This window comes from Furipterus horrens, unplaced genomic scaffold (genome assembly GCF_987537825.1).
Source record: "Furipterus horrens unplaced genomic scaffold, mFurHor1.1.pri manual_scaffold_6, whole genome shotgun sequence".
In the NCBI taxonomy this organism is placed as follows: Eukaryota; Metazoa; Chordata; class Mammalia; order Chiroptera; family Furipteridae; genus Furipterus; species Furipterus horrens.
In genome coordinates this window covers 30998364-31142542 of record NW_028327176.1, presented here as the reverse complement: position 1 = coordinate 31142542, position 144179 = coordinate 30998364, and the positions used below count along the sequence as shown (strand labels likewise).

At 37.2% G+C, this 144179-nt stretch overlaps 2 protein-coding genes, 2 non-coding genes and 1 pseudogene across 5 annotated transcripts; 3 read left to right on the top strand and 2 right to left on the bottom strand.

The window, feature by feature from the left end:
- Positions 1–1356: 1356 nt before the first annotated feature.
- On the top strand, positions 1357–1463 carry LOC150005934 (U6 spliceosomal RNA). The gene has a single exon (XR_016512230.1). It is a non-coding gene; the product is annotated as a U6 spliceosomal RNA (small nuclear RNA).
- A 34458-nt stretch (positions 1464–35921) lies between these two features.
- FBXO11 (F-box protein 11) lies at positions 35922–117878 on the top strand. 2 transcript variants are annotated; one of them, XM_090281264.1, is made up of 23 exons: positions 35922–36897; positions 97310–97437; positions 97582–97663; positions 98082–98223; positions 99061–99190; positions 100112–100195; positions 100274–100406; positions 101310–101416; positions 101499–101610; positions 101697–101803; positions 101891–102028; positions 107056–107273; positions 108986–109071; positions 110126–110220; positions 111223–111345; positions 111435–111520; positions 112189–112265; positions 112356–112499; positions 114679–114789; positions 115473–115580; positions 115891–115999; positions 116337–116435; positions 116553–117878. In XM_090281264.1, the coding sequence occupies exons 1-23, from the start codon at positions 36681–36683 to the stop codon at positions 116680–116682; spliced, it is 2766 nt and encodes a 921-aa protein (XP_090137390.1). In that variant the 5' UTR covers positions 35922–36680; the 3' UTR covers positions 116683–117878. The 2 variants fall into 2 exon arrangements, with proteins under 2 accessions (XP_090137390.1, XP_090137388.1); XM_090281262.1 differs by having other exon boundaries at positions 35923–36897; positions 98079–98223.
- On the bottom strand, positions 92244–92606 carry LOC150005933 (transcription factor BTF3 pseudogene; annotated as a pseudogene).
- Positions 117851–136413, bottom strand: MSH6 (mutS homolog 6). The gene is made up of 10 exons (XM_090281261.1): positions 136089–136413; positions 128596–128795; positions 125920–126086; positions 122422–124966; positions 120782–121047; positions 119502–119619; positions 119191–119280; positions 118443–118597; positions 118140–118339; positions 117851–118023 (listed from the first exon to the last, which is right to left on the bottom strand). Exons 1-10 carry the CDS (start codon positions 136337–136339, stop codon positions 117942–117944), a joined length of 4074 nt encoding a protein of 1357 aa, XP_090137387.1. The 5' UTR covers positions 136340–136413; the 3' UTR covers positions 117851–117941.
- LOC150005931 (U6 spliceosomal RNA) lies at positions 120037–120141 on the top strand. Its single transcript, XR_016512081.1, has one exon. It is a non-coding gene; the product is annotated as a U6 spliceosomal RNA (small nuclear RNA).
- Positions 136414–144179: the final 7766 nt, after the last annotated feature.

Sequence of the window (144179 nt, the reverse complement as noted above, 5' to 3'; positions counted from 1 at the left end):
AATGATCCATAAATTTTACAAAACATATGGAAACAAACTGTGGTTGTAGACATGATTTATTTGCTGTCCATGAATTAATATTTTAAATCATTAATGCAAAAGTTGCTTCAGAGCCAGCCCAAGTGTCCATCAATAGTTGAGTGGATAAAACAACTATGGGACATTTACACAATGGAATACAACTCAGTCATAAAAAAGAAGTATAGATGGACTTGGAGAACATTATGCTAAGTGAAATAAGACAGTCAGAGAAAGACAAATACCATATGACTTCATCCATATGTGGAATCTAATGAACACACTGAACTAACAAGGAAATTGGGGACAGACTCATAAATGGAGAGCAGAATGACAGCTATTTGCGAGGAGAGGTTAGGGAATGGAGGGATTGAGCAAAAAGGAAAGAGGTCTCGTGGACATGGACAACAGTGTGGTGATTACTGGGGTAAGACAGTATAAGAGGACTAAAAGATAATGTAAAAAATACAATAAAAAATAAATAAAATACAAAAAAATTTGCTTCAGAGCAAGTAAATTGTATTTCTCTTATATAGGAGCTTCTTTAATTATATGCAAGATTATCGAACAAGAGATAAACCAATGTCTGAGTTTAAAGTGCTTCCATCCCACTCAGAATCACCAGGTAGAATATAAGATGTGGAGTAAAGTGAACTACAAACCCCACCACCACCACCACCAAACTACCTCTCTACTAGCAAGGCAGAAGGTTGGGTTTACTTGTCTCCTGCTGCTTACTAGTTGGGTGAACTAAGCCAAATCCCTTAACTCTATTGGACCTCACTCTTCCATAAAATGGAATAAATAATATATTTACCCATTTGAAAGCTGGCAACTAAACTGTTTATCTTTTGGTTCCTTTCAAGTAATTTTAACAAAAAAGACAACTGCTCAGTGACCTGGCCTGCAAAAATCTCTAATTACCATTATTTTAAAATAAATTTTATTTCCCTGACCAGTGTGGCTCAGTTGGTTGGACATCATCCCACAAAGCAAAAGTTCACTGGTTCAATTCTCAGTTAGAGCTTTACATGGGTTGTTGGTTCAGTCCTCAGTTGGGGCATGTACAAGAGGAAACTGACCGATGTTGCTCTCTCACATCAATGTTTCTGTCTCTCTCTTTCTCCCTCCCTTCCCCTATAAATAAATAAATAAATAAGCAAATGAATAAATAAACAAATAAATAAAATCTTTTTTAAAATAAATAAATTTTATTTTATTGCACTGTAGATGTAAGATATATTCACTGCAGAAAATATGGAAAACACTTAAAAGAAGAAAAGTAGTCATATGGGGTTGACAAACCCCAAGAATATAACTATTAAAATGTTGGGGGCGGTGCTCGCTTTGGCAGCACATATACTAAAATTGGAACGATACAGAGAAGATTAGCATGGCCCCTGCGCAAGGATGACATGCAAATTCGTGAAGCGTTCCATATTTAAAAAAAAATAAAATAAAATGTTGGGGGGGTATATGGGGGTTAAGTGGTAAAGTGAAAAGCACAATAAAAATGTTTTAAAAAATAAAGAAATTTTAAATCAAAAAAATTTTTGAAGTGACATCAAAAATACAACTAAACTACAGAACAACCATCATTCAGAACTGCCTGAAATCTAGCTGAGCAAACATTCTACAACCAAAGATATAAAAAAGAAGCCATATCGAGAGAGAGCTGGCAGGCAGGAGCCATATCTAAATCTTCATCAACCTGGCTATCACTGTTTGCTCTGTCCTGGTGACTCCCTGAGCCCCCACCCCACCAAATTACTGGCCCACCCAAGATGTCTCCAGTGGCTTTTCTATATGAATGGCCTATTTCGGCTCTTGCTTCAGACTTTCCTAAAATCTCTCAAACAAACAGCATCTGGCCTCAGGATGCCCCATACCTCTCACTAAGTGATCCCATGCCCATCACTAGTGGCAGCTGGCCTTGTTTCAAAGCTTGGCCTCTCCTGGGCACCTCCAAACCCAGCACAAGTAGCAGCCAGCTGCAGATCACTCTGTAGCACATGCTGGGTGGCCCTGAGCAGAACACAGGCAGCAGCTGACTGACCTTGATCTGCATCTCCTGGGAGACCCCAGAGCCAGTGCACCCAGGGGATGGCTTCAGACCATATCCAAGTACCACCCAACCACCTCCACAAGTAGCATACTGAAGGGGCAGACTCAATGGGCACCAGAGCCCCACTGAAGTAAGTCCTGCTCTGTGGGGTGGGCCCCTGTACAGCTGATCCTCCACAGTGGTCACAGTCAATTCTTGTAGCTGAACAGCTTGGGGATAAATTCCTACCATTCATGTGCCAACAACACCAAGGCTCAACAGGAAGATGCACCCAGCCCACATGGGGAGTACCCCTGGGGTACCCAGCTCGAGTGAATGGGAAGGCTGTGTCACTGGAAACTACAGGACACTTACTACATTAGGCCACTCTCCCATGCCTGGGAGATGTAGCAGCTCTACATAGAAACAAAAACATGGAGGCTGCCAAAACAAGGAGACAAAGAAACATGTTCCAAATGAAAGTACAAAACAAAACTAAAAAAAAAAAAAAAAAAAAAAGAACAAAATGGAGACAAGCAATCTACTAGATGCAGAGTTCAAAACACTGGTTATAAGGATGCTCAATGAACTTAATAAAAGTGTTTATAAACTTAGAGAGAACTTCAACCGCATAAAAAAGGACATGGAAATCATTCTTAAAAGTCAGAAATGAGCCCTGGCTGCTGTGGCTCAGTGGATTGAGCGCCGGCCTGTGAACCAAGTGTCGCTGGTTCTATTCCCAGTCAGGGCACATGACTAGGTTGCATGCCAGGTCCCCAGTTGGGGGTGCATGAGAGGCAACCACAAATGATGTTTCTCTCCCTCTCTTTCTCCTTTCCCCTCTCTCTAAAAACAGATAAATAAAATAAGAAGAAAATAAAAAATAGAGGAAAATAGTTTAAAAATAAATAGCAATAAATATGTATCTATGAATAATCACCTAAAATGTAAAGGGCTTAAATGGTGCAATAAATAAATAAATAAATAAACAAATGAATTTTTTAAAAAAGTCAGAAATGAAGGATACAATACATAAAATAAAGAATAATTTACAGGTAATCAACAATAAAGTAGATGAGGAAGCAAAATATACCCAATCAGAACAGCAAAAAGAAAATAGAATCCCAAAAGTGCAAGGAGCCTCTGGGACAAGTTCAATAGTACCAACATTCACATAATGGGGGTGCCAAACAGAGAAGAGTGAGAACAAGAAATTGAAAATCTATTTGAAAAAAAGTGACAAAAACATCTCTATTTTTGTGAAGGAAACAGACATACAAATCTGGGAAGTGCAGAGAGTCCCAAACAAGATAAACCCAGAGACCCATACCAAAACACATCACAATTAAAATGCAAAAGTTTAAAGACAAAGAGAAAATCTTAAAAGCAGCAAGAAAAAACAAAGTTAGTTACCTAAAAGGGAGCACCCATAGATTGTCAGCTGATTTCTAAAAAAAAAAAAAACTTTACAGGCCAGAAGGGATTGGCAAGAAATATTCAAAGTGATGAAAAGCAGACTTACATCCAATATTACTCTACCCAGCAAAGCTATCACTTAGAATCGAAGACAGTTAAAGAGCTTCCCAGACAGGAAAAAGCTAAAGGAGTTTATCACCACCAAACCAGTATTATATGAAATGTTAAAGGGTCTTCTAGAAGGAGAAGAAAGAGGAGGCAGAGAAGGAGGGGAAGAGGAAGGAGAAGGAGAAGGAGAAGAAGAGAAAAGAAAAAAGAGATAAAAATATGAACAATAAAATGGCAATAAATACATATCTATCAACAGCTGAATCTTAAAAAAATTAATGAACAAGTAGAACAGAAACAGACTCATAGATACAGAGGACATTTTGGTGGTTTCCAGATAGAAGAGGGATTGGGGACTTGGGTGAAAAGGTGAAGGGATTAAGAAGTACCAATTGGTAGTAACAGAATAGTCATGGGGATGTAAAATACAGCATAGGAAATACAGTCAATAATATTCTAATAACTATGTAAGGTGTCAGATGGGTATGAGATTTATCAGGATGATCACTTAGTAAGTTATATAAATGTCTAATCACTGGGGTATACACCTAAAACTAATACAATATTTCATGTCAACTATAATTGAAAAATTAAAAATTATTAAAATAAATGAATAGTCCTGGCTGGTGTTCAGTGAGTTGAGCACCAGCCTGTGAACCAAAGGGTTGCTGGTTCAATTCCTGGTCTGGCACATGCCTGGGTTGCAGGCCATATCCCTAGTTAGGGAAATGTGAGAGGCAACCAATCGATATTTCTCTTACACATTGATGTTTATCTCTCTCTCTCTCCTTCCCTTCCCCTCTCTCTAAAAATAAATAAATAAAATATTTTGAAAAGTTTTTAAAATAAAATCAATAAATAAATAAAAATTTGAAGTATTTTTGTCTCTGTATAATTAATATCATATTTTAAATTTCCAAACTTTTTATCACCACAAAATTTTAAGTCTCAGCCTGCCATAAATATAACCTGAAAACGATAGAATACATTAATATTATCTAAAAAATTCTTCTTCCGAGACTTCCGGCCAAGATGGAGGCTTAGACGGACATGCTAGGTCTCCCTCTACAACTAGAGAGGAATACAACTACTTCAAAACAAAGGATAACTAGAAATTCCAGAAAATAAAACTACACGGAAGTCCAACATATGAAGTTATAAACCAGCGGTGCCATTTGGGCAGGTAAGAGTTAAAGAGGGCAGTGCTGTTTGCGGTCGCATCTGGACAGCAGCGGGGCGGCGAGGAATCCCGGCTGCGGTCAAGCCCCTGGCGGTGCGCGACTCCGGCGCTGGGGAGAGCGGCCGCCGCATCGCCTTGAACAGTGAGGCCCAGGGGGACGGGAGGACAGATCCCGGTCTCCTAGCTGAATAACTGTGTGAATCCATCTTGGACCCCCGCCCCCACAGAAAGCACCACAGGGCTGCGAAATAGGTCCCGGACAGGCAGGCGCCGGTCGCTGATTTGTGACGCGTACACAGGCACTGCCCCGGACAGCCGGCCCAAGAAAACAAAACGCATCTGTCAAAATGAGGCAGACAACTATAGAAATCCCGGTGACACAACTCACCAGGCAGCAGATAGAGAACCTGACAGATGAACAGATAAGAAACCTGCCAGAGGCTCAGTTCTGGGCCATTGTTATCAGGTGGCTTACAGAATTCACAAAAGAGCAGGAAAAAGATAAGAAAGAAGCGAAAAACTTTCATAACGAAAGGAACAAAACCGCATACGAGATAGATGGTGAGAAAAAGAAATCCAGAGTTCATTTCAACAAACTGGAATATGGAGAGGGAACAAGCAGTCAACCAATGCAGCGAGAGGAAATGGGAAGCAACAATGAGAGGATCAGAAACCTCTGGGACAGCTATAAAAGGCCCAACATAAGAATCATTGGTTTGCCAGAGAATGAGGAAGATGAACTAGAACTTGAAAAATTGAGTGAAAATATAATAAAGGAGAACTTCCCAGACTTGGGGAAGGGAATAGACTTGCAGGTCCAGGAAGCAAGGAGAGTTCCCAAGAGACTGGACCCAGGGAGAACCACTCCAAGACACATTATAATCAAAATGTCAAAAATTAAAGATAAAGAGAGAATCTTAAAAGCAGCAAGAGAGAAGAAAAGAATTATGTACAAAGGGGTCCCAATTAGACTATCAGCTGACTTCTCAAGGGAAACCCTACAGGCAAGAAGAGACTGGCAAGAAATATTCAAAGTAATGAAAATCCAAAACCTACAACCACGAATACTCTATCCAGCGAAATTGTCATTCAGAATAGAAGGACAGAGAAAGTGTTTCCAGGACAAAATAAAACTGAAAGAGTTCATTAGATCCAAACCACTGTTATATGAGATGTTAAAGGGACTGGTTTAAAAAAACAGAAGCTAGGGAGATGAAACAAAGGCAAACTAAATAGGCAACGAGAGTGGAAAAGGAACTGTGGGTACGGGAAGCATATTGGGGGGAGGTCAACAGGGAGGGGGAATGGGGAAAGGGAGGGAGATGATATAGGAATTGGGGATCAAGGTAGGAGGGAATGGAATAGACGGAGAGAGGTTGGGAGGAACTGTAGGCACAACTAATGGACATAATCTAAAAGGGGGGGACAACTGGAGGGAGGGGGGCCACTGGGTGGAGGGGAGCAGAGGGAAGGGAAATTGGCACAAATGTAATATTTTAATCAATAAAACACATTAAATCTGAAAAAAAACAAATTCTTCTTCCTCAGTACACAGAATAAAACTTCATAGTCCACAAACAATATATTATTAAGATTCTTTGACATGTGCTTCAGAACTGTTTGTTGAATACTTAAAAGTAAAAATCAGCATTCCATTTTTAAAGGACAGCTGGCTGTGACTCCTCTGCAGTTTTGGATTTATGGTCTCTTCTGATTTTTAGCTGTAATTGATTTATTGGAAAGATTTTATGAGACTGAATTAACAATGCAAACACACAGTTGTATGATAAAAGTCTATTTTGTTATTCTCCATGTCTCTATATTTTTAAAAATCATAACTGTTTTTCAAAGAGGCTATTAGATACAGATCAAATTATATTACACTGCGACTATAAAGCTCCTTTTAAGCCATAATAAAAACATTCTCATCTTACAGCCTACAAATGAACTTTAAGGAATATTTGACAAGATAAAAATTCCAGTCTAACAAGAAATTGTCCTTTAAAATTTGTTTAGGAAGGAACTAGAGCTATGATAATAAATTAACACATGGCTATTGAGCATTTCCTGGACATTGCTTCAGTTCTCATTGTTCTGCCTTGCCCTTTACAATATTATTGTTGTGATGGGGGGAAGGTACACATTTTTAATGTCCTGTGCCTGTTATTTTACCCACATTCTCCAGAAAGCACTTTCAAGACTGTTCTTTAGAATCAGGCTTTACATGTGCATTTTCCAGTGAATTAAACATCACTGTTAATTGTCAGGGTCCAGTGACCATTCTGTGAAAGGCAATTTGGTACAGAAGAAAGAGCACTGTACTAAGTAAGGTTCTCAGTCCTAAATCTGACCCTACCACTAATTAGTTTTGTGTGCCTTGGCTATTTACTTAAACCATATGAGCTTTCATTTCCTTATCTGTAAAATGAGTGTAATAACTGCCCTACATATCTCTCAGGGTTGTTGTAAAGAACAAATAAAATACTGCAAGTACAAGTGCTTTTTAAAAAGTGCTAAGTAAATGTTGATTTTTTTAAATTATGGTAAAATATACACATAAAATCTACCATTTTAACGATTTTAGTTGTACAGTTGAGTGGCATTAGGTACATGCACAGTGTTGTACAATCATCACCACTATCCATCTCCAGATCTTTTTCATCTTACCAAACTCTAATTATTAAACCATAACTCCCCATTCCTCCCTCTTCCCAACCTCTGGCAACAACCATTCTAGTTCCTGTCTTTATGAATTTGACTACTCTAAGTACCTCACATAAGTGAATCATTCAATATCTGTCTGGTTTATATCACTTGCATAATATTTTCAAGGTTCATCCATGTTGTAGCATGTATCAGAAGTTCCTTTCTTATTAAGACTGAATAATGTTACATTGTATATACAAACCATATTTTGTTTATTCATCTGTTAGAGGACATTTGGTTTGTTTCCCCCTTTCAGTTATTGTGAATTATGCTACTATGAACATGGGTACAAATATCTTTCTGAGTTCCTGCTTTCAAATCTTTTGGGTAGACAATGAGTAGTGGAATTCCTGGATCATATGATAATCTTATGTTTAATTATTTTAGGAACTTACAAACTGTTTTCCAGTAAGACTGTATCATTTACATTCCTATCAACAGAATACTAGGGTTCTAATTTCTCCCACAGCCTCATCAATATTTGTTATTTTATATATATATGTATATATATAGATATATTTCCATACATATATATGTGCTATCCTAATGATTGTGAAGTGTTATCTCACTGTGGTTTTGATTTGCATTTTTCTAACACTTAGTAATGCTGAACATCTTTCGTGTGCCTATTGGCTTTCTACTTTCTTCTTTGGAGAAATGTCTATTCAATTAGTTTACCCATTTTTTAATTGGGTTCTTGGCTTTTTTTGTTGTTGTTGGGTTGTACATGTTCTTTATATATTCAGGATATTAATCCCTTGTAAGATACGCAAATATTTTCTCCCATTCCACGAGTTACCAAATATTTTTATTTTTATTCATATACCAGATCCTTTTAAAAATATGCTTAAGAATTCTGGCCAAGAGATGGAGGCCTAGAGAGACATGCTGCATAACCCTCCACTACTAAGAAGGAATACAACTACCTCAAAACTAGAGACAACAAGTTCCAGAAAATTGAGCTGCATGGAAGTCCAACAAACAAAAATATAAAGAAGAAATACTTATACAGACAGGTAGGAGGCGGAGCCAGGGCAGAGAGGATGTGGTGTGGTGGCAGGGGAGCAATGGCAGGCCGACAGGAAGTGTCATCACACATTTTAAAAAGTAGGGAGGGACCCCTGGGGAAGCACTTCCAGCAACAGACCAGACCACACAGCTCATGGTTTCAGCACCAGGGACAATAAAGCCTCATTGCTTCTGACTGTGGAAACCAGTGGGAGTCGGGATGGAGACAGAAACTGCCACTCTCTCAGCAGAGTCTGCTTTTTTAAAGGGCCCCCATGATCCTAGAACATCCGCAGACCCACCCACTCTGGGAACAACAGCCAGGGCAACAGCTAGAGAGGCACCAGTCCCATGCGAAAGTGGGAGAAGTGCCTGGAAAAGGTGCGAGTGCTGAGCAAGCAGCATTGTTCCCTCTCAGACCCCTCCCCCCCACACAAAGTGTCACAGCATGGTGAAACAGGTCACCCTGTACTGACGAATACCTAAGGCTCCACCCCTTAAATGTAACAGGTATGACAGCTCTACCTCAGACACAGAGGCAAACAAACACAGGAGCCTGTCAAGATGAGGAGACAGAGAAGTATGGCCCAAAAGAGGGAACAGATCAAGGTTCCAGTGGGAGAACTAAGTGACGAGGAGATAGCCAACATAACAGATGACGAGATAGCCAATTTAACAGATTAAGAGTTCAAAACATTGGTGATAGAGATGCTCACAGGCTTGACAAATATGCTTAAGTATGGCAAATGCATAAGGGAAGAAGTGAAGGCTATGCTAAATGAAATTAAGGAAAATCCATAAGAAAGAAAAAAGCAGTCAACCAGTACAGAATGAGGAAACAGGAATTGAAAAAGTGAGGAGAGGCTTAGGAACCTCTGGGACAACTTTAAACATGTCAATATCTGAATCATATGGGTGCCAGAAGTAGAAGAGGAAGAGCAAGAAATGGAAAGCTTATGTGAAAAAATAATGAAGGAAAACTTCCCAAATTTGGTAAAGGAAATAGACATACAAGTCCAGAAACCACAGGGAGTCCCAAAGAAGCTAGACCCAAAGAGGACCACACCAAGACACATCATAATCAAAATGCCAAAGGTGAAAGATAAAGAGAGAATCTTAAAAGCAGCAACAGAAAAGCAGAGAGTTACCTACAAAGGAGTGCCTATAAGAACATCAGCTGATTTCTCCAAAGAACCTTTGAAGGCAAGAAGAGATTGGCAAGGAGTATCAATGTGATGAATTGCAAGGACCTACAACCAAAACTACTCTATCCAGAAAAGCTATCATTTAGAATGGAAGGGCAGATAAAGTGCTTCCCAGATGAGGCAAAGCTAAAGGAGTTTATCAACACGAAGCCCTTATTGTATGAAATGTCAAAGGGACTTACTTAAGAAAAAGAAGATCAAAATTATGAATATTAAAATGACAACAAACTCACAACTATCAACAACTGAATCTAAAAAATAAAAACAAAATCCAACTAAGTAAACAAGAATAGGAACAGAATCATAGGTGTGGGGATCATTTGGAGGGTTATCAGCTGGGAGCAGGAAGGAGGAGAAATGTGGAAATGGTGCAGGGATTAAGAAGCATAATTGTTTGGTACAAAATAGGGGCAAGTTAAGAATAATATAGGAAAGGGTGAAACCAAAGAATGTATATGCACGACCCATGGACATGAACTAAGGAGGGTGGGATTGCTGGAAGGAAGGGCGATACTTGGCAGAGGGGAGCAGAGGGAAAAAAATTGAGACTACTGCAACAACATAATCAATAAAATATACTTAAAAAATAAATTAAAATAAGGTAAAATGTCAGAAGTTGAAGACGAAGAGAGATTCTTAAAAGCAGCAAGAGAAAAGCAATTAGTTAGCTAAAAAGTTGCCCTCATAAGGCTGTCAGCTGATTTCTCAAAAAAAGCTTTGCAGATCAGAAGGGACTGGTAAGAAATATTAAAAGTGACTTAAAGCAAGGACTGACAACCAAGATTACTTTATCCACCAAAGCTATCATTTAGAATCAAAGGACAGATAAAGAGCTTCCTGGGCAAGAAAAAAGTAAAGGAGTTGATTACCACCACACCAGAGTTATATTAAATATTAAAAAGTCTTCTTTAAGAAGGACTAGAAGATCAAAAATATGAACAATAAAATGGCAATAAATATATATCTATCAACAATAGAATCTAAAAAATAAAATAAACAAGCAGAACAGACTCAAAGGTAGAGAGAACGTTTTGATGGTTTCCAGATGGGAGGGGAATTGGGGGCATTGGTGAAAAACATGAAGGGATTAAGAAGCACAAATCAGTAATTACAGAATAGTCATGGGGATGTAAAGTACAGCGTAGAAAATAGAGTAGCCAAAGAACATATATGCATGACTCGTGGACATGGATAATGGCTTGCCTGAGGGAATAAAGAGGGAAAAATTGGAACTGTAATAGCATAATCAATAAAATACAATTTTATAAATAAGTAAATAAATAAAGTTAGAACAGTTAGATTTAATTTAGACGTGAAAATGAGATGCACTGGAATATTTAAGAGAAACAATGGAAGATCCTCAAATAAGGAATTGTGGTCTATGGTAGAAAATAATTTTTAATTTTTTAAATTTACACAAACATTATAGAAAAATATTGTATAATTTTGCTGGACATCACAAATGGAGTTCAGATATCTCTGAAAATTCTACCCAAGGCAGGAACCACATGTGTTCATTGGGTCTGTTGACTTTCTGCCACTCTCCACAAATGAGTGACCAAAAAAGCCATCATCTCTTTAGCAAAAACAGATAAGATCAAGTTACAATCTTTTTTTAAAATTTTTAAATTGTTTTTCTATTACAGTTTTCCCACTTTTTTTCTCATTGCTTTCCCCCACCCCGTGCCCCCTTCTCCCACCGTCAATCCCCACCCCGATGTTCATTTCCATGGGTCATTTATACATGTTCCTTGATTAGACCTTTCCCCTTCTTACCCGACTTCTCTTCCTTTCCTCTCCACCTTGTCACTGTTAGTCTACTACTTGTTTACATGTCCCTGATTCAATTTTGCTCATTTGTTTGTGTTGTTCATTAGTTTTCTGTATTAGGTAATATCATATGGTATTTGTCTTTCATTGCCTGGCTTATTTCACTAAGCATAATTCTCTCTAGTTCCACCCATGTTATCATAAATGGTTGGAGTTCCTTCTTTTTTTTCTGCTGCATAGTACTCCATTGTGTAAATGTGCCACCATTTTTTGATCCACTCATCTACTAATGGGCACTTAGGTTGTTTCCAGCACTTGGCTATTATAAATAGCACTGCTATGAACACAGGGGTGCATATGTTCTTTTGAATTGGTGTTTCAGGATTCTTCAGGTATTAAACCTAGCAATGGAATTGCTGGATCAAAATGCAGTTCCATTTTTAGTTTTTTGAAGAAATTCCAATACTATTTTCCATAGTTGCTGCACCAGTCTGCATTCCCACCAACAGTGCACTAGGGTTCCCATTTCTCCACATCCTCACCAACACTTCTTTATTGATTTGTTGATGATGGCCATTCTGATCAGTGTGAAGTGGCTTTAATTTGCATCCCTCTGATGGCTAGTGATGTTGAGCATTTTTTCATGTGTCTATGGACCTTCTGTATGTCTTCTTTGGAGAGTGTTTGTTCAGGTCCTTTGCCCATTTTTTGATTGGGTTGTCTGTTTTCTTGATGTTGAGTCATATAAGTTCTTTATACATTTTGGAGATCAGTCCCTTGTCTGAGGTATCATTGTCAAATATGTTTTCCCATATGGTTGGTTTCCTTTTCATCCTGCTGATGTTTTCTTTTGCTGAACAGAAACTCTAGTTTGATGTAGTCCCATTTGTTTATTCTTTCCTTTATTTCCCTTGCCTTAAGAGATATATCTGTGAAAATATTGCTGCGTGGGATATCTGAAATTTTCCTGCCTATGTTTTCGTCTAGGACTTTCATAATGTCACAGTTTACATCTAAGTCTTTTATCCATTTTGAGTTTATTCTGGTTTATGGTTTAAGTTGGTGGTTTAGTTTCATTTTTTTGCACGTCTTGTCCATTCTCCCAGCACCATTTGTTGAAGAGGCTCTTTTCACTCCATTTTATGTTCCTTCCCCCTTTGTCAAATACTAGCTGACCATAGAGACCTGGATTTATTTCTGGACTCTCTATTCTGTTCCATTGATTTATATGTCTGTTCTTATGCCAATACCAGACTGTTTTGAGTACAGTGGCCTTGTAGTATAGTTTGATATCAGGTTTTGTGATTCCTCCTATTGCGTTCTTCTTTCTCAAGATTGCTGTGGCTATTCAGGGTCTTTTTTGGTTCCATATGAATTTTTGAAGTATTTGTTCTAAGTCTGTGAAATATGTCACTGGTATTTTAATAGAGATTGCATTGAATCTATAAATTGCTTTGGGTAGTATGGACATTTTAATGATGTTGATTCTTCCTATCCATGAACATGGTATTTGTTTCCATTTATTTGTATCTTCCTTAATTTCTTTCTTCAGTGTTATGTAGTTTTCCAAGACCAGGTTTATTATCTCTTTGGTTAAGTTTATTCCTAGGTACTTAATTTTTCTTGTTGCTATAGTAAATGGGATTTTTTTCCTAGTTTCTATCTCTGATATTTTATTGTTAGTGTACAGAAATGCCTTCAATTTCTGAATATTGGCTTTGTACCCTGCTATTTTGCCAAATTCACTTCTTATTATGTAGTTTTTGAGTGGAGTCTGTAGGGTTTTCTATGTACACTATCATGTCATCTGCAAATAATGACAGTTTTACTACCACTTTTCCAATTTGGATGCCTTTTATTTCTTTTTATTGTCTGATTGCTGTGGCTAAGACTTCCAACACTATTTGAATAGGAGTGGAAAGAGTGGACATCTTTGTCTTGTTCCTGATCTTAGGGGGAATGCTTTCAGTTTTTGTCCATTGAGTATGATGTTGGGTTCAGGTTCACTTATATGGGCTTTATTATGTTGAGGTATGCTCCCTCTATTCCCATTTGCTGAGTGTTTTCATCATAAATGGGTGTTGTACTTTATCAAATGTTTTCTCAGCATCTATTGATATGATCATGTAATTTTTGTCTTTCACTTTGTTTATGTGGTGTATTATGTTATTGATTTGCAAATATTAAACCATCCTTGCATCCCTGGGATGAATCCCACTTTATCATGGTATATGATCTTTTTTTTTTAATCTATGTAGAATTTTTATTTTGTTTTTCAATTACAGTTGTCCCATTTTTCCCCAATTGCTCTCCTCCACCCAGCCCACTCCTTCTCCCACAATCATATCCCCCCCCATTGTCCATGTCCATGAGTCATTTATACATGTTCTTTGACTAAATCCTTCCCTTACCTATCCCCCTTCTCTCCCTCCCCACCATCCCCCTAATAACTGTTATTCTGTTCCTTGTTCTATTTAGTTCATTTGTTTGTGTTGTTCCTTAGTTTCCTGTATTAGGCGGTATCATATGGTATTTTTCTTTCTTTGCCTGGCTTATTTCACTAAGCATAATTCTCTCTAGATCCATCCATGTTGTCACAAATGGCAGAAGTTCCTTCTTTCTTTCTTTCCGCTGCATAGTATTCCACTGTGTAAATGTACCACAGTTTTTCAATCCATTCCTCTACAGATGGGCACTTAAGCTGTTTCCAGCATTTAGCTATTGTAAACAGTGCTGCTATGAACATAGGGGTGCATAAGTTCTTTTGAATTAGGGTTTTAGGAGTTTTTGGGTATAATCCTAACAGTGGTATCGCTGGTTCAAAAGACAGTTCTATTTTTAGTTTTTTGAGGAAATTCCATACTGTTTTCCTTAGTGGATGCACCAGTCTGCATTCCCACCAACAGTGCACTAGGGTTCCCATTTCTCCACATCCTCACCAGCACTTGTTGTTTGTTGATTTCTTGATGATGAGCATTCTGACAGGTGTAAAGTGGTATCTCATTGTGGTTTTTATTTGCATCTCTCTGATGACTAGTGATGTTGAGCATTTTTTCATGTGTCTATGGACCTTCTGTATGTCTTCTTTGGAGAGTGTTTGTTCAGGTCCTTTGCCCATTTTTTAATTGGGTTGTCTGTTTTCTTGCTGTTGAGTCATATAAGTTCTTTATATATTTTGGAGATCAGTCCCTTGTCTAAGGTATCATTGACAATTATGTTTTCCCATATGGTTGGTTTCCTTTTCATCCTGCTGATGTTTTCTTTTGCTGAACAGAAACTCTTTAGTTTGATGTAGTCCCATTTGTTTATTTTTTCCTTTGTTTCTCTTGCCTTTGGAGATGTATCCGTGAAAATATTGTTACGTGGGACATCTGAAATTTTCCTGCCTATGTTTTCCTCTAGGACTTTTATGGTGTCACAGCTTACATTTAAGTCTTTGATCCATCTTGAGTTTATTCTCGTGTGTGGTTTAAGTTGGTGGTCTAGTTTCATTTTTTTGCACATCCCTGTCCATTTCTCTCAGCACCGTTTGTTGAAGAGGCTCTTCTCACTCCATTTTATGTTCCTTCCCCCTTTATCAAATATTAGTTGACCCTATAGTCCTGGATTTATTTCTGGACTCTATTCTGTTCCATTGATCTATAAGTCTGTTGTTATGCCAGTACCAGACTGTTTTGATCACGGTAGCTTATAGTATAGTTTGATGTCTGGTATTGTGATTCCTCCTGCTGTGCTCTTCGGTCTCAAGATTGCTTTGGCTATTTGGGGTCTTTTTTGGTTCCATATAAATTTTTGAAGTATTTGTTCTAGGTCTGTAAAATATGTCATTGGTATTTTAAAAGGGATTGCATTGAATCTGTAAATTGCTTTGGGTAGTATGGCCATTTAATGATATTGATTCTTCCCATCCAAGAACATGGTATTTGCTTCCATTTATTTGTATCTTTCTTAATTTCTTTCTTCAGTGTTACATAATTTTCAGAGTACAGGTCTTTTATCTCTTTTGGTTAAGTTTATTCCTAGGTACTTTATTTTTCTTGTTGCTATAGTAAATGGTATTTTCTTTTTTGTTTCTGTTTCTGATATTTTATTGTTAGTGTACAGAAATGCCTTAGATTTCTGTATATTTATTTTTTACCCTGCTATTTTGCCAAATTCGCTTATTATATCGAGTAGTTTTTTAGTGGAGTCTATAGGGTTTTCTATGTATACTATCATGTCATCTGCATATAATGATAGTTTTACTTCCTCTTTCCCAATTCGGATGCCTTTTATTTCTTTTTTATGTCTGATTGCTGTGGCTAAGACTTCCAACACTATGTTGAATAGGACAAGACATCCTTGTCTTGTTCCTGATCTCAGGGGGAATGTTTTTGTCCATTGAGTATGATGTTGGCTTCAGGTTTCTTGTATATAGCCTTAGTTATGTCAAGGTATGCTCTCTCTATTCCCATTTTGCTGAGTGTTTTCATCATAAATGGGTGTTGTACTTTATCAAATATTTTTCCAGCATTTATTGATATGATCATGTGATTTTTGTCTTTCATTTTGTTTAGATGATGTATTATATTTATTGATTTGCGAATATTAAACCATCCTTGCATCCCTGGGATGAATCCCACTTGATCATGGTGTATGATCTTTTTAATGTGTTGCTGGATCCTGTTTGCCAATATTTGGTTGAGGATTTTAGCATCTATGTTCATCAGTGATATTGGCCTGTGGTTTTCTTTCTTTGTTTTGTCTTGACCTGGTTTTGGAATTAGGGCAATACTGGCTTCATAGAAAGAGTTTAGGAGTCTTCCCTGTCTTGGATTTTTTGGAATAGGCGTTAGTTCTTTCCTAAATGTTTCATATAATTCATCTGTGAAACGATCCAATCCAGGGCTTTTGTGTGCCAGGAGTTTTTTTTATTACTGCTTCAATTTCTCTAGTTGAAAGTCTAGTCAGGCTTTCTGCTTCTTCTTGATTCAGTGTTGGAAGATTATATGTTTCTACAAATTTGTCCATTTCATCTAGATCGTCAAATTTTTTGTGATACAGCTGTTCGTAGTAATTTCTTACAATCCTTTGTATATCTGTTGTATCGGTCTTGGTTTCTCCTCTTTCACTTCTGATTTTGTTTTATTGGGTCCTCTCTCTTTTTTTCTTGATGAGCTTGGTTAAAGGCTTGTCGAGTTTGTATATATTTTCAAATAACCAGCTCCTGGTTTTATTGATCTTTTGAATTGTTTGTTTAGTCTCTATGTCATTTAATTCTATTCTGATCTTGATGAGTGCCTTCCTTCTACTTGCTATGGGCTTTGTTTGTCGTTGTTCTTTTAGTTCTTATAGCTATAGGGTTTGATTTTTTATTTGAGATTCTTTTATCCTTTTTAGGCGGGCCTGTATTGCTATGAACTTTCCTTTCAGGACTACTTTTGCTGTGTCCCATAGGTTTTGGGTTGTTGTGTGTTCATTATCATTTGTTTCCAGAAACTTTTTGATTTCTTTCTTGATGCCATTGTTAACCCATTCATTATTTAATAGCATGTTATTCATTCTCCATGAGTTTGAATGTTTTTGAGGTTTTTCCTTGAGGTTGATTTCCTGTTCCAAGCCATTGTGATCTGAGAAGATGCTTGATATAATTTCAATTTTCTTGAATTTGTTGAGGCTTGTTTTGTGTCCTACCATGTGGTCTATCTTTGAAAATGTTCCATGTACACTTGAAAAGAATGTATATTTTGCTTCTTTGGGGTGAAAAGTTCTATATATATCAATTAAGTCCATTGATCTAGAGTGTTGTTCAATACCTCAATATCTTTGGTGTTTCTTTGCTTTGCCGATCTGTCCATTGTTGACAATGGGGTATTAAAGTCCCCTACTATGAGTGTGTTGCTGTCAATATATTCTTGAAGTCCTTCAAGATTTTCCTTATATATTTGGGTGCTCCTTTGTTGGGTGAATATATGTTTACAAGGGCTATATCATCTTGATGTTTTTTTCCCTTAAGTATTATGATATGTCCTTCTTTGTCTCTTTCTATGGCCTTTGCTGTGAAATCTGTTTGTCTGATATAAGTATTAGTACCCCAGCTTTTTTTTTCATGTCCATTTGCTTGAAATATTTTTTTTCCATTCCTATACTTTTAGTCTATGTAGATCTTTTGTTCTGAGGTGGGTCTCTTTTAGATAGCATATATGTGGGTCGTGCTTTCTAATCCATTCAGCTACCCTAGGTCTTTTGATTAGTGCATTTAATCCATTTACATTTAAGGTTATTGTTAATAGGTACTTATTCATTGTCATTTTTCCCCTTTGTACCTGTGTTCCTCTCTGTTTCTCTGTTTCTTCATCTTCTTAAAGCAGACCCTTTAGCATCTCTTGCAATGCTGTTTTGGTGGAGGTGTATCCTTTTAGCCTTCTTTTGTCTTTTAAACTCCTTATTTCACCTTCCATTTTGAATAAGAGCCTTGATGGGTAGAGTAGTCTTGGTTGCAGGCCTTTGTTTTTCATTTCTTGGAATACTTTTTGCCATTTCCTTCTGGCTTGTAATGTTTCTGTTGAGAAATCTGATGATAGCCTTATCAGAGCTCTCTTGTATGTTATTAGCTGATTTTCTCTTGCTGCTTTTAGGATTCTCTTTTTGTCTTTGAGTTTTGCCATTTTAATTATGATATGTCTTTTAGAGTAGGCCTGTTTGAGTTCATCTTCATTGGGACCCTATGTGCTTCCTGGACTTGCATGACTTTTTCTCTCAAATAGTTAACGAATATTATTATGTTTCATGTTGTCCTGCAACTCTCTTAAAACCTCCTCATTCTTTTCCAGTCTTTTTTTGTTTTGTTGCACTGTCTGGGAATTTTTTTCTACATTGCCCTCCAGCTCACTGATCCCATCTTCTGCTTCCTCTATCCTGCTTTTAATTCCTTCTGCTGTGTTCTTCAATTCAGAAATTATATTCTTCATTTCCTCCTGGCTCTTATTGACAGCGTCTATGCCCTTTTTCATGTTGGTGTAGTTCTCAGTAAGTTCCTTGTAGTTTCCCGGGAGTTCTTTAGGCTCACTGAGCTCATTGAACTATGCTATAATTCATATTTTGAATTCCATATCTGATAGTTTTCTTTCCTCTATTTCATCTAGCACTGTTTCTGGGGATTCCTCCTTTCCTTTCAATGCAGTGTTGTTTCTCTGTCTCCCCATTTTTTTGTGACTCTTCTTGTTTGTTTCTGCTTCCTAGATTAATCTGCACTTTCTGGATCTGCCCCGGTTGGCGTCAGATCATGTACCAGTCTGGACCTAGGCAGCCTCTTCAAGACTACCAGAAATACGCTGCCTTTATCTGTCTCCTTCAGCGGTTAATCTCAAGTTACAGTCTTTACAGGGAAGACCTTAGGTTGGTTTGAGATATCTGGTCTGCCATATCAAGGATTTTCTGTAGGGAATTCTGTCTGTAACCCCAACTTCTTATTCAATACAAATATTAGGCTTTAAGACAATTTAAGAAAAAGTTTAAGATCTCCTATCTTCTATATGATGGGGGATTAAGATAATTATCTAGACAACGATTAATCCAGATAACCAACTAACAATTATTTTGTTTTGTATAAACTATTTATATATGAGGGGGACTCCAAAAATGAAATTTATTTATTAAAAGATGTGTATTTATTCTTACATGTTTAAACTTGTAAGTCACCTTCAAAGTACTCACCATTTGATGCAACACACCTATCAAGACATTTTTTCCCACTGCTCAAAACAGTTTTTGAACTCTCAATTTTGATGCCTTTTAGTGCTTCTGCTGTTTTTTGTTTCACCTCTTCCACATGGGGAAAATGGTTTCCCTTTGAGGATTTTTTCACCTGGGGAAACCAAAAAATGTCACTCAGAGCAAGATCAGAAGAATAAGGAGGATGAGGCATGAGGGTCATGCTGTTTTGGGTCAAAAACTGGTGAACACTTAGTGCAGTGTGGGCGGATGCACTCGTAAATCATCCATCATAAAATTAGCAAATGTGGGCATTGCAAGAGTCTTCAAAAAAATTCACTGAAGCCAAAGACAGCTTCTCACAACAACACCAGCTGGTACACTGATACAGATGGGTTCCTAGAACACTCACCTAGGAGGAGCAGCCTGTACTACAAGGGACTGCCCTCTAGAAGATAATTCCAGGGGGTTTTGATTCCCCTCGTATTCCTTCCCAAAAGTCCTTTGGCTGTTTGAAGTAACAGTGTGATAGGTCAAATCTCAAGATGTAACATTTTCTAACTCTTAAAAAAACTTATCTTCAGTAAAGTATGTTTATACCACATTCTTCAATTCTAAGATGCTTTTGAGTGTAGACTTGACTAAAAATGTAGTAACCACTTTTCTAGAAGAAAAAAGTAAAGGCTCTAAAATTAATTTCAATTTCAGAAACACTGAAGGGAGAGATTATCCCTTAAAACTGAGAAAACACTAAAATAGCATTTTATTTTTTAAAGTATATTTTATTGATTATGTTGTTACAGTAGTCCCAATGTTTTTTCCCTTTGCTCCCCTCTGTCCAGTACCTCCCTTCCCTCCAGCAATCCCACCTCCCTTAGTTTACGTCCATGGGACATGCATATAAGTTCTTTGGCTTTACCCTTTCCTATATTATTCTTAACTTTCCCCTGTCTATTTTGTACCAACCAATTAAGCTTCTTAATCCCTGCACCATTCTCCCATTTTTCCCCCTTCCCCCTCCCAGCTGATAACCCTCCAAAAGATCCCCATACCTATGATTCTGTTCCTATTCTGGTTTGCTTAGTTTGATTTTGTTTTTCTTTTTTAGATTTCAGTTGTTGATCATTGTGAGTTTGTTGTCATTTTAAAATATCATTTTAAAGGTGTACTTCATCCCTGACTGGTGTGACTCAGTTGGTTTAGCGTCATCCCGCAAAGCAAAGGTCTCCAGTCTGATTCCCAGTCAGGGCACATGCCTGAGATGTAGGCTGGTCCCGTGGTTGGGGTGCATGTGAGAGACAACCAATCGATGTTTTTCTCTCACACATTGATGTTTTTCTTTCTCTCTTTCTTGCTCCTATCCCCGCTCTAAAAATAAATAAATAAATATTTTAAAAAATAAAAGTGGATTTCAGAATTAATAAAGTTATTATAATTCTGAGAGAAAGTCAGAAAAAGTTGTACATGTGGTTAATTATATAGAAATAGCATGGTGGCCCTCAGTTTTGGTCATAAAGACATAGCATGAGAGATGAGGACCTAGCAGGGAGGACACCAAGAGTGGAGATAAGGAAGCTTTAATGCAGTCACAGGTCATGCTGGAGTGGGTCATGAAGACACATTTCATCAGGAAACTTGCCTATAGCTGGCTCTGCCTCTGAATAACCAGAAACCTATAAGAAGTTATTAAGGCGAGCCCTCACTTCTTTTACCTCTTCCTGTAGTTTATTGTCAAAGCACAAGACTTTTCAGTTAGCCTTTTGAGAAACAGGGCTCAGTGTTATACCTCCTGGAACGTTTAAAATTGTATTAATCTCATTTTAGTGTAATGTCAAAATATTTTTTAATTTAATTGTGAAGAAATGCAAAATGTTTTGAAACTAAATACCAGAGGGGAGAGTCATTAGGTGTTACTGTGTTTATCCAATAATTGTCTCCTTTCCTATAATGGATGAATGTCTGTTTCAGAATGGAAAATAAATTAAACAGAAAACAAATTCCCTACATAAAGGTCATATGAGTTCTTTGTAACTAGGAATGAGATATTACAGTAACTTTACTGAGCACCTGGTAATTAGTTCAGGTGATTTGCTTCACTCTGTAAATGCCAGTAACTAGCATTTGTAAGTCTGAACTATTATAATGGTCACTTTCAAGTAATAATCACATCCTGATTTTCTGACTGGAAAAACAAAATAAAAGCTGTGAAAACTATGTGACTCAATAAAGAAAATAAATATAACTATCCTTTAACAGTTTGGGAATAGGAACAATGTTTGAAGACAGAGGAAAGAAAAGAAAAAGAGGCAGTCAGGGCCTTGTAGTCAGTTTTGATTCTGCCCTCCACATTTCTAAAGCCTCACATGTGTACAAACTGCTACAAAACATTTTTAACGTGTCTCTATTTCTCATTCCCAACCTCTTCTTTCTAGGTAAGGAGAACACTTGGGTTTTTACCTGTTGTTTTATTCCTTAAGCTGGGTAAGAAGGTATCATATGATAACCAAAGGAAATGCCTCCTTCATTCATTGACCTCCTATTAAGTGCCAGACACTGCATTGGGTGTCATGGAACCAGAAATGACTAAGGTAAAATCCCTGCTCTTCAAAAGCTTTAATGTGATGGTTGTAGGGGTGGGGGGTCCTAAGGGATTGGGAGCAGACAAAGTAAACAAATTATTAGGCTACTGGTTTTTTGTTTTCTTAAAAATTGATTTGAGAGAGAGAGAAGTGAGGGGAAAAGAGAAACAAACATCAATATTTTTCCACTTATTTATGCATTCATTGGTTGATTCTTGTATGTGTCCTGACTAGGGATCAAACCAGCAATCTTGGTATATTGGGATGATGTTTTAAGCAACTGAGCTGCACGGCCAGAGCTAGGCTACTACTGGGTATTGATTACAGGTAGAGAGTACCAAACAGAATCTTTTAAATCAGGCTGTGGTGTGTCTTGGGGTGGGAGGTGGTACAGCAGTGATGTACTGGAAGGTCTTTCTGGAAAGTAAATACATAATTTAAAGTGTTTTTTGGTTTTTTTAAAAGATTTTATCTATTTTTAGAGAGCAGAGAAGGGAGGGAGAACATGCCCCCAACTGGGGAACTGGTCCACAACCCAGGCATGTGTCTTGACAGGGAATCAAACAGGCAATTTCAGTTTCCAGGCCAGTGCTCAAACCACTGAGCCACACCAGCCAGAATTTAAAGTCTTAACCAATAAGTAGGAATTAGCCAATTGAAATGCAGCAAAGGAATGCGGAAGAGCCTTTTTGGCAGAAGGGACAGAAATAAAATTGGCAGAAATTGGTGAGTCATTAGATAGGCACTGGGTCAAAAAGAGAAAGAGAAATATCATAGATGAGCGGAAGAAGGCAGAGCAGTCAAGATCAGGTTTCAATCAGATTTTTCTTCTGTCAACTCTGTTTTGGGGAATGCCCCCTCCCCTTGTTAATTGGTCCCTTTGTCCTGGCTTCTAATTTGGCTCCAGTGAAGGACAGGCCAGTAACTAACCTCACCCTTCTGGCTTTGGCACTTTAGTAAGTCACCATCTTTCTAAGCTTCTTCCCTGCTCTCCATCCCTGATATTTATTCCTGTGAAACCCCTTTATTCAGTGCATTTGGCTGCTTGTTTGGCTGTTGTTCCAGATGCCTAACAGGCAGTTAAATTAAACTTGGCTTTATACTTATTGATCTTTCTTTGCTAGAAAGAATATACTTATTCAAATAAGAGCTTAGTTGCCCCCGCCCCCTCCTCAATGATTCCCAAAGAAATATCTAAGAGCCAAGGGCTAAGGGCCAAGAAAGCCAATAATAATGATAATAGCTATGAAAATAGACTTGTTGGTTGCCTCCTCATTGTCTTAGCCCTGCCTTCTCTCCTCTATAATACCTTCATTTTCCACCCCACCCCATGTAGCCCATGTGCTTCCAGAGAAGCTGATCCCTGCCTGGTTAATTTAAGCCAAGCATCACATTCTATCTTCCCATGTTCAGCTTTTGGTTCCAGGGCAGATATGTGATTTAAGCAAATAAATATAAGGATATCTGCTGGACTGCTGGAACTAAGTCATTCTCTCTAGGTATTGATGAGGGAACATGTACTTTTTGGAGCTGTTGGCAGTCACCTCTGATCAAGACAGTTGACAGCTTTAGGATAAATTTGGCATTACAAAAAAGCAGAGTGGAAAAATGGAAGGAAACTAAACCTTTGTGACTGAAGATTTAGAGAAATAATCCTTAGTGACATAAACTAACCCAAAAGCCTGCCCTACCTCAAGCTTGAAATTTAAAAACAATTTTAAGTTACTGATTTGAGAGAGAGAGAGAATCGATTTGTTGTTCCACTTACTTATGCATTCATTACTTTCTTCTTGCATGTTCCCTGACTGGGGATTGAACCCACAACCTTGGTATATTGGGATGATGCTCCAACCAAGTACCCATTTGGGCTCAGGCTTGGACTTTTAAATGTCATGAACCAGTACATTCTCTTAGTGTTAAAACCAGTTTAAGTTGTGCTTTTTTGTTATTTGCAACATAAAATATTTTATGCTATATAGCTATTTATTGAGAGCCCACTATGTGCCAGGTATTATAATGGGTGTTGTACAAAGACTACTTCTCACAATCATATCTTTTTCTGTTTTAATTGTGGTATAATATACATAATATATAATTTCCCATTTTAACATTTTAAGGGTACAGTTCAGTGACAAAATGTTGTGCAAACATTACCATTATCTTTCGAGGTGGGTATTAATATCTTCATTTTACCAAAAAAGAACCTGATCCTCAGAGGGGTATATTACTTAAATCAGACCACTGATTGATGGGACAGTCAGGATTTAAACTCAAGTCTACCTGACTGCAAATCTCATGTTTTTTCAACTTTATTACAGTGTCAAATTAAATTATCAAGCAAGAAAACGGGAAATATTGGTCCAATTACCAGTCCAGTGTCCACAATGTAGAGATTATGATCTTGGAAGGTGCAGATCTCAAAGACAGGAAACCAGGCAAGAAACAAAAAGTGATCAGAATCCAAGCCATCAAAGGTAGGACACTAGAGGTTGGAGTTGAGAGGGATGGGAGAAACCATTTAGGATCAAGAAGTAGGGTTTGAAAAAGGCTCATCAGTGGAGATTGCAAGAATATCTGGCTGTATCTGTGCACCCTACCCTGGATTGTAGGCAAACAGTCCTTGCCCTGCCCACTTACTTTCCCAAAGGATTTTGACCTGAATGCTAATAACAAACTACAAGAAAACTTCCTAAGTTGGTGAAGAAAATGGATATACCAGTCCAGAAAGCACAGAGTCCCAAACAAGTTGGACACAAAGAGGACCACACCAAGATTCATCACAATCAAAATGCCAAAGGTTAAAGATAAAGAGAGAATCTTAAAAGCAGCAAGAGAAAAGCAGAGAGTTACCTAAAAAGGAGTTCCCATAAGACTATCAGCTGATAGTCTTTGCAGGCAAGAAGTGACTGACAAGAGGTATTCAAAGTGATGAAAAGCAAGGACCTACAACCAAGATTACTCTATCTAGCAAAGCTATCATTTAGAATGGAAGGGCAGATAAAGTGCTTCCCAGACAAGGTAAAGTTGAAGGAGTTCATCATCACCAAGCCTTCATTACATGAAATGTTAAAGGGACTTATGCAGGAAAAAGATCGAAACTATGAACATTAAAATGACAAACTCACAACTATCAACAACTGAATCTAAAAAAACAAAATAAGCAAACAGCCAGAACAGGAACAGAATCATAGATATGAAGATCATTTGGAGGGTTATTAGCTGGGAGGGGGAAGGGGAAGAATGAGGGGAAAAGGTGCAGGGATTAAGAAGCATAATTGGTAGGTACAAAATATGGGGATGTTAAGAACAGTATAGGAAATGGAGAAGCCAAAGAATTTACATGCACAACCCATGGATATGAACTAAGGGGGCCAATTGCTAGATGGGAGGGGCATACCAGGTGGAGGCGGGCAAAGGTGGAAGAATTGGGACAACTGTAATAGCATAATCAATAAAATATTTTTTCAAAAATAAAATATAACAAAAATATCCTCAATTTTATGTTAAGCATTCATTAAAGTAAGTCACATAATAAAGCTAATCTTTACCAAGAGGGAGACACATTCTGTGATGGGGCCTGGTCCTTTAAATGAGGCCTTTAATGACTAGAAATCTCTATTACTTTCTTGTTAGGACAAGATGGATTCCAAGTAGTGTTCCCTAAAAAAAAATTACAAGCTTCTATGCTAAAAGCTATCCACCTTTGATGAGAATCTCTTTAATTGTTTACTTTTTAACTAAGGGTTTTTAACTAGGGCTATTAGAACTCTAGAGGGTGTTTAATCTGTTGATCTGTTTGTTTTAAAAAGTCTGACTCCTTTCATTTGTGATCCTAAGTAAGTAGTAGCTTGGAGGGTTGTAGTTATACAAAAGGATCAGTTCCCTCATTTTCAATTTCTGTGACTTTTTAGTGTCAGAGGCTGTCTTGAAGTGGAGGAGGGGAAGTTATGAGAATGGATTAAGACTCCCCAGTGTTTTCACACCCCAAAATCTGGATGTCCACACCAAAGCCCCTACTCCAGCTGTGTAGAGAACAAAAATACTAACATTTTCTCAACATTTATTTTATTTACTGTTTTTCTATTACAGTTGTCCCATTTTCCCCCCATTGCTCCCCCCTACCCTGCCCACCCCTTCTCCCACATTCAATCCCCACCGTGTTATCCATGACCATGGGTCATTCATACTAGTTCCTTGACTAGACCCTTCTTTCCTCCCTTTTCCCCCTCCCTCTCCCCCCTGGTCACTGTCGGTCTGTTCTTGTTTACATGCCTCTGGTTCTATTTTGCTCTTTTGTTTGTGTAGTTCATTAGTTTCCTGTATTAGGTAATATCAAATGATATTTGTCTTCCACTGCCTGACTTATTTTACTTAGCATTAATACTCTCCAGTTCCATCCATGTTGTTGCAAATGATAGGAGTTCCTTCTTTCTGCGGCATAGTATTCCATTGTGTAAATGTACTACTTTTTTGATCCACTCATCTACTGATGGGCACTTAGGTTGTTTCTAGCACTTGGCTATTGTAAACAGTGCTGCTATGAACATAGGGGTGCACAGGTTCTTTTGAGCTGGTGTTTCAGGATTCTTTGGGTATACTCCTAGCAGTGGAATCACTGGGTGATAAGGCAGTTCTGTTTTTAGTTTTTTGAGGAAATTCCATACTGTTTTCCATAGTGGCCGCACCAGTCTGCATTTCCACCAACAGTGCGCTAGGGTCCCCTTTTCTCCGCATCCTTGTCAGCACTTGTTGTTTGTTGATTCGTTGATGATGGCCATTCTGACCATTATGAGGTGGTATCTCATTGTGGTTTTAATTTGCATCTCTCTGATGGATAGTGATGTTGAACATTCTTTCATATGCCTATGGGCTCTCTGTATGTTGTCCTTGGAGAGGTGTCTGTTCAGGTCCTTTGCCCATTTTTTAATAGGATTGTCTGCCTTCTTGGTGTTGAGTTTTATAAACAATCTTTTTATGCATAAATTAAGTGCTGACCTTAATGACTCTTTACAAGGTGAATAGAATTATGAGAGAGGCAGGAGCTCCATAGAGCCAGTCATTTGACATGGTTGACACATGTATGAGGCTTATCACCCTTCTTACTCTAGAGCAGCATTTGGGGAGTGAATGTCCATCACATGTGTGGACAGTCTATTTTGCAATAGTTTTTTGGAAAATAAAATACAAAAAACTGAAATACTTCTTTCTTTAAAAAATATTTGCTTTGTGTGTATTTTAATAACTATTTCTTTAGAGCAGTTTTAGGTTCATGGAAAAATTGAGCACAAAATACAGATATTTGCCATATACTCCTTGCCTCCACATACTTAGCCTCCCCCGTTATAAACATCCCCCACTGAAATGGTACATTTGTTACAATTGATGAACCTACACAGACACATCATTATCACCCAAAGTCCACAGTTTACGTTAGAGTTCACTTTTAGTGTTGTACATTCTATGGGTTTGGACAATGTATAGTGACATGGATCCACTATTATGGTATCCTACAGAGTAGTTTCACTCCCCTAAAAATCTTTAGTGCTCTACCTATTCATCCCTCCTTCCTCCCTAACACCTGGCAACCACTGATCTTTTTACTGTTGTCACAGTTTTGCTTTTTCCAGAATGTCATATAGTTGGACCCATACAGTACTACAGCCTTTTCAGATTGGCTTTCACTTAATAATATGCATTTAAGGTTCCTGTATGTCTTTTCACGGCTTGCTAGCTCAATAATATTCCATTATTATTTATTAATATTCCACGAATAATGTTATTATTATTTATCATATCACACTTTATTCACTCACCTACTGAAGGACATCTTGGTTGTTTCCAGACTTTGGCAAATATGTATAAAGCTGCTGTAAACTTCCATGTGCAGGTGTTTGTACGGACATAAATTTTCAACTCCTTTGGGTAAAAACCAAGGAGTGTGATTGCTGAATTATATGGTAAGAGTATGTTTAGTTTTGTAAGAAATCTCCAAACTGTCTTCCATAATGGCTGTACCATTTTGCATGTCCACAGCAATGAATGAGAGTTCTTGTTGCTACACATCCTCACCAGTATCCAGTGTTGTCAGTGTTCTGGATTTTGAACATTCCAATAGATGTGTTAGTGGGTCTCCTTATCTTTTCAGATTTTACCCTTTTCCTCCTCTCTATCCCCACCACTCCTTGCAGTAGTCTATCTTTTCAGAAGGAGCCATGGAATTGAGGGCTGGGCAGTGGATGGCTCAAATTAAGGAACATTAGGTAAATAATAGAGTGAAAAATGAGAAAGGATTGGCTGAAATCATGTGGGAGCCCTGGGAAAAGCAGTAATCTGGCACCCTTTCAAACCAATATTCTTTAAAAAGCTGAGGGCAGAGAGAAATTCATTTTCTATTAATATAAAATGTATAGCTTTTCATGGTTAAAATAAAGAATTTATTGCATGCATTGAATATAACAATATTTCCACTTATTTGGAACTGTCTTTCATTTCACATTTTTCACATCACTTATAATTTGAATAGCAATCATTAGTCACCAAGCATAGAGGTAAATTATAGCTACAAAATCTTACTCAAAATATATTTACAAGTTTTTTTCTAGTTTATATGTCACAAAAAGTTCTAATTTTTTTCTTAAGTTATTGTTCTTTCATCGTTTTTCTTTTGGGAATATCTGAGCTAGACAACCTCTTTTAAGATACATTCATGGCTTTAAAATGTAGAAAATGAGCATATGTCTCTAAACAATGGTGTTACAAATTTGGAGAAGAATTCTAAACTCAAATCCTACCCCATCTCTTCTCCTGACCAGCTTACCTGGGGAAACCTGTATATATGCCCCAAAGAGAATGCCCATACCATTTTATTAGTGAGCAAGCAAATGTCCAAACTTAAAATGAAGCTTGGGTCAAAACTGGGTGGAGGCCAGGAGGTCTAAGTGAGGCTTCTTGCTTTCCAACCCCAAATTTAGATCTTGTGACCCCCTCAAGTGTGCCAGAAGAGAGTAGTATAACAGTGAAGGTAAGAATATGGAGATGTATTAATAGCTGAGCTTAAATCCATGTACCTGACCAAGTGCTTGTATGAGGTTGGCCTGCCAGACCCACAGAATTGGGAACAGAGAGAGGAAAGGGGGGTAAGCCTTCTTACCAGAGGAAGTCTACCCCCACCCCACCTCTGCATTTGCTTACAACATGGAGAGAATATGTACAAAATAGCCTGCTGCTCCTAAGGGTAGGAAATGAAAAAGCAGGCATTAGAGCCTGTAAGAAATGAAGAATTAAGTGTCTTTCAATGTCATAATCTCTCTCTAGTGAAGTGTCCCCAGAGCCTCTGACCAGACTAGTCACTTATTCTATGAGGAGAATCTAAAAGAATAAATATAGGCAGAAGCTTGGGTGGATGTTTCCTCTTTCATGAACTCTGGTAGAAATGCAGAGAGAGATGATCAACCTGCCATACACACATGTCCCATTATTTATTTTCTCTTTAACAGCCAAGGTTGTCCAACTAGGAGAGATTAGCAGCTCCCTTAGTTATTATCCCTGCTCCTCACTAACTTCCTGGGACCACTGAGATGCACAGTTAAGCTGGTCCTCTAAGGCTTTCTGTAATAGGTCATACCAGGTCATTAATCAATTTAACTTCAAGGCCATACTGCAACCTAGGCCAAATAGTCACTCCCCAGTTTATTTTCCCATCTGAAATCATGCCTAGTAGTATTGTCCAAAATTGGTCAACAGAGGATTACTTCTTAAAAAGTCCAAATAAGACAACAAAGAATGGCTGAAAATGGAACAATGTAAAGCCCTTCCCCAAGTCCAAGATGAATTTCTCTTCCTACTATAAATTGAACTCCCAAGACATTAAAGTCCAATTATTATTCCCCCTAATTTGCTGATTTTTGCAATTCCTGTCAGAAAATCCTCCCTCAAATGCCCTGAGGTTTGGGTTCCTTCAGTAGTCACTGTTCCTCGAGCCTTCTCCCATTACAATGGGTGCAGCACTTCAGTACCTTCAAAATTGAAGCAATCCACCCAAATCTCTAGTATACCATAAATGTTGAAGCAAAAGTGACTCCTGCAGTAACTGCATTTTGCAAACAAAATGATGTTCCTAGAACCCAGTAAACAGAACTTTGCTGCTGTTGCCTAACAGAGACTGCTACGGACCTGTAGTTATCTAGAGGAAGGGGAATAATGCACAGGGGGAAAAAGATGAATAGAGAACATCCTTTTTTGTTTCAGCCTTGCCAGGATGCCTATTATAACATGTTTTCCAACTATGTGAATTTAAGTTCAGTTGGAATAAATTTCCCATCAAGAGGTTAACTATGGTATAGGACATAATTGCTTTTAATAAGGAGATAGTTGACTTCCTACAAAACATATTTCTCTTTGTCCCCCCCAAAAACTAATTTTTTTCTAGAAACTCACATTTCCTCCATCCAGCTGACCACATCTGAAACTACAGAGGCAAGTACGATTGGCGTACGAGGAATCTCCTCACTTTTGCCAGAGATTAATTCAAGAATAGGCATAGTGCCCAATTGGTACAAAGAGACATGAGAAGGTTTTCAGTGGTAGTATCTCCAACATCTAGATTACACCCAAATCTTCCCTCTTTCTTTTGGTATCTTTCCCATGTTTTGAACACATCTATTTCCATTTCCCTTTTGTGTCTGGTGTTTTGGGCCTGGAAGCCAGCCCAGTATTAAACTGAGCCTGGTCTCTGTCAAGTCATATAGCTTCCTTTTTCATGTGTGAACACAGCACTCCATGGCACAGCAGTCTATACCTATGGCCTTGCAACTGACCTTCTCTGGACATTTGTCCATTTCCAGCAGGATCCCCAAACTTTTTAAACTTTATGACACAGCTGCTGTCACTCTTTCCTCCTCTAAAATTCCTTAGGTCTACTAACCTTGCTTCCAAGATCCTCTTTCCTGAAATGTATCTTAGCTGGATTATCACTCTCAACAAATTTAAGAATCTGAAACTTTACTGATGCTTCCAAAGGCCATAATCTCAGGATCATAGAGGGGTCTACTACATCCTCTGACATGTGCTCCTCCCCTAAAACTCCACTTCCTTTAGCTTTCAGATTCGTCAGTCCTTGAGTAACTTGTGCTACTTTGTGTATGTATTACTTTCTGTCTTTCCCCGCTCCTGTACTATATCTTTCTGTCATTCCTATTCCTTTCAAGGAGGCCCAAGTGAGTTTTTAACCTGCTATTTTTCCGCTTTCATTCTTTCCTTCTCTCTCTTTTTTCTTGGCCTACATATTTGTTTCTTGACCTACTCCTTAGACTCTCCCTTGAGAGCTCCCATAGTGAAAAAATATCAGTGTATTTTGCATCTGCCACAAGCTCCTCAGTTCAAATACAGGGGTGGGCAAAAGTAGGTTTTGTTTAAGTACCCACTTTCATTGGCCATTGGTTAAATTACCAGACATCATTACCTAAAAGACAAATCATAAGTAAGGATATGAAGTAATAACAATAATAATGCAAATAAGTAATACAATTGTTAATAAATAAAAATACTAGAATAAACTGTGTTTCACATACTTACATCTACTTTTACCCACCCCTCTATTGCTTGAGTGGAGAAATCCCACACCAGAGGCCTTCTCCCATCAGTTTCAGCCCATGCTTGATCTCCACCTGTTGTTCTGTCTGAACCTTTCCTTTGGCATTTTCTTCCCTGTACCTTTTAAATCTTTTTCTAATATCATTCATTTTCTAGGCATATTTCCTTATAACAAAAGCCGTACCTGCTTCCTTACATAAAATGTCTGTGTAATTTTGATAATCAAGTAAGGCCTGAAATAACACCAACGACAATAACAGTAATGGGTAACAGTTTACTGAGTGTCTACTATGCACCAAGCACTATTCTAAGCATTTTATAGATATTAGTTTACTTAAATATCACAAAGTCCCATTAAACTAGAACTATTATCACCCCCATTTTATAGATGCAGAAACTAAAGCACAAAGACATTAAGTAATTTGCCCAAAGTCAGACAGCCAGTAAGTGGCAGAACTCCCTCTTGGTCTTCTACTGTGATGTCTGCCCATTCTTCTGTTCACCTACCAGTTTTCACACAATATAACACACTTTTGTTTATTTGTCTGGCCCAATCTCCTCAAAATGCTTAGAAATTTGGTTCTGCTTTTAAAAAGCAAAAGTAAAGATTCGCAGCCACCTATCATAGCCCATTCTGTATCTTAAACATAATTTATTTTAATAGGGCTATATGTCTATTATTCCACAGGGAAGGGTATTAAAGTTCGATTCTATACTTCTTTAAAGATAACCTCTATTATGATTTTCGTTGGACTGTATGCTTACCAGGTTTTCCCACATATACATTAAGTTTAAATCCTTAGTTCCAAGTTAATTTTCACTGCCTACCTGATAAAATATGATCTGCGTATGTACTAAAAAATGAATTCTTGCAGCTTAGTGAGATAAGCCATTCATACTCTAACAAAGATATTTTGAACAGAGCTGGTTATTATTCCTTCAGGAAAACCATAGTCAGATCAAACTAACTTCCTAAATGACATAAAAGGAGTGAGCAGCTTTGAGGTGTCTTATATAACTGATGAAGTGATGATGGCTTGGGACTAGATGATGGAATGACAGAGGAAAGGGAAGCTGAATCTTTGAAATAGTAAAAATTATCATTTAAAAATCACAGTAAATATCACCTGCCAGGTATTAAAATGATTAAAGGGCTTATTTTTTCCACACTCCTATTGTGATAGGTTTTATAAACAAATAATTTTAAGTACACTAACCTGTTAAGCACCAGTAATTAGTTGAGAAAAACAAACACAAATGTTCTTGAAGAGAGAGCAAACCCTAAGGGAATTTAGTCCTCTGAAATTATGCAAAGTATATACTGAAATCATTCTGGGAGACGCCTACCCCAAATAAAAATCCCCTTTAAGGTTTTCTCCTGTTTTCTCTCACACATAAATTCTATGACAGCTAATTTACAGAATTATTTGCTAACACAAGTGGTCCTGGCAATGGATAAAAACCATCTGGAATATTTTGAGTTTTCACTAGAAGAATTAAGAGTCTATAATACTTGGTGAATAGAAAGGGCACTGGATTGGCAGGCAGTAACTTTGCTACTACGTAGTTAGGGGATTTGGTTTTGTTACCTCAGCTCTTTGAACTTTAGTTTCCCAGTCTGTCAAATACAGAAATGAGTATTGAATGATCTCCAAGGCCTGTTTGAACAACTCTTACGTTCCACAATTCTAAGATGGCTTTGAACACTTTTGCACAAAGAAGACTCCGACACTTAATCTCATAAAATAAAAATATGTAGAAACCAGTTATATAGAGAGAGAATAGTATTTTTAAATATCTTCCAACAGATGTTCCATCATTGTTAAACTAATCTCTTGAGCACTCCATCAAGCCATCATAGCTCCAAGAAAGAGGGCAGAGAGCAGATGCCATCACAAGAATGGAGAGGATATGGTACATAAGGAATGCTCTTCATATAGTACAAGAATGAGAAAAACCCATCTCTTGTAGTCCTGAGAGGTGATGTAAAGAAGAAAAGGGGATATGTAAAGGGTATCAGACTCAGTCTACTTTCCATCTTTCTCAGGGTAAAAAGTACAATCGGAGGTATATAGTTGAAGTATTCACCTAGATATGGGGAATTCCAAGGAGACTGGGGATAGTGGTTTGCTTCCCTGGGTATGCCTGTGAGAGGTTGAGTTCATTCCGCTTTCAGCTTGACAGCATGCTCAATAGGATGTGGGGAGAATAATGCAACATTAATGGAAGAAGGTGGCTCAATAGAAGAGTCCAAAGCAAGGCTCCAGTCTTATCAAGGCTTGCATGTGGTGTTCAGAGAATTCAGAAGTTCCCATATGTCTCATTGGAAGAGAGAGTGGCACAGTGAGAATCAACAGACCTCAGTATAGAGATTGCAGTACATAGGGCAAATGGCTCAGGTATGGACTTCAGCAAAAGAACTAGTGTGATATCTGTAAAGGACAGAAATAACTAGTTTTACCTCTGGGGCTAGTAGTCCTGTTTTCAAACCATACCAGCCACTCCATGCCATTGGACAATACAGGGACTGGCACACACGACTCAGGCCTTCCCTCATGCCACACAAGCTTTCCCATCCCTCTGGGCTCCTACCAACCCACTAATCACTGTGTGAATTAGAAAAAAGCACTCCCTTCCTCAAGACACTTTACTTCCACCTATCAGAAAATTGCCTTAGTATACTGGTTTTGTTGAAACAAGGCACCTTACTGCCTCATGCCAAAGAACTGTCATAATGACTTAGAAATCTAAGGTGCCAAAGATGTCAAAGACACTCCATCTATACCTTATACAGCAACCCTTGACCCCCACACATATCTTGGAATGAGAGGGAGGTGGGAAAATAAAATCTAAAAGACTCGGCATTTATGTTTCTTTAAAAACTAGATAATGTAGGGACTAGAGAAGGTTAAAAATTACAGAAAATAGGATGTGTTTTCTTTGTACATATGAATTAATAAATTAAATCTGTCATACCAAAATACAAAGTCTTTATGATGGAGATTTTGCCTTTTATTTTTTGTTATTTCCCATAGCACCTTACATAGTAATACATAGAAGGAATCAATAGGTGCTTGTTGAATAAAAAAATTTTATAAATCCACTTATATGTATACTTTTCCTTTTCTCCCCTACATTTGGACCAAATCTAAAATTGTACCCATCTGCACCTAGCTAACAACTGTAAAAATACAAAATTCTTCAGTTGTTTTCTAATAGCTCTCCTCCTCAAATTTTTTTTTAATAAGTTAACAGATCTAAGTGATCTCCATCTTCAGGCCAAAGAGAGATTATCCGAAAATTGCAGAATTTTTAAAAATTGAAAACAGGGTTATATAGTCCAAAGTGATGTCCTTATTAAAAGGCGCCCCCCACCCACCCCAATATCCATAAAGGTAACTTGCCTAGAGTCACATATCAAATCAGGGACTTGAACATCCTACACAATACGGGCTCACATCTCCTCTCCTTCCTCCCAAAATACACCTTTCTCTCTCTCAGCCTTACTTTATCATACTTTGTAAACAAATTATCTCAAACCTACACAGCAATTGATCAAATTCAAATGAGAAATCACCAAGAGATGTGAAAACCAGAGTCAGATAAACTGCCAGTTTTACCACGTCCATAAAATGATAAACAAAGAGAGAGGAGAGAAAATTGAGAAAGGATATTTTTTTCAGCCATCACAACAGCTAGGGAATAAAAACGCGTTTTCCTTCAGGAGATATTATGATGAGCGGACCAGATACAAAGGATAATTCCTCTTGGATTTTTTTTTTTCTTTTCCTTTGAGTTTGTGGGCTCTAAAAAAAGATTTTTTATCACATAAACACATTTACTTCTCACCTTTCCTCACATATTTCCCAATATTACATAGACATGTCTCCAAAAAGTAAACTGACCAAAGGTCTACTACCTAGTAATCAAAACCTGTTCAAGACACAGATTACTCCTTTTAAGACTACGATTAGAAATTGTCTCCAAACTTCGGTTACCATGCTCAAACTGTATCGCCAAGGTTTGCAAATAACTCCGCTCGGCTAAAGGGCACAGAATCTCTAGCGCTCCCTACAGTTCGGACTTTGAACCTACCTACAACTAAAAACCCAAGTTAACCAAAAATCGGCTCCTTCACTCCACTTTTTTTTCCACTTAAAAAATCGGGTGCAGGTAGGGGGTTGAGGGAAAGCTGAAACGGCGAACCATAGGATTAATCACTTCTCCCCATTACATCAGCAGCCCCCGCCCTTTCCTCCGAGCACCTCCTCTCTTAGAATCGTCCTTACGCACAAGCGCTCCCTTCGCCCACCCCCTGCTCTATTATATGCCCTGATACCTCCCCATTATCACCCGCCCCACCACACTCCCCTTTTCCTCCCTCCCCCTCTACGGAGGGAGGAAACCCGAGAGAGGAAGCAGGGCGCTGAAGGAAGGGACTTCGCGATAAGAGCGGAGGCCCTATTGGCCCGAAGCTTGTATGGGCGCCTCCCATTGGCTTCTTGGCAGGAATCCCCTCCCCTCTCTTCCCCGCCCATTCACCCCTCCCCCCCACCGCCCCGTGGCCCTCCCCCGCGGCCCAGGCCAGCCCCCGACGGGGAGGGACCGACTGGGTGAGTGGAGGCTCCGGTGGTGTCAATGGCTCCTCCTGCCACGGAGCAGCAGCAGAAGCCGCGGCGACGGGGCTGAGGAGGAGGAGGAAAGGTTCCTTTAAGGAGGAGGAACGACGACGCCTCTTTTTCCCCCATCTCCTCCTTTCACACTCATTTCCCCTTCGCCGAGGAGAGAAGGGGGGGAGGAGAGAGAAGAGGCCGAAGAAAGAGAGAAAATTCCTCTCAGAAATCTCTTTCAGGGGGTGTGGGGGGGAGGAAGAGGAAAAAAAAAAGAAGCCGGGCGCCCCCTGCTCCCTCCCTCCCTTCTCTCCCTCTCTTCTCCTTCTCCCTTTCTCACCCGCCCGCCCACTACCCCTGCCGCCGGAGACGCCGCTCGGGAGTCGGCGGGACCGGGGTCTGTCTCCTCAGCCGCCGACGCCGCGCTTCGCCTCGGGATCTCCAGGCGAGCGGACGCCCTTTCTTTCTTTCTCTCGCTCTGCCCGTCTCTCTGTCTCCGTCCCTCGCGGCCGCCCCGCCCGGCGGCCTCGGCCTTCCCCGTGCGTCAGGCCCGCCCGTCCGGCCTCGCTCGGTCTCTGTCTCCGCGGGCCTTTCTCTGGACTCGGGGGCTCCCTCGCCCCCTCCACCTTTACCGTCTCCCCTGCCCCTCGCTCCCTTTCCTTCCTCCCCCTTCCCCCCACCCCCTTCTTCTGCTTCGGGGCTCGCTGTGCGTGTGTGTGTCCCTCCGCCAACGCCGCCACCTCATCCCGGCAAATGAACTCCGTCCGAGCCGCCAACCGGAGACCCAGGCGAGTGTCGCGGCCGCGCCCGGTGCAGCAGCAGCAGCAGCCCCCGCCGCAGCCGCCCCAGCAGCCGCTCCAGCAGCAGCAGCCGCAGCAGCAGCCTCCGCCGCCGCCGCAGCAGCAGCCTCCGCCGCCACCACCGCCGCCTCCGCCGCTGCCCCAGGAGCGGAACAACGCCGGCGAGCGGGGTAAGGCCGCGCTCCCTCCCCACCGCCCGCCGGCTCGGACTCCCGGCCGTTGGGGACCCACGGGGAGGGAGGCCGGGGCGAGTGGGGGGCGGCCGGAACGCCCCGAGGGTGGGAGATGGAGGCTGAGCGGAGACGGGTCCCCCGGTGCCGCAGCGTCAGCCCGACTCGGGCCCCGGCCGGCAGGAAAAGCCGCGGCTTCCCTCCTCGCCCGGGCTCTCACTCAGGCCGCGCTTTGTTTGGTTTCGGGGCTCGGCACCCTCTACCCCCACCCATCCCTTTGGGTTCCCGGCTTGCCCACGGACCCCGCAGGAGTCTGTTGGTGGCCGGAGGTTGGGGGGGCGAAGGGTGGGATGTCCCCCTATTCTACTCCCTTCCCGGGTTTATAGTCTCCCCCTTTCTGAGGGGAGGTGGGGGAAACAACTGGGAGTGATCGGGCGGTAGGGCTGGCTGGGGAACTTGTTTTCCCCCTTTTCTCTGTTAGCCTCCCCCTTCCTGTGGAGGAGGGGAGAGGGGGAATCAGAGTGGTCCGTGGTGTTGGCCGGGGAACTTGTTTCCCCCGCCCCCCTCCCTAGTCACGGGGTAGGGGGAGCAGCGACTCCTCTCCCAACCCCACAATGTTTGCTGCGCAGTTTGGCTTTACTTACAAAACCCCTGGAAGGACCCGTTAAATGAAGACCTTTAAATAAATAAATATAGAATCCATCGGCCATTTCCAGCCCCCTCCCGCGCGTGCAGTGCAGTTACCCTTAACGTTCTATCAGCACCCCTCTCGCCTGCCCTCCCCTAGCGAACCCCCCACGCCGCCGTGCTATACCCTCCATCTCCTAGCGGGGTTTGAAACGCCCCTTCCTTACAACTGGCGTGTTGTGTGCGTGTGTGTGTGTGTTGTGTCGTGTCCAAGGCCTAGTGAAATGTGTCATTTGGACCCAACTGTGCAGATCTGTCTGGTAACCACCATTGTCTAAAGGCTGAGGCTCCCGGGGGTTGGATTCTTGCTTTAACAAAAATAATGTTCAGTTCTACTTGGACGATGTGGTTATTTTGGGAGGTTTATGAGGTGGGGTGTTGCACCTTGGTCACCAAACGTAACTACTCTCTTTATTAATAAGCTACTCTCAGTGGGGTGGAGGTCAGTACCATATTTATGTGTACGGTGGTTGTTTTTAGGAGGAGGGGAATTGTTAGGAGACATTTTGCGTGTTTTCGTTGGCAGATTAAGGTTAATTTTACATGCGTTCGTTGTCACACCTCCTTTGACTAAGGGAATGGGGATTAAATGCCTTTTTTAAGTCATATATTCTTGCCTTAAAAATTGTTTTATTGTTGTGCTTCATCAAAATACTTAAATGAAAGAAGGAGATGGTGATCTGAAAAATACTTTAAAGGGTTTTCACTAGTCACTGTTACAGATAGTCCTTGAGAAGACAGTTTGCTCTACATTGCTTCAAAGAATGTGATGTTTCAAGCCAGGTAGAGGTTTTGTACAACATTCTTGGTAAATGTGTTTTAGTAATTCTTTGATACATTTACCTTTTTTTAAAATTAAAAATGTTTGTAGTTTCATCATTTCCTTTTACGTTTGCATATCAAGGCTCTCCTGTTTCATTCAAGTAATATTCAAGTCTCCTTTCAGAATTGGCACTATATATAATAGAATTGACAATTTTTTTTTTTTTTTAGGAAACAGTGACACTGGATTGAAATCCTAGCATGATATTCTATTGCTGGATCTAAAGCTTTTTTAAGATGTACTGATTTGTTCACAACGTTAGCACTGAATCACATTCTTTCAGCCAACATAGTCCCATTGTGTTTCTAAGTGTTTATTCTGAATCTTTTTCACAATTTGTGTGTAATTTCAGACTTCATTGAGATGCTTTTATCTTGGACGCTTTTCTTCATTTGTTTGAAACTATTAGCTACTAAGGTCAGTTTCCTTTTGAAGTAAGTCAGCTTGGTTGTTGGTAGTCACGTGCCAGTGTCATTTTCTTTTCATTGATGTCCATAAACTAAGATGTTCATGAATCAAAATTTCAGTATGTACCTAACCAAATGGTAAATCACATTCACTGTAGAATTGTTGCTTTGCTGCTGCTAGCAGAAATTGTTCTGGAGATTCTGTGTTGGCACAGAGGGGAAAAGAACTTGCTGATTAGTCTTCAGGGAAAATGCTATGGATCTTTTAGAGAGCAAATAAATGGCCTCAGAATGAAGAAAACAAAGATGACTTGAAAGACTTAAAATAATTTTTGCTGTATGTAAAAATGTCATTCTTTGAAAATTGGTGTTGTGATTATACTTTTAACTGTACAGTTCACATAATGATCAGGAATTAGCCAAGAAGAATACTTCTTATTTTAAAAGTTTTATGGAGAATGCAAAGTGTCTACTATTTCTGGTTTAGATAGGAGGTTTGTTGTTGTTTAAGAATTTGCTGGATTTCATAATTTTGACAAGGTAATTAGGGAACTACAGCTAGCATGTGTGTGTGTGTGTGTGTGTGTGTGTGTGTGGTTTTACTAACTCTTAATGGGTATGTAACTCTTGCATTAGAGTCTGGGATAGAGTTACATAATAGTGTATCAGTCAACTTTCCAGGTAGGGAATTGAAGAAGTCAGACTCACTGTTTTAAGACAAGTTAATTCAATCTCTGTATAAAATCACATATTTATTTTACATAAAGGATGGGCTTTTGGCTCTTAGTGGTAATAAAATAGTTACAAGATAGTATATTTTTCAAGCAAAATTTCTGTCAGAACTGGTTTTTAGTTGCTTTTTTTGCTCACAGGTTAATTGGTCTGAAAACTTCCTTGACCTGTCCTAAAACAACACACACACTTATATGTGATGGCCAATGTTCAAAGAAGAAAGAAACAACGATCTTATAGAGTGTAATCTTATGAGAACTTTTCAAAGACTTCCATGGGGAAGACTTTCTGTATCTGAGTCCACTAATTCATTTTTTTTAAGTCATTTAATTTAAATTCCTTAGTTTAGGATTTCACATACCACTTAAGCTAATGGAAAATAACGTGCACTGCATAGGGACATTTTGATAATGTGTTTCAGAGTTAATGAAACTGAAAGTAGTGTGGGGTTGAATATTTTATATTTTTCTTTTAAAATACTAAAAGAATTTTAACTTCTGCAGCTTATGCTGTTTAATTTATCTTGATACCTAGTTGGTTGCTAGTCTTTTTCTAGAAGTATGAGGAAACAAGTCTGCAAAAGTGCCTTCTATTCTGAGCACTTTTAGTTTTTAGTTGTTAAAATTGATTACTTTGAATAAGTAATAAATGCATATAAGTACCCACTCTCAGCTACCAGATTCTCCTACCTGGAATCAATCACTATTAGTTTCTCATTTACTATGTTTTAATAAAAGATGAAATCTGATGTCTGGTGATAATCTTGATATGGACGTTTTGAAAATAGGTGTAATTTTTGTTCTAATTATTGGAAAATTCATAAGATTGTTTTGAAGTGCTGAGATTTTTAACTGCTCATTTATAGTTCAAGAGACTTAATAAATACATTATATTACTGGATTTTGCTGTTAATTCTAGTCTAAAATAATTGTAGAGAGTAAGAACTTAATCATTCTCTAATCCCATACGTATTTGTGGGATAAAAATATCACCTGTGACTCTGAAATTAAAGATTATTTTTAACTGAATTTTTGGAAATAATTTAGTAGTATTGTATGACATAAAATATTCCTAATGGAGCTACATATTTATAATATGCAGCAGCCAGGAAACTCCTTAGTGTTCTAATCATGCATGCTAATTATACTTTCTGTGGGATTGCTCTGGCTCATGATATTTTACCTTCAGATTTTCCTGCTACTTACATAATAAGGAACTTCTGCAACCTTTCTAGAGAGAAGAGTTCTGGATAAGGGACGTGATTTTTCCTATTTAGGAATTAAGTACTGTGAGTTACTGTTCTCCAATCTGCTGGCTAAATCTCCAAAATACGTCCCATAAAAAGAAAGATGCTACTGCGCACATGCGTGCGTGGGGCGGGGAAAGCGAACGCGTGCCTCTCTTCTCAAAATCTAGAAATTATTTAAGGAATGGAAATGGGATAATGACAATGTTGATGTTAAAGTTCTGCTTATTAGGCGTAAGGGAGTCCCTGTACTACTTTTCTCTTTCTTTGCTGGAAATTCTGACAAACCCAAGGAAAGGTCAGCAAGCTTGGAAACCAGGTAAGGCGAGAATCACCAGTAGATCTTGACTTGTTAGTGAGATCCCCTGAACTTAGATTTGGCATAATTCAAGGCTAGTGAGTATTTTCTTAGTTTTTTTTCTGTTTGTTTTAACTTTGAAATTAAACCATCTATAATAATGAGTTATTTCAACTTGATTTCTCGTATTGTTCCCTGTTTATTACTAAGAAGTTACTCTTGTGTCTATCTTGTACCATCGGTCTCTGAAGGGTTATTCTGTTTTAGACTCTCATTTCACTAATTTATCAGCCCTTTCATTGCATTCTTGTCTTCCAGAGGACTGAGATTTCTAGCAAGATACCCCCAAATTGCAGTTGTTAACTTCTGAAAATAAAATTATAAAAAAGTAAAATATAAGGGATGAGATATTTCTGTGGTATGATGGAAAAAGCTCGAGTTAGACCTATGTAGACTTGGGTTCTAATTATGGCTACACCATCGAAAAGCTGTTTGTCATGGATCAAGTAATAACCTCTTGGAGCCTTACTTAATTATCCTTTAAATGAGGATAACACTTGCCTTATGGAAAAATTGTGAGAATAAGATAGAGTAAAATACCCAGCACATGGTACTCAATTAAATGGCCATTCTCTTAAATGTTAATAGTAAGGAATGGAGTCAGGTGTATCTAAAATTAAATCCGAGAGATAAAACGTACATTAACCTTTCAAGAGTTTCTGGTATCCCCCCAAATGCAATCTAGATGACTTGTAGATCACTAATCTTAAATCTGATGAATTGAAATATTCTTCAGAGAAATAATAAGGAAACAGAGAAATAGAATAATGATAAACATTGACTGTTTTTGCTTATATATACTGGAGTTTGTGCCAGACACTTTCTTGTGTACTGTCTCATTCAGCCCTTAACAGTTCCATAAGGTGGACATAATACAGAGTGAATATGCATAGTTAGTAACAGAAGAATTTAAAAACTGATTATGTCACTTGGTTTTTCTATAAACAAGGGGAGATAACGAAATACATTTGGCATAATGTCTCCATCACTTTCAGGGGAGGAAAGAATCCTTGCAACTCATCTGTCTCCTATCCTATTCCATCTGTCCTATCGGAGACTGATACTGTAGTCTGATGCCCCTTATCATTAAATCATCTAGTTTCACTTTTTCTGAGTTAACCTTCTGATCATAATTTTACCTCTTGTGTAGATTTGTCTCCAGAAGAGATTGCACTGATTGGCCAGCATGTTTTTCCAGCTTGCTGATGAGATCACTAATCACTCATTGTACAAAGAAGGGTAGATTTCCCTTGAATTACTCATAAGTCATGAATAAAGGGTGTTAGGTCATTTTAACTCATGCTTATAGACTGGATGGTTTCAAAAAGGGGGAAAAGATGAGTTAAATTAGATCTCAGCAGTAATTTTGACAGATTTGTAGACTAATTTGTTTCTCATCATAACTGAGTATCTACATACATAGGTTGGAGTTTTTGTATATATTTGGTTAATACAAGATACATGCTTAAACTTAATACTTAGAAAATAGGGAAATGAAACCAACTAACTTCTTTACATAATTTATTTTAGTTGAAGGCAAATATTGAAAATATTTACTTTACTTTGAAAATGAATGGTAATTTTTATTTTAAAACACCCAAAATAAGATAGCGTCTTAAAGCAAATACAAGTTCTATATGTTAGTTGCTTACTCTCCCAATTTCTAAAAGATACAGTTGTCAAATGTTCTGCCCTTCTAACAAGTGGAAAATTGTGTGACTGTGTTTAAAAACAGAGAAAAAATATACTAGTCTCTCAATAGGTGGCTGAGCCTTAAAAACACTAAGGAATACTCCCACTTCTCATGAGAGAAGAGGTGTCATCTATTTTTTTGAAGAGAGCCTATTTTTCCAGTTTCTCAAAGCTCAAATTATTTAGTGATAGAAATGGAGTACAAATCTATATTTTTAAATTATTTTTTGATAACAGTGATTATCTTAATTTTACTATTTTCCTCTAATGTACCACAGTTCTCATTTTCCAGATGGTTGATTTGGGTTGTGTCAAAATATTTGTTGAAACTTTCTTTAGTATGAAATGAACTGGCTGCTAAATAGGTTCAACCTGTGGCATTGGTTTCTTTAGTATGGTGTATTGATAACTGACTTCAATTAGTTTAGCCTTTGCTGGGTTGCCAACTCTGCTTGGGTTTAGATCTGAGAATTTTTTTTTTTACATTCAAGTATGATTTTGCACCCATGATCTATAACATAGTGTATAACATAATATGAGGCATGGCTTTATGAGACTCTAACACTTCAGAGGGAAAGGAGTGGGGAAGAGGAAGAGCATAGAACTATTTTTTACTCACCTGTTATATTTTGAGATGGACAGTGTTGGTATACAGTATATAATGTCACTAGTAATTGTTTCGTCACACGTAATTGACCATATTTTTTTGAAAAAAGAAAAACAGGCTTTAAGGAAAACTAGAAGTTAGTAAAATTTAACAAGTAAAAAGTAGGAGTCATTCCAGATTTGTATTACAACAAGATGAAAGAAGACTTGTTTGAAAGAAATGAGAATGGGTGAAGACAGTATATTTTGAAATTAATATTTTTGGCAAAGTGATCGTATGGTAAAAGAAATTGTGGAATCATTCATAATTCGTCATGTAGAAGGTTATCTATATGTTAAAATTAGTCACAGATCTAATTCACAGTTGTGTATAAATGTCTGGTATCTTCATAATCCTTTGAGATGCATTTGAATTTATAAGAAACTGATTACTTATTCAAGTTTTGGTATTTTAGGCCCAATAAAAGATAAGAGAAAATCAGTGATTTGGAAAAGACTTTTTGGGAGGAGTACTTCCTCAGAGGCAAAATAAGCATGTCAGGAGGGGGAAAGTAGGAGATCTTGCAAAAATCACTAACCTCACGCATTTATTGTTTTTCCTAATCTACTTCTGAACCTGAAATTTGTCTTCAAGTTTCACTTTTGTTTTTTTCAAAAGAGTAATTTTGGGTAAGGGTTGGAATAGAAAGAAGAGAAAGAATTCGAGCAGATAGGAGTGCCAGTATTATGGGTCATTTAAATTAGTAGTGGTCATTTGAATTAATATCTATGTGTGTATGTACTACATATAAATATATAGTTATAAATTTTGTCTTTTAACTCAGGTGGTAATGAAAATATACAAGTGTACTAATCATTGGTGTACACAGCTTTATAATTTTTTCACAAAGTGAACACATCTGTGTAACCAGTAATACCTAGATCAAGAAACAAAACACTACCAGCATATTCTACCCTTTGCAGTCAGTACCCACAACCCTGTCTTTCTAACAGCTTGTATTAGTTTTACCTGTTTTTGAACTTTATGTAAATGTAATCACCCACTATGTATTCCTTTGTGAGTTCCATCCATGTTGTTGCTTGTATAATACTACAATTTATCCATTCTACAATTGACCGACATAGAGATGTTTTTGTATTTCACTGTCAGGAATAGTATTGCTATGAGCATTTTCTATATATCTTTTGGTGAATAGAATACATGCACATATTCCCTACCATTGCTCATCTTTACCCAAAGGCAAATTTTCATTTACTTTACAAGACATGGAAGCTGAAACAGCTCTAAGACAAATATGAACATGGCTTCTCATGCTTATGTTGCTAAGATAATTGATTTTATTTCAAATATTAGTGTTTTCTTAAGTCTTTTGATATGTACACTCTTGCATCCTTTAACAGTCCAGTGTTAGGAAGTTTACCCATTAGTTTCATATACTATAATTTTCCCCAAAGGTCATAGGTTGGGTTATTTTGAGGAGAGGGGGGTAGGGTAATCCCTTTTATATTTAGGAATTTTTAAAAATGCCCTGGGCTTTGATTTTGAGCCATCATTCCCCAAAAAATCCTTTTCTTTTTTTCCTTTTTTCTACTGCCATAAATATTCTTGTTCCTTCATTTCAGTTTGAAGCCTTGTTTCTTATTACTTTTAAGCTTATCCTTTTAACTCCTATGAAAAATATTTTGCTGTGTGTGGTTGGTTCTATATTTTATTTCTCTTTTTTTGCATATCTTGATTATTTTTATTACATTCAATTTATTTTAAAATTATAAAAGTTTCACAGAAAAATTGGGGTACATTTTGCCTTCAAAGTTGTTTTTCTAGTCCTTGACCAGATCTGTCAGTTACCGATGTATATGAAGAAGATGTAAAAGTGCCTCTGGCAGCATCTTAAGTTCTTTCTCAAGTGAAAGCTTGTGTTAAAGTGCTAGGCTTATATAAGCTTATATCCCCTCTGATACAAGTATGCCCTGAGAATGACAGATGAAACTCTGTTCTTAAGGAACTACTTGCTTGAAACTGATGATGTAGGAGCCTTAGATATCAAAAGAGTAAGATTTCATTATTTCATGTGTGCTTTCAGTACTTAGGAATCCAATACAAGTGCTAAAAATTGTTCTTTCTTGTCCAGAACAAGCAGTGTGGAAGAGACTACCACCTTCTTTTCCCTCTTCTTTTTCTTTTCCCTTCTTCTTTTTAAACACACAATCGCATTCAGTAAATGTTGCTGTAAAGTTTGAGCATAAGGAGCCAAAGCTTTTTCAGTGACATTTTTTCTCTTTTCTAGAGTGGTGTCTTAATCTCATTTCTAAAGTAGGGGATTTTGAATAAGGTGACACTGAGATGCTCTAAAACTTTATATCCATTTGAGTTATCAGTATAATTCAGTGAGATATGAATTTGTTAGGTATTACTTTATAGACATAGTTTTTACCTTTTGAAACTTACAGTTCAGATAGAGGCTGAATTTTAAATAACTTTTAAGATCAAGGTGAATTGCAAATAATGGGTTGTTATTACTTTCATTGTCTCCTGATAAGACAGACAAAGATTGGTTATTTTATAACCTTATCCTTAGACTGTTTGCAAGAGTTTTCTGTGAAACGCTGTTAAGATGGTTTGTTAAAACCCCTTGCTGTCTGGTATATGTTCTACCCTTTAATCATTCATTGTATTACCTTTGTGCCATGCTTAGAAACTTGTTGCAGCCCAAAGGTTAAGCTAAATTATAGCATGTTTATATAAGTGATTAAAAAAGAAACATGTGCCTAGTGAAGGAAATTACCTGCAGAGTTGGGGGTCATTCATCTTGTTGTCATAGTATTATCCTTCTTTATTATAGTCACTGTTTTGCCCTTATTTCCAGAAACGAAGTAGGATCAGATTTAAGTTAGATTATATGTTGCTAGAATCTAAACTCCTCAATTGCAGGGATAAAACAAAACTTTAAAGGCTCTTCATAGCATCTGTAATCTCACCTACCAAGTTACTCAGGTTTCTTTTGTGAATTTTTCTGATTCTGTCTTAGTATTCTTACTGCAATATTTCACAGGGAACCTGTACTCTTTGAGTCATTTGATTTGAGAACCTCCTTGCTGAGATTTTTTTTTTTTAAGATATTATTTATTTATTTTTAAAGAGAGTAGAAGAGAGGGGGAAAAGAGGAGAAACATCAATGTGTGAGAGATACATCTACTGGTTTGCCTCTCTCATGCCTCCCGACAGGGCACCTGACCCACAACCCAGGCATGTGTCCTAACCTGAAATCAAACTAGCAACCTTTCGGTTCTCAAGCCTGCGCTCAGTCCACTGAGCCACACCAGCCAGAGCTCTTAGCTGAAATTTTGAACACTGATAAACTGAGCTGGGAGATCTGGATATAGTGAGATTATACAGGGTCTGTGATTTTAGAGGGCTAGAAAATGTCACATACTGATCATAGACATGCATTGCTAACACACGCAGTGAAACTGAATATGCATTCTTGATTTTGTGAAATGTCTAAAAATTTTTGGTGAAATGTTAGCAGTAGTATCTTGGGGATGGTGAAGGAGAGGTTTTTTTTTTTGTTTGTTATTGTACATTTCTTTGTTTTTCAAATACTATATGAAATACGGAAGGAGGGAGGTTTGTATTTTTGTAAATAATTTTATAGGTTTGATTATTATGTGAACTCGTGATTGCTTGGTTTGATGATAAAGTCCCCACATGGATCATTCTAAATTTGAATGAAAAGTTTCCATTTTTCAATGTTACTGTGTTTTAAGTGCTTATTTATGGAAATTTTTAGTTTGTATTCAGAGTAACTTCAGAGTAATAAATGACACTATAATTACAAGTAATAAGAATAATTGATCAAAAAGTCAGAATTCAGAATTAAAAACAAAATTTGATATTTGAACTTTGAGCCAATGATTCTATCTTTCTAGAATAAGTTTGTGACTATAGATATGGTAGTAAATACAAATAGTATTTTAATTACATGCCTGGCTGAATGATGAAAGATGGAAATTTAGTGTGCAAACAACTGGATAATTAGAAAAGAGAAATTTATTTGGTCACAACAGGTGGCTCTTTCCTCTGTACCTTGGTATGGTATGGACTCAGGTCTATTTGATAATATTATAAGGGGATATTTTCCTTTTCATAAAACTGAAATTAGTTCTAAAGAAATTAATGACTTATCAATTTATTAGGTTGAAACAGATTGCTAAGGAAAATTGTTTCATCATTATCAATAAAGAAAACATACACCTCCCTTTCTAATATACTATATTCTAAGCTATTTTGGTTTGTGGGACCTATCGTGCTTGGGAATAATTAGAACTGAGCAATCATTTTCAAATAATTGGGACTTTTGAAACTTAAATTTTAGTGATTAGATTTGGAATTAATTCATCTCACACTCAACTGGTCTTCTGATCATCTTACAGAATCTTTATAAACCTAAACCAAGTGAAAACGAGCGTTTTTCTATTAGAAAGTATATTAAAAACCTTTATTGAAAGAGGTAAACTGTTTGGTTTTTCATTTTGTTTTTAAAATAGGGACTACTAATATGGTTTAGGGCAAATCAGTCATTAAGTGTAGAATCTGGATAGTAGCCCTTGATAGTTTTATGAAGAGCTGATTGCAAATGTATTTAAATATTTTTCTGAAACAGTGATTTTTGGTAGCTGAGTAGGGAATAAGAGCAGCATAGCCAGATGTAAATAAAGCTTTAATATTCTTTTTTGAAGTAGTCATATCTGTGTTGTAACAGTTGATGGAAGTAAGTTGTGTTCTGTGGAAGCTACAACTTATAAAAATAGTGCTAAGCATTTGTTTCTGTTTCCCTTCAGCTACTCTGGACCCAGTTTTGTTCATATAATTACTAATTTAACTGACTAAGCATATTAACTGCATAGATTTTTTAAAATGGTATGAGATTAATTACTTGAAAAACTAAGATCATAGATAATAATTTTTAAAAATGGTATGAGCCTAAGTACCAGCAAAACCAAGAATGAAAGTCAAATTACTTTGAATAATCTGTTTTTTTTTAAAAAGCAAATGTGTTTTGATCTGTGTAGAAATAACAAAAAAAAAAGAAAGAAAGAAAGAGTAATCACTTAGAAATGTTTGACCAGAGCTAAGTATAGCAGCAAGCAATATGGACTATAGTTAAATGAATTATCCTAAAGTGTGTATACCCATATAAACACATGATACTGTATTGTAGCAATAAGACTTGTGAAATGTTAAAACAGTTGGGCAAATGTACCTATTAGAAAAATGTAAGTGTTATTTCTAAAGAGGGACAGGTAAAGGGTGAACAAACCTTTCACATGGCTGAAAGTAATTCTTAAAAGAAAAATGTTGCTCAGTTATTTTTCATTATGCTCAGAAGATAGCTAGAGAAAATGAGTTTAAATTATTAGCTTGGTGATTTAGACTGTATAAGGAATATCTGGTTAATTCTAAAACAGATTTCTAAGGAAGACTATATCCTTTCCCTTTTTTTTGGTGGTAGCTATTAGTATTAGATATTTTAATTATCTTAGAGGTGATAATTAGAAATTATAGAAAGTTGGGAGCAGAACCATAGTCTTGAGGTTTATTCACTTATTCAAGGTAGACGGCTGGAATTAGAACCCAGGTCTCTCTTGACTCCCAGTCAGTTATCTAGTCTTGTTACAGGATTTTATTATCATTCTGTTTATTTTTTAGTTTAGTGATTGGTTGAACCTATTTATCCGGTAAAGGTTTTTGTAACCTTAGTTGAACTAAACAAAAATTAATTTTTTTAGAATACTTGTCTTATTCAGTAACTTCAAAAAAAAATATGCCAGTAAAATTATATTTGTTTCTTTTTGATTGACTTGATATTTTTCATTTTGTTTTAGCTGTGACTAGTTGAAAATAAGGCATTTATATACATGTTGATAGCAGATTCATGTGGTGATTCCCAGTGTGACTAATTTTAGATGCTTAAAAACTGGTCTGGTTAATGTTTTTGAAGAAGTAAAGCAAAGTTTTTCCCACTGTAAATTTAAGTGTCCATTTATGATAATGGTTGTATTTCAGAGCAATGAGGAAATAATTTACCAATCAAGGAATGATGATTGTGACTATCAATTATTCATTTGCAAAAACATTCAGTTTCCTACTTTCTTCAATACCAAAAATTTCATTCTAAGTGATTAAAGAGCTCAACATTTTTTAATATAAAAAAAAATTTTATTGTAGTAAAAATATTTAACATGAGATCTCTTATAACAAATTTTTAAGGGTACAGTACAGTGTTATTACCTGTAGGTGATATGTTGTAAATCAGATCTTGAGAACTTACTCATCTAGCATAATTGAATTTTTATACTCATTAAAGAACATCTCCCCATTTCCCCTTCCCCCAGCCTCTAGCAACCGCCATTCAACTTTACCTCTATAAATTTGACTATTTTAAATACCTAGTATTAGTAGAATCATGTAGCATTTATTTGTGTTTCTGTAACTGGCTTATTTTACTTAGCGTAATGTTCTCCAAGTAAGAACACCGTAGTTTTTAAAAACCATAAAAGAATTAGGAGAAAGCACTTTTTCCTAAGCAAGGCCAAAAGAAGAAGAAAAAAAAAATCACTGAAGAATGATCAATAAATTGATTTCATAGATTCCAGTAAACAAAGTTAAAGCAAATGACAGACTGGAAGAAAAAAAATGCACCTCCTCTAACATACAAATGATTAATATCATACATGAGTTTTTATGAAAAACATTTTAGAGGTAAAATACAGATTACTGAGCTAAAACTTACTCATTGCCTTCCTCACTTTCACTGTTCTCAGAAACTGCCACTATCATAAATTAGATGTGAACCTGTTCATTTCTGTTTTAAAATACTTTTACATATACATGTGCATCTTTAAACATTCAGTTCTAAGGTGTTTTGGTTCCTGTGGAAAAGTAAGAATGTGCCTTCAAGATATTTGTGCTTTGGTAGGGTTAAACAGGAACATAATATATTCTCCTCAAAAGATACTTAATGTGTAAGTGCCAAGTGAGTGATATAAATCATGAGTACCTGGTACTTTAGAAATTTTTTAATGATAAGTGAATTAATACAGAATATATAAAATTGAAAAGTCAGTTTTTTTCCTCTTCCCTTGTCCTACTCCCCAAATGTAACTCTTAACTGTGTGTGTTTATTTTTGAATTTTTAAATGCATGTGTATATAAATACACATACCTTTTTTCACTCAAAAGAAACTACACTGTATGTATTAATTTATAAATTAAGTTTTTACTTAAGTATATCCAGGGCATTTTTCTTTATCAATATAAATGTAAAGTTACCTCATTCTTTTTTACAGTTGCAAAGTAGTCCATTATGTGAATGTACCACAATTTTTATATATATAAAATATATTTTTTTAGAGAGAGAGGGGTGAAGGGAGGGAGAGAACATCAATGTGAGAGAAAAACATTGATCAGTTGCCTCACAAGTGTGCCCCGACTGGGGACCGAACCCACAATGCAGGCATGTGCCCTGACCAGGAATTGAATTGGCAACCTTTCACTTTGCAGAATGACATCCAACCAACTGAGCCACGCTAATCAGGCCACAATTTATATTAAATGTACCTCTGTTAACTAATATTCGGTTTTATTTATTTTTTATTTATTATTTGTTGTTGTTGTTGTTGTTGTTATAGGACTACAGTGAACATCTTGTACCAATATGTTTATGTCACAATTTCAGTAATAGTTTCAAAAAAGTTATTGTCAAAGGGTTATTTACATTTTAGTTTCATAAATGTTGCCATTCTTATCTTACTATTAATGTGTGAAGTTAAATGTTATTGAATGAATGAATACGTGAAATACTTAAGAATAGAGGGGAAACTAGTTTTAGGACTGAAATGGTTTGGAAAGACTTCTTAGAGAAAATGGATACTTAAACTAGATCTTGAAGAATGAGTATGTCACAGATACAGGAAAGGGGGTGGGGGGTATATTCTTAGTAAGAGGAAATGGGCCAAACAAAGGGCATTGAAAGAGTTACCAGGACAGAATTTTTGCTGTCCACATACTCTGTTCATCTCTCAGTTCACTTTGTGTTGGTGTTCCTTTTTCGAAAAGGAAATTAAAGTTGAATTTAGGCACTCTTCTGTCTTCAAGGTTTTACAACTAGTGAAATAATCTAAATTCTTTAGTCCAGAATTCAAAGTGTTTTATCCTTTGGCTGCCTGGTTTTTTTTTTGTTTTGTTTGTTTGTTTGTTTTTGTTTTTTAAATATATTTTATTGATTATGTTGTTACAGTAGTCCCAATGTTTTTTCCCTTTGCTCCCCTCTGCCCAGTACGCCCCTTCCTTCCAGCAATCCCACCACCCTTTGTTCATGTCCATGGGTCATGCATATAAATTCTATGGATTCACGCTTTCCTATATTATTCTTAACTTCCCCATGTCTATTCTGTACCAACCAATTAAGCTTCTTAATCCCTGCACCATTCTCCCATTTTTCCCCCTTCCCCCTCCCAGCTGATAACCCTCCAAATGATCCCCATACCTATGATTCTGTTCCTGTTCTGGTTTGCTTAGTTGGATTTTGTTCTTATTTTTTAGATTCAGTTGTTGATAGTTGTGAGTTTGTGTCATTTTAATGTTCATAGTTTTGATCTTTTTCTTAAGTAAGTCCCTTTGACATTTCATATAATAATGGCTTGGTGATGATGAACTCCTTCAGGTTTAGCTTGTCCGGGAAAGCACTTTGTCTGCCCTTTCATTCTAAATGATATCTTTGCTGGGCAGAGTAATCTTGAGTGTAGGTCCTTGCTTTTCATCACGTTGAATACTTCTTGCCAGGCCCTTCTTGCCTGCAGTTTTTGTTTGTTTGTTTGTTTGTTATTTTGAGAAATCAGCTGATAGTCTTAATGGAAATCCTTTGTAGGTAACTGCTTTTCTCTAGCTGCTTTTAAGATTCTCTCTTTATCTTGAACCTTTGGCATTTTAATTACGATATGTCTTGGTGTGGTCCTCTTTGGGTCTAGCTTGATTGGGACTCTCTGTGGACGTTATAGGACCATGGGGCCCTTTAAACAAGCGGACTCTACTGAGAGACTGGCAGTTTTTTCCTCCGCCCCAGTCCCCACTGGTTTGCATAGTCAGAAGCAATGAGGCTTTATTTTTTCTGGCGCTGGGACTGTGAGCTGTGCAGTCTGGTCTGGTGCTGGGAGCGCTCCCCAGGTGTCCCTCCCTACTTTTTAAAATGTGTGACTGCACTTTCTGCCAGCCTGCCGCTGCCTCCACTGCTGCTACCACCACACAGGGTCCTCTCCACTCTGGCTCTGCCCCTCTTAGCTGTCTGGATGAATATTTCTTCTTTATGTCTTTGTTGTACTTCATGCACCTCGATTTTATGGAATTTCTGGTTGTCTCTAGTTTTGAGGTATTTGTATTCCTTCTTAGTTGTGGAGGGAGACTCAGCGTATCTGTCTACGTCTCCATCTTGGCCAAAAGTCTGCCTGTTTTTCTTTTATATGATTTTTCTTTTCACAGACTCATCTACATAATCATTTTTGAATGAACCATACACATTGCTATTCCATATATATACATGTGTGTGTGTGTGTGTGTGTGTATATATATATATATATATATATATATATATTTTGATACGGATGTAAAATTGTGCAAATACTGAAGTCAGTTGCCTGACTTCAGTATTTGGTCACTTCCTTTGGTGCCTCTGTGCTTTCTTGGTAACTCCCCAGTATCCCAACCTCAGGTACTTGCTATCATTTACAGTTGTTGATAGGTCCATTATGCTTAATGTGTGAGTGAGTATCAGTAATGTTGATAGGTCCATTATGCTTAATGTGTGAGTGATTATCAGTAACTACTTGATAATACTTTATACAGTAAGCTCATCTTGTTCTGTATCCCGAATGTTTTGTTTATAATACTGTTTGGCAATGAAGTTTCTAAAAACTAACCAGAATGTATTTTTCTTATTAATATCTAGCTACTATTAGTGTGTAAACTTGTAATATACAATAGAAATGATGTATAATTTATATATTATATATTAAGCATAACAAGAAAATATTTTTGTAAGCACTTCTGTATCAGTTAAGCTATCTAGATATCTATGGGAAAGAAACACAGGGAATTTTGGTTATAATTATAATTATTATAATTACTATTTAGTAGTTGTAATATTTATAGCCACATTATTGATCACTATGTTCTAGGTAGACACTAAATGTTCATTTTATTCTTACAAAATCTCCCATATGTAGATAATATACCCATTTTACATATGAGGAAACAGAAGCTTAGGGAATTTAAATAACTCAAAGAGCTAATAAATGGCAACTGTAGGGTTAGAATCCATATCTTTCTGAATAAAAACAACCTTAATATTAAGTTTGAATTACATATTATGCTGTATCAGTATTATTATCTCCCATGTATAAGTTTATAAAAATACATATTTTTAGGAAATGTTTTTTGCATGAAAATGATCAGTTGCACTGCAATTACTTGTTTTTGGAAGGGAGAAGTAATCAGTTATGTGTTTTCCACGAAAATTTTGAATATTCAGAAATGCATAAAAAGAAATTGAAAATTAGCAACAACCAGACTAGAGAAAATATGCGGTCCTTTTGCTATAAATGTAATTTATAGAAACATGTAAAATTACATATATTTTCATTGGAGTCATACTATATATATAATTTTATATTTTCCCTTATTTAATTAATGTTACTATTTTCCCACTAGAAGTGCATATGCATATACGCATATATTCTTTGAAAATGATTCTCAATGACTACATAATATATTTTATGTGTGTACTTGAGTTTATTTTATTATTTCCCTGTTGGCTGGCGAGGAGGTTACCTCTAATTTTTCTCTATTCTACATTACACTGTAAGGAGAAGTCATCAGGATAACTGCTATGAGTTCCAGTATTGAGTTCTCCACCTTTTCAAAGACAACAGTGGTACATTAAACAAGCACACACGATTGATAATCAGATTTTTAGCATGAATATAGCTGCATAAGTCTCCATCTTTCCCCTCTTAATAAGTCATTTAAAAAGTAGAAAGGAAAAGGAAAAATGTTTCAACTTGCCATTTTCAGTGAACTGAAAGACATAACATGTAGGCTGTAAATTTTATTTAAGAGCTATCAAAAGCATCTGAGAAGCAGAGGAAGCTGTGAACTTAAATATACTTACTGAAGATAAGGTGTTCACCTTGAAGTTCAAAAGCTAAATCTCTTGTTTATAATAGCAGGATTGGTGACAGAAATACCTGGTTTGAAAAGGTAGAAAGCTACATGCACACAGATCCATATGTACAGGAATCAGCTTCTCTTTGTATTCTCTATATAGCATCAAAGGAGAGATCTCTGAACTGTGAAGCCTGTCCACACCAGTAAATAGCTGCTTCAGGAAAAATCCAACTTACTTTATGATGAAAAATACAAAAGAAAATTGCAACAGCAGCAAAACTTTCAAAGGACAAAGGACACTCATTAGAAAAATGTCACTACAGAGTAGATGAAAATTGTGACCCATGCACTTATTTAGAGTTGGGAAAAACTTCATTCTCTACAAAAGGAGAACACGACAAAGCAGAAGTGCAAGAACTCTGGGAAGAAAAGGAAAGGTAACAGGAGAAAATGAAATGTGACAGAAGAAAATTTTAAAAAGAAATTGAAGAGCAAAATCTAGCAAATGCAGTTGAAATTGGAAGGAACCCAAGGCACAGACTAGACCTGAGGAAAGCACTAAGGGACATAAGGATAAAAGTAATAAAAATGGACAGAATAAAATGGAAATGAAGATTTTTTAAAGAGATTTTATTTATTTATTTTTAAAGAGAGGCAGAGAAACTGATATCAGTGTGTGGTTGCCTGTTGCATGCCCCCAAATGGAAACATGGCCCGCAACCTAGGCATGTGCCCTGACTGGGAATTGAGTCAGCAATCCTTTGGTTCTCAGGATGGCACTCAATCCACTGATCCACACCATCCAGGGCAGACTTTTTTTTTTTTTTAAGTTTTAGAAAATGATTCAAAAGGCAATAGATCTAACACATTTAAAAGTGAAACCCCTTTAGCAGATGTGTTCAGTGCAACAATGAATTGTTATAAGTACAATTAAAATCTTACTGAACTGAAATTCAAAGGGCACCTGTGCCAGGGAAAACTGACCAGAATGGTCATAAAGATAAAGATTTCTTTGGTCACAACATCCTTTATAAGTGATTGCTATCAGGCTGGCCTCAGATTTCTCCACAACATTCAATACCAATAATCAGTCGTCGGCAGCCGTCCGTCTCGAGAGATGATGGTGTAGCTTCTTAAGAGTCCATCTGCACCGCCGAGAATGGCTGTGCAGTCCGACTCGGGAGTGACATCTTGTGATGACGCTGAAGCTACAGAGCCTGGGCAGGGTAATATGGAGGGTCTGCTGTTGCCCATGCAGCAGACCCCCCCTCTCTTCGCAGCTGAAGGGTCCAAGGGAAAGACGGAGTCAATACAGCTTGGGTTCAGGTGCGCCGCAGGAGTTGCCGGTGTTGACTACAACGTCAAACCGCCTTAGGGACTCCGGCTCCGGATTTTCTGTCGGGGTTTACTCCCTTAGCCTTTCCCCTGAAGAGGTATGCCGCAAGGCAGCGGAGGTTTTTTTGGAGTCAGAGTTTTCCTTCTCTGATGTACCCTGACTGGAAGATCGAACCAGCGACACTTAGCTCGCAGGCCGACGCTCAATCCACTGAGCTAAACCAGCCAGTTCAATAATCAGTAGAGCAATGTTTACAAGATAAAGAATTATAGTGGGAGCCAGAGACTTCATATCCAGTCATGCCATTCCTCAAGTATAAAAGACAATAAACAGAACTCAGAGAATACTGTTTACTTGAGCACTCTGGAGGAAAATACTAACACACAAACTTCAGCCACCGAAAGACATCTGAGGAAAGGATTGGTAGTAAGCATAGTAAGCATAGGTTGTATATAGATATAGATAGATAAAGGTAGATCTATAGATACTCTATAGAGTGTACATCTGTCTCTATATATAGATAGTATACATATACATAAATATTTTTATAGTCCTAAAAACTAAAACAAATGTGGAGATTATGATGACAGAACATAAAGTTGTAGACCTGATGGTGTAGAAGTGATAAAACCAAATAAATTTGAGAGAAGGAAGTTTATAGATTACTGTATACTTCATTGTAATTACTGGTAGTCAAAAGATAATGTAAAAATCACAAATCAAGTAACAGAAGTATAAACATATTTAACACTCCAAAGGAAGCCCTAAAGATAACACTGTTGATTAAATTGGGTGGGGGAGGAAGAGGAAACATGTTAATTTTTACATTGTTCATAATAAGGAACTAATAGTTATCTAAAGAGATGGAAACCTAATGGAATTCTACTAAGTTATAATTATAAGGGTAAACACTAGAACAAAAATATAAGCCTTACTAAATATTGAAAGAACTATAAACCTATCAAAAAGAAGACATCATTTAGTAAAAGAATACTGACAGCCACACACGTAACAAAACATGACAGTACTAAGACCAAACATGTCTTTCATATAAAAATATGTAAGTAGACAACTCACCTTGAAAAGAAAAAGATCTTCAGATTAGATTCAAGGTTTATGCAGGGTATACACCTACAGCATAACGATTATGCAAGGTTAACATTTTAAAAGATGGGCAAAGTGAACAGAATTTAAGATATCATGATCTTAATGTACAAGATGGAGTTCACACTAAAAAGCAATAAATGGGCAAAGAAGGGCACTTATTTCTTAAAGAGCATGATGAAAGTTCAACAGCTGTGAATATCTGTATATCAATAGCAGCAACCTAAGCTAAGCAGAAATTTACAGAAAGTATGAGGGAAATGAAAAAGTAGTAGGAAATATTTAATTGCAAGACATAAAACAAGTCTTGAACAAATGAAAAGACATACCATATTTTCTGGATATGAAGAATACATTTGTAACAGTTTTTATTGAACTAGTTTACAAATTAATTTTAAAACTAGTCATACTAATTCCAAAGGTAATAAGGAAAAAATAAGAATAGCCAAGAAAACAGAAAAAGCAAGCATATAGAGGGTGAACTAGCCATGCCAGATATTAATATAAAGATATAATACATGGAACTGCCCCAGCCATCAGACACATAGACCAGTGAAACAGAAAAGCGAGTCCAGAAATAGCTTCAAATACACATACGAATATAATAAAGAATATATGTTATTAAGGTGGCATCTCAAATCATTAGTGAAAAGATCAACTGATTGACTCTGGGTACAGCTGGATAGCCATTTGAAAGAAGTTGGATCTGTATTTCACACATATACCAAATGGATCAATAAAAAATAAAGCCGTGAAAGTAGTAGAAGAAAACATTTTAAAAGTTTTTGTTTTTTTGTTTTAATGTTTGGGTAAGGAAGACCTTTTAAGCTGATTCCATGATTTATAAATTAGTGGATAAATTTACTACATTAAAAAAGCAATCTGAATTAATAAGGAAAATGTGATATGTACATATAATAAAATATTATTCAGCCTTTCTCTTTGTCTTTTTAAAGGAAATCCTGTCATGTGTATAACATAGATGAACCTTAAGGACACTGTCTGGTGAAATAAGCCAGTCACAAAAGGACAAATACTACATAATTCTATTTAGATGAGGTATCAAAAGTAGTCACAGTCTTAGAAAGTAGAATGGTGGGTATCAAGGGGCAAGGAAGAAATGGAAAAAGGGAGTTACTGTTCAGTAAGTATAGAGTTAGTTTTGCAAGGTGAAGTTCTAAAAATCCATTGCTCAACAATTTGCTTATGATTAATATTACATTGTATGCTGAAAAATTATTAAGATGGTAAGTTCCATGTGTGTTTTACCACAGTTTTTTAAAAAGATTAATTTTATTTTAGAGAGAGGGAGAGAAACATCAGTGTGAGGGAGAAACATCAATTGGTAGTTGCCTCTTGACTGAACGTACAACTCAGGCACATGCCCTGACCCGGAATCAAACCAGCAACATTGTGCTTTGCTGGAGGACACCCAACCAACTGGGCCAAATCGGTCAGGACTACCACAATTTTTAGAAAGCACTCAGTGTCAAAAACCATATCAGTAAAATCAAAGTACATATTAACAATTAGCCAAACTGCCCTGGGTGATGTAGCTTAGTGGATTGAGCACAGGCCTGTGAACCAAAGAGTCGCCAGTCCAGTTCCCAGTCAGGGCACATGCCAGGGTTGTGGGCCAGGTCCCCAGTTGGGGGCATGTGAGAGGCAACCACACATTGATGTTTCTCTCCCTTTCATTATCCCTCCCTTCCCCTCTCTCTAGAAATAAAATAATTTTTTTTAATCTATAAAAAGCGTAATTAGACTTCAGCTCCCTTCCTGTGTCCTGTGTAACTAGATGTTTTGCCTCTTGTCCATCAAGACAAAGAGCTGAAGGTTTTTTTATGGGAGAATATATACCAGATATGTACAGGTAAGGGTGGGGCCTTCAATCCTAAAATGATGATTAAATGAAAATCCTGCATATGAAGAGTTGAAAAATCCCAGTGCTTTAACTTTCTTTGCCTCCTTGATTTATAGATTTATGTCTTTCAGGGAAGAAGTTACAAGAGTACTTGCTGTGGAAACTAACCTGTCTAAAACCATAGACTTAATGGTTTCATTATTGACACTGACACTTTCTGTGTTCCTATTTTATTATATACAGCATCTTAAACATTTATTATCTCACAGGTGCAGAAGATCAGGAATCTGGTAGCAGTTTAGGTGGTTCTACCTCAAGGTCTCATGAGGTTGCAGTGAAGTTGTCAGCCAGAGCTGCAGTCATTTGAAGGTTTAACTGGAGCTGGAACATCTGCTTCTGAGATAGCATACTCAAATAGCTGTTGGTAGCAGGACTCATTCAGTTCCTTGCTGGTCTTTGGCAGAGGTCTTAGTTTTCCACTGCATGGGCCTATCCACGGGTCTGCGTGAGTAGATTCATAAGGTTACTCTTTTTTTTTTTTTAATTTGTTTATTTTTAGAGAGGGAAAAGGAGAAAGAGAGGGAGAGAAACATCACTATGGTTGCCTCTCACTCGCACCCCCAGCTGGGGATCTGACATGCAACCTAGTCATGTGCCCTGACTGGGACATAAGGCTACTCTTAATGACGAGTGTTATACTGAATGTTGTGATTCCCTCCTCCCCAAAGTTTATATGTTGAAAGTATATGGTTGGAGACTTCCGGCCAAGATGGAGGCTTAGACTGACACTCTCTCTCTCCCTCCACAACTAAGAAGGAATGCAACTACCTCAAAACCAAAAATAACCAGGAATTCCAGAAAATAAAACTACATGGAAGTCCAACGTATGAAGTTATAAACCAGTGGTGCTCGTCTAGATGGGTCGGAGGGATGAAACTGGGGTGGAAAGGTCAGGCTGTGCTGTCTGCGGTAGCAGTGGGGATAGCAGCGGGACTGCGAGAAACGCCAGGGGAGCAGTCCTGGCAGCAGTTGAGACCCGTCAGCTCACGATTCTAATGCAGGGGAAGGCAGACCCCTCATTGCCTTGGACTGTGAGGCCCAGAGGGCATGGGGATGGAGGAAGAGGCTCCCTGTCTCAGCAGAGGGTAATGGCAGGAATCCATCTTGGACCCCCACCCCTACACAAAGCACCACAGTGTGGTGGAAAAGGTCACCGGGTTGTGATGAGTGCTCAGGGTGCTGCACCCAATAGTGTAGGAGGTGTGACAGCCCCACCCAAGAAGGAAAGATAAATGAAACCGGTCAGAATGACAGGAATAATGATTGAAATACCAGTCATGAAGCTAACCAAAAAACAGATAAAGGAATTAACTGATGAACAAATAGAAAACCTTTCTGAGGCTCAGTTCAGAGCTATAGTCATAAGGCAGCTTACAGAATTAACAAAAGATATTGAACACGATGGGGAAGGAATGAAGGCTAGCCCTGCTGAAATGAATGAAAACACATATGAAACAAGTGGTGAGGAAAGGAAACCCAGAGATCAAATCAACAAATCGGAACATAGGGAAGGAACAGTCAACCAGTGCAGAAAGAAGAAACAAAGAATGAGGAATATGAGGAGAGGCTCAGAAACCTCTGGGACAGCTATAAGCGAACAAACATTCGAATTACAGGATTGCCAGAAAGTGAAGAAGAAGAAGGAGAAATTGAAAAATTATGTGAAAAAATAATGAAGCAGAACTTCCCTAACTTGGGAAAAGAAATAGACTTATAGGTCCAGAAAGCACAAAGAGTTCCAGAAAAACTGGACCCAGGGAGAACCACTCCAAGACACATTATAATCAAAATGTCAAAAATTAAAGATAAAGAGAGAATCTTAAAAGCAGCAAGAGAAAAGAAGAGAATTATGTACAAAGGGATCCCAATTAGACTATCAGCTGATTTCTCAAAGGAGACCCTGCAGGCAAGAAGGGACCAGCAATGAAAAGCAAAAACCTACAGCCACGAATATTCTCTCCAGCAAAACTGTCATTCAGAATAGAAGGGCAGAAAAAGTGCTTCCATGACAAAGTAAAACTGAAGGAGTTCATTAGATCCAAACCACTGTTATATGAGATGTTAAAGGGACTTGTTTAGAAGAAGGGGGATCAAAACTATGAAAATTAAAATGAAAACTGTATCACAACAACCAACAACAGAAACTAGGGAATCGAAACAAAGACAAACTAAGTAGGCAACGAGAGGGTAAAAAAAATTATAGGTACGGGGAACATATTGGGGGGAGGCCAGGAGAGAGGGGGAGGGGGAAAAGGGAGGGAAATGATGCAAGAATTAAGCATAGTAGGAGGGAATAGAGTAGACAGGAAGAGGTTAGGAGAGCTATATGCACAACCAGTGGACATGGACTAAAAGGGGGGGACAACTGGAGGGAGGGGATCACTGGGTGGAGGGGAGCAGAGGGAAAAGGAATTGGGACAACTGTATCAGTATAATCAATAAAATATTTTTTTTTAAAGTATGTTGTTGAATTATAATCCCCATTGTGATGGTATTTGGAAACTGGCTCTTTGGGAGGTGATCAGGTGACAAAGGTGTAGTCCTTGTGAACGGGATTAGTGCCCTTATAAGAAGAGGCCAGAGAATTAGCTCACTCTTTTTCTCTTTGTAGTGATAAAAGAAAAAGTCAACCATCTGCAACCTGGGAGAGGACTCTCAAACAGAACCCAATCATGCTGGCATTAATGATCTTGGACTTAATTCTACAGAAAAGTTTCTGTTGTTGATTAAGCCACTCACTTTATAGTATTTTGTTATAGTAGCCTCAGCTGACTAAGACACATGGCATCTGGCTTCCCCCCACAGCAAGTATCCAAGAGGGGACAATAGGAAATCATTTTGCCTTTTATGGCCTCTTCTTCCATACTGCATACTGTCACTTTCTATTTAGTAGAGGCAAGTTGCTAAGTCCAGCCAAAGTTAAGGGGAGGGGTATAGGTTTTACTTATGAAGGGAGAAGTACATATTAAAGAATTTGTGGACTTTATAAAACTACTACACTGAATAATACCAAGTGTTATAGGACTGTGCCCTCTGCAGTCATTCTGAAGCTCAGTTTAGTGGTACTTAAGAGTATGAATGCCTCATGACCCAGTAATTTTGTTTCTAGACATATATCTCAAAGTATTTGTAAGAGTTTCATAGGGGATGATATGTACATGGATGTTCATTGCAATATATTATTTGTAACAGCAGGAAGATGGAAGCAATCTAGGTGTCCATATACCAGTCTGAGTGTAAATAGGTAAAATTTGTGAGTGTACATTCTATTAGTTTCCTAGGGGTGCCATAACCAAGTACTAAGCTGAGTGGCTTAAAACAACAAATGTATTCACTCACAGTTCTGGAGGCTAGAAGTTCAAAACTAAATGTGTGAGCGGGGCCATGCGCCCTCTGAGACTCTGGGTAGAATCCTTCCTTTCCTATTCCTAGATTATGTTGGTGGCTGTTGATCCTTGGCATCACTTGGCTTGCAGCTATATCACACCAATCTTTGCCATCACAGATCAAACTGACACCATAAACATCTCCTTAAATCATTTTTAGTCTCCAAATAAAGACAATAACAAGGTCATGCTTCTACCTAACATGATACAACTATCAAAACACACAGTTTTCTCAGAAGAGGGTGCAAAGTCCTTAAATGATGATTACTCTTTTTGATATCCCAATAATTTAAATATTGTGATGTTACTTTTATGTATAGTTTATATACTGATAAAAGTCAGTACATCTTATGTTAAATGATAAGAGAATAAGAGGGAAGAAAAACAGGTATTTATGCAACAGAGACATGTAACAGAATAAGAAAGAAATACTCATGACAGTTATTTACAGTTCTGATTTCTGTTAACTGGTCACATGGTCATACTTAGTATTTATAACTACTTCATCCACTACCCATTGCCTTCAGGAAGCAACTCAGCTAGCTGATTATGGTTATTTACTTAGTATAGTGACCCAAAGTTTCATACAGAAGGGTCCGGGTGATTAAATAGCCCTTCCTGAATTAGGTTGTTGTAGTTTTTCAATAATTTTAATATGAGGTCATGGTAATATTAAAGATGCCCTTGGGGGGGGTCCCCTGTATTTTGGATACTCTTCTTTACCTTCATTGTGTAGTAACAGTCCAACTTCCCCTTGGTTCAGTCATGTCAGCAGCACAGTAACTCCCTTCTTTACCTGTTGATTCAGAGGCATGAAGAGTCCAAAATGTCCAGGTGGCAGTTTTAACTTCCAGTTTAGTGGAATCATTTTTATGTCTCCTGATAAACACAATCCTTCCTTTGGAACTAAGACCTCTAGGCCAATAGAGCATAGGGGTCATGGGGACAGGAAGCAAAAATTTTGCTAGTGGCTCTGGCTGGTGTGGCTCAGTGGACTGAGTACCAGCCTGTGAACCGAAAGGTCGTCTGTTCGATTCCCAGTCAGGGCACATGCCTGGGTTGCAGGCCAGGTCTCCAGTTGAGGGCATGCAATAGGCAACCACACATTGATGTTTCTCTCTCTCTCTTTCTCCCTCCCTTCCTCTCTCTCTAAAAGTAAATAAAACCTTTTTTTAAAAATTTTGCTAGTAGATCACTAGGGGTAATTCTGAGGGCTGCCACTTGTATTTCTACTCCTTGACTCCTGGATTTGTGAATTCTGCTGTGGGAGAAACAGCACCATATGTTGGCTGCTTATTCAGAGCATGTACAGCCACCTGAAGGACCTTGTCCTAGCCCTCTAAGGTATTGTCACCTAGCTGGTGCTATGACTGAGCCTTAAAAGGCTGTCCCACCATTCTGTCAAGTGAACTGCTTCAGGACAGTAGGGCATGTAGTACAACCAGTAAATTCCATGAGCATGGGACCATTGCTGCACTTCAATGAATTCCCTTGATTAAAAGTAATGCTCTATGAATACCATGAGGATAGATAAGGCATTCTGTAAGTCCACAGATGGCAGTTCTGGCAGAAGCATTGCATACAGGGAAGGCAAATCTGTACGCAGAGTTAAGTATATTCCAGTAAGAATAAATGCTGTTCCTTCCATGATGAAAGCAGATCCAGTGGAGTCAGCCTGCTATCAGTCTGATCACTGTGGGGAATGGTGCCATTTAGGGGATTCTGTGTTGGTCTGTGCTACTAGCAGATTGGGCAGTTAACAATGGCTGTAGTCAAGCTGGCCATAGTAAGTGTAAGTCCTGTTGCTGAACCCATGTATAAGCTCCATCCTCACACCATGACCACTTTGTTTATGAGCCCATTGGGCTGTGATAGATATGGCTGGGAAAAGAGGCTGGCTGATACCCCAGAACAGTTACCCTATCCACTTGATGACTCACATCTTTCTCTGCTGAGGTCACTCTTTGGTTGGCATTAAGATGGGACACATATCTTAATGTCTTTCACCCATTCAGAGAGATCTGTCTGCATACCTGTTTCCCAGGCTTCACTGTCACCAATTTTCCAATCGTGTTCTTTCCAAGTCCCTGACTATTTAGCCCAACAATTCTCAACCTTTTTCATATCATGGCACATATAAGCTAATTACTAAAATTCTGCATCACAGCAAAAAATATATTAGTTTTTGCCAGTCTGACAACAAAATAGGTATAATTTTGGTTGATTCACACTGGACAGTTGTTCTGTTAGATGTTGTCATCTTTTTATTTGACAGTCTAAGGGAAAAGAGGTCAGTGCCCCTGACTAAGTAGTCAGGTATTGCATGTTTAAAAATTTTTTGGAGCATGTTTGTGTGCTTGCTGCAGCACACTAATTGAAAATTGCTGATCTAGTCAAACTATTGGCCACAGCTGATGAATTGGTATATAATTGCATGTCTGGCAATTTCTCCTTTCAAGCAGAATAAACAGCCTGGTGCACTGCTTGAAGTTCTGCCCACAGGGAAGATTTTTCTTCACTACTGGCCTTCACGGATGTCCCAGAAAGAGGCTGTAGTACCATAGCTGTCCACTCTCAGGTGGTACCTGCATATCATGCAGAACCATCTGTAAACCAGGACTGAGTTTTCTCTTTCTCTGTCAGCTGATTGTAGGGAACTACCCATGAGGCTATAGGTGCAGGCTGGGAGAGAAAAGGTAGTGTGGCAGGGATAGGAACCATGGACATTTAGGCCATATCTTCATGTAACTTGTGTCTTCAGGACCTGTTTGGGACCAGTCTAATATATACCACTTCCATTTGATGATGGAATGCTGCTATACACACCCAACTTTATGGCTTGGTGTGTCAGAAAACACCCAGTTTATGATCAGCTCAGATTGCATGGTAACCACGATGACCCATGGTTAAGCTTTCGGTCTCTATTAAGGCCCAGTAGCAGGCAGAGAGCTGATTCTTACAAGGAGAGAAGTTATCTGCAAAGGAAGTCAGGGTTTCATTCCAAACACATACAGGCTTGTGCTGCAGTTCTCCTATAGGAGCCTGTCAAAGGTTCCAAACAGCATCCCTGTCTGCTACTTAAAGTACCATTGGATCTGCTGCATCATATGACCCATGTCAGAGCAGGTTACACAGTAGATTGGACTTATTGCAGACCCTGCACATGTTCAAGGTCCCACTAGCAGCTCTTTGGGTTATTCAGTAAATGAGCCAGAGTAACACACCCAAATGAGCAGTAGATTGCTTCCAGAATCCAAAGAGGCCAACTAGGCATTTTATGTGTGGGTGTGGGTGTTTATTTAATTCTAGAAAGGGCCAGATGCAAAAACTTATCTTTCACCTTAGAAGGTATATCCTGCACCACTGAACCCCATAGAAATTTCACTGAAGTTAAATTCACCTGAATTTTTGTTGAATTTATTTTCTAGTTCTTGGCACATAAATATTTTACCAGTAAGTCTAGAAGTTGCTGTTGTTGCTATTTAGCTCACTAGGTCCAATTAGTATAATGGACCAGTGTGATATTGTGTGAAAGGGAAAGGTGATCAAGATCTTTCATCAAACCTTGGGTAAGAGCTAATGCTTGTTTTGTGATAAAGATTCATGATATTTATAATAGTTGTCTTTGTATAAGGAGAACGAAAATGGAAAATAAATATAACAAGAATTTATACAAATAGAATTGTTAAAGTTGAGGAAGTTTCCCAGAAACTAGAATCAAAAGACCAACAATATGGAATATGGGTAAAAAAATAAAATAGAGAATTGTTGGTCTTGGGGGTTCAGCTCTCAAATACAAGGAGTTCCAGAAAAATAAAAGGAAGAGGAAGTAACTTAAGTATTTCAAGAAAATTTCTCAAAACTAAAGGCCATGAATTTGTAAATCGGGAAGTCCCACCGAGCATTCATGACAGTGAATGATAAAAGATTTACATTGTGGATATGATGAAACTTCAGGACATCAGGAATAAAAAGAAAAACCTAAAAGGTTCTAGGGTAGTGGGGGAGTCATACCAACGATCTGGAGTCAAAATATCATTGAACTTCTCAAAAACAAACCTGAAAGACACTTAAGCAACATCTTCACATTTATGAGGAAAAAATATTTTTACCTTAGAATTCATTACATAGGCACACTGCCAATCATATGTGAAGTGGAGTGAAGTATAGTACCCTTTAAATATATGAAGAAAAATATAAAGCCAAAAATTACGGGAAAATGGACAAGTCCACAGTCATAGTCATACCTCACAAACTTAAGATACAGAAGATTAAACAATACAATTGGTGACTTGGTTTAAAAGATATGTACACACATGTACACATACAAGTAGAGCATATACATTATTTTAAACCATGCAAAATTGAAGTTATATAAAAGTTACATTTGTATTAGGTCATAGTAGAAATTTCAGATTTTATGGAATCAATATCATTTTGAGCATATTCTTGGACTTCAACTAAATGAGAAATCAATGGGTTTGAAAATTACATTTGAAAATTATGTAGCTAACATATAAGAGAAAATCACTTAAGAAATTACAGCATATTTAGAATCTTTTGACACATAAACACTACATGTCAGAACTTCATTGGATGCAAGTTTTGTAGTGAACAGACAGTTGATGCTTTAAGAAAACTGATTTTTAAAAGATTGAATATAAACGGATTAAGTCTTCAACTCTTGGAGCTAGAAAACAAAAGGCTAAAGCTAAAGACAAGAAACAATAAAAGTAAGTATAGCCCTGGCTGGTGTGGCTCAGTGGATTGGTCTCCCATACCAAAGGGTCACCGGTTCATTCAATTCCCAGTCAGGGCACATGCCTGAGTTGCAGGCCAGGTCCCCAGTTGGGGCCACACCACACATTGATTTTTCTCTCCCTCTCTTTCCCTTCCCCCCTGTCTAAAAATAAATAAATAAAATCTTTTTTTTAAGGTAAATATAAAGTAAAAATAAATGAAATAAAAAACAGTTCAATCAATATATAGACTAATAGACAAACTTCTAACAAGAGCAATAAAAGGGAAAAAGACATAAATAAGCAATATTAAGACAAAAAGAAACATAATAAACATAGAGTAAGAATTTTAAGAATCCTACGATACTTCCATGAATACGTTATGCCAATTTGAACCTTAGATAACATGACCTATTTTTTTAGAAAAATGTAATTTGCCAAAATTAACCGTAGAAATAGATAATAATAAATGAATCACCAGTTAATGCTAAGTAGAAAGCAAAAACAAAGTCCCCTGTATCAACTCCCCCACCAAAAATATATCAAACCCCAAAATTTTATAGTTACAGAAAATAGAAAGAAAAAAAGTAGCTTATTTTAAAAGACTAATTATTCAACAAGTATTTCTAGTGTATTTATGCTATATATGTTAGTGAAATAATACAAAAATATTTGATACCCAAAGCAACCAATGACAGTATAGGAAAAGATCTTACAAACAGGGATGCCAAATCTTAAAACATTAGCAGGTTAAAAATAGCTTATATTAATGAAATGGTATTAATTCCAGAAAAACAAAGTTGGTTTAATAGCAGAAAACCTCTTAATGTAAACTATCACTTTAAACAAATTAAGGAAGAAAAAAATATTTTAACACTAATTGAGCAGCTATTGAGCATCTACCAGGAACTAGGGCATCAATGGTATAGCAGTGTATAAAACAGAGTCCTGTTTTCATGGAGTTTACAGTATTATAGTGTTAAGATAAATGATAAATGCTATGAAGAAACAAATAAAGAGGACAGTAGTTATTACTAATAATTATTTAGTCTCCTCTTTTTTCCCATCCATGTTCTACTTCCATCTCTTTGGCATTTACATTTCCCTGAGCAAAATTAGAAGGTCTCTACACTAAAATAATTCAATAATTAAGTAAATACTTCTGTACAGAAAATATGATGACAACTGCTAAAATTGACTTACTGGCCAGTAAGATCTTACAGTAACTCAGCCTTTATCATTTGAAATTTAAAAGTTTGAAATTTGTGCTTGGGGGTGATAATATAAATCTATGGAATATAGTTATATTTGTAATATATAATATGTTTTTAATCTAGTGTAATCACTCGTATAATTTAGATAAATATAGAATAAGTATAAATGTATAGAAGTTGTGTTTCTTAGTAAAGCATGAAATTCAAAAACTGCCCCTGTGCCCAGCCTGGTGTGGCTCAGTGGATTGAGTGCTGGCTGAGAACCAAAAGGTTGCCAGTTCAATTTCCAATCAGGGCACATGCCTGGATTACAGACCAAGTACCCAGCAGGGGGCACGCGAAAGGCAACTGATCAATGTATCTCTCACACGTTGATGTTTCTCGATCTCTTTCTCCCTCCCTTCCCCTCTTTCTAAAAATAAATAAAATATTTTTAAAAAACTGCCCGTGTATAATTTGTTTACATAGAGCAATTTTACTTTTATCTCTCATAGAGGGATTAAAGGAAAGATAAGCTATTTCCCTATCTTACTAATTAAATTTTGTAGCACAATAGTATGGTTCTAAAGTTATGATGAGCATATGTCTGGGAGTTAAGTTTAATTTGAACACAGTGCTAAATGAAGCAAACATTGTGTAAATTTCATATAGAAAGACTTATCCTTAATCCCAGGTAAGCCACCTTGCAAATACATCCCTATCAGTCATTATGAAGGTGAACTATAGAATTTCTATAGGTTTAACAACAACAAAACGTTGGGTTCAGTAAAAACCCTTAGCCATGTCTACTTCAGAAAAGTCTGAACTCTTTGATTGGATTTGGGGAGAGCTACAGTAGTCCCTCTCTGTATCACGGTTCACTTATTGCGGCCTCACTGTATCGCAGAATTTTAAAATATATAATTATTTATCAAGGATTTTTTGCTGTATTGCGGGATTTTGCAGTACTGTATACGTATGTTGTTAAAGTTAGATTTAAGAGTGTAGAGTATGTTTAAGAACACAAGTAGTGTTTATAAAAGTGGAAAAGGTTAAGGGACTGGGAAAGGTTAATAAGGGACTGGGAACGGTTTGTAAGTGTGTGAGAAGGGCTTATAAAGCCTTAAAATATATATAAATACTAAAATAAATGTAAGGTTCCTACTTCGCGGATTTTCACCTATCGCGGGGGGTTCTAGAACTTAATACCCGCTGTGAGGGAATACTGTATGTGGATATAAATTACCTTTGTTTTTAACTTGTGCTGAAATTTTTTCTTGTAGTATCTTTTATATTAATGTATTTTAAATGACTAAAAGCAGAATTGTATAAAGTATTTTAGGTCTATTCTGTCAGACTCCTAGTTTTTACCTCAATATGCCCACCTCCCTTAAAATAAGGGTTTATTTTTCTAAGATGCCTCTGAGACAACAGTCAAGAATTGGGCAGCTTCCCAAAAGATGTGTGCACAAAAGATCTTTGACTTTGCCTAGCCTGAGTTTTCAGATTTACAGCCAGTGGACTGATCTGGTCAATAGAATGTTTTATTCTGCACAGTGTTTGTAAAAAATTCAGTTGGTTCCTAACATTTTAAATGTGAAATTTCACATAATCTTGATTCCCAGGTTCCTTTAACTTTTCACATCATCCGATGTCACTGGCTTTTAATTCCAACAGTTGGCCATTGTTTAGCATTGTGTAAGGGTCACATGAGCTATAAACTGCAGTTCTCTGCACCCTCCACCATTTCTGTTTCATTTTTCTCACTTTCTTTACCTATGGCCTTTGTAGGCATTTAACTATGTGACTCTTGCTAACTTATTGCCCCATATGCAAAGCCTTTTTAAAATTTTTGTTTTTAATTGCTTGTGGCATGGGAAACTAACATTAGGATAAACAGAATGGTTTTTTAAAAAGCCCTGAATTTGGGCTAGTATTGCCATCTCTCTTTCCCTGAGTATAGTGTGTCTTTGGGAGGATATGTTAATGTAGGTATCTAAACGTATCTGTATAGCTATATATTACCAATTCTACTGACTTAAAGCATTTAATATGCATTCCCCTGGAGTTTAGTACTTTCTCTAAAAACAATGTTGATGAATTCAGTGAAGTTTTTTAAGGTCCTAATTTTGTTAAATGATGGCACAACTATTAGAATTAATGATTTCTCAAATCTGTATCACTAAAAAACATTTATTAACGTCTTTCTGTATCATTAGTTTGGACACTTGGGGTACTCATTTATACTTACTAAATATTTTTTACTCTTCTCCATCTGATACTTCCTGACCCCTCTGTCACTGGGCCATTTGTACAGTTCTGACTAAGTAGTTGGAAATGAATGTGTCACTTCCAGGCCAGTCATTTAATTGCCAGTATGAGACCTTCCATACTGCTGTAACTAACAATATTTCAAAGAGTAGTTGTTTGATAAGTCTGAATTCCAGAGAATAATTTTACATAGCAGACCGCTTCACCAACTAGTGATAGGATAGACCAGCAAAGTGAGCGAAAAATAAATCTTTGTTGTTTGAAGCTAGAGATTTTTAAAATTTTTGAATCCTCACCCAAAGATATGTTTATTGATTTTTAGAGAGAGAGGAAGAGGGATGGAGAGAGAGAGAGAAACATTGGTGTAAGAGACATCAAACAGTTGCCTCCCCTACACACCCCGGCCTAGGATCAAACCCGCATGCCACATGCAATGACACTCCAACCAACTGAGCTACTTAGCCAGGACTAAGCTAGATATTTTTGAATTGTTTATTGCTGCAATTTAACCTAGCCTTACCTGACTGTACACAATACAGTGTACCAATAAACTAATTAATTAAATTAGTAATTAAAGCAATTAATTAAAGGCAGCTATGTTAAAATGTGTAACCTGCAAGCTAGTAGAAGATTGTTTTTAGTCTTTAGGGTAACTGTTATAAGTTGCGTCATTAAAGGACTTAATTCTTATAAATTCCTACTCTGAGGATATACACAAGATATACCAGATCATTGAATACTTTATATAGTAAGCACAGTGTTATGTACATGTCAGGAGGTAATCAAGGCTTATCATGGCAAATTCTGCTTGTTATTAATGGGGTTTGTGTGTTTGTTTTTTCTTGAGTGGCTTGGAACTGAGAGTTTTAGGCAACCTTGCTAGATAGATAATAGATACTTGTGACATAACACAATTTTGTGAAGTAATCTTAGATGCAGAAGAACCCTTAGATATCATATAATACAGTACCCTTATTTTATAGATGTTATGTTATAAAAGATGAAATAAAGAATTTGTGTTTGAATTTCCTACTATTGGGTTGGCAAAAAAGTTCATTTAGTTTTTTCTGTAAAATAGACACATTTTTTATTTTCACCAAAAACTTTATTGGTTTGAGTATTTTGAGGAGGTCAGCTACCTCTTGCTATTGGTTTCTCATGGGTAGAGGCCAGGGGTGCTGCTAAACATCTTCCAATGCATGATAGCCCCCAAAGAATTATTAGACCAAAATGTTGGTAGTACCAAGAAACTTCTCAAACCATCATCAATATTAAAATGGCTGCACAAAAATTCACCAATTTTGATGTTTTTAAAAAATGCACGCTGATACAACAGCTGTCACAATACCGTCTTAATAAAATTGTTTCAGATGAAGTTAAAGACAACTAAGCACTACTAGAGCCATCATACGGATAAAACTAAATGAACTTTTTGTCAAACCCATGTATACATTATTTTTAGGTTTTAAAATACCATTTTTAATTATATTTTATTGATTATGCTATCAGAGTTGTCCTAATTTTTCCCCTTTTGCCCCCCTCCACCCAGTGCCCCCACTCCCTCAGGCAGTGCTCCCCACCATTGTGCATGTTTATGGGTCATGTATATAAGTTTTTTAGCTATTTCATTTTCTATACTATACTTAGATCCCCACAGCTATTCTGTAAACTACCTCTTTGTTCTTCTTAATATTCTCACCTCTTCACGCACTCCCCCACACCCCCTTTCCCATCTGGCTACCATTAAAATGCTCTCTGTATCCATGATTCTTTATCCATTCTTGTTTGCTTAGTTGTTTTTGTTGTTTGTTTGTTTTTAGATTCAATTATTGACAGATTTGTATTTTTTGCCATTTCTTATAGTAATGGTTTAGTGATGATGAATTCCTTTAGTTTTTTCTTGTCTGGGAAGCTCTATCTGCCCTTCAATTCTAAATAATATCTTTGCTGGGTAGAGAGCAGCCTTGGCTATAGGTCCCTGATTTTCATGACTTTGAATATTTCTTTCCATGAATATTTCTTTCCAGTACCTTTTAGCCTGCAAAGTTTCTTTTGAAAAATCAGCTGACAGCCTTATGGGAACTCTTCTGTAGGTAACTAACTGCTTTTATCTTGCCGCTTTTAAGATTCTCTCTTTAACCTTTGGCATTTTAATTATGATGATGTGTCTTGGAGTGGTCCTCTTTGTGTCCATCTTGTTTGAGACTATCTGTGGTGCTTCCTGGCCCAGTTTGTTTCCTTCCCCAATTAGAGAACTTTTCTTTCATTCATTTTTCAAATAGATTTCCAATTTCTTGCTCTTTCTCTTCTTCTGGCACCCCTATAATGCGAATTTTAGACCTCTTGAAGTTGTCCCAGAGGCTGCTAATGCTATCCTCATTTCTTTGGATTCTTTTTTCTTCTTGTTCTGATTGGTTGTTTTTTTGCTTCCTTCTGTTCCACGTCATTAATTCTCGGCTTTATCCATTCTACTGTTTCCCTATAAATTGTTCTTTATTTCAATTAGTATATCCTTCATTTCTGGCTGGATCTTTTTTATGCTGTTGAGGTCCTATGTTCCTTGAGCATCCTTATAACCAGTGTTTTGAGCTCTGCATCTGGTAGCTAGCTCATCTCCATTTTGTTTAGCTCTTTTTGTGGAGTTTTGATTGTTCTTTCATTTGGGACGTATTTCTTTGTTTCCTCGTTTTGGCAGCCTCCCTATGTTCATTTCTATGTATTAGGTAGAGATGCTTTGACTCCGTATCTTGGTAGTGTGGTCTAATGTAGTAGGTGTCCTGTAGGGTCCAGTGGCGCAACCTCCCGTATCACCCAAGCTGGGTACTCGAGGTGCACCGTTTGTGTGGGCTGAGTACACCCTCCTCTTGCAGTTGAGACTTGACTGCTGTTGGCAGATCCATGGGAGGGATTTACACACGCCAGTGAGCTTCAAGGATCGGCTCTGTCTACTGACGACCAATCTCTACCCTTCTGGAGGATCAGCTCTGCAGGGGCATGATGGTGGTGCTCTGACATAGTCTGTAGCTATCCACTGGTGTGCTGGCCCTGGGGTTTTCCAGGTGGTACAGGCCAAGGTCAGCCCCCACCTGTGTTTTGCAGGGGGCCACCCTGCCTCAGCTATAAAGGAATCTGGGATGGCTTACTTGTGCTGGGCTTGGAAATTCCTGGGAGAAGCTAAGCTGTGAATTTAGGCTGGCTGCTGCTAGTGCTGGGCCTGGGGATCACTAAAGCCAGATATTGCTTGTTTGAGAGGATTTAGGGAGTTGTGGGACATGAGCCAAGACCAGTCATTCATATGGAAACGCAGCTTGGGTGAGCCCATAAGTTGGGTGGGACAGAGTCTTGGGGGATCTCCAAGACAGGGCAAACAGTATTAGCCAGGCTGATGGAGTCTCAGTTATGGCACCAGCCTGCCTGCTCTGTGGGGGGAGGATTCAGAAAAGGGACAATGGCCTCTGCTTGCTTTGTTGCCAGACATCTCAGCCTTCTCCTGCATGCCACTGGTGCCCCTCAGTCTGCCATCGTGGTGCGGGAGCTCAGAGGGAGTGAGTCTGAATAGGTGCGTCGTATGTGGGTTCTGTAAGAGGAACTGCTTGGGGCTCCAGAAGTTTCTTCCACTGGCTCAATCCCTGCTGGTTTTTGCAGCCAGAAGTTGTGGGACTCAATCTTCCTGGGTTGGGGACCTGATATGGGGCTGGGACTCCTCACTCTGGAGATATCCCTCCCGAATTTTTGTCCACCACACGTGGGTGAGAGACCAGCCCGTTCGTGTCTGTGCCTCTCCTGCCATCTCAATGGATGTGGTTTCTTTAATTCCATAGTTGTCAGGCTTCCATTCAACTCGATGTCTGATGGTTCTGAGTGATGGTTCTATATTTTAGTTGTAATTTTGATGATGTTGTGTAAAGAGGCAAGCCATGTCTGCATATGTTGCCATCTTGACCCAAAGTTCCTAAAATACCATTCTGATTTCCCTTTCCTAGCTAATACTTTTCTTAGCTTTTTTGCTGGCATTTGTTTTCCTTCCGCTTCCTCATATGCTCCCTTTATTATATTTACTCCCTAAGAAGCAGGTATTTTTCTGCCATTTTACAGCTGGGAGAGTGAGGCAAAGTAATCTGCCCAAGGTCATAAAGCTAAGTAGCAGAGCTGGTATTTGAACAAAATCTGTTGGCTCTAATAGCCCATGTTTTTCCACTAATGTCTTAGTGTATTTTAAGATTCTTATACAAATGCAGAGAATGTTTTTGTTTTGTGTGATTGTTAATTAAAATTAGATTAGAGTGACAGGAAACTTAAAACAACAACTGTTTAAAAAGGTAGAAATTTTTTTTTTCTCTGTTGTGATAAAAATGTAGAGGTAAGCACATGAGGTTTGAGGGCCCTACTATGTATGACATTAGGGACCTTGGTTCCTTTTTTGTTACTCCACTATCCTTAAACGCATGACTTTCATTTTATGGTTCAAAATATTTGCTCCTTTTCCAACATTCTACTTAAGCAGGAGGCAGAAAGGATGAAGAAGAGCTCTCTTCCTTCCCTTTCAAACCTGTCTCATACGAGGACACTTCTGCTTATATCCCATTGGTCAACACATAGACAGATGGCCAGCTCAGCAGTAAGGTAGGCTGAGAAATGTTTAGGCTGTATTCTAGATGGTCATCTGCTCAACTAAAAGTCTTAAGTCTGTCAGCAGAAGAGGTGAATAGATTTGGAGTATATAACAATTTGTGTCACAACGATGTAATCAATTTTTGTTTTGAATTCTTTATAGGTATTTGTTGAGCTCTTATGTACTTACTTTAAAATATTGTTGGCAAAATAAATGAGAAAAGAGTATTCCTGTCTCACAAAGCAAATAGAGTATGATTAATAGTAATACATGTGGATTCATTTGGGGATCTAAGGCTTTGCCTCTCTTTTATTTCTTTACTTCCATTATTTGTGGTTCAGAATATTTAATTGATATGCATGTCATTTCCCTTAGTGTGTATGAGTTAGTGATTTACCTGACCTCTACAAGGATTTCTTCTCATTTTGACAGATGACCCTATTACTTATATATTCCATAAATAATTTATTAAATCTAGGTACTTAATATTCATACTGTTATTGCTTTTAATTATGAGTTATTCAAAAGTAGTCTTTGTTTCACTACATTTATGTGGCTTCTCATGAAATAATGTCAGTACTTAAATGATTTTTTATATTTAATAAATAGGAATATTTACTTAGGATGGATTCTATTTATCTTAATTATGTTGGGTAGTAGTCTTAAAAACTAAAATTCAGCACAGTCACATGCCTTTGTAAACTTGACCAAATTACCACCTTTTAATTTAAATAAATGTAAAATTCAAGCACATATAGCAATTTGTAAAAATGGAATGAAGTCATAAATTCAACTTTAGGTTTATATTTATGCCCTAGTATTGTAGAAGATGCTATATATCTACAAAGTCAGCCAGTATCTTTGAAAATTTTTGTGCCATGACCCCAGAATACTAGGTGTAATGAAAAAAATGTGTGAAACTTTTGAAATAAAATTACAATTTAAGGTAATTTATATCTTAGGAGCTGTTTATAGACTCTTTGTTTCGAACAATTTATTAAACTAGTGCCCTTATTTGGTTATAGGTTTCACTTAAGTTTTCCATAACTTTAAAATAATAAATGTGAGCTATTTAAGAACACTTGTGGAAATTAAAGTATGTTTTTATTTAATTATGCTTTTTATTTCTTAAAGCAGAACAACTGTAAACTCAACTAGTGATTATTCTTGACAAGATGTATAAGAATTACTTAATAATTAGCTCAGCTTTCTTATGGTGCCAACAAGATAGGCAGCATTTTAAACTCGAGACAGTTTCATTTTTAACTAATTTAACAACAGTGTTTTGGTTTTATTTTCTATATTGAAACAGGTTTGAAGGCAGGGGTGAAACCATTGTATTTGAAATTAATAGAAGTCTTTTGAACTAACGGTTTTAGATTTGTTAACAGTTGTTAAGCAGCATTGGTATACCCGGTGCAGTGATAATCACTGTTGGAGCCAAAGAAAGAATATATGCATATTTTGATATTTGTACTTATATTTTTATGATGAAGAGTTGACCCATGTATTACGTTTTAGGTTACCCCACACACACACCCCTTTTCCCAGTTTTTCACATCACTCTTTTGTTTTTATTTTGGCATAGATTTAAATTTTATTGTATTTTTTTCGTTACCATTTATCCACCTTTTGCCTTCTTCCACCTCTACCCACCCCCGTCCCCCCCACTGCAATCAACACTGTTGATCATATCCATGAGTCCTTTTTTTTTTGCTGTATCCCTTCGCCCCCCAAATGCCTCCTCCAATGCCCCCCCCCAAGCTGTCAACCTGCTCTCTATCTATGAGTCTGTCTCTATGTTGCCTGTTAGGTCAGCTTGTTGATTAGATTTCACTTAGCCTAATGTTTTCCAGGTTCACCCATGCTGTTGGAAGGGTAAAATTTTCTTTTTTACAGCTGAGTAGTATTCCATTGTGTGAATGTCCTGTAGTTGTTTTAACCAATTACTGATGGACACTTGGGCTGCTTCCAAATCTTGGGTATTGTAAATAACGCTGCAGTGAACATAGGGGTGCTTATAGTCTTTTGAATTACTGGTTCCAGTTTCTTCAGATAAATTCCCAAAAGTGAGATTACTGGGTCAAAAGGCAGTTACATTTTTAATTTTTTGAGGTACTGTATCTCCATATTTCTTTCCACAGTGGCTGCACCTGTCTGCATTCCCACCAACACTGCATGAGGGTTCCCCTATCTCTACATCCTCGCCAGCACTTGTTGTTTGTTGATTTATTGATGATGGCCATTCTAATAGGGTCAAGGTGATACCTCATTGTGGTCTTAATTTGGATTTCTCTGATGATTAGTGACGTTGAGCATCTTTTCATATGTCTGTTGGCCATTTGTATATCCTCTTTAGAGAAGTGTTTATTCAGGTCCTTTATCCATATTTTAATTGGAGTGTTTGTTTAGTGGTGTTGTTTTGTAAATTCTTTATAAACGTTGGGTATTAACCCCTTATCCAATGTGTCTGCGAATATGTTCTCCATTCAATGGGTTGTCTTTTTTATTTTATTAATGGTTTCCTTTGCTGTGCAAAATCTTTCTAGTTTGGTGTAGTCCCATTTATTTATTTTTTCTTTTTTTCCCTTGCCTGAGGAGATATATCAGCAAAAATATCGCTAAGAGCACTGTCCGAGATTTTACTGCCTGTGTTTTCTTCTAGGATATTTTTTGCTTTCAAGTCTTACATTTAAGACTTTAATCCATTTTGAATTTATTCTTCTATGTAGTATTAAGAAGATGGTCTAGTTTCATTTTTCTGCACGTATCTCCCCAGTTTTCTCAACACCACTTATTGAATCAACTACCTTTATTATATTAAATTACATTATATGTACTTCCTCTGTCAAATATTAATTGACTATAAATGTGTAGGTTTATTTCTGGGTGCTCTGTTCTGTTCCATTGATCTGTGTGTCTGCCTTTATGCCAGTAGCATGCTGTTTTGATTACTATGGCTTTATAGTATAGTTTAATAGGTAGTGTCATTCCTCTAACTTTGTTCTTCTTTCTCAAGATCACTATTGCTATTAAAGGTCTTTTGTGGTTCTCTATAAGTTTTTGAAATATTTGTTCTAGTCCTGTGAAATACGTCATTGGTATCTCGATAGGAATTGCTTTGTATCTATAGACTGCTTTGGGTAGTATGGACATTTTAATGATATTAATTCTTCCTGTCCACTAACATGGTATCTGCTTCCACTTATTTGTATCTTCTTCTTTTTCTTTCTTCAGTGTCTTATAAAATTCTTGGTTAAATTTATTCCTGTGTATTATTATTTTTAAAGCAATTGTGAATGGGATTAGTTTCTTAATTTCCCTTTCTAATAGTTAATTATTGGCATATAAAAATGCAACTGACTTCTGGATATTAATTTTATCTCATGCTACTTTACTGAATTCATTTTTCAGTTCTGGTAGTTTCTTGGTGGAATTTTTAGGGTTCTCTATGCACAGCATGATGTCATCTGCAAATAACGACAGTTTTACTTATTTCTTTCCAATTTGGATGTCTTTTAGTTCTTATCTGATTGCTGTGGCTAGGACTTTCAGTACTACGTTGAACAAAAGAGGTGAAAGCAAACATTGCAAACATCCCCGTCTTGTTCCCAGTCATAAGGACAATGCTTGTAGTTTTTGCCCATTGAGTATGATGCTGGCAGTGGGTTTGTCACTGTGACTTTGTTTGTGTTTAGGTATGTTCCCTCTATTCCCAGTTTGCTGAGAGTTTCTATCATAAATGGGTGCTGGATTTTATCAAATGCTTTTTCTGCATATGATCAGGTGGTTTTTAACCTTCATTTTGTTTATGTGGTGTATCACATTTATTGATTTGTGACTGTTGTGCCAACATTGTATTCCTGGAATAAATCTCACTTGATCATGATACATGATACATGATTTTTTTTGATGTATTGCTGTGTTCAGTTTGCTAAAATTTTGTTGAGGATTTTAGCATCAGGGAAATTGGCCTATAATTTTCTTTTTTTGGAGTATTTTCATCTGGTTTTGGAATTAGGATAATGCTGGCCTCATAAAATAAGTTTGGGAGTCTTCCCTTCTCTGGAATTTTTTGGAATAGTTTGAGGAGAGATGTAAGTTAAGTCCTTCTCAGAATGTTTGGTAAAATTTCACCTCTGAACTGTCTGGTCCAGGGGTTTTGTTAGTTGGGAGGCTTTTTTTATTTTTTATTTTTGTTTTTTTCTTTTTTTACTGCTTCAGTTTCATTAGGTGTGATCTGTTTATTCAGATTCTCTGATTCTTCCTGATAATAATTTTGGGAGATCGTATGTTTCTAGGAATTTATCCATTTTGTCCAGGTTTTCCAATTCGTTGGCATACAGTCGATCATAATATTTTCTTATAATCCTTTGTATTTCTTTGGTATCAGTTGTTATTTCTGATTCTGTTTATTTGGGTCCTGTTTTTTTCTTGATGAGTCTGGTTAAAGATTTCTCAGTCTTGTTTATCTTTCCAAAGAGCTAGCTCTTGAATTCATTGATTTTTTTGTTTTTGTTTTTGTTTTTAGTCTGTTCTGTTAATTTCTGCTCTGATTTTTACTCTTTCCTTCTTTCTACTCACTTTGGGCTTTGTTTGTTGTACTTTTTCAAGTTCCTTTAAGTGCTTTGAATTTTAGATTATTTCTCTAGTTCAGTGGCTTTCGACCCTGGTCGTGTATCGAATGGTTAACAGTGAAGGCTTTTCCAAAATTCAAGGTGCTTTTGGGTGTTGAGTAGCTAAAATCTGACTCAAAACTGGCTTAAACAATTAGAAAACTTACCTCAGATACCAGAATCTTTGTCTCAAGTTAATTTTCCCCTCAATGGCCTAGGATGGCTGCTTACTATATATAATGCAACAGTTATCCTTGTTTGTATCTACTAGGAGAAAAGAGGGAAGGACCTACCTCTAACCCAGAAGCTAAAAAAGCAGGCTGCTGCTTATATCTCCTTGGGCCAAATTGGTTTAGGCCTGCTTGTCCTTGAGGGGTATGGAATTACCATAAATAGCCAGACTATTTGTATGTAGTGGGTGGATATTATAAAGTCAATCACAGTGTCCACTTCATAGGAAGTCGTCGTAGGCAGCCGTCCGTCTCGAGAGACGATGGTGTAGCTTCTTAAGAGTCTATCTGCACCGCCGAGAATGGCTGTGCAGTCCAACTCGGGAGTGACACGGTATCTGTCTCCTCCCGTGTTGAATCGACATCTTGTGATGACGCTGTCCTCTCCAGTGAAGCTGAAGCTACAGAGCCTGGGCAGGGTGATATGGAGGGTCTGCTGTTGCCCATGCAGCTCTTCGCAGCTGAAGGGTCCAAGGGAAAGACGGAGTCAATACAGCTTGACTTCAGGTGCGCCGCAGGAGTTGCCGGTGTTGACTACAACGTCAAACCGCCTTAGGGACTCCGGCTCCGGATTTTCTGTCGGGGTTTACTCCCTTAGCCTTTCCCCTGAAGAGGTATGCCGCAAGGCAGCGGTTTTTTGGAGTCAGAGTTTTCCTTCTCTGATTCATAGGAAGTAAAGTGTGGATATATATGTGTTTTTACAAAGTCTACAGGTGATACAGTGCACAACTAGGTTTGAATTCTGCTATACTTCCCAGTTCAGAAAATAATAAAGAAAAAATCTTTTTCCAGTGAACAAAGGACAGTCTGTTTTTTCTTCTTGATTTCTGCTTAAGAGGGTGCAGTTTTGGTTAACCTTGGTTAATTAAGGCTCCAGGGTAAAATAAATGTTAATTAAGGATAAGGACTGAAAACTTAAATTCATAATTGTCATTAAAGTTTATTAACCAATCATGTGAAATATAGCCAATTTCTAATGTCATAGTTGCTGTTAAAGAGATTCTTTAGTTGTGTGCTGTCATGCAAATTAGTTTTAACCACTCAGAGCACAATGTTAAAAAGTATTTTAACTATTTGGAATAAATCTGTCTAACAATTTATTTTAACACTAAGAAGCAGAAGCAATAAAGACTTCGGAGCTGCATTACATAGTTCTAAAACCCATGTACTTTATTCTTGGAAAAGTCTCCCAAGCACATTTTTGGTGCCTGTTTACTCTTATTTATAAAACAGATACCTGACATGCTATTTCTTTGGTTTATCAGAGAAAAGAAGAGTTTGTAGTTAGGCTCATGGACAGCTAGAAGTGACAACTAACAACATGACAGCAAGAAGGGAAAGGGGGAAATCTATAAACTGCAAGAGTAACACAAGAAACACAGCAGTTTAGGACAACTTATTTTAGAAAATAGCTTTGTACTGGTAAATAAATCCTCAGTCTCATCATATTACAAAACAGTAGATTCATTTCATGATCCTAATGATTATCTTATAATCAAGAAAAGGTTACGTTATTTTAAGAATATTCTTTTAAAGGCTAAATTTACTTTGGAAATGTTTTCAACTAGAATGATTAAAATTAAAATTCTCTTTGGTGCTTTAAAAGGGTATAAAACCCTCAGCTATCCTGAAAAAGTAGCTATGAAAACACACAGTTAAGCTCTGTTTGTACACAAGTGATTAAACCAGAATCTTTCTTGAGATCTCATTTGTTGATGAATTCATGAAAATGTACTATTTTTTCCTCTGTATAAATCATCTAGAACCTATCACTTCTAAATATTGCCATTTTTCTCCCTCCCAGATTAGTTTGAAAGGATATATGTGCCCCGATTTCATTGCAGCTTTATTGACAATAGCCAAGATTTGAAAGTGGCACAGGCGTTCATCAGTAGACCAATGGATTAAAAAGAAAAAGGCTGTGTTACATTTACACAATGGAATACTACTCAGCTGTTAAAAAAAAAGAAAATCTTGCCCATTGTGATAGCATGGATGTACCTAAAGAGCATTATGCTACATAAAATAGGCCAGTCAGAGAAATACAAGTACTATATGATTTCACTCGTATGTGGAATCTAATGAAAAAAATAAATAACAAAATAGAAACAAACTCAGAGAACAGACTAACAGCTGTCATAGAAAAGATGAAGGGAGTAAGCAAAACAAAACTCATAGGCACAGAGGAAAAGGGGGCCGGAGGGAGATATAGGAGGGTAAATGGTGGTGGAAGGAGACTTGACTTGGGGTGGTGAATACACAATATAATATATAGATGATGTATTATAAAACTGTGCACTTGAAACCTATATAATTTTATTAAATTCAGTAAAAAAGAGTAAACCATACAGAATTTTTTTAAGTGAACCACTGATGTTGACACAAGTTGTTCTCCAAACCACCAATTTTTTAAATTTTTACATTTTAATATTTTGAACTCTGGATGATCTTGAGATCAGTAAATATATTTTGTTGTGGTAGTTAGTGTTCCCCCTTATACATCTTAGAATCAAGAAGGGAACTACATTTCTGTAAAGGGTGGTTTTAATACCTATATTGCTTATCAGTTTTGTTAGCCATTAAGAGTTTATGTAAATATTGATACCAATTCCTTTAATTTTGTAGATATTAATATTTTTTTAGACTGAACTCTTGTAAGAAGTATAGTTAAATTTTTAGTAAAACCAAAAGTACTAACAATAGTTGTTTTTGTATTTGATGCAACCCTGTTGTATTTTTCAGTAGGTATTCATTATTGACATCACTCTGTGGGTATACCACATGAAAACCTGGATAATTTGTAATTGTTTTTAATAATCTTCAGTTCTAATACGACGAGTTTTTCCTTTTGATTTCAATTAATGATTTATGTGGCCCTAGACAATGGTGAAAAATAAATATTTTGGCGCCATCTGCAGTTCTTTAATGTGATATTTTATTTACATCAGTAAAACTTGTAGATTCAAATATGTATATATTTTTTTCTCTTTACCCATACGAAGTATAAAAATAATGGACATTTTTTAAAAGTCTGCTGGAGCTCCCTTATGTTTCCTGTATTTGCAACTGCCAAGCCTGATTCCGTGTAATTTTGGTGATAAGAAATGTCTAAAAAATATTTTCATCCTTGCCTGTGAATTCCTGAAGATTTCCTTCTCTAGCCCCCTATACCTTCCCATGAAAGCTCCTGAATAATACAGATTCACTGGATTCCTTACCTTTTTTGTGATTTTTATGTCCCTTCTCCTTTCTTAACACCTAGTTTTTCATCTTTTATAGTCTGCTCATATCTTCAGGCCCCATTTCTGTCCATTCTATAAAATCTTCTGCTGTGATTCTGAACTACATTTACTTTTATTTTTATTGCTTTTCTGTAGTTTGTATATGAGTTATTTGCACTACAGAGGTAACATCTTATTTTATATTCGTAAAGTATGTGAGTATAAAATATATATGAATATAAACTATTCATAGTCTCTAATTGTCTCACATTATCTGGCACTGTAGCATGGCAATATAGATACATACATACGAACATACTGTTTTGCTCCTTAATTGCCATGTATGTCTTTTCTCTCCAGACAAATGGCATGTTCTTTGTTGACTGGGGCAATTTATATACTGATTTTGTAATCTTTAAATAACAAATTTGCCTGCACAATTAAGTATGAAGACTTAGAAATCTGATGCCCTAATTAAACAAATTGTGTGCAGAGTAAAGATAAATGAATCCTGAGCAGTGAACTTTGAGTCACGTAGATTAATTTCTGTGCATAAATAGCATGGTGTCTATTTTGGCTGCCCATGGCTTATCCTACTATTTCTCTATAAAATTTTGACATTGTTGATTTCTTTATTTCTGCTGTGATGGTTTACTTACAGCATTCCCTCTGCCCACCTCATCCCAATATCATTTTAAACCACATACTTAAAGCTTACTTTTATATTTCCTCAGCTGTGAATACTATCTGTAGACTCGCTCCTTTATTTCAATTCTACATTTTCATTATCAAGGTTAATAACATTTATATTGTTAATGAAATACGTTTCAGTGATTTGTATGTAGGTTGACTCTAGATGTTGAAAATAATGTGTTCATGTTATTATGAATATGGAGATATTTTCTATATAGAACTGAGTATGTGCTAGATTCTATTTCTTTCTCTACTACCTAATATTATTCCTAGGTCACTCGAAATTATTCCTAATTGTTTTGATGGGTTCTTTTATACATTTCACATATTGCCTTTGTTATTTCCTCAAGTTTTTTTTAAGCTCTCTAGTATATAACCTATTGCTTTTTTTTCACCAGGAGTTTATATTCCTACAGCCATCTCGAGCCTTGTTCTATTCTATGGGCCTGCTTCACAGCCTTTATCTCAGAATTTCTTCCCTTTGTTGTTTTTCTGTGATGGTTTCATTAATTATTACATTCCAAGTCTTCCTCTTTATATATTTACTCCCTAGTTTTGTTGAAATATGTCCTTGAGTGACTTTCTTAAAAAGGTTATATAGAAGATAACTTTGTAAGTCTCTGCATGTCTGGAAATTTCTTTATCCTGCCTTCACTCTTGTTTCACAGTTTGATGAGGAGACTTGACTTCCTTTTTTTTGATCTACAATGAATGCCATTGTTTTTCAGATCTACATATTACTGTTATCCTTTATTGTTCTTATATTTTCAGAGCTCGAAGCTTCTCTGAGATTTCTTTTTAAAAGGTTTTTATTTATTTATTTTTAGAGAGGGGGAAAGAGAGGGAGAGAAACATCAGTTTGTAAGAGATACATCCACTGGTTGGCTCTCGCATGCCCCCAACTGGGGACCTGGCCCGCAATTCAGGCATGTGCCCTAACTGGAAATCGAACCAGCGACCTTTTGGTTTGCAAGCAGGCATGCAGTCCACTGAGCTACACCAGCCAGAGCTTTTCTGAGGTTTTGAGGGAACTTAACAGCTCCCTTTTCTGTTGTAGCCTCTAACATGCTTTATTAGGCAGTAGTTTCCTCTACTTCACTTCTTTTTGTATACTTAGTCTCCAAATATTATTAATATTTATAATACAAAAATATCTAAAGAGATTTTGGTGGTTTTATATAAAACTTTACCTCATTAACACTTTGAATCAAATGAAACATGAAAAAGGATGGTTTGATTTTTTTTTTTTTTTTAATTCTTTAAACACTTCCAAAAGTTGTATATGTACCATTTCATGGTATTCTTTTATATTTAGATAGTACAGCGGTTAAAAGTGTGGTGCCTCTGCTACTTAATACTGTGTGACCTTGGGCAAAATGCTTAACCTTTCTGCCTAGTTTCCTTATCTGTAAAATAGGGATAATAATATGTTCCTCATAGAGTCGATAAAAGGGTTTAGTGAGTTAGTACATATATAAAACACTTCAAACACAGATGCCTGCACTTCTAAGTTTTCAGTGTTTAGGTATACTAGTAGTAGTATAACTGTTATTCCAATTACTATCATCATCATCATCATTTGTATTGATTATGTAATGAACTTTTTGAGACATTCAATTTACTTTTTGTTAAAAAATAAATAAAAATGTTGTACTTGGAGTCCATTGACCTAAAAATTGTTTAGCTACCACTTATCTGAATCTTAGGTTAGCCTAGAATTAAGTTTGTCTTCATTGTTGATTTGGGGCCATGGTTATTCTGATCTTGAATCAATGATGCACTTGATGTTCCGGTAATATCAGCTTCTACTTTGGATGTAATGCTACATTTGAATTACATTGTTGTTCAATCGAACTTAAAAATAGTTACAGTTTATTAGTTACTATAAAGATTTTTTTTTTTTTTGGTAAAGTAGAAAACGGTTATATTATTTTGTGAATTTTCTCACTTTAGAAAATAACAGAAAATACAAAACTGGAGGTAAAAATATAAGACTACAAGAAACAATTTTAAAATGTCCCATTTGGGATGAGGTAATTTTATACTCTTCCTTTCCCTGAAAGCAATGGTGGCAAAAATGTCGTCAGAGAACAGAACATGATATGTAGCAGGAAAGAATGAAAATAAAGCTAAACTATTCCCAAAGGATGTTAGTCTTTGAATTAGTAGTTGTCAGTTGGTTTTCTTTTACTTATCATCAAGCTAAATTTACGAATTCTTGTCAATTATGGGACCTACAGACATTTTTATATGCAGTATTGATAATTTTGACATCATTAGATAACTTATTTTACATTATATAGCTGTTTGTCGAGAGTTGGATGATACATCTATCATGAAACATCAGTATTGTACCATATGTAAATAATGATAGCTAATCTATACTTATGACTCTCTACTAATACACTGTATTTTCAGTGACAAAATTCTCAAATTCTTTATCTTCTACCCATATCACTCACTGAAGCTTGAGATCCATATACTTAATTTTGAGATGCTCCACTTGAATGTCCCTCATGTACCTGAAAACTCAAAATCCAAACCTGAATTCATCTTTTTTCCCCTCCTCCTCCCTGTCTTGCCCACAAAAGTCCCACCTTTCATATATGGCAGCATCTATTGGATTGCCTAGGCTTATTAATATTCCTGGCTCCATCCTGTTCTCCATCCCCACCCATACACATTCATTCACCAAGTTTAATAAATTATCTTGTGACTATATCTCAAATCTAGTCCATTCATCCATAGTTCAAGCCATGTTTATCTCAGTTATATATCAGTGCTATAGCCTCCTGCTTGGTCTCCCACCACCAGTGCCATCCATTTTTAACTGATTTTACACTATTCGGGTAATCTCCCTAAAACACAAATCAGAACTTGTCACTGTTCTATTTAAAATACTTAAGTGGCTATCCTTGGCCTTCAAGATAAAATATAAGTTATTTAAAGTGTTTATAGTACCTCTTTATAATCTAGCCCCTGCTACATGATTCAACCATACAGAGCAACTTACAGTTCCTTGAGACCTGTGCTGGAGGTGAGCACCCTCAGGTCTTCACACACGTTACTCCTCCTGCTTGACTCCCAGTACTCGTTCTTCTCAGCTTGGACCTTCTTGAAGAAACCTTCATTCATATGCCAGTATCATCCAAGATTGGATTAGGTGTTCTCATGTGTTCCCGTATTACCTTCTGCTTATCCCTGTTGCAACATGTGACATACTGTATTACTATTCACTGTCTATCTCTCTAAGCTGCCGGTGGATAAATACAATATTCTTTTTGGTTGTTCTGTTTCACCAGTACCTCATATAGTGCATGGTCTCTTCATTTATTCTTTATTCATTGAGCAAGTATTTGTTGAACGTACTTTAAGGCAATTTAGCATAAATTTGTTTAAATTTCTTCTGTTAAACTGAAGCCTCATTTGAGTTGCCAGTATAGTTCTTTACATTATCAGAGATTTAGCTTCTGAAGATTATTCAGTGGTCACTGTAAATAAATTTTCTTTGACTAGTCTTACACAATCCCTATAGTTTATATTGTGGTGAAAATTCAACAGAAGTGTGTGTGCATAAGTGCATATGTATGTGTATATAAATAATAACTCAGTACATTAATGGAAATACAGAACAGTCTCCTGAATAATTAAAATTTTTAAAGTTTGTGCTATATAACACAATTGGAAATACCTGATAACAAGTCAAGCTTTTAAAAAGCAGATTTTTTTTAATGACTTGACTTCTGGAAACCCCACCTTAAAATCTTTTAAGTAAATATTTAAAGTAAAATATTTAAATTAAAGAGCATTTGAAATAGATGTTTGCCTTGGTTTCAGTTTATTTCTGGATTTTTCTAGTAGTTAAAAAAAAGTTGTGGTAGTTCCCAACTGTGTTAGAAACAGTTGCCAAGTGTGGTTCTTTACACCGTGGGACTAGGAGCTGTTTCTAAGCACAGTTACTAGCACAGATTTGCCTAAGTTTCCAGTCTGATCTGTGGCTGTGGGTAAGTAGTGTGGAACATGTATAATATTTGTGTGGGGGAAGGGGAAGTATGTAAATTAAATTCTTTAAACTACCCTCTAACTTTCAATCAGTCTATACCCTAATGTGTACAGACTTTAAACCCCAATCAGTCAATAGTATAGTCTTTTATAAATCTTTAAGATAATTATAAAGGTATGTGAAAATTAAGGTACTCTTCTAGCTTCAGAATGTGTAGAATTAAGCATCTTCTTTTGTTTAAATGAATCCTAATTAAATTTTCAATGCTATTTAATATCAAATATTTCAAAGGTTTTTTCTTTGTGTGTGTGTGTGTGTGTGTGTGTGTGCCAAGGAAGCATGCTTATTCTCCAGAAACCTTTGCTTTCCACTGTGGTTCCTAGTAATAATGAAGACTCTAGTATGTTTTTATAGGGTTTATAGTCAGATCTAAAATAAATTTTGATATATGTGTATAATATCCATTTAAATTGCGTGATACTTCTTATTTAAGAGGATCGATAACAATTTAATAACTGTGTGCATGTACAGTCCTTTTAGGGTAGCCACTGGCCACATGTTGCTATTGAGCACTTGAAATATGGCTTGTCTGAATTTGAGGTATGCTGTGTTAAAAATACATAGTGATTTCAAAAATTTAGTAGGAAAAATATAAAATATCATAATTTTATATTAATTACATGTTGAATGATAAATTTTATATACAGTGGGTTAAATAAGTTATATGAAAATTCATTTAGCTACTAGAAAATTAAAAATTATAAAATATGGATCACATTCTGTTTCTATTGGAGATACCTGGTCAAGAACATGTTTTCTAACAAAAGTAATTGTTCTATAAGTTATGGTTGAAATTGAGTATTTTTATGTTGAGAGTTGTTTTTCTTTGTCATATACAGTTTGACACATCTAAACCTTAGCATTCTAATATTACATGTAAAGTGAAAGCTATAAAGTTCAAAATTTTTTAACAAAATATTATTTCAAGGACTTGTTTTTATAGACTGTTGTTGGAACAAGTGATAACTAATCCTCATGATTTCTCGGTTCTTGGTTTGAGCTAGATAAGCCACCACTGATTATTTAACAGACTTTTTCTGTTTGCTTCATATGTGTCAAATCTATCTTGGGGAATACTTCTCCATAATTATAGAAAGGAACCCAAGAAATAATAGATGTAGGTACATGTAATTGAATTTGTGGACTTAGAGGTAGGTAGAAGTTAAGTAGTTCCTGTCTGGGTTTTTGCTTTCTGTAATTTGTAAGTCATCATAGCCCAGCTCTAGTGATGGTTTCTGGGGAAAATTCCTTGAGTAAAATTAAAGGGTCTTCATAAATGAGAATCAACATTTAAATACTTATTGGGTTAGAGAAAGATAAATACCATATGACTTCATATGTGGACTCTAATGAACAAATTGAACTAACAAGCAAAATAGAGACAGACTCATAGATGGAGAGCAAGCTGACAGCTCTGGGGGTTGGAATGGAGGGATCCAGCAAAAAATAAAAAGGGCTCGAGGACGTGGACAACAGTGTGGTGATTGCCAGGGGGAGGTGAGGAGTGGAAGTGGAAAAGCGTATAAGGGGGATAAATGGTAATGGGGGGAAAAATACAATAAAAAATATATAAAATGTCAAAAAAATGAATACTTATTGGACACTGAGCTAGACACTGAGAAATAATATAAAAAAGGGAGGGGCCTTGCCCTCAGAGCTTATGATTTTATTAGGAAAGTAAGGCCTATACCAAAAAAGTAAATAACATAAGGCAGCTATGATATGATAAAGAAAGTATGGTATATATACAGTACTCTACAGGGGTTCAGAAGGTGAGAAGAACACTAATGACTAGAGTTTACCTAACTTTTTCCTTTGCTTCTTACAAGTGATCTTTTCAGAGTGACTGACACTTTTGTAAAAACCTGACACTGTACCTTAGAGTCAGTGGTAATTTACTTTGAGAACTGTATAGGAATTTACCTCAGCACAGATAAGAGTTTAATACAGTTCTTTTATAAATGAGCTTTGAATGCTTTAGAGCAGGACAGTGTTTATGAATGGGAGGCTGAGGTTACTATGACATTACATGATTCAAATCATATAGCTTCATGTATTTGGTGGGAGCTTCAGGTTGCAGCTGAATTAACTAACCAACACCTTCTCTTCCCTATTATTATCTCTGAATTCTTTACTTTTCAGTTTTTAGTATTTGCTGTGTTGATGTTGAGAAGGAAAGGATAATTCCAGGGTGGGTGGATGTCTAACAATAATGTCAATAGATTTTAAGAAGGAGTTGGAGGGGGTTGAGAGAGGGTTGTATGGGATGAAAAGTTTGAGAATGTACTTTGGAGTGTTGTAGAAACTGATAGTCTCACTGACTGACTACTTGCAGCATGATAAACTATGCTGATAGAGATATCACCCCCACATGCATACACACTACAAAGAGAGAAATGTAACTCAAAAACAAGAGCAAAACTGTAAATGCATAGCTAAACTCAAAGGAAAGAAAAAAGTGAAGGAATTCCAGGTGCAGAAATGAGAGAAATCAAAGCAGTAAGAGGGAGGTGGTGCCACTATATAAAATAGCATAAGGACCTTTTCAAAGGTCCTGGATCTATGTCCTAACTGAACTGGGGTGGAATTTTAGTGCACATATCAGGATAGGAAATGTGGCCTTGGACCACATTTTCAAAATACAGCTAGCACTAAGACTGAGGCATACAGCCTAGAACTAGGTATCTCTAATAGTGCTTAAATTTTTAAAGTATCCAATTATAAAACAATCCAAAAGAGAATATAAAATAAGTGTATAAAAAATTAAAGGAATTAAAAAAGGAAATGAAGTGTGGTGAAGTAACAGACCAGTATGAAAAAACACTCGAAAAAGAAAACCAAAACCACTTTTGAAATTAAATGTATAATTATAGAAATTGGTGTTTGATGGGTTAAATAGCAGATCAGACAGATATTCTTGCTTTGGTTGAAAAGGAAAGAAAATCTAGCAATAAGTGGTTATTAAGAATAACTAAATTTAAAATGTAATGACCTGGCCCTGGCTGGTGTGGTTCAGTCGATTGAGTGCCAGCCAGCCTGAGAACTGAAATGTCGCGGGTTCAAGTCCCTGTCAGGGCACATGTCTGAGTTACCAGCCAGGTCCCCAGTGAGGGGGAGGCAGGGTGAGAGGCAACTGATAGATGTTTCTCTCACACATCAGTGTTTCTCTCCCTCTCTTTCTCCCTTTCCCTCTCTCTAAAAATAAAAAAATTAAAAAAACAAAAACAAAAACACACACACATTAAAAAAAAATGTAATGACCTGAAAATAAAAGTTGAAAAAACAGGGTTAAAAAAGTTATTAAGCATAATGATAAAAGTAGTAATTCACCAGGAAAAAATAATCATCTTGAACCTGTATTTCTAAATAACATATCAGAGTATAATAAAAGCAAAAATTTACATACTGAAATAAATGGACCACCTACAGATAAAGTGGGAAGTTTTATAGGAAATTTCCTTCAAAGGACAATAGACAAATGAAACTATCACTAACTTTAAAAGTGAAGGTATACAGTACTTAAACACATACACAGTTAACAGACTTGATGTTTTAGATATATTTAAACTTTAAAAAATAGAATGTAGATGTCTCTTTCAAGCACACATGAAACATTTATAGAAATGTTAAACCACAAAGAAATGACTCCACAAATACCCAAGCATGTCACATTGGTTATATTTTCTGACTACATTGCAGTACATATAAAACTTAATTTTCCAAGTTTTGTTTAAAAATGATGTTAACAGAATAATATTTAAATGAAATAATAGCTAAAACATTTCTTGAGCACTTAATGTGAGCCAGGCATACTGCTGACAGGTATTTTGCATATATTATTCTATTTATATCCTTTCAGCAGCCCTGGGAATTGCAAGATACTGTTATCATCTTTACTAGTTGAGAAAAGTTTGTCTTAAAAATGTTAAAAGGACTGCTTTTGAAAAAACGTGTGTGTGTATTTTTTAAATTTTACATTCTTACAACCCCTTTTTTTTTCTTTTTTTAACTTTATTAACCTTGGCTTCAAACTTTATTCCCAGGCTTCTTCAGCTTAATTAGCTGCAAATAATGATTTGTGTATAAGCAAAAACTGAAAAGAGATGCAATGTCTAAGGGGCTAAGGCTTAAAAAATATTAGAGATATGGATTTTATAAGATCCATGAACAAAATTTGAAAAAGCAGTCATAATATAAAATAGCAACTTCCCATAACTTCAAGTTTATCTTCTTCAAAAGTTGACTCAATTCGGTTTGCTTCATTCTTGGAAGCCTCATCAAAATTCAACACAAGATCTGGAACTTCATCATCATCATCCTCTCCTGTAGCAAGTGATGCTTTTCCATCCACAGACTGTTTGGGCAGAACTTCAGCCAGTCTCCTTAAACTAGTCAGACTGTCTGCACCAAGCTGATTTGAGATGCCGGGTAGCATTTCTGTCAGCTGCTTTGTCTCAGCATGGCCTGTAATGGTGAAAGTGTTCATCGTCACAGATGCCTGAACTTTAGGGTTGTTCAAGTGGATCACTGTTCCTTGATTTGTGAACATATTTACCTCTTCAAAACCAGAGGTATTTTTTACCCCTAACTTCTTTAAGGAAAGCTGAAATTTTTGATCATCTGCTGTAGCTGTTCTGTGAACCACCTTCTTTCTACAAGCAGCTCCTTTCCCATCAGTGTGCACTTGTGCCTGCAATTTGGCGAGTTCATGATAGTTTCTTTCATCTTGTTGGAGAGAAAATGGGGTCGCGTGGGTGGACTAGGGTTGGTGCTGGGGGGTCTTTGGCAGACCAGCTGAGAATAAGTTTACACACCGGAACACAAGATGGCAGCTAGAGGCAACCCCTCAGCTTTTACGAAAAACACCTCTATTATTGTAAATATATAGCCAGGTAGAGAAACTCACATAAAAGAAATATATAGCTTGTTGAATTATTATTGAAGCTTAGAATTATTACTAAGATTGGAATTGTAATACCAACAGGTCAAAAAATAGAACTTTGCCAACCAGTGTGGAAGCCTTTTTTTTTTTTTTCTCTCCTTTTTTTAATATTTACTTCTTAGAGAGAGAGGGAGAGAGAAACATCAGTGTTTGAGAGATCTATTGGTTGCCTCTCACACACCCCTAACTGGGGACCTGGCCCACAACCCAGGCTTGTACCACAACTTGGAATTGAACCAGCGACCTTTTGGCTTGCAGGTCGGTGCTCAATCCACTTAGCTACACCAGCCAGCGCATGCAGAAGCTTTTAATGTGCACCACTCCAATCATAATCCCATCCTTCCCACCAAAAGCATGTATATGATCATTTTCTGGCTTTTTAAAAAAGATTTAATTTATTTAGTTTAGAGAGAGGGGAAGGGAGGTAGGGACAAAGAGGGAGAGAAGAGAAACATCAATTGGCTGCCTCTCACCCACGCCCTAACTGGGGACCAGACCTGCAACCTAGACACATGCCCTGACGGATAACTGAACCAGCAACCCTTGCCTCTGTGGGAAGATGCCCTACCAACGGAGCCACGCCATTTAGGGCCATTTTCTGGCTTTTTAAAAATTAATTTTAATAACAAAGTGTACATTCTTAAACAGTGTGCTTTAGTTTTGCTAATTTTTTATCCACTGATTTCCCATGCAGTTTGTTTGTTGACCAAACTGTTATACTTTGGCCTTACAGAGTTTCTTACAGGTTTGATCAGATTCAAATTTAATATTTTGGTCAAAACTTCATAGGTGGTGGTATGTTCTTTTATCAGAAAGTATATAATGTCTGATTTTTGTTCTTTTTGTGATATTATGGAACTATTGATACTAGGTTAAGTTCATTAACTACTTTAGAGATTACAAATTTTTATTATTTATTTTATTTATTTTTTAAAATAATTTATTTGTTTGTTTTTAGAGAGAGGGTAAAGGAGAAAGAGAGGGAGAGAAACATCACTGTGTGGTTGCCTCTCACTCGCGCCCCCCGATTAGGGACCTGACGTGCAACCTAGTCATGTGCCCTGACTGGGAATCAAAACAGTGACACTTGGCTTGCAGGCCGACGCTCAATCCACTGCGCCACAGCAGTCAGGGTTCTTTATTCTTGAATGTTTCTGTAGAGAAGCTTCCTCTCATCCCCTATGTGGTTAACTGGTGATTTGGTTGATATGAGAAAAGAAAAATAAATATTTTATTTTTTCCCAATTTTTCATTTTTCAAAATGATGAGTTGATTTTCACTAGCATCTTTGAAAGTAACTTTTTTTAAAGTATCATTATAAAGTCACAGATTTAAATATATCTCTTAGTTCATTCCAGTTCTTATTTATGCTCAAATTATTCCTTCTTTAGCCAGTTGGTGGCTCCCTACCATCATGGAGTTTATAATTTAGTACATATATACACTTGTAAGAATATGTATGTATAGCTTTAAACCACACAAACTAAACACATTGTTCTGTATATTTCTGTTTTTAAACTTACTATATATTAAAGATAGTTTCTTATCAGTCATTGTAGAACTGCTTTATACAGTTCTATACAGTAATGACCACATAGTAGTCTGTTGTATAGCTAGACCATAGTTTATTTAACAAACCCTTATTGATGAACATTTGATTGTTATCTTTTAGTACTAGAAATAGTGTGCAATAAAAATCTTGGTACATACTTCTTTGCCTATATATATGAATATAGCTACAAAATCAATTCATAAAAATGGAATTGCTAAGTAATAATAGCTATTGCCAAATTGCCTTCTTAGAGCAATTAAGAACTGTTTTTTCCTTCATGTTATCCTTTCATAATACTGGTATGTGATCAAACTTTTGGTCTTTGATAATCTGCTATGTAAAAAATATCTCATAGTTCCTATTAGAGCATTTCCTCTCTAATTTCTTAATTCTGAATTGTCCTAGCCTTGGCCCAATTTCCTATTGAATATAGATCTTTTCCTATTGATTTTTTCCACAGATATAATAAGGAAATTACCCTTTTGTGGCATGTGTTGCAAATATTTTTTCCTAATTGTGTTGCCTCTTTTGATTGTTCATGGTGTTTGTGTTCCAAGTTGAGGTTTTAATTTTTTTATATATTACTCAAATTTATTAGTTTTTTTTAAAGCAATCTGAACTTAGAGAAGTTAGTGGTAAAGAACAATCTTTTCTCCTGATCCCTTCTAGAGTAAGTTGCCAGCCTGCTGTCCTGTCGCCTCCTATTTTTTTAGTCTGTATTTCCTACAAACAAGGCTATTTTCCTAAATTACCATACTATAGTTATAAAAATCAGAAAATTAACTTCGACATATTACTGTTTTCTAATCTTTAGACCCCCCATTTAAGTTTCAGTATTGGCCCTAATAGCAACCTTTTAACAAAAGGGATCAAATTCAGAACCACACGTTGCATTTAGTTGCCGTATCTCTTCAGTATACTTCGACCTGGAACAGTTCCTCAGGTTTTCCTTGACTTCCGTGACTTTGACAATTTTGAAGATAATTCAAAACAAATTAGATCACATTTGGTTTGTCTGATGTTTCCTCGAAATTAAATTTAGTTTATGCATCTTTGTCAGTAATATCATAGATGTGATGCTGTGATCTTGTATGCTATCAGGTGGCACACTGTTTCAATTTGTCCTATTGATGATGATGTTCACTTTTATCACTCGATTAAGGCACTATGTGATTGGCATCTCTACTATAGTTATTGTTTTTCCCTTTCTACTTAATAAGTTTGTGTGGGGAAGATACTTTAAAACATCCCTTTCCTTATCAAACTTTTGACTTATTTATTATCACAGTATGAATTTAGGGGTTGCTGTTCACTTAGTGTGTTATAATATCTTTACTATCATGAATTTTTATGCTCCAAGATAATTTTTTTAGTGGGTAACCAATCAGGCTGACTTCTGTGGTTTTTTGCCATGTCTTCATCATTCTTTTGGCATTTTCTGTTTCTACCACAAGATATTCCAGGCTCATCTTGTATTTCCCCCAACCTGGAATCAACCATTTCTCCAAGGAGCCTTTGTTTCTTTTATAGAAAGTGTCATTCAGAAGCCAAGCTCCAAATGCTACTCATACTCATTGGTTTTGGAGTTCATTGCTTCTAAGCTCTCTCTCAGTGGACAGAGCTAGGGAATATATATGCATACATGTATCCAAACATTCACATTTATATTTATTTCTGTATCTATTAAAAATCATGAGTTCTTCCCTGGCTGCTGTGGCTTAGTGGATTGAGCATCAGCCTGCGAGCCAAGTGTTGCTGGTTAGATTCCCAGTCAGGGCACATAACTAGGTTGCACGTCAGGTCCCCAGTTGGGAGCACGAGTGAGAGGTGACCACACAGTGATATTTCTCTCCCTCTCTTTATCCTTTCCCCTCTCTCTAAAAATAAAAAAATAAACAAATAAATAATTTCTTTTTTTAAATCATGAGTTCCATGTTGATACCTTCACTTCCAGTCTAACAACATAGAGTTTGTTCTAGTTTTCTCTCTTTTTATATTTTAGCTCTCTTCTCTGACAGAAGATATCTGGCTGCCATTATCTTATTTAATTATTTGATCAATTCTTTTATTACACATAATCAGTCTTCCAGGTCTGCCATCCACTCTGCTGTGCAATACCCTTTTCTCCCTGCTCTGTCTGACTCTACTCCAGGCCACCCTGTCCTCCATGTCGACTTTCTTCTTTCTCTTCTTGAGCTCCAGTACCCTATGCCAGATCGCACTCTGTATGCACACACTTTTCACCCTTCTCGGTACCTGATATCCTGTACCAAGCTATCCCTCTCGATGGACATCCTCCTTTACCCCGCTTCAACTCTGACACACCTTGCCAGGCTGTCCTTCCCATCGCTCTTGGACTCTCACCATGTAGTACTTACTCACTCCCCTTCCCAAGCCCCTCATCAAGTGGACATCCTTCTCACCTTTTATTTTTTCACCGCCTTCCAAGTTTTGTGTCCTTAAAAGAGCTTCTCTACTTTAACATTATAAAAAAATAAATTTTTTCTGTTTTCTTCTAATGATTTTGTTTCCCTTTCCTGTATTTAAATATATGGTGTATTTTGGAATCTATTTTGAACTATGAAGTAAAGTAGAAAACCAACATTTCTTTCAGATGGTTATTCAGTTAGCTGGAATTTTATATAAAAATTATGTTATGCCGCCCCCCCAAAATGTAGGAGGTTTTTTAAAAGTTTACTGCATCCATAGAGCTTTTTTTTTTTAAGTGTCATTTTTCATATCCTTTTTGTTGTAACAGATGATGATGTACCTGCAGATATGGTTGCAGAAGAATCAGGTCCTGGTGCACAAAATAGTCCTTACCAACTTCGTAGAAAAACTCTTCTGCCGAAAAGAACAGCGTGTCCTACAAAGAGCAGTATGGAGGTAAATTAAATGTAGCTGCTTTTCTTTTTGTAATGATGAAAGAATTGTACGGAAACAAACAAAATAGGGAATGTCATCATTTTTTTAGAAGTAATGATTATATATGGTAAAAATATTTGCTTAGTTTTCATTTTGTTTTTGAAGGGTGCCTCAACTTCAACTACAGAAAACTTTGGTCATCGTGCAAAACGTGCGAGAGTATCTGGAAAATCACAAGATCTGGCAGGTATTTCCTATGGGAAAACTAAGGGATAAGGTTTAATAATTATTTTTAAATTTTGTTTGAAACCAAAATATTTAAATTACTTTAGTATTACATTTGGGATTGAGAAAGTGATTATTATAGAATAAACATGACAACCTTGACCTCTCACTCTGTGACTTTGCTATATAAAAATACCTTTTATATATTTTCTCCGGTTTCCAAAATGGTATGTAATAGCTAAATGAGAATACTTAAGTCAAGATAAAAGAAAATATATGAGTCATCTATGAAAGCAAAATGTTTATAAAATGATTATCATCACAAAACAAAAGCTATTCATTAGATAAAATGAAAATGCTTTTTTAAAAAAATGGGAAAAGTCATTGTTAACACTATAAGTAGATTGTTTATTTTTTACTTGCTAATCTCTTTATAGCAGCACCTGCTGAACAGTATCTTCAGGAGAAACTGCCAGATGAAGTAGTTCTAAAAATCTTCTCTTACTTGCTGGAACAGGATCTTTGTAGAGCAGCTTGTGTGTGTAAACGCTTCAGTGAGCTTGCTAATGATCCAATTTTGTGGTAAGTGAAAATTTATTATCTCAAGATATATTATTTGCTGCCCAAAATGCTAATGATGATAAGGAAGATGAAGTGTAACTTGGTGATTACAATAAGAACAAAATTAGAGTGCTTATAAATTCTAAGTTACCTGTTTATCACAAATCTGAGTTGTCAATTTAGGTAGCATTTATAAAATAAATGAAGTACTTTTTCTGTGTTTATCAGTTAATAGCAATGGGGTGTGTGAAATTTTTTTATTTAATTGCTTTTTAAAAACAACTAAGTCTAATTTAAAACAGCTGATACTTTAGTGAGAATGTGGGCTTTATACATCACTTTTGGAAAATACTTGAACAGTTATATTCATGACCACTTCTGAAAATTCCACCTCTGAAAATTTTTTTGCCGTAAGTACATATTTTTCATGATGGCATAGTTAATAGTGGGGGAAATTAGAAATTATGTCTAGCAATAAGGAAATGGACTAAGTGAACACAATGCAATGTCTACTTGGAGGGTTGAGGTATAGTCATGAACAGTGATTTTTAATTTATAACAGCATGGGGAAATGCTTTATTATAAAAAGGTAAAAGCAGAATAAAAAATTTTGTTCTTATATGCTATATAAATCACAACTGTAACAAATGAAACTAAATTAAAAGACTGGAAGGAAATACAGTAAACTGTTAATGAATATATTGAAAGTATAGGTTATATTCTTTTTTAATACTTTTCTATATTTTGCAACAGCTTTTATGGTGCTATGGGTAAACTATTTTGAGCCCTCAAATAATTTTCTGTAATTGTTTAAAAGACATTTTATGAAGAACTCCTGAATTCCTTTTCCACCTTCAGGAAACGATTATATATGGAAGTATTTGAATATACCCGCCCTATGATGCATCCTGAACCTGGCAAATTCTACCAGATTAATCCAGAAGAATATGAACATCCAAATCCTTGGAAAGAGAGTTTCCAGCAGTTGGTATGAAGTATAAATAGAAAATATTGGTTTATATGTATTATATATTTGTAAATAAATTTTCCTTTTTAAAAAACTTAAAGTGATTCAGGGAGATATTTCTTTTGTTATACAAACCTATCTTGTGAATCTTGTGAAAAGGGGAAATGTTCCAGGTATTGCATGACTTACGCAGAGAAACATTCTTCCACACTCATAACAACAGATGTAATGACCCTGATGAAGTAATAGATACTATAAAGGACTATGTATCACTGGGCAAAGACAGACATTTAACCTAACAGCAAATAAAATAATTAAGTTTTTTAAAAATCTTAATCTTAAGAATAGGTTTCAAGTCAGTGAACATTTATCAACCAACAGAATATTCAACAATTTTACTACTGACATATTAATAATTTTAATAGTGACAGTAAACATTGGTAGCCTGGGAGCAGTTTTACTTTCTATGGATCTGTTTGAACTTTTGTTTAAAATTATTAGTGTTCAGTAGTCATTTTAAACTTTCACATTCAGCTTAATTTTCATGTAGTTCTTTACACATGGTTCTCAACTAGGGTGATTTTGCTCTTCAGGGAACATTTGACAACTTCTGGATACATTTTTAGTTGTCACAACTGGGGAATAGGATGCTACTGGTAGCTAGTGGGTAGAGACCAGAAATGCAGCTAAATATTCTACAATGCTCAAGATAGCCCCCACAACAAACTGTCTGTCTGTCCTACAATATCAGTAGTGCTGAGGTTGAGAAACCTTGTCTTTTCTTACTGGATATTACTGAGTCATAAAGTGTTCCAGATTTTACATTAAACTATGGAAACGAAAATTAGTTGGAGTAATTGATCGCTTTTTTAAATATTTGTAACAGTACTACTAAATTAATTTCAAATATGATTTTTTTTTCTTTTTTTTTTTGATATTTAGTATAAAGGTGCCCATGTAAAGCCAGGATTTGCTGAACATTTCTACAGTAACCCTGCAAGATATAAAGGAAGAGAAAATATGTTGGTAAGTTTGACCTGTATTTTTATGGGACTTAAAATGGCAATCTTTTAGTTCTATACTGACACTTTTATTTTTTTCTAGTATTATGATACAATTGAAGATGCTCTCGGTGGGGTACAAGAAGCTCATTTTGATGGACTTATCTTTGTTCATTCTGGAATATATACTGATGAATGGATATATATTGAATCTCCAATTACCATGATTGGTGCAGGTATTTTGAAATGCAATTTTATTAGAATTTTAACATTTTACTTACATAATGGGCTTATAAAGTGTTAGTGCCTTAAAATTTAAGCGAACCTTGATAATACCTTAATGGTAGGAAAGAATAAGAATTAAATATCATGCATATTTTATGATAGAAATGAAAACATGAGACTTTAGAAATTATGGAGGTAGCTATTTCTTTTTAAGATGTATGTATTTCTTGATGTCAGTACTTTGTTCAGCCACCTTAGTTATTCATTAAGGAAAGACCAATGTTTGTTTTATCTTAAATATTTTGTATTATATAAAAGCTGTTTTTATGTACAAGATTCTGTGAATAAATGTAATAAAATATTGTTGAGCACTGATCAATCATTTGAAGATTTATACTATCTCTGATTTTTTTTTAAGGATATAATACATAGACTATTTTAAGATGGCTTGTTAATAAAATTTGCACTTACTGTCCCTTCTGCTTTCCTCCCTTATTTCCACCATAAAAAAGGGGGGAGGAGGGTGTAGAAAATTTCTACCTAGTGATTTTTATTACTTTCCAAATCAAGGCCAGTTTTGGAAATGTTTAAATAAACTTAACTTTCAATAGTAAATACTATTTGTAGCTGCAATATGGTACTTAAATAGTATCTACCTTAAATATGACTGCCTTTAGTAAAGGCCAGTGAAACAGTTAACAATAAAATGAATATTTGTCCTCCCTACTCAATATTAATGATTTTTAAAAGTTCTCCCTTTAAAACTTAAAAACAATAAAAAAAAGTTCTATATTACTAGTTTTATAGCAAAGTATTTGTACTATATTTTTTAAGTATACTTTTTTAAAATAATTTTTAGATTTCCATTTCATCTGTCTGATAAAGGTGATATGCTTTAAACATCTTCTCCACAGCACCTGGAAAAGTAGCAGACAAAGTTATCATTGAAAACACTAGAGATTCAACCTTTGTTTTTATGGAAGGTTCTGAAGATGCTTATGTTGGATATATGACAATAAGGGTAAGAAATTTTAAGGTTTAAAAAAATATGTTCAAATCATTAAAGCAGTGGTTGTTTATTTAATAAAATTTCTATTTTTTAGTTTAACCCTGATGACAAATCTGCTCAACACCACAATGCACACCACTGCTTAGAAATTACAGTAAATTGTAGTCCTATTATTGATCACTGTATCATCCGAAGTACATGTACAGGTTAGTGTTTCCTTTATGTTTTATTATAAAATGAGCCCCACTGTGTTGTTGCCCGTAGGTTTTTAAATAAATTATTTGTTTTACAGTTGGCTCTGCAGTATGTGTTAGTGGTCAAGGAGCATGTCCCACTATCAAGCACTGTAATATCAGCGACTGTGAAAATGTTGGACTTTATATAACAGATCATGCACAGGTATATATTTTTTTAATTTTGTGGTTTTGTTCTTTTAAAATATTTTTTGAGGCTTTACTAATGTTTATTTTTGATTTATTGTTGTAGGGAATATATGAGGATAATGAAATTTCCAATAATGCTTTAGCTGGAATTTGGGTTAAAAATCATGGGAACCCAATTATTAGACGGAATCATATTCATCATGGACGTGATGTTGGTGTGTTCACATTTGATCATGGCATGGTAAGAACATTTACTCTTATTAGAAAAAGCCGACTTCATATCATTTAAATTTCAAATAAGTTTCAACATTTCATAATCATCCAATTATCCGAATTGCAGAGTATAGGTTTAAAAGAGACTTCAGCATTATATTTTCAAGTCAATATGCAATATTTATTCTGTAAATTCATGGATCTCATGCTATAATCATGTAGAAAAGATGGAGTCCTTAAGGAATTGATGTGATGTTTGAGAGGATTAATGTCTAATCGAGTAGTTCTCAAATATAAGTGTGCATAAAAATCACCTATATATTATAAATCAGAATTTTCAAGGATCAGGCCCAGAATATGCATTTTTAATAAGCATCATAAGTGAGTTTAATACAGGTTGTTTGTAGACTATATGTTGAGAAGTACTAGTTTTATCATTAGTTTGACTTCCATTTTAGTCCTAAAAAATTTTTTAACTGGCAGAACCTTAGTAAGAGATACAGTGATAATAAAATATCAGTTCTGTCATGCAGTTAATTAAGCATCTCTGTGTATGATATGTTTTAAATAAATAGCTCACCTTTTTCTGCCACATTCTGAACCAGTTAAGAAATAAAGCCATGAAATAGCATGAGGAGGCTGAAATATAATCTTTGTTACTCTTAAAGGTTAAGTTGGAAGAGACAACTTAGAATGAGAACCAAATTGGTCTGTTCAGCTGAATCCCAAAATTAAATAGGCTTACCCACTTAGTCATCGGCAGTGTTCGTGAGTAGCAGCAGAACGCTAACCACCTAAGGGTAGCTCATTTCTATGATAAAAAGGGTGAAGCTGAATTGAGCATGCCCAGTTTATTCTTTCGCAGGTTTACCAATCAAATATGTCATTTAACTTTAGGCGGAGAGAGACTAAGAAACTAATTGAGCTCCCTTCTCAGTGATAAATGCATCAGAAAAAATGTTTAATTATTTCAATAGAGCATTAATTTCTTTTAGTTTAGCCTCTTTTAAAATTTGGTCTTGTTTCTTTGATGCTCAGTTTTGCCATAATAGTTTGTATATATTCACCCAGTATACATTTATTTGGTATAAAATCAAAGAAGAAAAAACTTTATATTTAAAGAAGCTATTTTTTATGTAACTCCCAATTTAAAAAAAAGAATAAGATTATAATCCAAATGCAAAGTGATAAATTATAGATAATTTGCACCTTATATCTGGAAAATGAAACCTGAAAACTGCTTCTGAATGTTATGCTCAGAGATCCATGTTCTTAAAAAGTTAAATATACAGTATATACATCCTGTTTTTTAAACTCTTCTAGATTCCTATGGCAAAAAGGTCAAATCCTACTTGAATGCTTGCTATGTGTAAAGTCTTGCGCAGTTGGATAGTTCTTTCTCTTTAGGAGCTTATGATCAAGTACAAATGGATATGGCAAATATAAATAATACAGCTCAGTACGTGGGAGTTTAAAGAGAGGTGAGCACACTTAGATAGATAGATAGATAGACAGACAGACAGACAGATAGATAGATAGATAGATAGATGTGTGTATGTCACAATTTGGCTCGAGTGCCACAATATCTTTTTTTCTCCTAATATTTAATGTGTTTTAAATATGCTTTATTGATTATGCTGGTACAGTTGTCCCAATTTCTTTTCGCTCTGCTCCCCTCCCTCCCTTTCCCTCCTTCCCACTGACCTCCCCCCTATATGTTCCCCATACCTATAGTTCTTTTCCTACTCTCGTTGCCTACTTAGTTTGCCTTTGTTTCGATTCCCTAGCTTCTGTTGTTGTGATAGTTTTCATTTTAATGTTCAGGGTTTTGATCCTCTTTCTCCTAAACAAGTCCCTTTAACATCTCATATAACAGTGGTTTGGATCTGATGAACTCCTTCAGTTTTACTTTGTCCTTGAAGCACTTTCTCTTCCCTTCCATTCTGAATGACAGCTTCGTTGGATAAAGTAATGGTGGCTGTAGGTTTTTGCGTTTCATTACTTTGAATATTTCTTGCCAGTCCCTTCTTGGCCTGCAGAATTTCTTTTGAGAAATATAGCTGATAGCCTTATTGGGACCCCTTTGTACATAATTCTCTTCTTCTCTCTTGCTGCTTTTAAAGATTCTCTCTTTATCCTTAATTTTTGACATTTTGATTATAATGTGTCTTGGTGTGTTTCTCCCTGGGTCCAGTTTATTTGGAACTCTCTCTCTGCTTCCTGGACCTGTAAGTCTATTCCCTTCCCCAAGTTAGGGAAGTTCTGCTTCATTATTTTTTCACATAATTTTTCAATTTCTAGGTCTTCTTCACCTTCTGGCAACGCTATGATTCCGATGTTGGCCCGCTTATAGCTGTCCCATAGGTTTCTGAGCCTCTCCTCATTTTCTCACTTTTCGTTTCTTCTTTCTGCACTGGTTGACTGTTCCTTCCCTATGTTTCGATTTGTTGATTTGATCTCTGGGTTTCCTTTCCTCACCACTTGTTTCATATGTGTTTTCATTCATTTCAGCAGGGCTAGCCTTCATTCCTTCCCCGTCTTATTTAAGATCACTGTTAGGTCTGTAAGCTTTCTTATAACCAGAGCTCTCAATTGAGACTCAGAAAGATTGCCTATCTGCTGGTCCGATAGATCATATATTTGCTGTCTTGTCAGCTGCGTCACTGGGATCTCTTATCATGATCCCTGCCATCCTGACAGTTTTGTGTTTACCTTTCCTTCCTGGGCGGGGCTGTCATACCTCCTATGCTATAGCCCCATGCACTCGTCACTACCTGGTGACCCTTCTCACTACGCTGTGGCATTTTGTGTGGGGCGGGGGTCCAAGATGGATTCCTGCCGTTCACTCTCTGCTGAGAGACTGGGAGCCTTCTCCTCCATCCCCATGCCCTCCAGCCCTCACAGTCTGAGGCAGTGGGGATCTGCCTTTCCCGGCATTGGAATTGCGAGCCAACAGGTTTGGTCTGCAGCCAGGGGTGCTCCACAGGCGCTTATTGCCCCCCCTTAAATACAGGCGTCTGTGCCTACCGCCATCCCACTGCCGTCGCCACAGCTGCTGCCACCAGCACAACTTGACCTCTCCACCTTGGCTTTGCCCCTCCTACCCATCCAGACGAACACCACTTGTTTATAACTTCATACATTAGACTTCCATGTAGCTTTATTTTCTAGAACTTCTGGTTATTTCTGGTTTTGCAGTAGTTGTATTCCTTCTTAGTTGTGGAGGGAGACAGAGCGTGTCAGTCTAGGCCTCCATCTTGGCCAAAAGTTCACATTTTTAAGTGTATATCCTAATATTTAGTTTCTTTTTTTTATAGTTTAATGTATTTTAATAGCAAACTTACAGGAATAGCACAGAAGACAGACAACATTAAAAACATGTACTGGCGTGTAGGACAACTCAGAAAAGTATAGTGAATAGGTAGAATCTACTGTATGATAAAAATGCTACAAACCCCATTTAGTTGCCATCAATAAGAAATATACTTGTTTTAAAAAAATCCAAATGCTGGCGTTGTCCAGAAACATTTAACAGGTTTATTTATGTTGTTATAAAGTTGAACTGCTGACACTTGTTCACTGAAACATCTTGACTTGCATTAATGCTTTATGTCTCCGCATTTATATTAAAAAATTCACACGCAAATGAAAATGGAAAAACTGCCAATACCTGATTTCTGTCCCCTATTTTGCACTTGCAATCATATACTTAGGTACGTTTTGACCCCATGGAAAAAAATATCTAACATTCAGAACTACCAATAACAGGAAGAAGAGAATTTTTTTTTTTTTTTTTAAAGAATGAAATGTTTCCCATCATAGTGGACTCTTGAACATGTTCTCCACGTATGTGGCGTGCTAGCTGGATGTCTTTTGGCATAATTGTTACACGTTTGGCATGGATAGCACACAGGTTGGTGTCGTCAAAAAGGCCAACCAGATAGGCTTCACTTGCCTTCTGCAAAGCACCAATAGCTGCATTCTGGAAGCGCAGATCTGTTTTGAAGTCCTGAGCAATTTCTCACACCAGACACTGGAAAGGAAGTTTGCGAATCAGAAGTTCAGTGGACTGATAACGTCTAACTTCATGAAGTGCCACAGTAGCAGGCCTGCAACGATGAGGTTTCTTCATCCCTCCAATAGAGGGCGCACTCTTGTGAGTGGCTTTCGTAGCCTGTTGCTTCCTCGGTGCTTTACCACCGGTGGATTTGCAGGCAGTCTGCTTCGTACAAGCCATGGTAGAGAGACCTCTTTAGTTACCCCCCTTTTCCTTCGGCTGGAACTCTGTGAGCTGAAGGAGGCTCTGGCCCCAACATTTAATTTTTATTGAGTCTTAGAACCTAAAATGTCAGTATTAAAGTACTTTTATTCGCGTTATTAAATGAGTAAAACACGTCCATTATACAAAATTTAAGAAATTCAGAGAAATATAAGGATACAGAAGTCATCCATAATACCACTGCTCAGCTTCAAGTTATTTTATTTAAATAAAATTGAGATCATAGTTAATGTATACTACCTTAAAGTATACACTGTTCTTTTCATTTAACATGATATATGTATACCGTGAGCATAGTCTTCAAAAACATTTTATTTAGCCGTTAACTATTAGGCTAGAATGAAAATTATTTTGTGTCTTTTTCTGTAGGCTCTGATTATATCCTTAAGTCAACTTTTTAGAAATTGGTTTCTTGGGACATTTTTTAGGCTACAACGATTTGGTCTCTTTAATATTCACAAATATTTTGTTGAAGAATATACATACTTTTTGGATAATGGTATTTATTTGCATTTATTGAATAAGTCTTTCCTTATTTTTCTTTGCTGGCATTGAATATATTTAGACTAAGAGGATTCGTAGTTCTGTTGTACTAAAATTAAAAGTTCCTTCCATGTTTATCATTTGAAATTTAGTGTATATATGTGTCTACATTTTATTCTTACTCTTAAACATCTCCGACTCTTTAATTCTGAGGTGTACATTAAAAAAGGATTTTTTAATGTTTCTTTTTGGAAAGTGGTCTTAGTTACAGGTTTGATTTCTGTATTTTTCAGGGTTACTTTGAAAGTTGCAACATACACAGAAACAGGATAGCAGGCTTTGAAGTAAAAGCCTATGCTAACCCTACAGTGGTTCGATGTGAAATTCATCATGGGCAGACAGGAGGAATATATGTACATGAAAAAGGAAGAGGACAATTCATAGAGAATAAAATCTATGCAAACAACTTTGCAGGTGTATGGATTACCTCAAATAGTGATCCAACAATAAGGTATTTATATATATTATGAATAGAAATTACTTTTTTATTTTATGTTATAAGAAACCTGGCAGGGTGGTGGCTCAGTTGGTTGGAGTGTCGTTCCATCCACCAAAGGGTTGCAGGTTCTATCCCCAGTCAGGGCACATAACTCAGTTAAGTTTCAATGCCCAGTCAGGGCACGTAAGGGCAGCAACCAGTCAATGTTTCTCCCTCTCCCACTCCCTCTCCCTCTCTCTCCAAAATCAATGGAACATATCCCCAAGTGAGGATTCAAATAAAAAAGAAAATTAAAAATACTTAGCTTTAACTCTTAATGGTTTTCCTAGACACTTGACTGCTATAAAATAACTTGACTGCTATAAAATAACTTTTCCTAAGAAAAAGAATGCATCAGGCCCTGGCTGGTGTGGCTCAGTGAATTGAGCACTGGCCTGGGAACCAGAAGGTGACCAGTTTGATTCCTGGTCAGGGCACATGCCTGGGTTTTGGGCCAAATCCTCAGTTGGGATTGCACAAGAGGCAACTACGCATTGATGTTTCTCTCCCTCTTTTCCCTCCCTTCCTCTCTCTCTAAAAATAAATAAAATCTTAAAATAAATTTTAAAAAGTATACATCTGAATGAGAATAGCTATTGCACTTACTGTGTATGTGTGTTTGGTTCCTTTTTTATTAGTGATCCAAGCCATGTACAATATTACTTGAACAAGTCTAAGTGCTGTGGTTTTAACTTTTTAAAATTGTTTATTCTATTGCCGTTATCAGATTTTAACTTTAAATTCATCAAAATACATTGTAGATGAGTAAAAAGGGCTGGATCCAAAATGACCTGTCAATCCCCCCTTTTTTTTTCTTTTCTGAGAGTCAGCCAATAGAATAACTCAGCAAACTATCTCACAGATTTTTGAACAGAGAGACCGAGTATCCAAGAATAACAAAAAAGTCAAAACTTCAAGCTTTGACTTTCTTTAATAGTTTCTGCCACCTGCCCTGACTGGTGTGGCTCAGTTATTAGGGCATTATCCCACACAGTGAAAGGTCAAGGTTGCTGGTTCAATTCGGTGGCCGGTTCAATTCCTGGTTGGGGCACATGCCTGGGTTGTGGGTTCAGTTCCCAGTTGGAGCACATGCAAGAGACAACCGATCAATCATTTCTCAAATCGATGTTTTCTCCCTCTCTTCCTCCCCTCCCCTCTCTCTAAAAAATACATGAAACTTTTTTTTTTTTTTTTAAATTTCTGCTTCTCCCTCCGGCCACAGTAAGGAAACAAATAGATCCAGTCTTAAAGGCATTGGTTAAGACTATTGAACAGAGAGCTATTATAACTTAACTAGAGACCATGAAGTATTTTTAATTGTCAATTTTTTCCACTGGTTTTATTAGAGTATGGGTTTTCCATCTTATTAATATTCAGCAAATGTATCTAGATCAGCTTTTTTAAAAAGTTATTTTGAATGTGTTAACTGTTTTGAGGAGTTTTTGAGAATGTTATTTTGTCTCAGATACTAGTTGGCTTTTCCAAAGCTTTAGGTCTTAGAACTAGAAGGGAATTTAGAAATTACTTGTGTGAGCCTCTCATTTGATGGATTAGGAAACTAAGGACCATATACGTTAAATAATTTTCCAAAGTCACATCACTGTGAGTGGCCTTACAATTAATTGGATAAAACAAGTAAACTTTGCTGAATAGATGCTTATTTTTATTATTTCATTTAATTATAGGGGGAATTCTATCTTTAATGGAAATCAAGGGGGAGTTTACATCTTTGGTGATGGACGAGGCCTTATTGAAGGAAATGACATTTATGGTAAGCATGTGGTTTTGCTCTATAAAATTTTAGAGTTTGACCTGTCTTCCTCACATTAGCAAAATGGACCAGTTTGAAACTATCCAAGTAGAACTGATCCAGTTTTTTTTTAATTCTCATTAAAGATTATTCTGTGATACTCATTTAACAAATATTTACTTAAATACCTACTATGTACCTGGCACTATGCCAGATACCAGGGATGAAAATATAAATAAATAAAGTAGATAAATAATCTCAAGGAATATCTACAGTTTCCTTAAATTCATTCTATTTAACAAATTATTCCCATGGTAGTTTGGTACTGACTAGAAAGAGAAAATACTTAATCCTCATTAAAACTTTTGAGGTATTCAGCAAACTACTGGATATCTATGTGCTAGACACTGATACATTCTTAGACTTTCTCTTTTGCTAACACCTGACAATATTTAAATAAAACTTACTCAGCCCTGGCTTATGTGGCTCAGTGGATTGAATGCTGGCCTATGAACCGAGAGGTCGCCGGTTCACTTCCCTTTCAGAGTTTATGCCTGGGTTGCGGGCCAGTCCCCCATTGGGGGGCATGCAAGAGGCAACCACACATTGATATTTCTTTCCCTCTTTCTTACTCCCTTCCCCTCTCTCTGGAAATAAAATCTTTAAAAAAAAAGAAAAAAACTTACTGCCAGGCACTATTTTGAGCACCTATCTAAATTAAGTCATATAATATGTACATCAGCCCTGTGAAGTAGATACTATTAAATATCCCCATTTAGTGATCAGGAGTAAGTAACTCACTCAGTGTTACACAGGAAATAGGTAGAATTCTTGGGATTTAGAATTATGTAGCCTGGCCAAGAGTCTCTACCCTTAACCACTATTATACTACCTACAAACTTTTGCATCTTTTTACACTTAGTTCCCCTAAGTATCTTTATGAATATTACATATTTCACAGAATTGTGCTTTTACTAAAATTCTAGTAAGAATTTTAATGACTGCATAATGTAAAAATTTTACTATGTTTCACTAGGCTCCATATGTTGACATTGTAACTTTTACTTTTAAATAGGAAATGCATTAGCAGGAATTCAGATTAGGACAAACAGTTGTCCAATTGTTCGACATAACAAAATTCATGATGGCCAGCATGGTGGGATTTATGTGGTAAGTTAATGAATACAGTTCTGAAATCTCATACATCAAAACCAGGAAAGAATAGGGGGAGGGAGCAGAATTATGTCTAGCTTGAGGTAGGCCAATTTTTTAGAGTATAAATTTGTGACTGTCTTTTAATATTTTAAACAATTAGACAATGAATAAGACTTTTGTTCTCCATGCCAGTATATATAAATGACTTTTGACTTTATATAGTGTTCTATAAAATTTAATCAACTGACTAAATCTAGGCATAAGAGATTAATCTTTTTATTAAAGTTTTGAATTATAATTGGCAATATTGGCTAAACTCATTATAACAACTGATTGTTGGTCGGAGTTATATTTATTGCACTAGAATTTTGCGAGTGTGTGAATACTGTATGAATATCTGGAATTTTCCAGAGGAAAAAAGCCAATTTTTACATGAATTTATGTTGAAACATAATTTGAGCATCTTACAAAATTTTAAAACCTGTGTATGTCTTCTATTAGAATGGTATCTGAAACTCTTACAACTGATTCATGTAAAATAATAGGATCCTAATTTCTGAAAGCTCTTTGTATAATGACTGGTGTGACTTAATTTTTATTTACAGTTCTAGAAATATTGTCTTAAGTCTTCTACTAAAAATAAAAATTTTAACCTGAGACCTTGTCATTTTCAAGTGATTTTACCAGTGATAAGTTGGAAATAAATATTAATTTAATTTACTGAGAGATCTTTAGTTTGCTATATATCTTAGAATGAAATTAATTCTTTTGTTTAAAAAAATTGCATGATACTACTCTTACTATAGGAGATTTAAAAGTACAAAACCACATACAGAATAGAATAAAAACTTTGGGGACCTAAGTTTAGAGGCAACATAAAAATGTTATCATTGACTCCTTGTACCACATAAAGAAAAAAAATTATTTTTTTGTTAAAACTGTCTTTAGAAAGGGGACTATACTATAAATTTCTTGCTTATATAAAATATATATTGAATCAGTGTAACTTTTATTTAGCATGAGAAAGGACAAGGAGTAATAGAAGAGAATGAAGTTTATAGTAATACTCTGGCTGGGGTCTGGGTGACAACTGGCAGCACTCCAGTACTGAGAAGAAACAGGATACACAGTGGCAAGCAGGTAAGATTTTCTTGGACTCTCATGTGGGAAATAATGGTTTTGTAAACACTTCTGTCATTTGAAAAATAAAATTTTCTTTTCAATTTTAGGTTGGTGTTTATTTTTATGACAATGGACATGGAGTGCTAGAAGACAATGATATCTATAATCATATGTATTCAGGGGTTCAGATAAGGTAAGTGTTTTCACATTCGGCTTTCTTTCAGGAGGGAGAAGGGAATGTGTGGGCTATGTAGAAGGAATTCTCATTACTCAGTTTTCAGTCTTTTTTTTGTATGTATATTCACACTTTATCATACTCTGGGCTTATGTTGTCAGACTATTAACTTTTTTTGAACTAGCTAAGGATGGCACTCAATGTACTCAATCATACTTGGATAGTGGAGAGCTATATAAAAATACTTGTGAGCTATGCCTGGCATATTATAGGCACCCGTAAATGGGAGCTTATGTTTTTATGCTATTTCTGTAAAATTAATAGTTTTCACACACAGCCCTTGCCTGTATTTTAAGTTTTTAGAACTATAGTAGTCCTAATTGTATAATACAACCCTTCATTTTACATGAGGCAAGTATATGTTATTTAATCTTACCCCCTCCATTTTAGTTTACATCTTAAGAAACTATAGTAATAACATAAAATATAACTAAGTTTGTTCTGTGGGAAATAGAAGTAAGCTAAATTAAACCAGTTTGTTTATTGACAAAACTTTCAGAGCATTTTGAAGGACTCCATTGTACTGTTCTTACTATGATTAATGTGGGTTTTCACACTGTTAACCTCATCTAACAGGGATTTGGGAGTAGAAATTAAAATTGCATTGTTTTCTATTCTATCCATAGGACTGGAAGCAACCCCAAAATTAGGCGCAACAAAATCTGGGGAGGACAAAATGGTGGAATTCTAGTTTATAATTCTGGTATGTGTAATCTTTCGTTTTTTTCTCGGTGCTAATAGTTTTTAGGAATATACTTTTTAAATAATATAACCTAAATTTTTGCATTTATAGGTCTAGGCTGTATAGAAGACAATGAAATATTTGACAATGCAATGGCTGGAGTCTGGATTAAGACAGATAGTAACCCTACACTAAGAAGAAATAAAATCCATGATGGAAGAGATGGTGGCATCTGTATATTTAATGGGGGTCGAGGTATTGTTGTTAATTTTGCATTAGTAAAATCCCCAATTTTCCATTATTCTTCTTCCATATCTTTAACAATCAATGACATTGAAAATTAAGATGTTATACTCAATTTTCTTCTTATCAAGTCTTCAGATGATTTAGGAGATTAGTGCCCAAACTTAAAGTAGACAAATGTTCACTAAATTTTTCTTTTCCTTCTGTAGCCACCTTGAGTGTGCCTGTTGTTCTTAAGGCTTTCTTAAGGTAGCAGGATTTGTTTACAGCCCCTGGACATTTTATTATTCAGAAGAGTGATATAATAAAATTCAAAGTCAAGTTATAGAACTAGGTGTGAGAAATTGATTTGTCTGTAAATATATGAAAATGTCTGTAATAGATTAAGTGTTGCTTTGTACCTGTTTAGAACTATTACTTGTTGGAGAATGGAATTAAAGCTAAGTTGTGCTGGGTTTGGTATCCATGAAGGTCAACTCACTTATGTATTGAGGCAAAAGTTCCACAGTCCCTGCCCTTTGCAAATTCATGTTCATAGAGACTGGGAAAGAATGTCTGACACTGATTTATCACCATTCCTGAAATGTCAGTAACCCAACATTGTGTACATATCTTATGTGGAAGATAGCTAGTTATTACTCTCACATACCAAGATTTAATCAACAAAATTTGCTACTGCAACCAAGCAATCGTGATTCTATTTTTATAATGTAATTCAATAAAGTAACATATCTCTGATAGGAATCTTTACAAGAGATAATGAGGAAACACAATACAAAATGGTGGTTTTATTTGTAAGGTGTTGAGAAAAGATTCATGGAGTAAAATTCTTGAGCTGTGTCTTGAAAAATGAGTATTCACTGGAAAAGTGGGGTGGGAAACGTGGGAAAAAGGCCACTCTAGGTGTAGAAAGCATAGTTCTTTCACTTTCGTTTGTTATTACTAATTGAATACCTCTGTACCAACCACTGTGACACAGATGCTAAAAATATAATGGTGAATAAACAGTACTACATCCAGAAAGCTTGCAGTCTAATGGAGTGGCACATTGTAAACAAGTCTAAATGAAAGCAAGAGGTACTGGAAGTTAAGGCTGGAGAAGGGGCAGGACCCAAATCATAGAGGTTTCTATATGTAGTATATGGAGTTTGGACTAGATCTGAGCAAGAGCATTTGAGGTTAGTGATCAACACTGTGAAATACCAGAGGGGACAAATACCTACAAAAATAAAAACATGTTTCACATCGTTAAGAAGCAGAGAAACTCTAGTTCACAACTAACTACAATTCACTGTACATAGGTTTTATGGGAGTAACACTAGCTAATACTTTTTACTGCTCTGTACTTTTACATGTTTTAAACTCGATTAAACTTGATTTAATCCTCACACTAACTTTGTGGTAGGTGATATTATGCCCACTTAACAGATAAGGAAACTGAGACAACTGAGGTCAGTTATTTACCACTCAACGCTAGTAATAGTATTTGAAGGCCCAAAGTCTGATTCCTTGGCCGACTCCTAGTAATTGTTTAACCTCCAGAAGAGAGAATTGATTGAAGGAAATTGAAAACCTCCCAGAGGAAATGACATGAGGGAAGAGTACACGACATTCCAGGAAGAGGAAATAATGTAAACCAAAGGCATTAAGGATAAAAATATTCACAGCATAGGTAAATGTAGTGAGATGAAGTAGCTTGGGGAATATTTTGAAAGGTTTTAAAAGGCAAGTTAATTTAAAACTTTACTATGAAAGTTTCTTAAGCAGAGAAGGGACACAGAGTCAAGAGACTGGAGTAAAAAATAAATTGATCAAGGAATCATTACTTCAACTAAAACTTTAGGGTACAGAGGTTCCAAAAATGTTTCAAAGGAATTAATTTTAATTCAGCAGTGGTCAGTGAGAATCAGCTATGTGCGTGGCACAGGGGATACAGTGGTGGGTAAACTAGACATGGTCCCTGCAACCATGGAGCTTTTATTGGTTAGAACGGTTACCTGCAATTTTTGGCTAACCCCTATCTTCAATACCTGAATTGCTAATGAACTTCCTTTTTGGCCGAAAAAATAACCCTGTGAATTTTACAATGCAGATATGTAAGAAACTTAGCAGGGGGTTGGGATGGGACCTTCAATACCACCCCAAATTATTATATGCATTAGCTTTAATCTGAGGAACTATTTTATTGTAGGTCTCCTTGAAGAAAATGATATTTTCAGGAACGCTCAAGCAGGTGTTCTTATCAGCACTAATAGTCATCCAGTCTTAAGGAAAAACAGAATATTTGATGGATTTGCTGCAGGTTTGTATTTTCTTTTGTTACCTGTAGGTTGTTTTTCCTATACATTAAAGTGGTTGGGTTTTAGTATATTCTCTTGCTTAATAACTAAAGGTTTGCCAAGTGTGCTGCAAAAGTGGCTGAATGCCTATTAACAGTCCCTTATGAGAGTACATACCTAGGTAATCCAAGTTCTGGATTCTTCCACTCAAAGAAAAACTTATGAAACCTTACTTAGGACAGAATAAATGTAGGCTTTGTACTACGACCATTAGGAATACAGATAAATTCAAGCCTTTAGCCTCACAAACACATTTTAAAAAATCTTGGTAAATGAAATCAAAGTATATTTCAACATTTTGCTAATGAAGACAATTACTTTTAATATTCCAAATAACCATCTAGCTCCTTTTCAGTATATAAACCAGCTGTTACCTAAACGTATTTCTAGGCACTATCCTCTTCTTAATTTGCAAAGAAATTTTTAAATGTCATTAATAAAGTAGTAAACTATGAACCATCTTGTATCATGCCAGCATAGTGGACTAACAATGGAAAGTGAATGTTACGGTCAGTCATTCAAATAAACATTTCCACTATATTCCCTAGTTAATACACATTTGATATAAAAAAACTAGTGTACTATATTTCAGGTTTCATTTAAGAAGCTATAAAGTGATACATCTGCTGTTTAAATTTTACTTCAGGTATTGAAATTACAAATCATGCGACTGCAACACTAGAAGGCAATCAGATTTTTAACAACCGGTTTGGAGGCTTATTTTTAGCATCTGGTGTTAATGTGACAATGAAAGGTATGTTGGAGTTTACATTCTGCCTATAAATACATGAAATATGCTATAAAATGGTAATCAAAAGCCACTGTTCTTTCAGTAACTTGATTTCTTCTGTCACAACAAAATTACCAAGAATTCCAGATAATTACTTTCAAAGTTTTGAGTTCTAGTTGGAGTACCTCACACACAAGGAAAACCCATTTCTAGTCTTAGCTTATTTTACTTCATTGGTTAGCCTCTTTTGGCTCTTCAGTTGGAATAAATCCTATAATTTCTATTTTTATCTTGTCTTTATCCTCTAGAATTTTACTTTATTTTTTTATTACAGATAACAAAATAATGAACAATCAAGATGCCATAGAAAAGGCTGTTAGTAGAGGTCAATGTTTATATAAAATATCAAGCTATACCAGCTATCCCATGCATGATTTCTACAGGTATTATTTCTACATTACTTATGAGCCTGGAAAAGGGGGGGAAGATGTTTTCCTTGTACTGGCAAGAGCTAGCGTTTTAATTTTTTCCCCCTTGCATGTGTGAGCAAAGGTAGAGTAAATTGGGTATTTATCAGTAGAAAGACAATAAAACCAAAATTTTATTATCAGTCTACTTAAGGATCCAGTGTTCGGAAACACAGATATGGGGAAAAGTACAAGACACTTAAGTGTTCCCATACATCCCAGTTACTGAGTTTTGACTTTCCTGTCCCTGTAATTGTTTTAGTAATGCTTGAATAACATGTCAAGAAAAATAATGTAAACTTTTGCCTTTTAGATGTCACACTTGTAACACCACAGATCGAAATGCCATATGTGTGAACTGCATTAAGAAGTGCCATCAGGGACATGATGTAGAATTTATTAGACATGATAGGTATGTAGCATAATCTGCCTGCTCAATTACCCAGTTACTTACCCCACTTCTTATTTGCCTGCTGTATTACCCAATTATTTCCCTTGTCCTAATTTCTGGGTTTTCATTTTGCTTTAGGTTTTTCTGTGACTGTGGTGCTGGAACACTGTCTAATCCTTGTACATTAGCTGGTGAGCCTACACATGATACAGATACACTATATGACTCTGCTCCACCTATAGAATCTAATACATTGCAGCACAACTGAATTCCTTCCCTAAAGAAAAAGTTCTGCCATTCTAACATCATAACTTAAAACATTTTTGGAAGAAGATTTAAAATATTTGCCCATGCTACAGGAAGAGACTGTATTAAAAATGGATACACGAGGTCAGTTGACACTATGAAGCTGAAGCTACCAAAAAGAAAGTGGCAATATATTGACTCAGGATCTCAAAGCTGGGTGTTTTAGCATTACTGTGTAAAGACTTGAAGGGACAGAAGTGAAGAAAAAATAAGCTGCAATTTTGTACAGATACCAACTTCTGAGGAAAAAAAAAAAAGCTGGTGTTTTTACAGCTAGCATTGAATGCAGTCCAATTTGCAGTAGAACTCTTCAATAGACAACAAGCAGCTTTGTTGCTGCCTTTATGGACATGGGTACCAATTGCTTTTTGTAATATGGTAAAAAATGTGAGCTAGCACTTCTGCGTTTCTTTTGATTTTTTAACATGTATTCAGATTGAGAAATATGATTTTAATGCTTTAATCTCATGTAGTTTGTTTTTTAATTTCAAGCAGAATCTTACTGTACTTGAACGTGCCCTGTTTTGTTAGCACACCTAGACTCGCTGTAATGTACTCATGTCCCAGGATGTACGTTCTTTCTATGAAAGAGAAAACACTAACCTTAAATTATATCCAGCAATGTTTCTGGTATCCTTTAAGAAAAGTTAAGACTATTATTTCCTTCCCTTCCCTGTGCAGCATTCAGAATCACCCCTAGAAAAGTGAGTGTTTTAATGAGACTTCCTAGGAAGGGATACACTGTAAAACAAAAGTATTCTTGTAACTCAGTTTTGTGAAAGGTAAAAACTACTATGTTTTAAAGTACACTTTAGAAAGTCTCTTCAAAACAGTCCTGTATTTGAACTCTGTTCATAAGTTTTTTTTTGAACAGTTTAGACAAACTGCTGGAAATTAAAACAATTTCCTACATTAAGCTGAGACAAGTATATATACAGCCCTATACAGTTTCATAGCTTCCCTCCCCCATTTATGTGTATTGGTGACAGTGGGTATAAAACAGCCTGAAAGTGTATGCATGTACCATAACATCTAGACTTAATATATTGTGAAGTATTCAATAACCATTATGTAGAAGGTAGATAAGAATTAAAAGGGTTTAATTTCCTAGAAAGAAAATGGAAAAATGGTCATTTTTAAAAAATAAAGTTTATTAGATCATAATGTTGTCTGAATTTACCACCTTTGTCAAAAAAGTGAACTGAAGGCTTCCGATGCAGTCTATAGTTCCTCAATCATAGCCAGCAACTTATGGACAGCTTCAGCATCCATACTCAACCTTTCACTAGCCAGGCAAACTTCCCTTAAAATTTAAAAAAGAAAGAAGTTTTAGTTCACATTTTTCACAGTGCATCATCCATCCCTTTTACTGTTTTAATAAGGTCAGCTGCGTGGTAAAATTATGCCAATTATAATTACCGAAATAATCTCAGTGAATGAGTTATCTTCTCAAATTCTCTTGCTTTTCTGTGTCCGTTTTGAATAACCTCCTCTGGAAGATTAGCAAGCCTTGCTGCATTAAAGCCATAGCTTTTAGGACAAGCGCCCTTAATGAATTTATAAAGGAAGGTAATGGTCTCTTGACTGGGATCTTCACATTCATTTTCTACCATGCAGGCCTAAAAATGAGAAATACTAGTTACACTGATGTGCTAGCAATGGAAGTACCCAACTTGATTCTCTCAAACCTAACCAACTTCTCAATAAGCAATCTGCACATACCATGTGTCCTAGGCGCACTGCAACATTTTGAGAATAATCTTCAACTAGTGAATGGTAGTGGGTAGAAAACAATGTACGACACTTTATATTCTCAGCAAGTTCTTGAACAACTGCACTTGCTATTGCTGTCCCATCAAATGTTGCAGTACCTCTTCCTGTGAAAGTAAAATATACACAAATTAGCATCTCCCAAAAAGGATGTACCTCACACAAAAACAGGGTACAACACTAACATCAGTTACAAGTATTCTGGCCCTGGCCAGTGTGGCTCAGTTGGCTGGAGCATAGTCCCGCAAACCAAAAGGCTGAGCGTTCAATTCCTGGTCAGGGCAACATACCGTATCTTGTGGGTTTGGTCCCTGATCTGTGTGCAAACAAGAGGCAACCAATCAATGTGTCTCTTCCTCTTTCCCTTCCTTTCTCCCCTCTCTAAAATCAAGGGGTCTGTCCTCAGGTGAGGATAAAAATTAGGCCCTGTTTAGCCCTTGAAGTGGGGTTGCATTTCTTTTTTTAAGAGTGCTGTTCAAGTGCTGCTGATCTTCAAAACTTCCTATTAGTTCTCCTTAGGTAATCTCATGCCCATGTTATAGCAACTAAATTTGAATAAGATTAAGCAATTTAATAATCAGAGTCTTCACATTATCTCTTCTCCAAGTTGGGTCTATGGCACAAAGTTGAGTCCATTCATATTCTTTTTCTAACAATTTGTTTTAAAGATAGCCTTCAAATGAAAATTTTACTGTCTTACCTAATTCATCCACAAGCACCAGAGAATGTGCTGTTGCATGTTTAAGTATACTGGCAGTTTCACTCAGTTCAACAAAAAATGTACTTTCGCCTTTAAAAAAAAAAATCACAAATGGATGATTAACAGTGAATTCATCTTTTAGGTTCATATTTGCTTTTATCATAAGCTGCCCAGTTTTATAAAAAGTTAAGTCTCATTAAGAGATTACTTATAGTATTTTAAGGATTTCATGTTTTCAAATGCCTCAAAGCATTTCACTTCACATAACATCAAAAAATAATAAAGTCTTATGCAGGAAAAAGAAACCTCACCTGACATTATTCTGTCTGAAGCACCAAGTCTAGTAAACACTCTATCAATTGGTGTGAGCCTGCACACTTCCGCAGGTACATAACAACCCATCTGGGCCAATACAGCTAATAGGCCAGCCTGTGTGAATTAGGGAGGAAAAGGTCTTTTATGATTGGTGTTCAAGAATATCACAGATAGACACAGACTGACATAGAGATATATAGAGATATATACAGAAGACAGAATAAAGCTAAGCTAAACATTAATCTTTCTTAAGAACCATTATGTAGATAGAATCACACTGTTAAAAAATCTTCATAATCCTAAACTGGAAAAGTGAGGCTTAGAAGGCAAGAGGCTTAGGGCCTAGGTGGCTTTAAAATCTCAGAGCCTGTATACTAACCTGCTACACTATTGATTCTCATCCCTGGCTATAGTACAGTAAAATCATTTGGGGTTGCCTAGAACCAATTCCAGACCAAAGGATGGAATTCTCCTTAAAACATTTTTTTGTTGAGCTCTCTAGGTGATTTTATCTTCAATTAAAAACAAAAAGTGCTTGCTTTCAACAACAGATACTAAAATGGGGACAATATAGAGAAGCTTAGCATGGCCCTTGCACAGGAATGACACCAACTTCATAAAGCATTCCTTATTTTTTTAGGCTGAGAACCACTGTACATTAGACTGCCTCTCTCTAGTTAGCAAACCTGGTGAACTTAAGTATAATATAGTACAGGAGTGCAAGCCAAAATGTCTTTCAAGGGTTCTTTGTCACACGATTGGCTTTTTTCTACAATCCTTTAATGTAAAAATCATGTAAACCAATCTCTGGTATAAAGAGAAAACAAAATATATTTACTGTCTTCCCTAAAAGCAGTCCCCAACAGTGACTAGAGGTCATAAATTTGCTTTTCTAGATTGAATAAATTTGACGTGGCTCTTTTCTAAGAGCTCCTACAAATGAGTCTAATTCAAAGACAACCTGCAATATTTGCATAATTTTTATATATTATGAATACATGTACCTTTGAAGGAAGTGAAGTCAAAAAGCTTATAGAGAAATCATGAACCTGAAACCTCCCTCACCTTTTTAATATATTCTTCCGTTAACACCAGATATTTGATGAGAAAAATAAAATTCTCAATTTGTAACACAAGTTTCCCTTTGATTCCTTAAGTCACTGATTGAATTCTATGTAATTCACATGCTATTTGGAAAAGGATGGTCTAAACATATAATACATTCATTCTCAAACCGTAACAAATGATTTTCTGTAACTAAACATTAATAGTTTACCTGTCTCATGAGTGTAGACTTGCCTCCCATATTAGGTCCAGTAACAAGCACACAGTAAGCTTTGCCATTTTCCTCCTCTTCCTCCTCACAGCCTATTACAATATCATTGGGAATAAACTCATCTCCCAGAAACGTCTTTGTGATGCAGGGATGGCGTGATCCTTTAAGGTCCAAAAAGATGGAAGTGTCTTTTGGTAACAGAATTACTGGACGACACATAGGACCATCACCCCCTCGACTGTAGTTAGCCAAGCACAGTAAGACATCTGTTGAGAGAAGTGAGGTTTCATCATTTTTGAGGTTTCTTGATAATCACAAGACTCAACTTCTAGAAACTGCTTTCCAAAAATGCTTTTTCAAGTGGTGTGTTGTACTTTCTTTTATGACACAAACAGTAGGCATTTTAATTAGTGCTTTCATTATCACTAACTGCACAATACAGTGCTTTCATCAACTAAAGGAGTCATTAGCCCAAGTGTTATATGTGGCTTCATTATAAAACTTATAATTCTGAAGTAAACACTTCCTGGGAGAAGCAGAACATTCTGACAATAGGCATAATCTTAAGAGGAAAATAAGTTCACCAATTTTGAACATTTGTGCTGCAGGAGGATTTCAGTATATCCACCAAATTGCTTAAGCAAGGTGTAGCACCCACAACACAAAAAGATGCATTTTTGGACAGTTGGAGCTCAGATCGCAATTATGTTACAAATTTGGATAAACTGTGGTAACTGTATTTTTAAAGCACACACACAAAAAAAAAAAATTGTAAAACAGCAAAGGCTCCAAAAATAGTTCGCCATGAAACAAAAAAAAAATTATGGAGCTGAAAAGGTTATAAATCACAAATACATAAATCAGGACTCTTAGAAATCAATTGCAGGAAAGTGACAATTTGGCTAAGAGAAAAAGTAAAGATTAAAATCTTTTAAAACAGGCATGTAAAGATTCACAGAAATACAAAAAAACGCAGAAGTTATGAAAAAACTAAAGTGATGGGTCTAAGGATAGTTTTAAATTAGTGTAACAAAAAATAAGATTAAAAAGGGGAAAGAGATTGGGATAACTAACAGCATAATCAATAAAACATTTTAAAATAATTAAAAATAGTATTCATCAAATACTAAAAATTCAATTGGAAATTGTCTCTAAGTATTTTTATTTTCATTAATCTTTTATTCAATTATTTAAGACTGGTGAAAGGCCAGAAGGCTACTTACTAATAATGAAGTTTCCAGCGTATGATTTACATGACTATGAACAATCTAGTCATGTCATTTTGCCTGGTGAGGATTTATACTTGTCAAAATATACATAATCTTGCCCTGGCGGCCTGCGAATCAAATGGTCACTGGTTCGATTCCCAGTCAGGGCACTTGCCTGGGTTGCAGGCTGGATCCCCAGTTGAGGGCATGCGAGACAACCAATTGATGCATCTATCACAATATCAATGTTTCTCTCCCTCTCTTTAGCCTTCCCTTCCCCTCTAAAAATAAATAATCTTATACACAAACACACACATAACCTTATTACTCGCGTTTAGATATATGCACCAATGGATTTACATCTTAATGCACAACCGGGACACAGGACATTATTAACCAAAGCCTAAGAAGCAAGTTTGTTGAAAATCTTACCCAATACTGCAATGCACTCTACAGCAGCCTGCCAGTTCTTGTAGTTTTTATCAAAGTTATAGAATAGTCGCCGCATGCAATCCTTCAATGATACGTCTCTCCGTTCTTCAGCATTTATCAGATTAGCCAGCTTCTTCTCAATAGTTTTTGTCCAGTATCGTTTACAGCCTTTCTTGGTGGATTTCAGCTCATATTCTTCTGGCAAATTATGGGTGGTGAAATTATCTGGAATTTCCAACTGATAACGGTTCCTACCAATTCCCCAATAGACGATGGTCCTACAGCCAATTCGAGTGCGCTGTTTCTCCAAGTATTCCAAGAGGCTCTGTTCATTTTCTTTTATGTCAGCAAGAGCTTGGTCATAATCAGAGTCAAATCCTGCTTTGGGAGTAATCAGTCCAGTCTTTCGAGCCTTTTCATGGTCAAAGGCTGTATCCCATCGGTTCAGTTCTACAGTTAAATCTGGAAAACGGCCTTCTGGATTTTTTGTCTGCAGAGTAATGACCTGCTTGAGGATTTTAGACTTAAAGTCATCGATGACTTCTTCCATAACCCCTATAATTTTACATATTACTTTGAATCCTTCCAGAGCAGAGAGAAAATCAATAATCTTTTTTTTGCTGTATGTAGTTTCTTCATACATTATAGCCCTACTATCTGGGTGGTTCTCGCTCTTCAAAGGGGAGCCAACATTATGAATTTTACTCAGTAGTCTCTCAAGGTCTGGAAGCTTTTTTAGAAGGTCTGCAAGCTCAGGGATTTTGTCAGGCACAACCATTAGGTCTTCAATAGCATCCAGACGATCATTGATAGCAAAAGGGTTACACAGCGGGGCACAGAGCCATTGCTTTAGGAGCCGTTTACCAAAAGGAGTATGGCAAGTGTCAATCTTCTCTAGCAGGGTACCCTCAGTAGAACCGTTTGTTCCGTTCAGAAGAATCTCCAAGTTGTTTAATGTCACAGAATCTAGCACCATTCGTTGATTGGCTTTAGAAAATACAGCACCAGGTCTTGTAACATTGACCATGTCTGAATCCAAGGGAACATATTCTTCAAAATTAGCCATTGATAAAAGCTCCTGATCAATAAGGCATTTTTTGAGGTAGAAGACACAACCACCGAGAGCAGAGAGGGCCAATTCACTCTTCTCTGCTGGTGTCAACCCAATAGAGTCGGACTCTGAAGTCATACCCTTAAGCACCTGGGGTAACATCACCCCATTGTCCTCATTTAACTTTTCTGTAAAATATCCTTCTTCAAGGAGAGTTCTCAAAGTTTTGGCTGCATCCCAAAACTGGGAGCCTGGTATCAGAGCTTCCTGAAGAGAAGAGGACAATGAACCCTTCAAAATCATCTTGGTGTCTGTTGAGAGATTTCCCTTCTCAAACAAGACTTGTACTGGAGGGTAATGTGCCACTAGAGTCCTAAACCTGGAACAATGGCGATCATCTGAAAACTGACCTATGAAAAACTTTCCCAGTGAGGCATCAACAAAGCATACTCCATAAACTCGAGTGTGGCCAGAAGTATCATCCTCTTTTTCTTTGAGGCTAAGAAGATACTTACTGTAGTTCTCAGAGGGGTCACCTTCAAGCACACTGTATGTCTGTGTACCCTTAGTAATAATCCTACAAATCTCCCTCCTCACAACTTTGTCATGCTTACATGTGTGTGCCATCTTTCGGCATCTTGCCTCCATCATTTCCGGGGTCTCGGTCTGTTCCACTCGTGCCACTTTATAGCCCTTCTGGACCAGAGAATCTGAGTATCGGCCAAATGCAATTTCAGGGAAACCGGAGTGGGCCCAGTTGCCTTTCATGAATACCAGCCCTAGTTCACTGACTCCAATAAGAGCATCCATGTGGTATAGCTCATAAAACTTCCCCACCTTGTAAAATATGACAAGATCAAAGTTCTGAGACTTAATCTGCCACCACTTCCTCATCCCAGGAGTACAGGAGTTAAGGAAATCCTCAGGCACATACAGTGTAGATGCATCAAAATCAGGATGATCGGGTCGCCTCCTGTGAACATCTCGTCGCTTTTCCTCCTTAAGCCATTCTAAAGTTTCGTGATACCAGACAGTGGGGCGACTACTATCATCATATCCTCCACTAATGTGGGCTTGGGATTCAGAATTTTGAGAGGCAGAGAAAGCACACAAAGTACTCTTGGTTTCTGATGAAATGCCAGTTGCTTGTTTGGTGACTGGGGGCATTTCCTTTCTTGAACTTTTCCTTTTGAGAGAACCATTTCCAGTTAACATTCTCTTCCGCTTTGGAGCAACTTTGACAGAGCTGTGCAGGCTTTCACTGTCACTATCCCCCAATCCACTGCTTATTTCATCACTACTTCCTTCTTCCTTAGCATCTGGTTTGAATTCCACATCAGAGCCACCGATGTCACTCTCAGAGTCCGATATGACTCTCCGTTTTTTAATTTGGCGGCTACTACGCCTAGATCTTTGCACCTTAGGTGGCACTTCCTCTTCACTCTCAATTTCAATGTCTTCTTCACTCTTATCTGATGCATAAGTTGCCCCTACCTGTCAGGCGAGAAAAGAGCATTTAAAAACAAAGCAAAATTTGGAAAATTACAGTATTGCTGTAGAATACCTCTCAGTATGCTGAGACTTCATATACCAACAGAGAAACTAGCCTTCAGAAATGAGAAACAATTTTCCTTCTCAAAGAATATCAATTTTAGTTTCACCTAACATTAAAACATGGACGATATTAAAGATTAGCAATTTTGTCATTACAGTTCTATCCTATGCAATAGTGATGAAGCATGACCATATACCACAAATACCCATAGGTGATGTATTCATTATTATAGCTGTAGAAATAAAATCTTTAAATCTATTATCCTCCAGTTACCTCTCTTCTACGAATAAATATATGAAACTTACAGTTTTATATATTCTTTAGTATAAATCCCTACGTAATCTATACCAATTCTAGTCCTTGATCTTCCACAAATCAACTGTATCTTCTTGGGCAAGGCACATCTACTTATCACGGACTCTCACATGTATAAGGCTAAATAATCACTGTAGTTAATTACCATCTAGTTCTAAACCTGATGAATGTCATGACCCCCTTGATCTCAATCTCAAAATTAAAAACTTTTTCATTTCTCTTAAAACACCCATTATATTAACTCACTTATTCCCTCATCTATAAAACAGAAAATATAAAAACCAAGCTTATAGATGAATCTCTTTGAAGCACATACCTCATTAATTCCCTCAATTAGAAAATGTTTCAAATGAACAAATTATTGTTAATTTCCTGAACAGGATTTAATTCACTCAAATAATGACCATTTGCATTTGAAACCAAGGTTGTATAAACTGATAAAAATTCAAAGAAAAAAGCATGTGTGTATGAGTACTTAAGTATATATGTAGATGTAAAGCAAGATAACAGCACTTTAACACGCCCCCGCCCCTTTTTTCCCATCCCTTTCCTAGCAGAAATAACTGCAATGTCTTACCCCCATTTCTTCTTCCTCTGGTTCTGAGGGTTCATCACACACTGCCAATTCAAGTCTCTTAACCTTGTCTTTATTCAAGGCTTCATCGGCACGTTGCATTGCTCTGAGGATTTCAGGCTTTGAACTATAAAAATGACCTCCTTTCTGGGCTTCCTTTGATTTTGAACCTAAAAATATATATTGAGAAATAAAAATTGTTGGCTGGATAAGTTGGTTCAAACTATGACACTTGCCCAAATGAACAAGAATGACATCCGGTATTAAATTAATATAGATAGATCACTAAAGCCCACAAGGAAGCAATCTTCAGGGTAAAACTACCAGTGGAACTGAAATTACTATTTTACGTCCTTGAATTTGCATCACTCAGAGCCATTTAGTTCCTCTTCTTCTAATGAACAGGGACTGTAGCCCTAAACAAACAGGTAAGGCATACCTTTTGGGGTGAGGCATGAGATGTCAAGGCTTGTTTTGAGATCATATTTTAAACTTACCTCAGGAAGGCAGAGAAGAGCCTACACTGTCAGTTAATGAAGCTATGATATTAGAAATAAGTTTGTCCCCAAGGCAGTAAGGATATGTTAAAAACTAACTCTTAAAGTAAAAGACCCTAATATTTTGAGAGGGTAACCCAATTGAGACTTCGAATGTGTTTTTTTGGGTTTTGGGGTTTTTTTCAAAACAGTGGCTATGCTTTAGAGTAAAATTCTTCTTAATTTGTTTCATTTTTAAAAGCTATAAAAGCCCTGGCTGGTGTGGCTCAGACTGAGAGCCGGCCTGCGAACCAAAGGTCACCAGTTCTATTCCTAGTCAGGACACATGCCTGGGTTGCGGGCCAGGTCCCCCAGTTGGGGGCATGTGAGAGGCAACCACACATTGATGTTTCTCTCCCTCTCTTTCTGCCTCCCTTCCCATATCTCTAAAAAATAAATAAATAAAATCTTTTTTTTTAAAAGGTTGCCAGTTGGATTCCCAGTCAGGACACATGCCTGGGTTGCAGGCCAAATCCACAGTTGGCATGCAAGAGGCAACCAATCAGTGTTTCTCTTGCACATCAATGTTTCTCCCTCTCTCCCTAAAAATAAATAAAATATATTAAAAAGCTATGCTACATGTCACTTCACTGAGCAAAAGCTTAGATGCAGAAGATCACTAGTCTAATGATACAAAATTGTTTTAGTTCTTTTCCAGGAGTTATAACTAGAAATGTCTGTTTTCTTCTGCCCAAATATAACTATAATTGGAAAACAAACCTGAATCTTCCTAAATTGAACAGATCCGAACTTCACATTATTTCCTTCTTTCTGTATACTAAAATAGGACATCCTAAATTTCCAAGGATTTAGCAACTTTTATGGGCTGCCTAAAATAAAGCTGCAATTTCCCACTTCTCTAAAAAGCTACACCAAAGCTACAAATTACAATCAAAATCATTCCCAAAAACCCGATGGAAACCTCTACTATACAATTCTAAGGACTGCACCCACACACACAAACAGGCCTACTTTATTTTACCCGTGTGTCTCTGATTTATTCACATATGTTTTGCAACAACTTGCAAATTTAAAGGACAAAGAGCTATATGTACAGGGGTGACTTTAGAAAATAATAACATAAACTTTTTGATCTGTTTTTAAAGTCAGTTTGCCAAAGCTGTGTTTAGAATCTCAAAATTACTCATGGAAAAAGACCTCATTCATTATCGCATTCAACTCACTCATTTTATGAATAAACAATATCAGAAATAAAGTACTTTGGTTGGCCAAGATTATACAGCAAACTAATGGAGAAGACAGAACCAAATTGCCTGATTATCTTTCCTTCCTGCACATCGGGTTTCCATGTAGACTTTCTTCAGCGTGCCCTCCCCAACCTGCAGGATAAGCACTATGACCAAAAGGCCTGATTCCCACATATTTCTGGGAAACTGACCCTTGTTCTGATTCTTAAACACTGAGTTCCATGATATCCCAGCCTGGAATGTCCGAGGATAACGGATAAGGACATGGTCATGCATGAGAGTACACAGTCACTGTATTATGCATTCATCCTGTACACGCTCTATAGAATTCAAGAGATTAACAGGGTGCGCACACCTAACCCAAGTGAAGCTACAAATATTACTGTAGTCTGCCATTATCTGTGATAAATATGGCTGAACCTGGGTAGAGCAAGATCAAGTTCCAGAAGTCTGATGTGAAAGTGAACTCAGATGTGCTCATAGGTTAGGATTTTGAAGACCAGGTTAAGAATACACCTCTAACTGTCCTAGAGAATGTTGTTGATCCGTATGCTATGTATCCTGATTGCATTGCCTTTCTTTTTGATCCTTTAAGATAGGCCCACTGTTTTAATTTACCCTTTTCATGTCTGAATTTGATATTTTCATTCAAGTCATAAGAACCAATTATGAAATCATTTTTCCTTTTAGGGCATGACGTTGCTGTAAGTCACTCAAAGGACACACAACAAACTAATTCAAGACCAGATGCATTTTATCTTTTTTCCATGCTAAAGCTTTCACCCCACCACTCCTGCAATTCGATGAACTAAAATACACTTAATTTCACTGTATGGAAAACACTTGTGCAAACTTGTGCACAGACTCTCTCATTCTCATACATACATACATACAAGTGCACAAACCCCCGACCCCCTGAGAAGTGACTCTCTTACCTGTATATGGCTTTAACAGTCTTCTGCTAACCCAGCCCCTTGTTGGGCTGTCATCAAAAAATTGTACATGAACTCGGGCAGACTTCCCTTTTTCACGGATGAATGTTCCATCAAAAGGGTGGTTGTAAACCAGGCAAGGCCACCATGGGTAACCCTCCATCTTGGCCCAAACCAAATCACCTGGTGAGAAGTCACAAGAACTGTTGCCAAAAGGAAACACAACTTGGTTAATATTTGGTTAAGTTGCACACCAGCCATGGCTCAAGTTATTTTTTTAAGCAAATATTACAATATATAAGACAAACACAAATATAATGAATTCTATAATATTAAAGTGAGAAACTCTGAGAATCTTTCAAACTTTAAAACCTATGGCAAAATTCTGGTAGAATATTGATTGCAGGATAAAGGTGTAGACTCGATGTACATTGCTTTCCAAATTATAAATCATACCTATACTACAATATAGTATATATACATCAGGAAGTGACTCTAACCACAGTATTAATAAAATACAAAATATATCAACTATGTAATTTGCTAATTATATTAAGTATTACCTCATTAAAACTCTGCTTGTGCTCTCCAGTTAAGCTCTATATTCCAAATGCTACGAAAGCTACCTACTACTACCCAGCTACTCCTAAAAATCTAGTTTTATGAAAAAACTCATGTCAACAGGTAAGTGCCCCCCAAAATAGCAAGTACGAGTATATATGCCTCCAGAATCAAAACAGATTCAATCTTCACAAAAAAACTGGTTTAGCCCTGCCCTCCCTTTCCTGGGAAAGGGAGAGGAGAAAAAGGGACGGGAAGGGAAAGGGAAAGGGTAGAAGAATCTAGCTAACGGATTACAAAAGTGTCCCCAAAGCTGATAAATTCTGCTCACATACTTAATATATACCAAGTAAGCCTGCTTAGTTTTCACTAAGTAACTACTAAAATAAGTACACTACAAACAACAATATTTTAGACATTTTAGAAAAGTGATTAGTCAAGTGAGGCCATTTTATTCAGACCCAATCATGAAATTAAAGTATTCCTTTCATCAAAATATGAGTGTAGAAACCCCTAGCTTAGACAATTATAAAAGAAACAAGAACCAAAGCATGGCTGGCTGGTGCTTGTCTCAAGGGCCTTTATAGTAAATATAGTCTTTCTCAATTTATAGAAATCTACAGTGACCTGAACAAATTTATAAACATTGCAGTCAAGCTCACCATAGGTCATCTTCAAACAGAAAGCTCTGTCTGCACAATTCACACTTCTTATAACAGCTCCTTCCTTACTAACCAATCCATTAATTAACAGGACACAAAGACCCTTATCACTGTGCATCACCGTGCAAAATGGTTTGTTTCCAAGCCTCCCTATGGTCAAGGTGGCTTTTCCTTAAACTCGGGCAGGTAGCCACTTAACTACAAAGCCTATCACACCAGTCTCAGAAAATCACACCAGTCTCAGAAAACCACAACCGTCAAGGAACATGTATAAATGACCCATGGACATGAACAACAGGGTGGGGACTGACTGTGGGAGAAGGGCTGGGGTGGGCGGGGCAGCGGGGAGCAATGGGGGAAAATGAGACAACTGTAATAGAACAACACTATAAATAAAACCACAAGCTTGTCTGTAAGTACCTGAGAGCACCCCAAAGCTGTTACTTCTGCTGCTAAAGGAGGGAAATAACTTTTATTTATATAAACACACGATGTATTCTCAGTCTGAACTTCTGCAAGTTTGCCAAACAGAGCAAATACATGTTATGTCAAAGAAGCATATTGCTGGCTATAGTCTTGAGACATCGGGCTTCAAAACTGTGTGCTGGCCAAGGCAGATTTTTGTGAAGGAGGATGGTAGGGATACCCATCTGTCAAGCCTGGCTGCCCTTCTTTAAGGCAATTAAATCCCTTGAGATGGAGACTAAAGCAAGGTTTTGGTGTATTCATAGTGAAGATGTGGCCAGTTTGAGAGACAGTTCCTCCCCTGTGTATCGAAATTACTAAATACCTCTAGAAGAGCCCTGAGGCTGACCAGTATGGTGGTTTGTGAAGTGGTCTTGGTTTGTAAACCTGAACACTATTTGTCTTGCCTGTGTGAACTGAGTTATACAGATTGAAAGAACAAAAGAAGGGCTCAAATGGACACCAGGTATATCATTACATATACATCTACAGAGGTTACAAATTCTCAACAATGGAGTTACTGATGAGAGACTTTGATAAGAAGGCACATCTTGGTGCTCTATCTGACATTCAAGGGAGCAAGATGTCCCAAACCCAGTGAAATTCCATTTTGGCTGGTAGGAGGCAACAGAGCAGTTGCAGAAATCTAAGTTGTATTAGGGACTCCCAAGGAAACTAAGTGAATAGATCAAAATTTTTGAGCAAAAAAACTGTGAGACAGCCTCCTGGAAGTTCCTCTCTATGCTCAAGAATAAGTCAAGTTTCTGCGACCCAAAAGACATGTGAGGGAAAATTTTTGTTTGTTTCATATCTGTAAAATAAAATAGTACTGTTTTAACATGAATAAGTTAATAATTCTAAGTTTTATTCCAAAGGAAAAGCTTTATAAGACTGCTGTTACGCTGAAACTGTCATTTCTATAAATATAGTGCAAATTGTAAAACACTATTCAGAGGTCTCACAAATTATTAGAAAATATCCCTTTCCAAACAACCAATTTTAAATTTCAATTGTCTTTTAATTTATTTGAAAGGCAAATGTGCATCATCACTAGGGGAAAAAAAATTGTAAAAACCTAATTACAATCATTACCTGTTTTAAAATAAGTTCATCTGTAAAACTAAAATGTTATAAACTGAACTGTTTAAAGAAAAATTTTGTTTTTCAACACCACCTTACCCTAAATATAAACTTATACTTACAGAATCTTACATATAACTCAACTTTAAGAAAAAGTAACTAAAAAATTCTGGCCTAGGAAACACCAGTTTCAAACCAAAAAGAAAATTGAACAGGTAATAAAACTTTAAAAATTGTGAGCATTTCTCATTAAATTTTTCTTCACTTAATGTTAACAGAAAAAATTTATTAATTTTTATGTGCAAACTTGTAATTCTTTAAAAGGTAATTTTAAAGTTTTATCTCTAGTAGTTGTGCTATTCCAAAAGACCAATGTGAAAGGAATAAATAAATACACACAAAAAACTTTTCCTACCAATACTAAATACTGTATTTTAAAATATGTAAATATAATGTAAGCGTAGGATGACAACTGGAATATGCTATAATTATCTATCTATCATACATTAGTCCTTGTAAGAGCGAAACAACTTGTAACATATGCAACTGGCTCTACTTCAAACTGTTTCTTTAAGTCATATTAACTTTACTGTATTTTAATATTTGGCTATATTTACTGACAATCTTAACATACAACTAAGAAAGTGTTAGTATTAACAAGGAACATCTAGCCCCATACTATGTAAACCCAATTTGAAAATCTCTGGGCCTGCCCTGGCTGGTGTGGTTCTCGGGTTGGGCGTTGTCAGCAAAGCCAAGCCAAAGGTCTGCCCAGACCTAAGGACTGGGCGCATAAGAAAGGCAACCTATCAACGTCTCTGGCACATCGGTGTTTCTCTCCCTCTCTCTAAAAATAAAATCTCTAAAATAATTTATATATAGCTGGGCCAAAAAGTCACCTTACATCTAAGTATTATATTAATTACAATGTAAAATATATTGGCTCTTCCTAAAGTCCAAGCTGAAATGCCAACATAAATACTGGACTTACATTATGATATAATCATTTATTCAATTATAACTTTGCAAGTGTTTTAAAACTTTAATACGTATACCCTAAATGTCTGCCCTATTGGGTTTTTAAAGATGGTGAAAAAGAAAAAAGAAAAAAAAAACCCTGACAGCTCAGAAAAACAAATGTAAAAGCCTTCATACAACCAAAAATGAGAAATGACTTAGTGCCCTGGCTGATGTGGCTCACTGAATTGAGCACCAGCCTGCAGATGGAAAGGCTGCCAGTTCAATCCCCAGTCAGGGCACGTGCCTGGGTTGCAGGCCAGGTCCCCAGTTGGGGGCGTGTGAGAGGCAACCACACGTTCATGTTTTTCTCCTTATCTCCTCCCTTTCCCTCTCTCTTAAAAAAAAAATAAATAAAATCCTTTTATTTTAATTTTAAAAATAATCAATAGATTCCAAAAACATTGCTAGAATTTGCTTCTAAACAGTAAAAGATAAACTGAGTTTATCCAACAAAAACTAGTGTATATAAACATTGAGTCGCCATAGGTATGCAAACAATCTTCAAACCAAACTACCAGTGTTTGTGCTTGCTTATACCTTTCAAGGTGGGCCATTAGAGCAGACTGCCCCTACCCTCAAATAACTAAATGCAGTACTGACCAAAAAAAAAGTAATCAGAGCAGTTAATTCCAAGGCTCCCATCATGCCTACCCTTCTACCTGTACCTCCACCCATATACCCTGCTTTCAAGGCTTCAGCTTACATAACTAGTGTTTCTCATCACTTATACATTAGGTCTAAGGTGAGTATATAAATGATCATTAAACTAGCCTCTAATACTGTATTTTCCAAATAGTATTAGAAACCAGGGTTCTTTGAGAACAGCCTAAGTCCATGCCTTGAAGCAGGAAAAATTGAGAATTGTCGTCAAAGAACGTTTCAAAAGTTCTAAGGTAAAGTTAACAAGTCATAGGAAAAAAATGGCTTTTGCATTATGCGGAATGACTGAGCACAGGGATCCTGGTGGCTGACCCTTTAGCTTTCTTCCCAGAGCCAACAACCCCAGACTTTTTACTCAAGTGGCTCAAGTCTGCTCTCTGCTCCTGCTGCCAGAGCTCAGGCTATTGTTTCAGAAACTGGAGTTGTGACCCACCTTAACTCCAGGGACCATAACCAGTTCCACCTATATGCCTCAGGAGAACTGCAAGGAATCAAGATGGCGTCTGAGCCATCATACTCCAGGGTGAGGCGCCACTGCCCAGGACCCAGAGACCACACCGCCCAGGGCACAGAAGAAAGAATGCTGAAGCTTTTATCTGATAACCTTTTCATTGAATTCCAAACCCCTTACCTACTTGTTTTCTTCTCCTCATAAAGAGAGCCTGTTTAAATGGAATTTAAGATGGTCTGTTAGGGTATAAGCCCGCCATCTTCTCAGAAAGACCTCTGACCATCTGAATAAAGTGCCCATAAAGATTCAAAAAGTAATAACAGCTAGCTTATAAGAGGTTCCCACTGACCCAATTATAAGTTGAGCATCTTTTAATTTACATAATTAAAACAAGTTAAGTCTGTGAAACTGAGTTCACAATGATACTTCTTTAAAAGCTTAAGTTCTTTTAGAGTAACATATTAGTGTGCTGTAACTTGGAACAAAATATTTCTATAAATGTTTAACTGTATGAAAATTCTCAGGAAATATATCTACAACTAGGGCAGATAGTTAGTTACCTTAACTAAAGCCTCAAAACTTGTCAGGCCTGGCCCTGGCTGGTGTGGCTACATCACTGGTTCCATTCCCAGGCAGGGCACATGCCTGGGTTGCAGGCCAGGTCCCTGTTGGGTGCATGCGAGAGGCAACCACATATTGATATTTCGCTCCCTCTCTTTCTCCCTCCCTTCCCCTTTCTCTAAAAATAAATAAATAAAATCTTTAAAAAAGAAGAAAGTCTGTTAGGGAGGATGCATATGTAGAGGAGGAAAAATATTTTTCCCTCTACCCTTCTGAGTTCTTGGCTGAGATCTTCTGTAATGAAAGATTAACAAGAGAAAAGCAAACAAAAGCCTATTAACAAGCATACCTAATGTATACCTGGGAGACACTAAGAAAACTAAGTAACTCCCTGAGACAGCCCAAGTCACCACCACCTTAAATATCATCTGCAGCTGAAGACAAAGGAAAGAAGGAGGGAAGGTTATGGGAAGTTATCAGGAAAAGACCAGTTAATGAGGGTACGGAGTCAGTACCTTATTAGTAAGTTTCTTGTAATTTAGAGCCATCCTTATCTTTCTGGTACAGAGAGGGAAGATATCCTTAAAAATGGAGATTTCCTTTATTAACGCACATTTCCTGTACAGAAGAGTAACTACTACAGTTTTAAGAGTTTCTCTTACGTCTGCTGTTTCTCAAAAATAATCAGTTCAAAATAATCTTTATGCTGAACATATTCTGGGGAGGCATACCCTCTCCTCCTCACACAACTCTATAAATTGCCTTAGAGGGTCACTTAAATGAGGGTAACATGATTATAACATAATCACACTTGGACTTGAAAAAGCTGCATGACACCTATAACTCAGGACATTTCAAATCAAACCAACTCTGATCTCGGGAGTTCTTTATATTTTCTGAACCTCTATTTCTTCATCCTTTTGAACAACTACCATTAGATTCTGTGCTTCATACGACACCTGGGATACAGTAAAGACAAGCTTTTCAACATGTCATCTCTAGTCTGACAAAAGGGCAGCTAAGCCCTGGAATAGCACTGAACCGCCCAGACAATAGTCCACTTGCAGACAGGCTTCCTTCCCCACAACTGTGTTCCTACAGCCCTGCCCAGGGCCAGATCAAGTACTTAGGGACTCAGTTTCAACTCCGAAAAAACTACGGTTCCCCATTCTCCCGTGGGACCATCACAAATGGTGCACTATTTCATAAAATAACAATTTTATTCAACTCGGGTGTCAAAATTAAGATTCTCAATTTTTCACTTGCTTCAGTGTACCTGGGAGGGGGTGACCCAGGAGGATCCCAGCACTTTCTGCTCCCCCAACCTCGCCCCTGCAACTCGCAATCCTCACTGGGACCAATCAGGTCGCCAAGTTTCGCGGTGTGACACACCCCCGGCGCTCTCAGCTAGAGGTCCACGCCACTCCCAAACTCCAGCAGGACGCCAAAACCTAGGCCGAGGGCCCATCTCCCCTCAAAGCATCTTGGCATGGAATCTCATACCCGAAGTTCCCCGAACGTCTACAGGAGTCCTAATTCACTATCCCTGCTTTAAAAGCGGAACCTACTCCGCTCACCCACACCCTCCAGGATGCCAGCGTTCATCCTCCCGCAGGCACTCTTTTCCCGTCGCCCCTCCCCCGTCCTGGGTACGCACCCCGCAGGAATCGGGCAAAGCTCCTTTCTTTTTCTGACCCATCCAGTGCTCCCATCTCCCCATTCTCCCCCGGGCACCGAGCAGCTTGCACTTTCCCCACCTAGCCCCACAACCTAGCAGAATAATCTCTTCTTCCTCCCAACTCTGCGCTTCTCCCCTCCCCCATTCCTCCTACAGTCTATTTCCTCTTACTTTGTTTACAATCTACACCCCCAAAGCTACAAACACAGGCCCGACATTCTTTCAAGCCAACTGTGCAACCCCACCTCCTCCGAGCCCAGGGCCTGGCTGCACACGCCCCAGTCCCCTGAGCCTCTCTGCCCCGGGCTCTGTGCGTCCCGCCACCACGCTCCTGCCTTCAACCTCTCCATCCCCCTACCTGGAGGGGACCGCAGGCGCAGTCGACTTCTGTAGCCCGCCATTGAGGTCCCTCGCTTCGGGCGACGACGCGGAGCTCGCCAAGGGCCCAGGCCCGTCCTCGCTCCGGGCCGCATCCCCGCTGGGAGGAGAGGCCCCGGTGCCAGCAGCAGCGCCGCCTTCACCTGAAGCCTTGACCCGGGCCTTGTTGGTATTATTCAGCGCTGCTGGAGACTTAGGGAAGAAGCTGTACAGCGTGCTCTGTCGCGACATAGCGACAGGCGGCAAGGCCCAACCGCTCTACCAGACTGAGCGATCACAAGCACAGGACCCACCGCGCGGCGCCCGCTGGCGGGAAATCTGGGGGGAGGTGCGCAAGGCACGGGAGGAATACTGGTCCCAGCCGCCAATCGGAAGGCACCTCAGTGTGCGTGGGCGGGGTCTAAGCGGCGGGCACCCGGCCCCGCCCCCTCGCGGCGCCAGGCGACGTGAGGAAGAGGAGGGGTCGGGGCGCCCAGTGGTGCCGCTGTCGGTGCTACCCCCGAGGCGGGAACAGCTGTGGGCCTGTCGCGCAGACGCGGGGGCTGGTCGGGACCGGAACCCCTCGGCCGGAAGCCGGGGACAGCTGCGTTGCTACTCGTCTGTAAAAGTGGTCGGGTTCAGAAACGGGAGAAGGTGGTCGTGGTGGCTGCGATCATGGGGCGGGCTCGTGTGTGTCGAGTGCTCTCACCGCGTGGAGGCGTGGGTGGCTGAGGTCCTGGAGGCAAACCAAAGGACTGAGGACAGAAACCCTTGCGGGACAATGCCTTCCAGCCCCGCGCCTGGTTGAAAAATCTTGCGGTTGGACACCTTCTGCCAAGGAACCGGAAAATTAAGGAACCCAAACTTTTGTTAGCCAGAGATCAAGTCCTGTTAACATTGTCTTCTCAAAGCGTTGCACAAAGGCACTTGATAAATATTTGCTAAATGAATGTTAAGTGGCAGGTCCTTCACGTGTTTATGATAAAAACCTGCCAGCTACACTGAACTTCTTCTGCCAGGCAGCAATCCAATCATTTTACACAGATTAATTAAATCCTCTCAACCTATGAGGTAAATACTTGTGGTCCACAGTCTTTCATCTGAAACTTTTGGGCAAAGTGTTTCTCCGAATGAATGATTTTTTCAGATTTTAGGAAAGTAACAGGGTGTACATAAAAAGAAATCAGAAGGCTGGCAATCCTTTGCCCCTAATCCCAAACCATAAGTACAGTAAATAACTGTGGAATCCAGAATCCTGGAAACCAGCCCCAGTCGGCAATAGCTGTATTTTGGTAATTACCCATATAAGATCAGCTCTTTACTTTGTCAGAGGAGGCTATGTTTCGCCACACGCTTTTCCTTTGTTAAGCAAATAATAAAACCAGGTTTGTTTCAGATACATTTGAAAAGTATGTATCTGAAGGGTACATATGTGACACCCCCAGAGAGTCTGGGCAACAACCTGAAATCAAACATTCCTGCAGCAAAACATTCTTATTCACACTAAGATAAATATTGTGAACAAGAATTCAGCTGAGTAAATTTTAAAGATTTAATTGGCTTTACTGAATGATTGATCAATTGGGCAGCATCCTGTCTAGCAAATAGAAAGCTCCAGAGGGCTACAGAAAGGGAAAGGTTTTTAAGGGCAGAGAGGAAGTAGAAAAAAGAAGTCTTAAATGAAATAGAGGAGTATTCACCTTCTTTGGAAGACAATAGGGTCTATTAGGAGGATTGCCTCATTCTACTGGCCAGGATATTCCAGATTAGTGCGTTAAAATTACATTCCTGGGGAAGGCTGAAATTGCAATTAGGTTAAGTATTAAACCTTGGTATGCTTAAGTGTAGCTTAACACAAGTGCCAGCATTTTGGGGTTGTAGGTTCAAACAATATAGATTATGAATAGGCTCATGTCAGCTCAGGTCAAAATTTGCGACCAAATGAGTTTGCCACAAAACTTTAGGTTTTCGGAGCTTTTTGGATTTCAGAATTACAGGTAAGGGATTGTTGACACAGACGGCTCAAGTAATTTGCCCGAGATCAGCTAGAAAATGATGATGTAGGGAATTTAAATTCAAGGAAGCTGTTCCTGAAGTCCTGTGTTATTGACAAATGTTATACTTGCTTTTATATAACATCACTTTATTTTATTTGAACCTCACAACAACCTTGAACTAGGTTGACCTGTATGAAATTGCCAATATTTAACCTTTTTTAAAGTACAAAAATCCTATTTCATTTGGTTTAACTTAATATGATATTCTTGTTTTACAAAAAGGAAATGCAGGCTCTGACGGAATGAGCCAGTGTTTTGGGGTAATGGGGATCTAGGCTCTAATCTCAGCCCACCAGCCAGGTAACCTAGTAATTTTTCTTGTTTGAACTTTTTTCTCATCATACCTGAGAACAATACCATCCTTGGGCCAAAACTTGAAGGCTGTAGTTAGATGTGTGGACGAAAAAAGGACCACATACTAAACCTGACATGTTCGGGGAGGCCTACGTGGCGGCCTCACAAACTCGGAAACTTAAAGTTACCACAGGATGGTCTGAAATTAAAGCTTTCTAATTAAAGCAAGTTATGGCAGGTAGCCGCGACCCGGGCCAGTATATTTTTTGGCAAAGGTCAGTCTTTACCTTAACTGAGTCTGATTATTATCTTTTTGCATCTACATACAAGAACATACCTTTGGAATGTCAGGATAATTTTACTTTTCCAGGCCCTTCAGGGTACAATCTCCCTCCAGAGCAGGAGAGCGCAGAGCACCTCATTATTATTGCTATTGCATTAATTGTTAACTGTTAACTATCCTATATCTGCCCATGTAAAAGAAGTATATGTCTGTTTGTTTTACTTCTTATCCAAACCCAGAGATTCCCCATTTTGCTTTCTCCCGCCTCTCTAATCTATCCTCTCTAATCTATGAATTTCGTGTAACCCCTTTATACCTTTTGATTTGACTTTAATGTTTAAAATAAGCTGCAAAACTGCTATTCTCTGGAGCATTTTCTCAATCTGTTGAGATTTTGCTTCCAGCAATTGTCTTCAGTTTGGCTTAAATAAATTCATAAAAATTCTTACAAACTTTATTAAAGAACTGGACAAGTAAGATGTTACACATCTTAGAATCATCTGATAATGCAGAAAATGGAATAAACGTCACTAAGAGAGTCACTTAAAATAGTCAGGAAGCTATTAGAGAAGCAGGACCTGTGCACACTCAGGTGCCTCAGTTCTCAGTGCTGCCATTAAATTGTTATTCCTGTGGCTAAACTCAGCTCAGAACCATAAACTTCATGGAACAACTGTTTGTGGACATATGTGGACTTTCTTATAGTTGCAGCCCCACTTCATGTATATGGGGACTAATCAATCTCTGCTATCTTTTTTTAAGATTTTACTTATTTATTTTTAGAGAGAGGGGAAGGGAGGGAGAAACATCAGTTGGTTGACTCTCACACAACCCCAACTGGAGACCTGGCCCACAACCCAGGCATGTGTCCTGACTGGGCATCAAACCTGCGACCCTTTGGTTCACAGGCCAGTGCTCAATCCACTGAGCCACACCAGCCAGGCTGTTTTTGGCTTTATAAACCCTGCCTTTCTTTGTCCTCTCCAGAATGCAGTTTAGGTTGTGTAACATAGGATCTCCAAACAAGGGAGCTGTACTTGTGTTCATGATATTCCAAAAAAACCACCCAGAGGCCTAGCAGATATGGACATGCACTTTATTACTCATGTTACAGGGGAGTGCATGGATCGGTGCGAGAAAAAAGACAGCATCCTGCCTGCCTCCAGCCTTGGTGCTACTTATAGAATTAGGGAGGGAGTAGCATGTGAAAATTCTACACTTTTGTGGTAAACACAGGATCCTTGAGACACAGGGCCTTGAGAGGGCTGTAACGTCCAGATACAGACTGTTTTCCTCGTTGCTTATGGCTGCTGTCCAAGCAGCCACTTGTTCTCTGAGGTTGTGGAAGGGCCATGTCCTGAGTTACCCCGCAGGTTGCCACCTGAGTCTGCATTTCTCAGGTTGCAATCTTTTTGCTCAAATAAATGCTTTTTGTTCTTTATTACAGCCTGACCCTCTTCTCTGGTTAACTCATCAAACACAAAATCCCTCGGTAGGTGAGATCACCCAGCCATCTCCAGAAGGTATGTACTGAGTATAGATACAAATGAAAAACACCCAAATAAGAATGTACAGAACAAGATACTTATTTAAAGCTTGCTACTGCAGGAAAGTCAGCTACTATCATTTGCATGTGGCACAGACTTAAAGGCAGGCAAAGGAGCAGGAAAGCTTCATAGTGAACAAAGGGAGGGCTTCAGGTGTGCCCTAATTGGACGCAGTTGGCATGGAAAAGCTGGAGGTGGGTTAACTAGAAGCAGAACATACTCTGTGGTTGGTTTGGGGAGCATGTTTAATTTTCTTTGATTGGTCCTGAGTTTCAAGTGGGAACAGAAAATAGAGAAGCTGAGTTGTCCAGTCATTGGCCAGTCATTCCTGGACTGGTTGTTGTGAGGTGGTTTGGCTTCAGTTTGCAGCAACCAGTCCAGGAAACCAAACAAGAACCCCTGCAGCAATGCCTTTGAGTCGCTGCCAAACACAAAGGATGATGGCTGACTCCCTTGCTGCAGCATGCTCTGCATAAATGGTCTTTGCTTGTTCGCATTTGGGTGGTCCTAACTATTCCCACATGTCTGAGTGAAGAACCTTCCAAAGCAGAGGAAACAACTCCTAAGTGAAGAGCAAACATCCTGAGTTTGAGAACTGCAGAAGACCCAAATGGTTGAAAGAGAATGAGCTGGGGAGAGCAGCAGGACATGAGTTCAGAGAAGAAAGTTGAGGGCAGATCATCCAAGTCCTTATGGACTTTTAGCTTTGACTCTGAGTAAGCAGCGGAGCAGTTGCAAGTTTTGAGCAGAAGTGTGACCTAATCTAACGCAGACTGCTGTGCTGAGAATAGACCGTAGTATAATAAACAGTAACCTAATGCAGCTGTATCATTCTCTACACACACACACACACACACACACACACACAAAAGAGTGTGGAAATAAGGGGAATATGGTCTCCATAAAGTCTAGGGAAAAAAAGAGCCAGAAGAGCAGGAAACAGTATTTCTATCCAAGAGTCTGGACACACTAACTCTGGCATGACTCATCGGTGGGGGAGTGTGAAATATCCCTCAGGCGTGAACAGTGTGTAATCTGCACCTGTGCTCCCAAAGCTCATGTGACACCTCCTTCAACTGTGTTCTTAGTTGTGCCAGGCCCTGATGTGGGCACAGGGGATACAGCCATGAAGCAGACAGATACATCTGGAGAAGATGTAGACTGCTGAGAAAACAAGCCGTTACTGTATGCCAGCCCCAGCAAGCTCAGAGATTATGGTAGATCACTTTGATGGGGATTTAGGCCAGTACCAAGGTTCCCAAGCTGAGCACCAAGGCACTCCAGTGAACTAGAGTAAATTCACAAAGACACCATTGGATATATTTAAATTTCAAGGGAAACTCATCAACATTTGTGGGTCACTGCAGAAATCTACTAACTAAAGGTAGTTCACAGTTTTACTGACATTGATGGGGAGGAAAAAACATTTCTTCTACCTGTTTAGGTTCACTTTGGGGAGCTGGCAAATTAAATGGACAAAAGGCAGATTAGCAAGAGAAAAGAAAGTTTATTTTGGAATGGAACATCAATACATACAGGAGTGCTTATTGAGGAGTAACTCAAAGGGGTGGTTAGAATTTAGGGCTTATATATCTAACTTAGTGAAGGAAAGAGAGGCGGAAGAAAAAGACTTCTATTGGGAGGACAAATAGGTTTCTTTAGGAAAGACATGGGTTTTTAGGAGACAAACGAGACAAGAAAGATTGATAATTGTTTATGCAGGTATGAGTGAACTTTCTGTCTTCTTTGTGATCATGAAATTCCTCTAGAGAGGGCATTTATAGCATCCTCATTTCTCAGAAGTTACTGCTTTTAGTCAGATAAAGGAAGCTCTGTTGAATCTCAAATGTCTTCAGATTAAAATAATCTCTGTACAAACTCTAGGGTTCTAAATGGGTCCCCACAACATAATCTTTGTGAAGCTGAGCTTTTGCTATTTTCTGTGATGAAAAGCAACTACCATAAGAAAAATTAATGTGGAATGAGGGTTATGGTACCCAAATCAGAGTCCAAAGTTTGAGAAGTTGTACAATGTCCAATTGGCGCACACGTGCCATTACTAATATGGATGGTAAGAAAGAAGATACCTACCAAGAAGACTTCCTGTCCTGGCTGCTGTGGCTCAGTGGATTGAGCACTGGCCTGTGAACCGAAAGGTCACTGGTACAATACTCAGTCAGGTCATTCGGGTCATATGCCTGGGTTGCGGGTCAGGTCCCTGGTAAAGGGGAATACGTGAGACAGCCAACTGATGTTTTTTTCTCACATGAGTGTTTTTCTCCCTCTATTTCTCCTTCCCTTGCCCTCTCTCTGAAAATAAATAAAATCTTTAAAATAATAATAATAAGAAGGGTTCCTGATGGCTAACTTGGCTCAAAAAGAGCCTAGCAGCCTTTTCTAAATGGGGCCTCTCACGTGTTTCACGCTTTAGGAAGAAGCCTGCACTAAGCTGCTGGCCTCCTGCATTGAACTACCTACCTATAGTGTTCCTGCCATCTGAGCCAGTCCTTATAAAGGAGTTTCTGGAATTGTATTTCAACTGATAGGACTGAGACTTTTCCCATCTCTCCCCAAAATCAGAGTTGTGCAGCTCTATTCCCCCTTCGGCATCTTTACCAACTAATCAGAGCTGTTCCATTCTGACCAATCAGAACAGTGTTTTTTGGACCCATCACACTTCAAAGATTTAGAGTCCTCATTTGTATGAGGATGGACCAGTCAGGGACCAGATACAGGACTTTTGTCTATATAAAATCAGCTCCCTTGGCTCAAGGAGTGCACACTCCCTTTCCACTAAGCACAGACTATATTTTCCCCACTGGAGCTGAAACACCAAAGAAGTCTCACCAGAGCAGGTAGACCAGTGTGGAACGGAGTAGGGCAGAACAGAGCTGACTGAAGCAGGTGAAGCAGAGCAGAGCAAGACCATCTTGCCCCAGGGCAACCTCACAGTGCTGTTCCACAGCCACGCTTCATAATTGAGCTGTAACACTATTGAGCTGTTCCACAGCAGTGCTATATCACACAGTTGAACTGCTTGCACTAAGTGAAGTTTTCTTCTTCACACCCCAAATTAGAGAATCCTGTTGGCATTGAATTGGCATCAGTGACCATTGGTTGACACCATGTATGGGATATTTCAGAATGAAATAAAAATATTATTTCTCTTTTAACTTATATGTTTTTTTTTTCCAGACAGCTAGTAAATTACTAGGACATAAATGTTTATTAAGCTATATGGACTTAAAACTTAACAAATGGGACTGTTAAGTATTCCTTTTGGCCTAGGAGTTTAATGAAGAAAGTACTGTGATAGTAACAGCACTAGAGGTTTAGGTTTAAGAACCTCTGGCCTAGTGGTTATTATGTGGGACTCAAATGTTGGAAAATTTTAGTTTCAGCTAATAAGCTTAGTAATCAATGTATGTAAAAAGCTATTGTTTCAGGAACTGGAGGTATGGCCAGGACACAATGAGCAGTTCCACCTCTGTGCCTCAGGAGGACTGCAGGCAGTCAAGATGGCGTCTGAGCCATCATACTCCAGGGTAAGGCGCTACTGCCCAGGACACAAAGACCACACTGCCCAGGACATAGAAGAAAGAATGCTGCAGGTTTTATCTGATTAACCTTTTCCCTGAATTCCAAACCCCTTACTTACATGTTTCTTCTTCTCATTAAAAGGGCCTGTTTATAATGGCATGTAAGGACAGTCTGTTAGGGTACAAACCCGGTCTCTTCTCAGATCACCGACCACCTGAATAAAGCGCCCATAAAGATTCGCTCCCTGCCTCTGCTTATTGGGTCTGGTAGATGACAGGCGGCATGCACACCGGCTTTTCCATTTTCAGTTAAGAGCCCTGCACTCAAATTCAGTCCTCAAACTCTATTTCCAAACTTCACGTGTTGAAATC

What these genes read in the sequence shown, in the direction of transcription:
- FBXO11 (XM_090281262.1), top strand. Translation starts at nt 36,681, where the DNA reads ATGAACTCCGTCCGAGCCGCCAACCGGAGACCCAGGCGAGTGTCGCGG. An exon ending in GAACAACGCCGGCGAGCGGG is followed by an intron (nt 36,898 to 97,309) that starts GTAAGGCCGCGC and finishes TTGTTGTAACAG; the next exon opens with ATGATGATGTACCTGCAGAT. An exon ending in CATCCGAAGTACATGTACAG is followed by an intron (nt 101,611 to 101,696) that starts GTTAGTGTTTCC and finishes TTTGTTTTACAG; the next exon opens with TTGGCTCTGCAGTATGTGTT.
- MSH6 (XM_090281261.1), bottom strand. Translation starts at nt 136,339, where the DNA reads ATGTCGCGACAGAGCACGCTGTACAGCTTCTTCCCTAAGTCTCCAGCA. An exon ending in CAGAGGAAGAAGAAATGGGG is followed by an intron (nt 124,967 to 125,919) that starts GTAAGACATTGC and finishes CTCGCCTGACAG; the next exon opens with GTAGGGGCAACTTATGCATC. An exon ending in TTCAGACAGAATAATGTCAG is followed by an intron (nt 119,281 to 119,501) that starts GTGAGGTTTCTT and finishes TTTTTTTTAAAG; the next exon opens with GCGAAAGTACATTTTTTGTT.